This window comes from Myodes glareolus, chromosome 25 (assembly GCF_982192425.1).
Source record: "Myodes glareolus chromosome 25, mMyoGla1.1, whole genome shotgun sequence".
Taxonomy (NCBI): domain Eukaryota; kingdom Metazoa; phylum Chordata; class Mammalia; order Rodentia; family Cricetidae; genus Myodes; species Myodes glareolus.
In genome coordinates this window covers 21,820,123-21,964,301 of record NC_142050.1, presented here as the reverse complement: position 1 = coordinate 21,964,301, position 144,179 = coordinate 21,820,123, and the positions used below count along the sequence as shown (strand labels likewise).

Here is a 144,179-nt window from a genome sequence, read left to right as displayed (position 1 = left end):
AAAACAGTACACTTTGTCTTTGTACTGTGGATCCTTTAAGCTTTAATTCTAAGGTTTTTTTTTCTGGTTTCCTGTAAGTACTTAGTGGTAAACAAATAAAGATACTACTAGAAACGTATTTGATTTTTGCACACTGTTTTAATTGCAGCCATTACTTGCTTAGAGACACATTTGGAACAATGTCTGAAAACACTAACCACAGAACAAATATGGCTTGTGAGAAGAAAAGTAATATGCTAATATCAAAAACTTACATTAATTATTAGACTTAGAAATAATGATTCGGCAGGGCAGTGGTGGCGGACGCCTTTAATCCCAGCACATTAGAGCCAGAAGCAGGCAGATCTCTGTGAGTCTGAGGCCAGCCTGGTCTACAGAAGGAGTTCCAGGAAGGCCCCAGAGCTACAGAGAAACCCTGTCTTGAAAAACAAAATAATGTTTCATCCGGAGGCATGAAGTTGAGAGATAGGCTGATGCAGAACTATCCAGTTACAAAGGGAGCAAATGCCCTGAGCCTACTTGTTTCACTTGAGTCTTCCCACACTTATTTGTAAGGTGGGGGAAATAAGGCAATATATCTTCCAATTTCATAGACATCACAGGGACCAAATAACATAAAATATTTCATAATGTTCAACAGTTAAGAGTACTTGCTACTCTTCCGGAGGTCCTGGGTTCTCTTCCTGACATTCACATGACAGCTCACAGCCTTCTGAAACTTCAAATCAGGGAGTCTTCCATGGGCACCAGGAATGTACATGGTGTACATGCAAGCAAACACTCATATATATATATATATATATATATATATATATATATATATATATAAACTTTATATATATATAAAGTAAATCTGAATAATAATAATCTAGGGATTTGTAAAAATACTACTAAATGTTGTGTTAATAACATATGTGCCGAATTTTAATACAAATATTTACCAATTCAAATGTAATTGATGTGTTATAATAAGAAATACACCACACACTATGGCCTGATTTAATTATTAAATGAAAAATTATAATCACTTGTGAGACTACAAACATTATGAACATCCAAAATAGGTACAATTTCTTTTATGAGAGTGAAAGGTTCTTAGTTGAGGATAATGGTCCATGCTGGTTACTCTGCTATCTTTGTAATCTCCATAGCAACAAACTCTGGTGTACCAAAGCGCTGAATTTGATGTGATACCAGAAGTAGCTTCAAGTTATCACAATGGAAAGTCAGAAATGTACTTGTAAGTAAGAAAAAAAATTCTGTATAAGTACTTCCTTTTCTATACTGTTCTTAATTTGAAATTACCCTTTGGATATCACCATTCTTCTCTCTATAAAAAGTGGATTATTGAAAAGTGAAGCATTCTTGGGGAAATAAAGCACTATAAGCACAAAATTCCCAGCTCACTTAAGGGAACTTGTAGTTTTACACGTGAGATTGTAAGAAAGAGGTATGCTTCCCGGATATAACGGAGAGGAAGCCGAAATGAGGCTGGGGTCTCTTTTGAGAACATGTCCCCCAGATGACTGAGGTATGTCATCCTGAGGTTCTTAAAGGTGCTGTCACATTACACACCATAGCGGGGGACCCCTTTTAAATGCATGAACCTTTGGGGTCTGTAGCCAAACACTGTCCAAATCACAACATTTGCCAATACTTTATTGTACTCTCATTTATTTATTGGAGAAAGTCTTTAGAGAGTACCAACTCCAAACACACACCAAACTGAATAAATAGAAACAAACAAAAAAAATAACAAAAACATTTTCCTCAGCTCAGCTTGCTCATCGTTGAGTGGGTGAGAGGGCAGACAAATGAAATCGCTGAATTCTCAGGATATATTCCTTTGGGAGTGGTTAGAAAAGAAATGTTACAGAGGAAATAGTGTCTGGCCAGTCTTCAAGGTCAGACTCCTATTCTTCTCCCCAAGAAGTCTGGAGTAGGAGGCCAAAATTCAACCCCTAAAAAGATGAGAACATTTAACGTTAGATGCCGGTGTGTGGGAAGGAAATAGAAAATGTGTCCTTGCCTCAAGCCTAATCTTGTCTCTAAAACATTATATTTTGTGCTTTTAAGAACTTTTTACAGTGTGTTTCTAACTAATAGATATGAATGATGCCATAGTTCCTTCTGTGGCAGTGAAGATCTATTAGAATTGCGATACCTTCTCATTTCAATTTGTCCTTCTCAAAGGTATTATCTAAGAAAGCTGTGCTCCGTGATTGCTGGGCTCCTCCTCCATATTGCAAGATGTTCAAAGAAAGAACAGGATATATTGAATGTCAATGGTCATTTTTATAAATTTAGCATTCACGATAATAAACTTTTTTCCCTAGACTTTCTGGCAAATGTCAATTCACCCTGTCAAGAGTCCGTGGACACTACTTTCTTTGTGACTTTCCCTGTCTCATAATTAATATGTCCCTAGCACATTCTCCTCTATCATCCAAATGCATTAAACCCTGCAATATAGTGAATACTCTCAACCTGGTGAGCATCATCTCGGTGAGAAACGTGAACACAAATACAACACTCCGGAAAGTTTCAGGCCCTTCTTTTGTTGGACATTTTCTTTTTGGTAAATAAGGAGATTATTTTTCTGGGCAGCCCAGGATCTGAGAATAGTGAGTTGATAGATAAACTTATCTCTTTTCAGAGGATTTTTTTCCCAAATTGTGCTCTTAACTGCTTATAAATTGCCTAATTCAATCACTTGATACTATTCAAAGCTGCTAGCAGGACACCTCTGCTAAAACTCACACACTATCTATCTCTGTCAATATCACTATCCTTGGATAGTGACACGGTCCTTGGAGAGGATGCCCACTTCTATGGCGAGTGGACAGAGCACAGACAAATCCGAACACCATAGAATCTTCAGATTTTTAAAGCCAAAAACGAGAATTTGGAGAACATTTAGTCCAATATCTCATTTTGCTAATGATCAGATTAAAACCTAGACTTTCACAGCCAGTAGACGTGACAGGAAGTGGAGGCAGGGCAACAAAGTCTGTGGTGGCTCACATTGCCCAAGGTTCTCATAGTGTACTTATGAAATCAAATGGATTTAGCCCTAGATGAAAAACATGTGATTTTTGTTGTTGTTGTTGCTTTTAAAGACCTAGCCTGGAAGGTGCTATTAGTCTTGTATTTGTTAATCAACTCCTCTCCCTTCCCTCTTCCTCTCCATCTCTCTTTAGTACCAGGATTTACCCGATCTTCATGGATGGTCCATATGTATACTATCATTAAGTTGCCTTCAGCTCTGCAGCCTACCTTTCTCATTTCAATTTTCACTGGAGTAAAGGAGAAATAGGAGGAGACAATGCTTCAAATTATGATATCCTAAACACTGAAGCAATTTACAGGTTGGTGAATACAGGTATATAAGACATTAGGTCCCTAAAAGCGATTTCCAAGCTGTTTACACAATATAATCTAGGTCTCTATATGGGCAGGATTCAGGTTTTAGAGAAACTGACCTCTGCCACTTCGTTAAGGCATGCCATTTTAGAGGCCCCAGGTCTTACAACTGGTATAAAAGTTCAGGGAGTAAAAGTCTTTATGAATACATGTAGGAAGCTCAGTATTCACGTCACAACATTTCCTTAAACAGGAGGAAATTAATGATGTCTGAACACCTAGAATCCTTTGCTCTCTTATCTGGAGCAACCTCCACCTGAATCCCCCCAACGTCCTGGGTGTAGTGCATTCCGAGTGTATTTTAATAAATAAATGCTGCCTGAAAAGTGAAACAATCCCACTGGTCAGCTTTACAGACCTGATTATGGTAACACACACCTTTAATCCCAGTAGCCACAATAACACACACCTTTAACATCAGTGGTGCACACCTTTAATCCCTCGAGAGGATATAAATCAGGACAAGACAGCTCTCAGACACAGTCTCTTTCTGAGATTCCACGATGCAGCATCCCCACTTCTGACTGAGATCCAGGTAAGAGACAGGGGTTGGCTGTTTTGCTTTTCAGAACTTCAGGTCGAACCCCAATTTCTGACCCTGAATTTTTATTAATCGTGCTTCACCTGAGCATTGTTCAGGCCCTAATCCTGCAGGGAATAGAGCACAACCTTATGGAAGAGGCCCCATGGACTTTGAATCCTCCGCCAGTACAATCTTTATGCTTCTGCTTGTCACAGTTCCTTCCTCTAGGCACCAGCCCTGAGTTCTGTTTATCAACTGATAGAATTCATTCTTAATGAAAAGGTCAGAGGTCACAAGTTCTTCTATGTTTAAACACGCAAAGAAAGTAAATCACGAAGTTAGTCTCTGGAATACTTTGATCCAGTGTCTGTAAGGGTGGCACTGCCCTAGAACACCTGATATGAAAGCAAAGAGGAGGAGTGAGGTAGAGGCACAATCTCCTCTGCCCTTAAGCTATTTCCTGTCTTGTGATTTTCGCTCTTAGCTGTTTATACATGTCTACCTGTCACCTGATAATGCTGCTGGTCATCTATTTATGATCAAACTGCTAATAGAAATCTATTACAAAGTAGGTTTGAAATTATATTTAATTCAACTCAGAAAATGCATTCTTAATATTACTCATATTTTTATATATATCTTTGGCTTTTCACGGTTAGAACATAATATGAATGTAGCATATTTTACCATTTGAGTATGCATTTAATACACATTAAGTATTATTTAGTGTATTGTTCTATAGACTACTCTTGGATTCAGGCCTAATGGATAATATTCTATATTTTAACTCAACAGGGTAGCTCTCACCTGACACATTTCCCATGAGCTTAGATTTTGGAGCAGAGGCAGATGTAGAATGAGATGTGGAATTTTTTAATTTTAGAGACATTTGAATGAAGATTGATTACCTGACTTCAGTACCGGAAGGTTAAAACTGGACGCTCAGCCCAGTGCTGGAAGTCCCACTCTCCTTCTTGCCCAGTCTTGGATGGTTCTTTCCCCTGCTGTTCCCAGCATGCACTCCGACTGAGTGACCACTCCGACGGCCAGGTTGGTATACATCCCTGGTGGATTTTCCTATAAAAACTTAGGTAGCTGATAGGATTGTTCATATATGACTATTCTACATGACTCTTGACTTACTTAGGGATCAATTAATACTGTGTCAATATAGTGAACGATGAGACCTGAAGCATCAGAAAAATCTAGAAAACAGATGCAAGATATTATCCAGTAAAGCAATATATGCTTCACATATTGTATCGATTTTTTTGAGAGCTTTAGTTTGAATGAGGAAAAAGGCTCAGGTATTAAGATAATGATGACTCTTTTTTGGCCTACATTCATGGCTTTGAATATTAGACGCCAATGTTTTGAATAAAGCGATATTTTTCTAGGAAAATCTTACATTAATCATTCAAATATTATTTTTATAGGAGTACATTCAGATGAAATGTATATACTGGTTTTTTTTAAAGTTACATACCGGTTCTATTGAAACCATGGCTCCTTATTGGGTTCTATATTTTCTTGAGGGTGCTAGTTATTGCTCCATGTCTATAATGAAAAGGAGCCTTACTGTGGCAGATAACGGCCCATTTTATAATATTAGGAACAAGAAACCAATTGGTCATTTCACTATCTTTATACAAAAAAAAATTTTACCTAATCACCAGAATTGTAAATATCTAAAAATCACAATTGAGAGTGGTTATAGGAAGGAAAACTTGAAATATCCTTCCTAAATCTCTCTCAGATGAAATGAGATTGATATTTAAAAACTATCAATAAAAAATCACATCTTTTGTTCCATAGCAGGACTCTTTAATAAATCAATATTCACAAAGAGAGATTTGGTGTGCACTAAGAATTTTAGATTAGTACTTGCGTAACTAAAGTCAACATACTTGTTGAAAATAACAATTGATGGCCAGGGGGGACTCATAAACACTAAGCAGTCATTGGATGAGAGGTTTATAAGGCTTTGCCTAAGAGAGTTCAACTTTTTAGCTTCATGTGAGAGCCATTTGCAAAGTTTAAGAGGCTCTGAGTCTTGGGCCATACCCCCAGAGCAATTGAGTTGAATATCTGGGATCAGAGAGACTCAGGAATCATGTTTTTGGAGGTTTCCCAACAAGTACCCAAGGCTGAACGACTGCTGCATGACCAGTGAATGGGTATTTAGTCTCTGGGCATTGCTTACCTGTTACCGCGAGTTTTGGAACTTGGCTATCAGACCAAACTGAGGCACTTGTAACCCGTAATCATTATCCTCCTGATTTCCGTCAGACTTCTCTGCTACGGAAGAGAATTGAAATTTAGAACCAGCTGAAGTTCTAAAAAGGTCATTCTGCAAAGGCAGGAAGGGGCCATCACCCACTGTTCAGCGGCAGTGCTCAGGTGGGTATATTTTTGGCCACCGAAGAAGTAAATTAAAAACTACACATGGTCCCTTGAATGAAGTTGCTCTCTCAGTAAGTTCTGGCTTCCCGGTTATTATCATGTGATTTAATAATAATGGGCAATAAAAGCAAGTCATTGTCTTTAGGATAATGAAGGAGGAAGTTTAGCAGCCACTTACCAGTTGCCGCAGTTTCCAAGCCCCCTGCGAATCACAGTAACTCGGTGAATAAACACTAGTTACTAAGGAACTTGGCTGTCAGACCAAACAGAGGACCCTGTAACCAGTAATCACGGGACAATAGAAAGGGGCTGAGATTGTTTCTAAATGGAGGAAATATCCCCTCTATTCAAAGTTAAATTCCACTTCACACATACATAACACATTCTGAGTCTCTCCCTCTCTTCTCTTCTTCTCCCTCCCCTTCCTCTTGTCTGTATTTAAACTGAATTGTAAGGATAGATGTGAAAATCTTGTTTTAAAAGATACTTGACAAATATTTAGATAAAGGTCACAACAGAGTTCTAATTTCTATTTTCCTCCATATAATTCATATAATATTATGCTACTGAGAAAATACAACTTGATTTGAAGGAACAGACCAGAGAATACTCTTCCCCCACCAGCAGCAGTGATTATACGTGTGAACTTCTGTTCTACAACTGCCAAACACGTATCAAAGTCATTATTCAGGGAGCATAGGTGAGCAGAGGGGTTTGTGTGGCAGAAACTGATAAACATCTGGGAATCCAGGTGCTCAGCATTTAAATTCTGTGGTGCAGAAATGTTCCTTCATTACATGAAACTGTCACGTTATTATTTTGCCTAATGATACCATCATTATCATATTTACTTGAGTGACAAAATGCCAGATTCATGCCCATCAATTTTCTGTGGTGTCTTTCCAAATCAAAGAGCCTTTCCTTTTTAAATCCATCAAATTAGCATGGTGAGCTGAAGCCACACAAAGTGGAATACAGCAGTTATATTCAAAAATTTTAAGCTACCTTAGTCCTTTCCTTTAGTTCATGCATTAAATTTAGTTTTGTCAAGATTTAGTCATTTCAGCTTGAATTATTCTGAGTTTAATTATGCATATCAAGACAAATATTTAAGTGTGAAAATTTCGATCTCAAGAGATGGTAAGAAAAAAGTAAACACAATTTAGAGAGGAAGGACAAAAATAAACATTCTTATTATACCAAGCTGTTAATCCATATCATTCAAATCTCTTTAAATTAATTAAAAGAACACATTTCATTTCCATGTATTTAGAAATGGTAGTTTGTCTGCAAACATATTATATCAAGTATAGTTGGTGGAGATTACAGGAAAATAGTTAAAGGTCTTGATAGGTCTCCAATAATTTAGGAAATTAATTTTAGAAAGAGATATTAAACCAAAGGGCAAGATACTAGGTTAGGGAGATAGCTCAATCATTAAAGGACTTGTCTCAAAGGATAAAGATCCACATTGATCCCAGAACCTACATAATAAACCAAGTGTGGAAACACATTTTTGTAATCTCAGTTCCAGGATGCAGAGATAGGTAGACCTCTAGCATTTGCTGCTAACCAACTTAGCTTGCTTGGAAGAAGTCAGGCTAGTGAGAGATCCTGTCTAACAAAGTGAACAGCTTTCAAGACACAACTCTCAAAGTTATCCTTCTCTCTTCATTTGCCGGCACATACATGCATATGTGGATACACACGTACATGCACCCTCATATACATGCACTTTCCCATGAGTAAAGGCAAGAAATTTTTATTATTAGGGACCTAGGACCTGTGTTCGAATAACCTAAGTGGCTGATCCTTGTATATATGCCCTTGGCAGTCTCTTTATTGGTCAAATCCTTACTTTAATATATCGTAACTCACACATTTTCTGTGTGTGAAAATTAAAGTAATAATGTGTGCTGCACACAGTAGGTTTCTAAAACATAGCTGTTGTTTTAAAATCAAAGAGCAATTATATATCATACTGAATTATGATGTTATCATAAAGTGACTTCATTTTTACTTATAAGACTTTCAGGTAATGGAGAAGAGTAGGCAAAGACTATCTAAATTTTAGTTGACTTTAGAAGAATTCTTTAACGATATTCATGTGAATTCAGCCTGAATGTGGGGTGGCAGTTCAGCATGCTGTGTTTGTATGTGATGACTGATCACTAGGTTACTAGTTGCATCGATAAAACTGTACTCATTAAGCAGGATCTGCTTTGTATGAACTAAAGGTACCACCTCTCCACTCACTCACACAACAGAACCATCTTGGGCAGTTGAGATCAATCTGTTTTACACTGATTCCCTTGTATAGTCATGAACATAGAAGACCATTGGTTACATTCTTTCTGAATTTCTACAAATTCATGTTTTTTATGCTGCTCTTCTGGTAAGGTATCAATTGTCTTCTCTTGCTTCAAGTCTCTATGGCTCTCCTATTGCCTTTCTCAGTTATCGTTCTCACTGCCCAGATATAGGATCAATTACTTTTCTAAGACAACTGGTTGCCTTCTTTTTCTTGTCCTCACTTCATATAAGTCACCTATTTTTCATCACATGATATGACTGATGGCTGATAAAACTTTGAGAAATTAAACCAACTTTTGAGCATGGTTTTAATGAATACAAAACTTCTTACTTTTTAGCTAGTTAAATATAATATACGCAGCTATTCTTTTGGTAGTAGAAGAGTGCAAACAGGTAAATCATCTCGTTAAAAAAAGAAATATACCTATATGGGAAGGAGCAAGTTACCAATGGTTTCTTAACATCACATGAGCAACAAAATGACATTATGACCATAGCATAAACATGAAGTTATGGGTTGTCAGTATGTATCTAAGAAGACATTGAAAAAAATTGCAGCGACTAAGGAAGACATTATGGCAGTAAAGAGTATGGATAAGGTCTGATTGCTTATTCTGTTGTTCTCGGAGTCCTTGGGAAACTGTCACGATAGTTTCAGTATGCCTTCCCCCTATTCCATACCTTCACATATAGACCTCATATGGAAGTTCTAAACTCAAAATTAGATAGATACCTGGTATCTTATTAAACTAATGCAAAAACATCCATTGAATATGAAACTGGGGGAGGCAATGAGAAACCTGTAGGAAGAGAACTTTGGGTAGAGGGAAGAATGAATGCAAAGTTCCCGAAGTAGCAACCACTGTGGTCGGTTTGAAAAACAGCAGAAAACAGGGTGAAAGAAGTGGAGGTTGACATATAAGTAAAACTGATAGGATCTATAAACCAACTTAAAGATTTTAGCTTTTCTTCTGGAGAAAACAGGAAAACAATGAATTATGGAGTGTATTGACATGATATAAATGGTACTTCATTCATAACACAACAATTGACAACCAGACTGATAGTTTGAGTTCTAGTGGAGCCCAACAAACCCACCACAGTAGGCAACATAGCTGAAGAATAAGACAAAGACCATAAAATAGTTTTTATTAATATGATAGAGGTCCTTATGGAAGGAATGAATAAGCCTCTGAAAGACACCTGTGAAAACACAAGCAGTGGATAGAAAGGAATAAAACAGTTCAAGACCTAAAAGTTGAAATAGAAACATTAAACAAAACCAAATGCAAGAAAACCCAAAACTGGCAATGAAATATTGAGGAACCAAACAGGAACATCAGAGACCAACCTCACCAAAAGAATACAAGAGAAGAAAGTGAAAATCTCAGGCAGTGAAGACAACAGAAGAAACACATAACTTGATCAAAGAAAATATTAAATCTAAAACATCCTGGCACAAAACATCTAGGAAATCTGTGGTTCTATGAGAAAAAAAATCAAGTATAAGAATAATAGTAATAAAGGAAGAAGAAGAAACCCAGATCAAAGGCATAGAAAATGTTTTCAAAAACATCGTAGAAAAAAATTTCCCTATCCTAAAGAAGGAGATGCCTATTAAGGTACAAGAAGGATACAGAACAACAAATAGACTGAACCAGAAAAGAAATTCCCCTCTGTTTATAATAACCAAAACCCTAAACATACAGAAGAAATAAAGAATATTAAAAGCTTCAAGGAAAGAAGACCAAGTAACATATAAAGGCAAATCTATTAGAATAACACTTAATTTCTTAATGGAAATATTAAAGGCTAGAAGGGCCTGGATAGATGTTCTGGATGTTCTACAGACTCTATGAGACCACAGATGCCAGCCCCAGACTATACTGCACAGAAAATCTTTCAGTTACAATAGATAGAGAAAATAAAGTATTCCATAAACAACTAAATTTTAGCAATAACAAACTATAAATTCAGCCCTACAGGAGGTGGTAGAAGAAAAACTAGCATAATGAAGTTAACCACACCCAAGTAAACAGAAGGAATAAATAGTCCCAGATAAGCAAATCAAAAAGGGGAAACGCACAGCATGCACACCACCACCACCACTACAACAACAGCAAATATAAGGAATCAGCAAACACTCATCATTGACATCTCGCAATATCAATGGTCTTAATTTTCCAGTAAAAAGACAGGCTAACTGAATGAGTGTGACATCAAAATCCTTTTTTGCTGCATATAAGAAACACACCTTAACATCAAGGACAGACATCATTTAGGGTAAAAGAATGGGGAAAGGTAGTCCAAGCAAATTGACCTAAGAAGCAAGCTGATGTAGTGATTTTTAAAACTAATCAGAAGAGATCAAGAAGTACATTAGGCAAACATACATAAAGGAAAATAGCACCAAGAGGACACTGCAACTCTAAACATTTATGCAGCAAACACCAAGTTCATAAAAGAAATTCTACTACAGCTTCAATGATATATTAACTCTCACACACAGATAGTGGGAGACTTCAGTACCCATCTCTCACCAATAGACAGGTCAAACACAAACAAAAAAGAAAATATCTTTTGAGCAGTTCATGGAACAGTCTCCAGAACTGAGCACATTCTCAGATACAAAATAAGTCTCGGCAGATACAAGAAAATTGAAATAACACCTTGACATACTTAAAAGATCTGTACCCCAGCAAATTGAAAAATCTTAAATAAATAGAAAATTTTCTCAATGTATGTGGAGATTAGTTGTTAAGTCAACTTATTAGTTGTTAAGTCAATGAATGAGGGTGGGAGTAGGTTGGAACAAGAGGACCAAAAAGATGACAGGTGGGAAGAGGAAGATTAGTGAGGGAATATAGAAAAAGATATCTTAAGAGCCATTTGAGGAGTAGTGTAGAAACTGTGGAAACCTAATATAGCAGAAGTTTCCTAAATATTTACATAAATAAAGTCAATATCAATTAATAACTAAATCATGAAAGAGACAAGAGACCCAAATGGCCACCTCTTGTCACCATATGAAGCTTCCAGTACTGGGATTGGGTTACACCTAATGGAGTTGTTGGCCAAAGGGGTCCATAAGAATCTTCAAACAACCCAGGCTGTTGCCAAGTCTATAGGTTGCTCTCCACAATTTGATAGCAAAGGCCTCATTGTTGAAGACAACACCTACACAAATCTTTGAACATTGAGAAGTTGAGCTGGTCCCTATGTAGAGCCTTCAGTCCTATACCTTTGGCACTGGAAAGTAATCTACATGCTACAAAAAGAGAAACATGAACACCAAGCTAACCACAAACCCTTTGATCTGCAATAGTGTCCTGTCTGCAGGATATGCTAGTGCAATGGGAGCGCAACATTTGTGGGAGTAACTGACCAATATTTGAGTTGACTTAAGGCCCACTATGCTAGATGAAACCCATATCTGAAACTGCTTGCTGACCAAGAGGCTGAGAATACATAGACTAGGGACCCGAGGAAAATCAAATACTACTGTTCTGACTAAAGGGGTAGCAATAAAATGATTCCCAATGATATTTTTGCTGTGTACACCAATCAGTGCCTTGTTCAGTCATCACCAGAGAAGCTTATTCCCGTAGCAGATGGGAACAAATACTGAGGCCCACAGCCAGACATTATGGAGGAAGTGAGAGATCTTTGAAAACTCAGCCCTAGATAGGATCTCTCCATCAAAGCTTCCCCCTCAGTAGAAAGGATGTGAGAGCCAGTGGGGATGGACAACATCAAGGAAATAAAGTCCTACAAATTAGCATCATTGACACACACATGAACTCACAGAGACTGAAGTAGAACGCATTGGGCCTGCAAGGGTCTGCACTCAATGAGGTTCTGGAGTTGAAAAGAGAAGTGGACACGTGACCCCATCCCTAACATAGTACCAATCTTCAATTGATAACCACTTGCAAATTAAAATTTAGTTTCTTCTAAAGGAGTCTCACTGGGAAAGCAAACTATTCTTAAGGATAGGCTGCCTGCCAAGCAGTAGATGGACAAGAGAAAACCAACACAATGGCATCATTTGATGTTGTCTTAGGACTTTTTCCCCCCTTAACTCTTATTATTTGAAATCTTAAGTTAATTTTATTTATATATTTTTATTCTCTCTTTTTTATCATATAGGTCTTTGTGTGTCTATTATGGCTTCAAGCTTAGTGTTTTTTATTGAATTCTTGAAGATTCAAGCTATCGAGTCTCTGTTTCTTGTGCCTTCTTTTAGGTTCTTTTCATTCTGTTTGTTTTCCCCAATTCTGATGTGTTCATTTTTCATTTATCTTATTATGTTTATTTTATTTTATTGTTATCCCTTAGAAACCTGTTTTCTAATGATAGACAAAAAGGAGGTAGATCTGGATGGGAAAGGAGGTGGGAAGGAACTGGAAGGAATAGAATAAAGGAAACCATAAGCAAAATGTATTATGTAAGAAAAAAGTGATCTATTTTCAATAAAGGGAGGAAACATTCTGAATGGAAGAGACCGAATGGTGGTGAGTTTGGCCAGGCTGTTGGCAGGAAGATTATTACCCAGTGACTTCAGCTCTCTCTGAAGGTGTGGGGTGCTGTGGTACAGCCTAAGGGCTGTGAAAACAGATGGGGTCAGATTCTGGACCTTGTTTCGGCACAGAACTGACAGGATGAACAGACAGAGCCGTTGTGACAGATGCTGACATTGTCTTCTCCACCAGGTCCTCACTCCGTTTCACCTTCCCAACCAGGATAAGGAGGGGTTTTGTTGAGATGCTTGTTGTGGGTACAAGACCTACACTTGAAACAGAGCAGTAAAGTCTTGAACTCTTTTGTTGTGCCCAGCTGACTTTCTCCCTAAGAGCTCCCTTCATCCCATGACATACTCTCAACATCAGAACAAACATAGTGGTTCGCTTCACAGAGCCTTTCTAGTACATATCTATCCATTAGGTTTTGAGAAAGTTCCCAGAATTCTTACAGAGGATTTGCATAGTGTTCTGGGAAGAAAAGTCAATCTGCTCTGAGCGGCCGCCCCCCATGCCAACGACTGATCATTTCTGTAGCTTCCTCTCTGACTCCACACTCCAACTCCATCGTCCCCATATCCACACAATAACTACTTGTGGAATACATTAACTAGGTGCAGTTTGCAAGTCAACCTATCAGAAATATGTATTTTATAATGTGGAAGGATAAAGAGATTTGGCAATGACAAGAACAGAAACAAAAATTTAGCCTTCATAAAACCAGCTACTAAAGTCCCATATCTTTCAAGGATGTCATTTTTGGTTTTGCCTTTGTCTTTCAATGTAAAAGAACTGTTGCTTTGTGCTTTTTAAAACACTTCTGAAACAGGGTTAGGGGAAAAGAGGCTTTCAGGGAGCAGAGGCAAAAGGTAGTTTTTGAGTAGGCAAGTTATTTCCCTGGGCATAATTAGGATTTTAACAGCATGGCGCTGATTTTTCTTCCTTCACTCTGTGGTGGCGGAATAATGAGAATTAACAGCATTTTGACTGAGACTAAATATAAAGCGATTCCAGCTTAGTACCTTAGAAAATCAAGCTAATTTCCATTCTTGGGATAAACAGATCCTCAAAGGCCCATAAATGAAAACTCCAAAAGGATCCTGGGCAATTTTGTTTACTTTAAGTCCTATTTGCTCTTTTATAAAGGCAAGCGCAGTATGGAAGTCTGATTATTCGATCTCTAAACAGCCCTTTCGTTCACTCTGAGGTTCTGAAACTGGTGAGCCTGTGCAAAGAGCCACAGAATTCTGTTCTCATGCTGAATTTGGCATGCAGGATGCCTTTCTCCCTCAGCCAACATGGCTCCAATATAAAGCAAATTTGGATGGATTGATTTCCTCAGGAATTGAACCGTAATGTATTTTAGTGTCCGCACACCCTGTGTAGAGCAGGAGGCTACCCCAGTGTACCCACTGGCTATGGCCTTTACATGTGAATCTCCTTTTGCTGGTGTTCTTCTGTTTGTTTGTTTCGAGCTTTGTCACTTCGACTTCTGTGAACCGAGTCTGAGCAGTTAGCGTGGAGTTGTGGTGCGTACGGAGGATAAACAAGTGCTCTGATCATTATGCACTCCATCTCATAAAGACAGGAAAAATCCAACCTGCATCCAGGGCTTTGCTTCTGTGGGTCTGTGCTGTCATTCTGAAGAATGGCAAGTCTTACATTAAGATCAATCAGCGTAATGATTTTCCACCTCAGTGAGTCTATAATAATGATCTTGGGAGAAAAATTAAAAGTGTGACCTTCTCATAGAATCCCAATAAAGTGCTAATTGGCAAATGCACAAAACAAATAGACCTGGGGGTGTAGTCAGTCAGTTCCCAATAAATATCTACTTGCCACTATGCAGCCAATGTTTGCTGTAGATCCCATTTATTCATTTATTCATTCAGTCAGTCAGTCTGTATGTTATTTACAGTCATATGAAAAGTATTACTAACATGCTAGGTTATTGGTTACTACTAGGTATGTCGATTGTGGTGGGTTAAATTATTCAAAAATATTTAAATGCTGGGCTTAGTATGTGACTTGCTTGGGACATATACAGTGGTCTAAGTAAAACTTTTCCCTTTGATTTTCAGTTCAAGTATTTTTCCTGTTGACCAGAGAAATTTTAAGAATATCGAAATGTAACTGCATCATTTCCCCCGATCTCCTACACTTCTGCCATTGCTATATGATATGTTTTATGTATCAAGATTTCCCAGTAGTTCTCATGTTAAGAGTGAGACCCACATTTAACACTGTTGAGTTGTGGGGGAAAATTAAAGCACTCACCTAGCACCTGTAAAGTCCTGGGTTCAATCCCCAGGGCTGAAAAGGGAATAGAACAAAATAAAAAGATGGGACCTTGGAAGAGAACTTTCTTTAGGACAACAGGGAAAGACCCCTTCAGCTGACCTGCACACATATAAGAATAAGAACATATTGTTTAAGTCAGTATGTGGCTGGAAGGGTCATTATTGTGCAATCATAGCTAGGTAAGACAATGAGTGTGTGCCCAGTGGTTAAATATACTATGTACTCATTCACTGTCTCATTTAATTCTTATTTCAAGCCCCTGGCCTAGATATTATTATTCATATTTTGAAAAAAATAGCTTCAGATAGGTGATCTGAACTTTCATACCAATAAAGTACTTTTATGATTCCAATGACTCCAGAGCTAGTGGAGATTAAATGTTTTTAAAATAAAAGTTATTCATTAAAATTAGCTGGGTGTAGTGGCGCACACCTTTAATCCCATTACTCAGGAGGCAGAGGCAGGTGGATCTCTGTCAGTTCAAGACCAACTTGGTCTATGCAGTGAGTTTCAGGACAACCAGGACTACACAGTAAGACCCTGTCTCAAAAAAAAAAACCCAAAAATATTTACTAAATTAACAACTAGTTCAGAAGTTGTCATTTTTCACAATTGGTTCCTTTCCATCATTTGGATTTCAAGCAAGTCTGCCTGACTACCGTAAGGTGTCCTCTTGCTTTTCTTCCCTTTCCCACTTCTGCCTTTGCTTCTTCGGAGTGTTATTGTAGTTTAGAAATGTTTTATTTCTTCTTCTCTATGGTTCCCATGTCAGACATAATTCTCTTCGGAAGAGGGCATGTTCGTCTAGTTGACTTTCATATCTTATCCATCTAGTGAGAGCCTGGTGGCTGGTATAAAGCACGTGCTCAGTGCAGAATGAGAGATGGCATTCTGTTATGTCAGCAGATGAGAGAGAGGATGGTGATACAGGAGGCTGGCAAGTAGGTCACTGCCAACTTGGATTGGATACGGTGGAAAGGAGCCTTGAGTAACAAGAGTCAGATTTAAGATTTTATATATGGGATGTGAGGGGGGATATATATATATATATATATATATATGTATATATGAAAAAGAGTAAGAAGAGAAATTTGTCCACTTCAAAATTATATATAAAGCATGCTCTGGGTAATCAAGAGTCTTTTCTTTTTGATAAACTTCAGCCAAATATAAACTATAAAAGCCATATCACGGTATGGGTAGGACTATTTTTTAATTTGAAATGTATTTTTTCTTAGGGTTTGATAAAAGAAGCCGAAAGGAAAAATGTTGCAGTTACTGATGTGACAGAATCAAGCGGGGTACATCAGACAAGACCTCCAGTGAGCCGCCTTCTCCAGCTGCTGCAGTCACATGGAATCCTGATGAGGTGTGAGAAAAGTCATACATCAGACCAGACAATGATAATGACTTTCACTCGTGACTTCTGTGAGGCCAGGAAAAAATACAAACTTTGAACACAGATTTGTCTTATTTCTATCCAGTTTCTATCAAACTATCACCCACAGAATTTTCAAAATGCCTTATTTACCTCCGTGGCTTTCTACAGCATTGAAAATGATCATAAGACTCACAAATGACAGCTAGGGAGAGGGGTCAGTGGTTAAGAGCACTTTTTCCTCTTACAGAGGACCTAGGTTCAATTCCCAGCACCCATATGGCACCTCATTATTATCTGTTACTCCAGTTCTGAGGGATCCCTTTTCTGACCTCCACAAGAACCAAACCAAATCAAAATGTGTGTGCATGTGTATGCATGTATGTATACCATGTGCATATATGTCTTCATGTATATATATGAAGACAAAACACTCAAACACATGAAATAGAAATAAATACATTTTAAAGGACTCAGTGAACCAGCAAAGAAGTGTTCATTAGCCCCAGGTTAATGAAATTTATCAGTCTTACCATGTTTCCTACCCTTTGGATGCAGCTTGCTAACCAAGCAGAATGGTTCTTTGAAGACAGGTATGGTATTAACTAGGTATGATTATCTTGCAGGGGTAAGAAAGGTTCTTCAGGAATCTGTATTTATTCTCAGTAAGTATCTAATATTAATTACCCTTTCTCTGAATTCATAGGCTGAAATAGGAATGGCATCACTCAACAAACTAGTAATCCAATTGTCTACTTTTAAATTTTGGCTTCTTGTCTTGGCAACTTTATGCTTTGATAATTGCACATCTTAATTTCAGAGATAAGAATGCTTCCAACAGTAGACGTAACAATTCCCATTTAACTAGAAGTGAAAACTAATGCTCATCCCTTGTGTGTTTCTCATTCTTCTAAGTCAATAACCGAAGAAGAAAATTATCATGTGGGCTGTAGCAATTGATCTGAACTACCAAGAGTACAAGGACATTCTCAACAATGGGACAAGAAAGAATATTGTCTAGATTAGAAGACATTTCTTGGGGTCCCTTAGCCTTGACAAGCTCTGCAATGAATAAATGGGGAAGTACAAAACTGAATCATGACTGGAGTAGAAATGTCCCAGAGTCCTCAGAAAGAAAGGACTAGGTCACCCTGCTAAGAATAGAACCAAGATTACCCAAGTCTCCTGCTGAAGTGGAAAATAGGTGGGTATAAATAAAGCTATTACTAGGTGACCACTTGAGAAGTGAGAAATGTAACATTCGCATTTCCTCCTTGTTTTGTTATATGTCTGAGTGTATAGTACATACATAAGTACATATCCATGCTGTCTTTTTTCTCTTATTCCTTGACCATGTTATATAGGATTTATTGGCTTTATATCATAGTCTTGATTATTATTCATCGTATAAAGCATTTTCTGGGATTTGTATAAATGGCTTCCTAGTTCCCTGGCTTGAAGACTCAGACTGAATTAACCATTAGCTTTTCTGGTTCTTCAGCTGGAGATGGCGTACCATGGGTTTCTGATTTTGTTTCCAGAATTAGTTGAATCAATATGAATTTCTTCTTATGCATCTCTATCATCTATGTTCATAGGCTCAACCTCCCCAGATAACCCTCACTAATACAGCACAGGGTTTGGAGATGCCACAACAAGTTGTAAATGTGAAAAGGAAAACTTAAATAAGTTTTTGAAGATGTGTGAAGTAAAGGTAACATAATAAGAGACAGGAGATGTTATACTAGCAGATGTTGAGACAGAAAAATTAAAACATGCAGTTATTTGAAGAGAGTAAAAGACACATACAAGATCTTTAGATAAGTGTCTTCTTTTTACTATTTCTTCAATTCTTTTTACTAGAATTGCTTTTCTAACACATATATTTTCTTGAAGCCAAGTTTTGTATGTGTTGAATTGCATATACCAAAATGTACACAATGAGGTCTTTGGTCATTAGGTTTAGGAACAGATGAATGAGGTTGGCATTATTCATCTTCTCTTCATTATTTTCTGGCGTTTATGATCACACTCCATTCTGTTTGCCACATTCTGAATTGTCATCTTCAGGATGATGAAAGTGTTCCATGCCACAGATGCTGACAACAAACAAATTTGTTGCTTTGGAAAAGGAAACTCCAGTCTATAGTATAGATAAATGAATGAAAGCACAGAACAGAGATTGTATTTAGAGACAAAACAGCTTATTTGATGTTCTGGAGTTCAGGCTGAGAATATAGGACATAAGGAATGACTTAAATTCTGATTCTAACAAGAATGTTAATTGTTCTCCTCTTGCCTTGCATCTGGTGCCACAGTATAAACCTTGCTCCTTTAATTAGATTTCAGAAGATTGAGAAAAAGTCCATTCCTGATCCGAATTGTTTCTCTTCATGACATTATTAAGTTTCATTTCAGCAGCCTGGAGGTGAAGGACATCAACCAATTGTCGAGTTCCTGCAGCATCCCTACTATGCAGTTTCTTTTGTGTGAGGAGTATGCTAGGAGCACATAATTGAATTTAGGAGGCAAAATATCTGCACATACGTAACAGTAAAAGAATAATTAGAACCATGCCAAGTGGAACAGACTTTTAGTATAATAGATATTTAGAGAAAGGAGAAGTCAGCATAGGCTAAATAACCAAAGGTTTTAAAAATTACTGTTATCAATTACTATCATTATAACAACAATGGCTGAAAGTTTTGAACATTATGCATTCACCACATGACACGTGGTGTGCAAAGCACATTGTGAGCCTTCACTGATTTAATAACCTACTATTATTCCTACTTGAAGAGAGAAAACAATGCAGTCTTATTAACCCCCATTTACAGTTGGAGATATTTAAGGTGGTTAGGTAATTCATCCATACCTGTTAGAACTATAAGTCAGAAGCCACAGTTTATTGTAATTTTTGTAATTTCAAACCACTATACCCATTTCCAAGATTTAGGGAAGTATTTAGTCAGATGTTTGGCAGGTGGATTCCAATAGGTAGGGTAAAAGAGCATTTCTACAGAAGTCTGTGTAGACATCTTGAGACAAATGAGTATATGCTATCTATGAGACACAGCAAGAAAAAGCATTGCAAAACAGGACATTTGTGCTTTGAGGCTTGGGAAAGTCTGAGTCAGTCCAATTTGCACAGCTACACCGTAACTCTGCACAAAGCAGCTTGGAGTAAGAAGCCATTTTCAAATATGGTACTGGAAGTGCTATTTAAGAAATGACTATCATCTTAGATATCAAAACCTTCACATTGAATTGAGTGGTAGAGAATCTAAAGAACAAATGAGTAAGAGTAATAGAATCTGACTAAGCCATTTTTTTCTGCCAGGTTTGGCATGTACTTGGTGGTTTCTTCGTTCAGTTCATATTTGGGTAGTCATGTTGGTGAGGCTTTATAGATTTATTACTAGGTATATCTCTCTGATAAAATACTAGGAGGCACAATATAATAGCGAACTCCCTGGTCTTCTAGCTCTTAAAATCTTTTTTTTTAAGTTTATTAAAATATAAAAGTTTCCATTTTAGTCCCTCCTCCCAACACCCTCCCACTCCCCCCACTCCCTCTCCCTTTCCCTCTCCATCCCTAAGAGCAGTCAAGGTTTCCTGCCCTGTGGGTAGTTCAAGTTCCTCCCCGCTCCCTCCAGGACCAGGAAGGTGAGTATCCAATCAGACTGGATCCCCAAAAATCCAGAATATGCAGAGGAAACAAGTCCCAGAGTCATTGTCAATGGCTTTTTAGAAAGACTTCGGGCCAGCCACATTCAGAGAATCCAGCCTCCTCCAGAGAATCTGGTTGGATCAAGCCCTCCTTCAGTCCCAGTCAACTGGCCTCGGTGAACTCTCATTAGATCAGTCGCCTTGTATCAGTGGGTGATCGCTCCCCTTGCGGTTCTGATTTCCTTTTTCATGTTCTTCCTCCTTCTGCTCCTCCCTTGGACCTTGGGGGCCTCAGTCCGGTGCTCCAATGTGGGTCTCCGTCTGCATCGCCATCCATCGCCGGATGAAGGTTCCCTCTGATCTTGCCCTCCCTGTTCACGTTCTTCTTCCTTTTGCTTCTCGGTTGGACCTAGGGAGTTAAGTCCAGTGTTCCAACGTGGGTCCCCGTCTCTATCTCCATCTATTGCCAGATGAAGGATCTATGATGATAAGCAAAATATTCATCAGTATGGTTATGGGCCAAGGCCAGTTCAGGCACCCTCTCCTCTGTCCAGAGAACAATCTGGGGATCTCTCCTTGGACCTGGGATCCTATTTACAGTCAAGTCTCTAGTAAACACTAAACTGACTTCCATAGTTGAGATATATTCTTCCCTGAACCCATATCTATCCTTCCTCCCTTCCCCCCCTCCCAGTCCCCCGAGCATTTCCCATTCCTCCCCTGCTCCCTTCTCTCTAACCTCCTCCCCTTCCAACTACCCTCCCAACCCCCCATGCACCCTTGGTTACCTGGAACTCTTGTTTATTTCCAATCTCCAGGAGGAAAACTACCTGAATTTTCTTCAGGTTAACCTTCTTATTTAGCTTCTCTAGGATCACGAATAATAAGCTCAAAGACCTTTAATTATGGCTAGAATCCACTTATGAGTGAATACATACCTTATTCCTCTTTTTGGGTCTGGCTTACCTGACTCAGTAAAGCGCTTTCTTTTTCTTTTTTTTATTTTTTATTTATTTATTTATTTATTTTTAATTTTTACTAGGAACCCCTCAAAAATCAAGTCTCTTGCAAACCCTAGAATGGCTCTCTTCGTTGCGATATAAACTTCCCTGCTCCCATAACCATCCTTCCTCCCTTCCCCCTCCCATTCCCCCAAGCCATCCCCAATTCTCGCCCTCTCCCCTCTCTCTAACCATCTTCCCTTACTTCCACCCCCCCCACCCCCCATGCACCCGACTTTGCTTGGCAATCTTGCCTAGTTCTATTATCCAGGAGGATAACTATATAAATTTTCTTCAGGTTCCCCTTCTTATCTAGCTTCTCTAGGATCACAAATTATAGACCCAAAGACCTTTAACTATGGCTAGAATACACTTATGAGTGAGTACATACCATATTCCTCTTTTTGGGTCTGGGTTACCTCACTCAGTAAAGCGTTTTCTATTTCCATCCATTTGCATGCAAAATTCAAGATGTCATTGTTCTTTACCGCTGAGTAAAACTCTAATGTATATATGTTCCACACCTTCTTTAACCATTCTTCTATTGAGGGGCACCTAGGTTGTTTCCAGGTTCTGGCTATTACAAATAGTGCAGCTATGAACATAGTTGAACAAATATTTTTGTAGTATGATAGGGCATCTCTTGGGTATATTCCCAAGAGTGGAATTGCTGGGTCCTGAGGGAGGTTGACTCCCAGTTTCCTGAGAAACCGCCACACTGATTTCCACAGTGGCTGCACAAGTTTGCATTCCCACCAACAATGGATGAGTGTTCCCCTCACTCCACATCCTCTCCAGCATAGGCTATCATTGATGTTTTTGACTTTAGCTATTCTGACAGGTGTAAGATGGTATCTCAAAGTGGTTTTGATTTGCATTTCCCTGATCGCTAAGGAGGTTGAGCATGACCTTAAGTGCTCAATAGTCTTCTGGCTATTGAGCCAGAATAGATGAACTATTCGAAGTTCATCTGTTGTGAATTCTCTGTTCAGATCAGTACCCCATTTTTTAATAGGGTTAATTAGAGTTTTAGTGTCTAGTTTCTTGAGTTCTTTGTATATTCTGGAGATCAGACCTTTGTCTGATGAGGGGTTGGTGAAGATCTTCTCCCAGTCAGAAGGCAGCCTTTTTGTCTTACTGACAGTGTCTTTTGCTTTACAGAAGCTTCTCAGTTTCAGCAGGTCCCATTTATTCATTGTTTCTCTTATTGTCTGTGCTACTGGTCCTACTTAGGAAGTGGCCTCCTGTGCCTACATCTTGTAGACTACTTCCCACTTTCTCTTCTATCAGGTTCAAAGTGGACAGATTGATGTTGATGTCTTTAATCCATTTGGACTTGAGTTTTGTGCATGGTGATAGATATGGATCTATTTTCATTCTTCTACAGGTTGACATCCAGTTATGCCAGCACCATTTGTTAAAGACGCTTTCCTTCTTCCATTGTATACCTTTAGCTCCCTTGTCAAAAATTAGGTGTTCATAGGTTTGAGGGTTAGTATCCGGGTCTTCTATTCGATTCCATAGGTCGACTTCTCTGTTCTTATGCCAATACCAAGCCGTTTTCAATACTGTAGCTCTGTAATAGCGTTTGAAGTCAGGGATAGTAATGCCTCCAGAAGTTCCTTTATTGTATAAGATTGTTTTGGCTATCCTGGGTTTTTTGTTTTGCCATATAAACTTGATTATTGTTCTCTCAAGGTCTGTGAAGAAGTTTGATGGGATTTTGATGGGGATTGCATTGAATCTATAGATTGCTTTTGGTAGAATTGCCATTTTTACTATGTTGATTCTCCCAATCCAAGAGCAGGGGAGATCTTTCCATTTTCTGGTATCCTCCTCAATTTCTCTTTTCAAAGGCTTAAAGTTCTTGTCAAATAGGTCTTTCACTTTCTTGGTTAGAGTAACCCCAAGATATTCTATGCTATTTGTGGCTATCGTGAAAGGTGATGTTTCTCTGATTTCCCTCTCCGCTTCTTTATCCTTTGCGTATAGGAGGGCAACTGATTTTTTGGAGTTGATCTTGTATCCTGTCACATTACTAAAGGTGTTTATCAGCTGTAGGAGTTCTTTGGTAGAGTTTTTGGGGTCTCTTATGTACACTATCATATTGTCAGCAAATAACGAAAGTTTAACTTCATCCTTTCCAATTCGAATCCCCTTGATCTCCTTATGTTGTCTTATTGCTATTGCTAGAACTTCAAGCACTATATTGAAGAGGTATGGAGAGAGTGGACAGCCTTGTCGTGTTCCTGATTTTAGTGGAAAGGATTTGAGTTTCTCTCCATTCAATTTGATGTTAGCTGTCAGCTTGCTGTATATTGCTTTTATGATATTTAGGTATGATCCTTGTATCCCCAGTCTCTCCAACACCTTTATCATAAAGGGGTGTTGAATTTTGTCAAATGCTTTTTCAACATCCAATGAAATGATCATATGGTTTTTTTCTTTCAGTTTATTTATATGATGGATTACATTGATAGATTTGCGTATGTTGAACCATCCCTGCATCACTGGGATGAAGCCTACTTGATCATAATGGATAATTTTTCTAATGTGTTCTTGGATTCGGTTTGCCAGTATTTTATTGAGAATTTTCGCATTGATGTTCATGAGTGAGATTGGCCTGTAATTCTCTTTCTTGGTTGTGTCTTTGTGTGGTTTTGGTATTAGGGTGAATGTAGCTTCATAAAAGGAGTTTGGCGGTGACTCTTCTGTTTCTATATTGTGGAATACATTAAGGTGTATAGGTATTAGCTCTTCCTGGAAGTTCTGGTAGAATTCTGCTTTGAAACCATCTGGTCCTGGGCTTTTTTTGGTAGGGAGATTTTTGATAAGAGCTTCTAATTCTTCACTACTAACAGGTCTATTTAGATTGTTCACCTGGTCTTGGTTCAACTTTGGTATATGGTACTTATCTAAAAAAAATGTTCATTTCTTTTACATTTTCCAACTTTGTGGCATATAAACTTTCGTAGTAAGATCTAATGATTCTCTGAATTTCTTCTGTGTCTGTGGTTATGTCCCCCTTTTCATTTCTGATCCTATTAATTTGCAAGTTCTCTCTCTGCCGTTTGATTAGTTTGGATAGGGGTTTGTCAATCTTGTTAATTTTCTCCAAGAACCAGCTTTTTGCTTCATTGATTCTTTGGATTGTTTTCTGTGTTTCTATTTTGTTTATTTCAGCCCTCAGTTTGATTATTTCCAATCTTCTACTCCTCCTGGGTAAATCAGCTTCTTTTTTTTTCCTAGAGCTTTCAAGTGTGCTGTTAAGTCTCCAATGTGTGCTTTCTCCGTTTTCTTTAATTGGGCACTTAGTCCTATGAACTTTCCTCTTAGCACTGCTTTCATAGTGTCCCATAGGTTTAAATACGTTGTGTCTTTGTTTTCATTAAATTCAAGGAAGACTTTAATTTCTTTCTTTATTTCTTCCTTGACCCAGTGGTGATTTAGTAGTTGACTGTTCAACTTCCATGAGTTTGTTGGCTTCCTGGGGGTACCATTGTTGTTGAATTCTAATTTTAATCCATGGTGATCTGACAAGACACAGGTGGTTACTAATATTTTTTTGTATCTGTGGAAGTGTGCTTTGTTACCAAGTATGTGGTCAATTTTCGAGAAGGTTCCATGAGCTGCAGAGAGAAGGTATATTCCTTCCTATTTGGGTGGAGTGTTCTATAGATGTCTGTTAAGTCCATTTGATTCAGTACCTCCAATAAAACTCTTATTTCTCTGTTAGGTTTCTGTCTGATTGACCTGTCCATTGGTGAGAGAGGAGTGTTGAAGTCTCCTACTATTAGTGTAGTAATTAGTGTAGTGGTTTGATGACTGCCTTGAGTTCTAGAAGAGTTTCTTTTACATATGTGGGTGCCTTTATATTAGGGGCATAGATATTCAAGATTGAGACTTCTTCCTGATGAATTGTTCCTGTTATGAGTATGAAATGTCCATCTCCATCTCTTCTGATTGATTTTAGTTTGAAGTCTATTTTGTTAGATATTAGAATGGCCACACCCACTTGTTTCTTAGGTCCATTTGCTTGGAAAACCTTTTCCCAACCCTTTACTCTGTGTAGGTGTTTGTCTTTGTGGTTGAGGTGTGTTTCTTGTAAACAGCAGAATGTTGGATCCTGTTTTCATATCCAATTTCCAAGTCTGTGCCTCTTTATAGGTGAGTTGAGTCCATTGATATTGAGTGATATTAATGACCAGTGATTGATGACTCCGGTCATTTTTTTGGGTAGTAGAGTGTATGTGTTTTCCTTCTTTGAGTTGTGCTTGTGAAGGGTCCCTAGATGTCTGAGTTAATGTAGGCAGTGTTGGGAATGTTGGAGTCCTTGGGTTGTGATTTTCCTTCTAATATTCTCTGTAAGGCTGGATTAGTAGCTACGTATTGTTTAAATTTGTTTTTATCCTGGAATATTTTGTTTTCTCCGTTGATAGTGAACAATAGCTTGGCTGGGTAAAGTAGTCTGGGTTTGCATCCATGGTCTCTTAGTTTCTGCAGTACCTCTATCCAGGACCTTCTGGCTTTCATGGTTTCCATCGAGAAGTCTGGTGTAAGTCTGATAGGTTTACCTTTATAAGTTACTTGACCTTTTTCCTTTGCAGCTCTCAATATCCTTTCTTTAGTCTGAATGCTTTGTGTTTTGATTATTATATGACGAGGGGATGTTTTTTTCTGATCCAGTCTATTCGATGTTCTGTATGCTTCTTGAACCTTCATAGGAATATCGTTCTTTAGGATGGGAAAGTTTTCTTCTATAATTTTGTTGAGTATATTTTCTGGACCTTTGAAATGCAATTCTTCTCCTTCTTCTACTCCTATTATTCTTAGATTTGTTTTTTTTTTTTATTGTTTCCCACAGTTCCTGAATGTTTTGTGATGAGAATTTGTTGGATTTGCTGTTTTCTTTGGTCAGAGTGTTTAATTTTTCTATGGTGTCCTCAGAGTCTGGGATTCTTTCTTCTATCTCTTGTATTCTGTTGGTTATGCTTGTTTCTGAAGTCTCTGTTCGTTTACCTAGATTTTCCATAGCCAGCCGGCTCTTGGTTTGTGATTTCTTCATTGACTCCATTTCAGTTTTCAAATCTTGAACTGTTTCTATTACCTGTTTGATTGTTTTTTCTTGGTTTCCCAGAATTTCATTTACGGATTTACTCATTTCTTCAAACTTTTTGGTATATTTCTCTTCCAATTCTTTACTCATTTCCTCAATTTTTTTGTTATACTTATCTTCCATTTCTTTACGGCAGATTTTCACCTCCTTTTTAAGTTCCTCTATTATTTTCATAAAGATCTGCTTAGAGTCGATTTCTTCTATTTCTTCTGGAGTAGGGTGTTCAATTCTTCTAGTTTTGAGCTCCCTGGATTCTGGAGATGTCATGTTGCCTTTCAGGTTGTTGGAGGAATTCTTGCATTGGCGCCTGCCCATCTCCTCCACTCTGGATGAAACTCCTCAGCACTTTCTGGATAGAACTCCTCAACACTCTCTGGGTAGGACTTCTCAGCACTCTCTGGATAGAGCTCCTCAGCACTCTCTGGGAAGAGCTCCTCAGCAGTGCAACAGGGCTAGCTGGTCTTCCCAGGACCCAGGAGACAAAGGGCCCGCAGCAGTGGGGGGAGGGAGGGGTCCCGTGGAACACCGAAGATCCTGCCGCAGAAGCTGAGGGGGGAGGGGCTGTGCTCTCTTCCCGGACAGGCAGGCTGCCCAGGCGAGCACCCACTCACCTCTCTGGGAAGAGCTCCTCTAGCTCTTAAAATCTTTATACTCTTCTGCAGTGTTCCCTGCCATAGGTGGAGTGTTTTGTAGATGTATCCACTGGGACTGGACTCCACAACTCTACACTTTGATTGGTTGCGGCTCTCTGCAGTGGCCCCCATTTCCCCGAGAAAGAGCACACCACTGGTTGTTCAGTGTCTAATAGTTAGTCCTGAACACATACATAAATGTAGCATTATGTGGGATGGAGAATTTATATTAGGAATATATACATACATATGTACATACACGCAATAATAATTAGACAAGAAAGAGAGCCTGAATTTGAAAGAGATCACCGAGGAGCATTGGGAGTGTTGACAGGTAAGGAAAAAGTGTTGCTATTACCTAAAATAGGCAAAAAAAAACTAGGCAGAAGAGGACATCTTTCTTTTATGCACTCACAATAGCATCCCTGAATATTTGTGTATCAGTTACTTTTGCATTGCTGTGAAAAAATGTCTGAAGGAAACAAACTGAAGGAGGGAAGAGGAATTTTGAATCAAAGTTTTAGAGTGTTTAAGCCCAACATAGTAGAAAAAAATTAGCTAAGCTGTTCTGCTCAATAGATGCCTATGTTGGAAGCTGCTGTTGTGACAGCTGACTACAATCAGAATGACCTAACCAGGGTCCAGCAAGAAGCTTCAAGTGTATGATCCTCATGACTTATTTGCTCCAGACAGACTCCACCTCATGTTGATTCAAAGGCCTTGGAATTCTCCCAAACAACACTACCTACCAAGGGCGCAAACTTTCAAAACAGGAGTCTGTTGGTGAGATTCATATTCAGACCCCCACAATCTACTGCGGAAGATGACAGAAACTGCAGAGTTGCAAAGTAAAACTCTGAATTCATTCCTTCAAGCAGTCTTCAGTCTAGTCAGGGAACTTGGTCACAGGCAAGTTAGGCTGCATGAGCATGGGAGGAAGGCAAAGAAGCAATTCTCTGAGAAAACACGTATCTGGAGAAAATTGAAAACTGGATGCCATAACTTTTTTTAATTTATTGTTATGTCTTAGCATTTACTATGAACTAGGAGTTGAGAAAAACTTAGCTATAGGAGAAAAGATAAATGTTAAAAGAAAGATAAGTCTAAATGGATATTAGATTAAAGATCAAATAAGTCTTACAAAGCAAATAAATTAAGACTGTAGAGTTAATAACAATTAACCAGACACAAAAGAAAGAATTTGGGGGAAAAGAAAAGGCCCATTTGGATGTTGCATTTGGACTAAAAACAAGATAACTATAACTATAAATAACTAAAGAACTGAAGAAAGGCCAGAGATACAGAAGGAGTAACAGGTAACATGATATTGAAGACGCTGGAGAAGAAGCTGAGGGAAGATTTCCAAAGATTTCTGTCAACAGATGCGATTGGACAATAGAAGGGGAATAAGAAGAGAATGATAATCAAATATGAAATGGCAGAGAAGGGAATGGGAGGCAGGGAAGGGTCAGTTCAGAAAATTCATCTAGAAGGTTTGGCTAACATTTAGTTGGAGACTGATGAAGAAGAAGCAAAACATTTAGAACATAAAGCTACAAGGACATGGTAGTAGGAAGGGTGAAGAAAAATAGGATGCCAAGGAAAACACCTAGATTTTACCCATGAGATGTATGAATTGACATTCTCTGAGAAAACCATGCTCTGATGGAAGCATTATGTATATTTGCTATGTATTCGTTTAATCCACAAAGAAGGCCCAAGACAGAGCTTATGCATGTTTCTTGATATGGAATAAGGTTCTGAGATGGCCATCGGTGGCAGATCCTCAGCAAAAATATAAAAGTATTTTTATCTCTTCATGGAAAACCTCACCTGAGGTTTAACCACATACTACATGAGGTCAAATTCTGATAGTAAATGTCAGGCTGATGTCACCAGCCAGTAAAAGTCCTCATCGAGAGAGGAAAAGTATTTGAAGTGTGAGAAGTTCCACATAGTAACTAGGGACAGCACACTGATCTCATCTAGAAGTATTAAATGAGAATCTGCTGTAGCAAAGGTCTTCTGATAAACTACCCGGAGTAGAAATTTGAAGACAAGATCTCTGGTGATGGCTTTAGACTTTATTAAGCTGTATGAAATGAGTATGTTTGGTTCTCAGTAAGTAATAAATGATACTAAGAGCATTCAGGTATGTTCATGGTTCTCAATAAGTAGTAAGTGTAAGTAGCAATAAAAGAATATTGGTGTATTTATTCTGTGTTTCATGATTTATCTCCTCAGTATGATAGACACATGTCAGGGTAAAAGGCAGGGTGAGCAAAGGAGATGGTGCTTGTTTATACAACCTAGCCAGTACATCGCTGTGTTTAGAGCTTCAGTACTTGTAAGAACAGAAATTCCAGGAACAGAAACCCTTCTCCACATCAAAGAAAGAGGCTTTAAGGGCAAAAGTAAGCATGAAGTAGGATGTGCCTACAGAGTTTTGGAAGTGAACAATCAAATTTTTATTTGAAGCAAAATTCCTATAAGAAATGAAAATCACAAAAATGAATTTAAAATAAGAGAATGGGTTGCTTTAATGTCAATAAGACAGAAGGTGCATTGCAAATTGGAAGACATGTATCTGACGATGGAGTATATTGAGAACATATAGCAAGCATTTTTAATTTGATATTAACAGTAACAGTAGGAAGAGTTGGACAACAAAAATACTGATTTTTAGATATACATAAGAGATTTCAGATTTCACCAATGAGAGTGTATATATATTCCTATATACATCTATGTATATAGGAATTTATGATAAGTTCACAGAAAGAACACATCGCTAGTTAACAGAGAAATAAAAATTTAAGCTATATTTAGACACAGTAGAAATTTACCAGAATTATTAAATTTTTAATCACCTATAGTACCAACTGTTGGTGATAATGTAGAAAACTGCGTCTTACACTCCAATAAGAGATATATAAAATGATCAAGCTTCAGCAGAAAATATTGTGGTAACCTTAAATGAAGTGCTTTCAAAATGCTCAAAGATCCCGTTCTTAAGTGTTTGCTCAAAATCAAAGAGGACATAGATTCACAGAAGACATAATGTAAATGTTCTTTATAGTTTATACATAGAAGTGAGACACTTGGCAACTCTACTCCTGCCCATCACTTACTTTATGGCTGCATCCACCCACAGAATAACATTGTCAGCGATAAAAAGGAAGGAGATGTTGGTCACACATCCAAGATAGCTCAATCTCAGCAACAAGTTTAAGGGGCATATTGTATGAGTCCACTCGACATGACATTCTCTAAGGACAAAACCACACACATATGAACCATATCCTCCAGAGGCTAGTGGATACGCAGGGATGATCAGAACGCAGGACCAATTTGTAAGCCTCCGCACTTTCTGTGGATGCCCAGGCCTAATCCAGGAGCGCGCTTTCCTGAACCAGGGCCACGAGAATGGACGACTGTCCTAAGTGTTTAAACAGACAAACACAAGAGACCTGCTCACTTGCCAAAGAGCAAAAAAGCTCTTTATTAAACTCAAGTCGGGTATTTATACCAGGAGGCAAGAGGGTTCAAGAGGGCATGGCCCCCTCCCATCAGGAGCAGTAGAATAGATTGATACATTCCCAGCCCTCAGGCAGAATCAGATACGGGGGAGGCAGGCATGGGAGGCATGTAGGGCCCACAGCTGCAAACTTGTTTACAGGTGGAATTACCATAACAAAGACAGCCAAGTTCTTTCTAAGCTACCTTCAAGCCAGTGCTAGTGCAGAATCTCCAGGGGCCAGAGGTCAAACAGCCCTGCGAAATGCCAAGGAAGAAAAGGGAAAAGGACCTGGGTACCTACACCAATTTACTTGTGTGGTCAATCTAAAGAGCAAAACCTCTGGGTGGCTACCTATATAAGAAATCCATTATCTCACTAGGCGATGAAAAGAAAAAGGGAAACTGTGGTAGGTACTATCCATCCACCGATAATAACTCATGCTTTCTGACAGTGTCTATCTCAGAGACTGTCCTCGTTTAGATTCAAAAGCTGTTAGATGAATATGCCTCGTCAACGTGTAATTATCCACACTTCAAGACCCTTCAGGAGACTTGAGATTTCCCTAATCATCCACATCTCCACTAATTAAAGATGGTTTCCCAGTAGGATCTTTGGATTTTTTTAAATCAAGATATCTCACCTGGGAATCATAACAACCACTTTGACTGAAAATGTATCAGATACATGGATGGTCGGAGGCTACACTCTGAAGTCACCTACTTCTCATTGTGTTCTACACAAGAAGCTTATAGTCTCTGAATTTATAGCTTACCAGGAAACACATTGATAAACAAGCATGAAATGCAGTAATTAATTAATTCAGTAAAAACAAACATAATATTTCTGTTCGAAAATCATGAAATATTAAACTTAAATAAGTCAAGGAGCTCTCCCTGGCACTTTAACTCACTGAATATCTTAATACACATGTAATCTCAGAGCCTTTATTATCATCACTCTTGATGGGAAGAAGGCTAAGGAACTTCCCTAAGGTCACATAGATCCATAAGTGCAGGGACTTAAATGTGAACCTAAGAAGTTTAAAAAACTGTTACTCTCCACTACAACCTACTATATTAGTGCCGCACACCTGTGCTCCTCTTTACCTACAAACCAAGAGTTATGCTGTTGTTGTGAATACTTACTGTGTGCAAAGACCAAAGCTGGAAACAACGACAAAGGAAAACAGAAAGAGGCTCCAAGGGACAAAGTAAGCATGAAGAAGGGTGTGCCTACAAAGCTTGGGAAGTAAACATCAACATATAGTGTGTGTGTGTGTGTGTGTGTGTGTGTGTGTGTGTGAGAGAGAGAGAGAGAGAGAGAGAGAGAGAGAGAGAGAGAGTCCTCTGGTCCTCTGTGTACCGATTTTAATTCATAATTGCTCTCAGTTCAATTACTCTTGGAAGTATCTCGGTATGACTGACATACTGTTATATTACCTGAGGGGGAGACAAAATATCTTGAATTTCACCTTCGGTTTGTTACCATTAGCTTCTTTCTCACTCTGTGGACAACATTGTACTGTAATAGTCTGAAGGCAGGCCAATATCAGGTCAGTCCCTCACTGCCCATAACTAGGGTTATGGTAAAAATTGTGTGGAGTTGACATATCATTACTTCTACTCGTATGATAGACATCCATCTAGTGACTTATTTAAATATTTTTGAAAAGTTATAAAAATTCCCAGTTTGTTTTATGTCAAAGGATAGAAGGGTAAATAAAAGTCTTTGCTTTCAAAGAGCTGGATCTCCTGGCAGAGGTAGACCAATAAGTGATGTTCAAAAAATAATAAAGGGAGCCTGGGCGATGAACTCACTTGATAAAATGCCTACTATGACTATGAAAGCAAGAGCATAATTTGTTTGAGTCTGAGCCAGCTTCCTCGGGTGTGCTTTTACGGTGTGTTTACCGTATGTATCAACGGGAAGAACAAGACGCTATCTATAGAGCTGGAAATAGATGGTAGAAAGTTGCTGCCAGGATGAAGTCTTACAGAGCCTTGATGTAACATAGATGATCACTGGGTAGCTGAGGAAGTATGAACTAAGGGAAGATGATAAAGGATAGAGCTTCCTCTGAGTGGTCAGATCACTGAGGACAGGATAGGCTGTGCTGGCTCCTGATCATGTCGCAAGTCATTGGTCCTGGGATGGTTCATGACACATCTGTTTGTACACCTCTCAGGACCTGATAAGGTAGCTCAAGAACAATCTCAAAGCCCATAACAGGATTCTGCATTTTAAACAATGGTCAAATAGGATAATTTGACTTGTTCAATTCAGACAGTTTAAATTAAAATCAATTTGCCGCCATGGGTACTAGAACCCAGGGTTGAGCTGAGGAAATGATTCAGTAGCTAATATGCTAGTTATGCAAAATTAAAGACCAGGGTTTGGATTCCTGGGGCCTATATAAAAAGCCAAGCTTGCTAGCATGGACCTGTTTTCCTTGATAGATGATTGTAGGAGGAGAGATAGGAAGATTCCTGGCAGAGTTCATTGGTTGACTAGTTTTGCTAAACCAATGAGATCCAGGTTCAGTGAGAGATCCTTGTCTCTAAAGCTGGAGAACAATTGTAAAAGACAGCTGACATCAACCTCTGCCCGCTACATACACATGTACACAAACACTTTCCAAACCCACGTGTGCACATGCACCCCCAAACACACATACACTCACTATCAAATACAAAAGAACCCATGCTTGAAAACTAATCCTTAGCATTTTCCTATCACATCAGAGCTAATATTTTGCCTACTAGATTATGGATGCCATTGTCAGACAAGTGAAAAGTGTTCTCATAAATCTAGACATGTCTGTTTTATGATGGTACAAGGATGTCAGAAATATTTTTTGGCTGGTTGGTTGTTTTTGTAAGACTGTTGAAATCGAAAGACAAACAGTGGATTTTTCAGGCCATATAACAATAGTTAGGCAGAGCTGCTTAGAAGAAAGGGATCTATTAAGACAGGTCTATATTTGGAACTCGAAAAGCTTCTTTTTCATAACTGTGAACCATCTACATTCTCCGCACACAAATGCAAAGAAGAGGAAGGCTTATCACTGGCCAAATGCCAGAAACGACAATGAAAAGTTTTATCTTGTCCAGTGAAGATCCTAAAGAATCTGAGAGAGTAACGGGAAGCAATCAACACATACAAGGCCTTTGTGCGACTGTCCCGGAGCCCCTCTCTGTGTACTCAGCAAGGGGGAGTCTGTGTATAGACGGAGACTGCTCGTTCATTTCCAGGCCACCCAGGCCCAAAATAATCATACTGAAATTATATTAATTGCAACACTGCTTGGCCAATGACTCTATCATTTTCTTAGCTAGCTCTTAGATCTTAAATTTACCCATTTCTATTAATCTACGTGATTGTGGCCTACTGGTAAGGTTCCATCAGGTGTCCAGTGTCTGTCTCCCGCAGCAGCTACATGGCATCTCCCCGACTCTACCTTTTTTTCTCCTCTATCTCTGCTTGAAATTCCCACCTTATTCTATTCTGTTCTGTCAGAGGTCCAAAGTAGTTTCTTTATTAGCCAATGGTAACAAAGCACATTCACAGTGTACAGAGGGGAATCCCACATCATCTGTATCTGTAGATCAAAACTGTCTAGGACTGTGGTCACTGACTGCCAGGCTTCTACTGTGCATAGACCAGGCTCACTTCTTCCTCCAATTGATATTCTCAAGAAATTCACAGTGCCTGCTATGATAATGATGGGATAAACAGTAATATATCTTTGTTATTTAAGTTTGAAGCTCAGACTGACTCAATTACAGTAGCTATAACCACAAACTTTGAATAGGTAAAAGTTCCCTATAGATACTACACAGTGACACCAATAATGTGTTTAGATAAGTAGGTCATTAACTACTGACATGGTCATTAATTGGACAATGAACGGCCAGGAAACGCAGCATCTAATGATTTTCTGAACAAGTTGACATTTTAATATTGTTCTGTCTATACAATCATCATTTGAAAAATTATAATGCATACCTATTCCAAAAAGATAGATGTGAAATGCTTTTAATTTACATCATTGGACACAGCTAGAAACTATGTGAATATGTTCTCATTTGGCCAATGTTATGGGAATACAAAAGATACAATAAACATTTCTATATCACTGAAAGTTAATCCTTTAGATATCAAAAGTACATTAATTTTCTCTTGTTATCTTTATAATCAATACTTTCCCCTTACCTACTGCTAGTTATGATGCAGGAGAATTGTCTGTATTCTGTCAATCATGCTTTAAATAAATGTTGATTGGTCAGGCAGGAAGTATAGGCAGGTCAACCAGACAGGAAGTAGAGGCAGGGCGATGAGAACAGGAGAATTCTAGGAAGGAGGAAGCCCATTCCTGGCACTCCTGTCCAGACCACCGAAGAAGCAGGATGTGACATGCACCACCAAAAAATGTACTGAGCCATGTGGCTAACATAGATAAGAATAATGGGTTAACATAAGCTTCAAGAGCTAATAAGAAGACGGAGATAATGGGCCAATCAGCGTATAATCTTATGGAGACCTCTGTGTGATTTTATTTGGGACTTGCCGGTTGTGGGAACCAGAAAAGACAGAAAGCCGGCCCACATGTTACATAGTTAAGAACATCATTTTGTCTGTCTTGAAGATTCCTTTTCCTCTCAGGTGTCTTACTGGATGCTCCTGTTCTGTAGATGTCATTCCTAAATGTCCAGCCTTGATTTCTTTTTTCCAGTCACACTGCTGACACCAGAGTCAATTTGTCACCTGAACTGCTGTACACTGCTCTTGGTATTGATTCCTTCCTACTTCTCCTAAACTGCATTGTCAGGTGAGGTGACCTTCTGCTTGGAAAGACCAAGTAGCACCTGCAGTCTGTTATAATGTGACCAGAGGTGTTTCTGTTCTACAGACCTGGTCTTCCTATGGCGTAGCCCAGAGGACTGTCTTCTTTGGCTGCTCAGTACTAAGGTCCCAGACATGAGACTGGGGATATGGTCACTGCGATTGTTCATGAACAGCCATAATACAAGGAGAGCAGGAGGAGGAGGATGGTTTCCATGGATTCCATTTTGCTAGTGATGGTAATGAGAGTATTATTGCAGCAGAGTTAACTTCAGCACCCAGTGGCAGCACTTTGGGGTCCATTTTGAAAGTGATTTTGAGTGCCAGTCTTCTGGTTGGCCTTGAGCCAAGTCCTTCAGCTCTTCTGAGGCTGAGGTTCTCTGTATATCACCAACAGCCTTTAAGGAAGTTCAGTTCAGTGTCTTAAACCTATTTAAGTATTCTTCCCGAAAGCAAAACCAAATCTATTATCATTTTATGATTGAGGGAGTTCTTGGAATCCTACTGCTTGTGGGATGAAGTCCAAATTTCTTAAGCTGTAATTTACATTTTATTGGCGTTTTCTTTCCATCATCCATAAAGATACTATAATTCAGACACACCAAACAACACAAAAGACTCTATCAACCTGCTTATATTTTAATGCTATTTAATGCTATTAACCCTTTGCTAAGTTACTCTTAATTCTTATCCCATTGTCTAGCTGATGATCATGCTTTCATATCTTATGTCATGCCTGACCTTTACTATTCCCTTGTCAGAGTTATACACTTTTCTTCTGTGTTCCCACAATGCACCATGAAAATATTTTTATGTCTGTCAATCACATTGCTGAAAGTATAAGTTAATACCTCATCACCAGGTTGCAAGTCTCTCAAAGGTAAGAAATGTATTCTTTTCCTCCTTGGACCCCCTCTCCAAGCACAGTTCTAGACATTTGAAACAGATATTGCAAATGAGTGGCTTCCTTACTTCTTTTAATTCACCTTCCTTTAAGTTTCTCAATTTACTTCCTACCTACTTGAGCAAACATTTCATTAAGTAGTCATAAAACTCTAGAAGGCTCTCTGTCCGTGCTTGTAAACTCCTTCCAAATAGTTCCTTGGAAACACTAGCTCTGATAAAAGATTGTTCCCTTTACTCTAAGCAATTCTACCCTCTATTGCTATGTACTGGGGCCTTTGACTATCATTTGTGTTCAAACTATGTCCCACCTCAGAGCTCATTTGTTTCTTTTCTTGTTGCTGTGGCAAAATATGTAACAAAAAAAATGACAACAGTTAGTTCTGGCACACAGTTCTAAAAGAAGTCTGTCATGGTGGAGAAGACCTGGCAGCAGGAATATGCAGCTCACACTTGGTTGCTAGCTTTCTTCCTTATGCAGCCCAGGATGTCAGCCCCTGGAATAGCATTTCCTGTATTCCAGGTGGATCTTCCCACCCAAAGGAACTCAATCCAAATAATTCCTCACAGGCATTGTAGAAGCAGAGGTAGTTCTGGGTCTTGCTCATCTGTGTTAACCACCGCAGAGGTTACAATCAAATTCTAAAATGGTTTCTTGATCTTTTTTCACACATTTTTTTTTTAAAAAAACCAAACAACCTGTACTATGAAGTTTTCAGGGTATCATGCTTAGTAAGAATATTTACTTAAAAAGAATATTTTCAAATATAGTAGCATTTAAAATGTAGTTTTTTTAAAAGGAGATAAATGCCACAGATAAGTAGATGATAGACAAAAAGAACTACTTTCAAAAACATAAGAAAGGCTATAAGTTGGTACAACCATATTGAAAATAATCTTGAGTTTTCTCAAAAAATAAAAATAAAATTATTATAAAATATAGCAACCCTATTTCTTATACTGTATTATCCATTTTCTGCTATTATAATGAAATGTCTGAGGCAATCTAACTTTATAAGCATTAGAGATTTATTTAGTTTATAATTCTGTTTGGTTCTCAAATTGTGGGGACCCCAAAGAATTTATTTGCCTTTGATAAATGTGCATGTAAGCAAGAGTTTATAGAGCAAAACACAAAGTCAGAAAGTGACCCTGGCTTGGTTTTATGGCATTTTTCTGTGAGAAGTTCAGAAGTCTAATCTCTACTAAGGGAATGTTCTTTATGGAGGCTCAGAAATCTGAGTCCAGTTTCCTGTTGACCAAAGGTCAGAAAGTTGGAATTTATCTCTAGTTCTTTCAAGGTTGGCGATTCTACCTCAAACAAAGGTCCCACCTAGAAGCAGCTCAGAGAATTCTGCTCTCTCAAGGTTATTGTTAACAGGTGTGGCTAAATAAACAGACCTTGTACTCCAGGAATAGAGAAGTAGATTGTGCCTACCTCAAAGAGTCTAAGGGTTCAACTTAGGGTTCAACCCAACTAAGGGTTCAACCCAAGAGTCTAAGGGTTCAACTAAGTTCCAGTTCCCTTTATGGAGATAACCTGGGATTCTCTAGGGGATGTTTTGGTCTAGTGTTTGAGTGTGACTTGTTTTGTTCTAGCAACAGAATGCTTAACTATGAAAGTAGCCTGCGACCTTCAATCGGTAAATTCATTTCTTTGTATCATGTTAATGCCATCTTTTGTCTTCTACTTTTTGGGATCAGAAGTATTTTAAGCAGTTGGAAATCAAACACGGGTGAATTTTCAGTACTCACTGGTGTTCCCTCCCAATACTATCCTATGTTTCTCCATTTTATTGTTTTCATTCGTGTCTTCATATTTTTTATTTATTTCTAAATCCCCACGCCTCTACCCTGGCAAGAGGTATTTTTGTCGAGGCTGGTTCCTGACGATGCTCCCAGCAACCACGGTGTCTTGTATCACTACTAGGGAGCAAACTTTTAACATGTGAACTCTTGAGGGAGGCACTTAATGATTTCTAAGCCATGACATGGAACTATATACTGAAGAAATGAAATCAGTATCTTGAAAATACTTTTGCTCATTTCAGTGTTGTTACAGAACCAAGACAAAGCAACCACTTAAACTCTGCAAGCAGATAAATGAATATGGTTGTATGGGAGTAATGCCCTGTCATTCATCCTTGGTAAAAGGCTGTCTGTCATTTGTGACAGCAGCAATGAACCCAGAGGGTGTTATTTTAAAATGAATAGTTGAGAGACAGTAAGATAACTACTTCATTTCTCACTTAAATGTGGAACCTTAAAAACAAAACAAAACAAAACAAAACAAAACAAAAAAACTTTACAGAATCAGGGAGTGGAAAGGTGGCTGCCACTGGCTGGAGAGGATCAACAGAGGGTCGTTGGTCAAGCAGTTTCTTTATTTATGTAGTATGAGTAAGTTTTGAAGACTTAATAAACAGAATTTTGACAGCAACTTATAATATTGTATTAAATCAAAATTTGATTAGAAGACAGAAATGATGTGTCAATACCACAAAAGAATAAGGTAAAAAAATGATAATTATAGCTGTGGTAATCGCTGTGTTATTTAGCTTGAGTCTGATGACCAGTTCTCTTTGGATAAGTGTACTAAAATTTCAAGAAATATATAAATCTTACATGTTAGTTGTAACTCACAGTTAAGTTAGGGTGAAAATAATACATACCCCCATTTGTCTTATTGTTGAGATAGTTTTGATGTATCATAGGTAATAGACATCAATCATATGTCTAATTTGCCAAGATTTTCTCCCTTTCTGTGTGTTGTCCTTTTACTTTTCTGATTGGGTCTTTGATTTTTTTTAGCTTAATGTTTGTATGCAGTGCCAGGAGGGGTTCAGTTTCATTTTTTTAAACCTGTACATCTCTAGTTGTCCTAATAGCTTTTGAAAAGACTATTACTTTTCTCAGTGAAATATCTAGGGGCAGGTTTACTTTGTCCCAAATTTTCGTTGCTTCCAATTTCTACTAGCTATACTTACTTATAGCTTAAATCCAAAGTGCACATGCTCAGACCAAGCAGATAATTAGTAAAAATATGTGACAAGAAGTCAATTCCAGGAATCAGTTAACTCAATGGCTATGAAAATATGCTGTACAGTATGTAATCACATAAGTCACTAGCGCTGAGATAAAAAAAAATCCATGTGAAAAAATTCCATGTGAAACTTACCATATAGTTTCCTCTCTTATCTCACATAGATGTAGACTGGATTTCCTGGGACCCTATTAGAAAGTTGTGCTAACACCATATTTATGCTGTGAATTTCTTGGTATTTGTTGGAATTGGCTTTGGGAAGTTTTCTTCTCTCTCTCTCTCTCTCTCTCTCTCTCTCTCCTTCTTCCTCTTCTTCCTCCTCTTCCTCCTCTTCCTCTTCTTCTACTTATTCTTATTTCCCCATCCCCTCCCATCTGTCCTCTGACCTTGCAGTCTCCTTCCCAAAATAAAACCAAATTTAAAAGAAAGACCAAACTAACCAAACACACACACACACACACACACACACACATACACACACACACACACACACACACACACAGAGAGAGAGAGAGAGAGAGAGAGAGAGAGAGAGAGAGATCTGTTGTGGAAGTCTCAGGGTGCCTGCCAAGTCACACATAGTTTATTTAGTCCAATTCAGCTTTACTTGCACGTGTTCATTGCCATGAGACATTGCTCTGGCTTGAGGCCTCTGGTTTCTGTTACACCACTGATAAAGGGCTCTAAGTGGGGCTCCTCCTGGATAGATGTTATTGTCCTGTGTCATGGTGATCCTGCAGGTTTGGATCTATAGGATTGTCCCCTTCGCCTGCTCCAACAGTTCATAGACGAGGTGGGTATTGGGATAAGCAACTCACAGCCACAGTTCTGACCTGGGTGGTAGCTGGATTGGTCAGCCCTGCAGCTTTCCTTCATCGTCACTCCCAGGGCAAGCTCTCCAGCACCGCCCACATTAGGTCGCCCAGCGCAACCTGGAGCAAGAAGCGCAGCACGTTCTCTTGCTCTCAAGTCCTCAGATCCAGGTCACCACATTCATTCCATCAGGGTCGGCTCTACTGTTTTTCTCAGGTGATGTAGAGGGCCCTCACTTCTGGTTGCTGTAAGGGCAATTCGAAGGGGAGGGAAGAATCAGCCCTCCTACTCTCAGAGCTGGCCCATCTGCACACCTGACAACGAGGTCAGCTCTAGTGGGCTGCCCAGGTGAGGTTCAGGACCTGCTCTCCAGTGTGCAGGGCCAGCTCTCTCACCTGTGGCAGGGAGTAAGGGACAAAAGGGGGAGGGTATCTTCCCTTATCGAGGCCACTGCATGGCAGACTAGGGAAGGTGGTCAGCTTTGTTACTCTCACACCCTCAGAGCTGGCTCACACAGGGTCAGCTCTGGTGTGCTGTCCAGAAGGCGTGCAGGGTCTGCACTCTTGTGTGCTGCAGCCAGTGACGGTCAAGGCTAGCTCTCTCCCTCTTGCAATCCCCAGGACAGCACTCTCACCCACTGAAGATGGCAATGGATGAGGGGGTGAGGGCTCCTTTCTGTCTCCCATGCCACCACACAACAAATGAGGCAGGACAGGATATATTCCCTGCCTCCCACCCTCAGGGTTAGCTCACCTATATCCCAGACCACAGGGTCAACTCTAGAGTGCTGCCCGGGTGAGGGGCATGCCTGTAGTGAGAGATGGGGCCATCTTTCCCAAACACTGGGCCAGTTCTCCCCTGAGGGGTGGGTCCAGCTCTTCTGCTGCACAATCCAGCAGGGGGTTGGGTGGTGAGGTGGCCATGGGAGGGAGGAAATGGTAGAGAGAGGCAGTGAGGGTGGGGCAGGGAGGTGAGAGCAGTTATCTCAGCCAGTGAAGGACAGGGCTGACTCATCACAGCATGGTTCCAATGACCCCTTGTGCTAACACAGGTAGTGGACACCATCACAGACCCCAGCTGCAATAGGACCATGGCCCCAGACGTGGCCCATGACTGCAGCTTGGGCCAGACATCATCCTGGCTTTGTGGCACTACAGGCCACATGAATCAGTATGGCCCTGGGGGCAGCAAGGCCCGTAGGCACCAACACAGTCTCAGGAGGCTGACCAAACCCCACTCATCAGCACAACCTTTGGTAGTAACAGGAGCCAGTGACACTGACTCGTACTATGACTGATGAAAGGCTACAGACCTAGACATAGCCCTCAACAGCAGCCCTGGCCCTGATGATATCATGGCCCTTAGACAACCTGTGTGGGTTTGGGGGGCAACATAGGTCACAGACATCAATACAGACCCCAGGTGTGATAGGGCCATGGGCCCAGACATAGCCCTAGGCAGCAGTCCTGGCCAGATATCACCATGGTTTGGGAAGCTTTCTTAATGTTTTCATTGTTTTTCCTTTTTTAGAGGAAAGACCATCAAAGGCTAGAAATTATCCCTGGAGCTTTTCATAATTACACATTGATTTCACAGGGAGAACAAGGTTGTATGGATTCATGAGAGTTTGTTTGAATCATCTGTAAACATACACAATGAAGAGCTGGATGAGATATATTTCATCATATAAATATTTGATTTTTAAAGAGCACATAATGATGATGCCTACAAAATAGTTAGCTAACTGGAAGATGCCAACAAAAAAGAAACCATACAAAGAACAAAGAAGATAAGCACTTGTTAGTTTTTTATTGTTACAATAATTTTAAGACCTCAAGTTTGCTTGGCTCAGTTTTGGAAGTCCTTGTTTATGATTGGGTAGATCATGAGCCTCTGTGGGAGGAGCCAACACAGAGAGCAAGAACAGGGTTTGTTGAGGATACAAAGCATTTACTTTCTCTCTAAGAAGCAAAAGAGGAAGAGATCAGAGTCCAACAATTTCCTTAATACCACACCCCAATGTTAATGTCCTAATGTGTCCCACCTCCTAAAGGTCCACAGTATTTCAAATATCGATAATCTGGGGATATAAACCTTAAATATATGGGTCTTTGGCAAATACTTATCTGAATCATAGCAAGATGCTATCTCTAAGAGGCTTAAAACATTAGAAAAAAAAGAAGGGATTTTCAAGCTAATCATAACTGTTAGAGAAACCAGTTTCTTAGTCAACAGTTGGAAATTTTATCCAATATGAAGAAATCTGATGTATTAACTGTCATGATAACGCACTAGCTAAGCTAATGTAACCAAGCAGTATGGTTGCCATAGAAAGAAGTACCTGAGGTGTATCAGTCCAAGTGTGTTTCTTGAGTGGATTTTAAAACTTAGCAGCAAACTTAGAGAGATAACTCAACTGTTGAAGAAACTTACTTCTCTTCTAAAGGACATGAGTAAGGACCCAGAAAGCCCATGTCTGAAGAAGGACACTTAAAAGAAATCCCACATTAGCTCAAAATTGAGAAATAGACAGTAATTTGTTTAGGGGTAGACTCACAAATCAGAATCTTCTGCTGGATTGGAGATCAGAAACCAAATCCCACAGCTGGAAAAGAGACTGGATGCATGCTCTGCATCAGCACATATAGTATAAGAGGCCACACCCCAGTGGGCAGATAACCATTGGCTGTAAGACTTCCTACATTACATGTCTCTTGCTTGCTTTTACAAAGCATAAAACCCTGTTTTGTTAGCTCAGGCAAAAACAAAATGAAAACTTTTGTGTGAAGTGTGCATGTGAAGGGAACAGTAGACTGAATGTATGTCTGAAACAAGAAGAGACACTTTAAAGTTGAAATGAAAAGGTTTAAACAAACAAAAAAACCAGCATTTCAAAGCTTAACTAGGATTTGCAGAAAGATCTGGAAAAAGAGATTAAGTACCTTTTCCCTTAGGGAGAACTTAAGTTTGCCAACCTGGCTAGTGGTTTTTGGAATGCCTTGGATGGCAAGGCTCTTGATGTGGCATGCATTTACTATGCTTTGTCATGTGGGAATGTAAGAAAGTCCCTCTAATCTCAGCCCAGTCACTTGATCTAGCCATTCCTACATGGGCTGAGGCAGGCAAATGTAGGGTAGGAAGTGTGACTGTGCCTAGCAGTCACACTGACGCATAAAGTTCTAGCAGAAGAGGGCCAACAAGGGTTTTGACATGCATTGTGTTTCATTGTGTTTACAGCCGCTATTCACAGTATTGTTAGGTGATGGAGATGGGCTTTCCAGGAAGTCACAAGAGTCCTGGAGTTAGTGGACACTCTTACTACCTATTTTGGAAATTTTAAAGTAGTTATTTTGAGTCATAATTTTCCCCTCTGTCTTTACAAGTGTCATAGGACATAATTGAGTAAGATTGCCAGTCAAGTGGTTCTCTAAATAATTTTTCTCGCATTAGGGTTCTATAATCCTTCTACCATAGATAGAAGAAGAAAAGTTGTCTATTACGTTGTTTGTACATGTCAAAAATGATAACAAAAGCAAATATTATCTCATCCCAAGGCCCGCCTTTCAGCAGCAGCCTCTTTCATCATTGGTCTTGGTCAGTAGTGGCCTCTCTGCAGTGGTCTGTTCAGTAGTGGAGAGACACCTGAGTGCTTGCAGAGTTTTCACATATTTTTACATGGTAAAAAAAAAAAGACTGTCTGGAGGCAATGTTACTTACGCATCCTGTATATTTTGTATTGATTTTAATTTCTTTATTGCGCACACGAACATTTTTAATTTTCTAATATTTAAGGATAATCCTTTGTTTGGAGAATTCTTAACAGGGCAAATGTATATTTCATTGTAAGATTGATATCTTTATGTCCTGCAACCAAAATGTGTGCTTATTCAACAATAGGATCTCACCATATAATAATGGCGAGTAGCCAGGAGCAATGGCTATTGCACGTGCTGTTTTGGAGACCTCTGTGGTCTCCCTGACCAATAACTTATTGAAAAGTATTCCCATGCCTGGCACTGCAATTTTCATTTAATAACTCACTTCTTCTGGAATCAGCATTGTCCACACACACAGGGTACCTTAGTTCAAACGCTTTTAAAATTATATATTGAAATTCACTTTCTATCTAGCAGATTTCAAAAAGCTTTTCATATACCCTTAGTTCTGCTAAACTGTCTCTCTACCCCCATCTTCCCTCCACCATCATCCTTGCTCAAACCTTTAATCCTTTCACTTATTCTTATGTAGCATGTTTTCTGCTGCTCCCTCCAATTCTATTTCTGATTGGATTGTGGAATAGTTGTTTTTTTAATATATATTTTTTATACCCCTGCCATTAGGTTAGTTCTCTACCATGCCACATAATGTTCCCTATTCTTCCTTGATCCTCCCTTACAAAGAAAATCCCAAGAATAATTAAGACAGTAGACGAACCTGCAAGAAGACAAATTTCATCTCATTGTCAGTGAAAAAATAAGACGAACAGAGAGGAAAAGAGATGTTAAAATCTGGAAGGAGGAATGAGCCACCTGTCATTAGAGAAATCCAGCAGTGTGCTGAGAAGGAACAGGTTTTGATATACATATTTCCTTAGGACTTAGAAAAAGAATTTCCAAACCAAAAGCACTATGTTTCTAAAAATGTCTAGGAAATGATACTAGGATGAGATTTACTTGAGAATTTATAATGGATTATTGTAGAGGAATTATTATGCAAATAACAAGTCATAATTAATTGCTCCCCAATATCACTTGTCTTATCTCTACCCAACCAAAGGATCCCTTGCCTGTCAAGTCGGTCTTTCACTTTAAAAGAGATAGTATCTTGTGAATAAGATAAGGCACTTACTAGAAAGACTTTACTTGGTCCCATTTTATTAGCTGCTAAGGTAGTCTATGTTCTGTTGCTTTAACAAGATCCCTGAGGCTGGTGACTCTTTATAGAAGCTGCAATAGGACACTTTTTGGAGATGCAGAAGTTCAAGAATATAAAACCATTTTGGTTTGGCTTCTGATGAGCCCCGTGTGATGGAAGATAAGTTAACATGCATAGGAGACAAGTCACATGAACACAGAGAGGCAAGACATGCTGGTGTACTTGATATCAAACAAGTGTCATGGTCAGTATTTCAGTCATAAGAGATTAGATTTCGGCAGGACTCCATCCTGTCCTAAGAATGCTAACCTAGTCTCTTAAGGAGAACTGGAGAACTTTAATATATATATATATATATATATATATATATATATATATATATATATATATATGTGTGTGTGTGTGTGTGTGTGTGTGTGTGTGTGTGTGTGTGTGTGTGTGTAGTTCTCATAACGTAACCAACCGACTCTTGTTGATTTCCACCTGTTAAACATCTTGTCACCACCTCTCAATATTGTTAAATTGGGAACTAAACTTCCACATTTGAACTTTTGGGGGTACACATTAATCTCATGACACAGATGCCTGGTTCCCTTTCAAATATCCCAGAGTTCACACTGGTCTTCAACACTATTGTTTGTGCATTCAGGTGAAAAGTATATACTCAGCTGGATCCCCAGGGCTTTTCAGCTATAATGGTATAATCCTACAATGATATAAGTCAAGAAGAAAATGTTCTGAAATTTTATCTTTGTAAGTCTATGATAAAAGAAGAGGAATTTGCCACCAAACCAAATAATAAAAGAATCCAAGTGACGAAGAACAGAGAATGCTGTAACTATGCCAACAGAAAATTACTGCAGAAGGGCAGCCTGGCCAGCTTCCATCTTCATGTTAATAGCATATTGTCAAATATTCTACACTTAGGTAAAAAATAATTTTTGAAAGCGATCGGTCAGCTTGACTGCTAGCCGGACTGTGTCAAGGCCATTTCCTACACTTAAAACCACCATTCGGAACCTTAGCATTTTGTTTTCATCATCATTAAGGATAGGAAATGTTTCAAAGGAACAATATTTTTGGTAGTCAAATAGGGGAAATTTTTCCTTCTTCCTAAGAGGAATAAAAAACACATTTGACTGAGATGGGACCGGGACATGTTGACCTCACTCATTTCTTTCTTTTTTTTTTCAACAGAGTGAAATTTATTGAAATATATACAAGATGATATGAGATCTCAAATGTAATCAAAGAAAGATGACTGAGAGAAAAACACTAACGTGGGGTCTAAAGGATGAGTTGAAACCATCTGATAAAATGTGAACAATTAGATATATATATATACATGGGATAGTATATGTAGTTTTCCTCAAGAGTTGGCGCTGACTGAATCACTATATCTGCATGACAGAAATCTTATGACTTCACAGGAGGGTTGATGGCTTGGATAAGCTCAAGTTGTTTGGTGGGTCTAAGTAATTGATTGCTAAGAGTCTTCAGTTTCCTTTGATGAGTGCACTAAACTTGTATCAATATTCTAGAACATGACAGACTTTATTTGCTTCCTCATCCATGTGCAAATGTAATAAACGTTGCATTCAGGAGTCCTGGGTTTGCTTCTGAATACACTGGTAGCTCCCATTAAAACTGATACACTGACCACCGAGACTTTTGGAATGTGAGTATTATACCAGGTAGCTAGGGAAAAAAGTAAGCCCACAGTGTGCAAGGGGCAGGAGTGCTATCCTTGCACTTCTTAGGGTAGCTTTACTCTCTTTTCCTCTTTATTCTTTTACTTGTTTTTCTAAACAATTTGGATAATAAGTTGTTCATTAATTTATTTCTTTGTTCCTATATCAGATAACTATAAATTTCTACTCTATGAAAAATGCCTACTGAAAAATATTTATTAGGAACCTATGCTCTACTCTTCCTCACGGAGAGCTAATCAGACTCCACACACACACACCTTCAGCACTGAAAAGTTAAAGCCAACTCTCTGAGGCTGTGAGATCATAAATCTTACATGAAAACCCAATTAACTGCCACTTTATTTGGTCACCGTAATTCCTAAATACGTTCCAAAACTTCTTATAGTCACCGATATGTGTAGCTCTCACCACCCCTCATCCAAGGAAATTCTCTACAAAGCAAACCAAGACCACTACAGAAAACTACAAGAGATAAATGGACCAGGCGGAGACCAGCTCCAGAGGATACAACTACAACGTAAGCCATGTGTTGAAGGCACAGGGAACATCATGGGAAAAGGGGTCAAAAGAGTCTAAGAGCCAGAGGACCAGGATGTGAGATTGTGCCTACTAGAAATGATAAGGAAGTGACACCCTGATGCTACGACCGTATGATTGCCTAAAACAAACAAACACAAAAAACAAATAATGACACCACCAACAGATCAGCAAATGTAAAAAGAGAAATTCTCACTAAGCCCCACTGCCTCTACAAAACTAAAGATGGCTACTGAGAGAGTGAGAATTAGTCTTTTCCAGAGATGAATTTCCTAATTCATTATCTAACACACAGTGGTCAGCCCTAAATTATATACACTTGGGCCACATTGAATGAACTCAGCAGGTTGTACGTGTGTGTGTATATGTCAGATTAATAATCAAAAAGAGGTAGTCTATTTGAGAGGAAAAGAAGGAGAGGGCATGTGATGGGTTGGGAGAAAAGAGAAAAGAGGAAGTGATGCAATTTCATTTTAATTAATTTTTGATAAGAGGAAAAAGTTAATTGAAGAAACAATAGACAGGTTTTAAATAAAATGTCTGTTACTATAATAAATAGAAGTAAACACATTAAACCATAAACAGTAACTATTTTTTCAGCTATTTTATGAAAGGATTTAATAGAGATTATATTGGGGGTCACTTTACCTCACAGAAAATAATCATACTTCAGAAACATGACATATTGTAAAACATTCAGATTAGCAAGAAAATTACATCTTCTGTAGTGTATGATTTTAGTTCTACCAATGACATCCATTCTTCAAACTACAGCTTCATCTGTTGGCATTATTAGCTAGCAGCACTTTGAGCTTACTATGTAGGTAATAATTAATTGCATTTGTTTACAAATCATAATGCCAGTGACTCTAGAGAGAAAATAGGACATTCTTTAAAGAATACATTCATCTAATTTTGTTTAGTATTCAAATCTCTGGGCTTATAAACTAATGTGCATTTCTTATTACCCCTTTGGAATGAGTGTTAATGCTCCAGAATGTACTTTCTCTTCTTCCCTTCCTCCATTTTATCATTTCTGAATTTCTCACTGCTATCTTCCAGTGGTACCAAAGTAAAGGTGAGGTAAAAGTTGGTCCAGAAGAAGCATTTTCTCAAGTTATCATAGGGAGCGGCCAGTCCTGTGTTAGCCCTGGTGCTAAGATGGACTAGTAACTGAGTCCGTCTGAGTAGTCCCTCCTTTGGAATTTGCTTCTCTTCTCGGTTCACAGAAGCCCAGGTCCTTGCCTCTCAGGACACAGTTCAATCTTTATCTACTTGGTCAGTTATTTACTTCATGATTATTAAGGTAGTGGTTAATGAATGACGCCAACTTAAGTATTTGGGGAACTTCTATTTAAATCTACAGTCTACATAGTTGACAAATAATTTATCCTTCGTTTTAGGAAATGGGATGTGGGCCTAGAAACTTGCCAACATATTTTTTTATTTAGTTTGGAAGCAAGGTTTTACTCTATTGTCTGTGTTGCCTAGTCTGGGCTTGAACTCATATTTCAGTTCTCCCAAGAGAGGGAACAAATAATTATCAGCCATGTAACATCACTGTCTATGTTTTAGTTTCATCAAGAGGATTTGGTCCAACTTAAAGCTTTGATACATTAACCCAAAGGAATTAAAAACAGTAAAACATGCCAAGGTAAACGCCAGGACTACTAGATGGTGGTAAGGGGAAAATGTCTTGTCTTAATAGCCTGTAAAATGTTTGGAGATAAGCTCACATGTTCAACTTCCTTTTCCCCATGTGATGTCTAAAAGCTTTAAAATTTATGAAGATGTTTGGAATATATAAATAGAGATCTCAGCTGGTAAGATGGCTCAGCAGGTAAAGGCACCTGGTACTGAGCACAGTGACTTAAGTTTAGTCTTCGGTACCCACATAGAAAAGGAGAGATCTGGTGTCCCCTGATCCTTATACATGTTCCATGATGTATATGTGTTTGTACGGTCATACACACAAAATAATGAATTTTAAAAATAAATAAACACTTATCAAGAATGACATTCAGTTTGGGGGCTAGTGGAGGCTTAGGAATAAATGAATTCCAGGAGAAATCCTAGTGTTCAATTCACTGAGCAAAATTCTCAATTGAAATTGACTAAAATTGATAGGCATTTTATACTCTGAAAGTTCAAAGAATTAAAACAGCAGCATGACTGACTGAAGCAGATGCTGATTCACTAAGAATAAAAGCGTTTTGACTTTTGGTGTGATTTCCCCTCCTTAGCAAGTGTACATTAGCATACACTTAAAAGAACTTAGAAGCCTTTGAAATGCCATGTATCTTTTGAAACATGAACACTTTACGGATTGACACCTTACTATATAAACAATGTGCCTGTTTGGCTTCATTTGATTACAAGCACAGGTAAGCACAGAGATGACTACCCACAGAGTATGTACTTATACCCAGAACTTTACTAGAGACAAGAGAGGCAAATGAACACCTCCCACTCAAAGAATTAGTAGTCTTACTGAGGATTTAAGATTCATATGCATTAGTAAAATAGTGAATGGCATAAGTTATTCTACTACAGGGACATGAAAGAGATTTAAATCAATATTGCTAAATTTTAGGGTGCATAAAATTACATACAATGCTAAAAAATCATTAAGAGTGTCAAGACTCACTTTGGTTCAATGCTACAGTCATTTGCATTTATGTCGAGCACTCCAGGACACGTGGATGCATTTCGCCTAAGAGGCTTCCTAGGATGGACTTGTGAAGTGATGGATCAGGGAGTTGGGCACAGATTGGAGTTATCGTTATAGAGAAGCAAAATGACATGAATTAGTAAGATCAAATTTGAAGGAGAGAAGGAGAGTATATTCTTAGCAGGAAAGGCTCCAAGGAAAGCACACATTTGAAAATGAATGTATCTTAAGGAAAAGACAACCAGAAAACAGGTTTGAGGGAAACTCACTTCTACTCTGTCCCCAATGATTGTCTGCACCACTCAAGTGTGATGGGCAATCGAACTCCTTAAACCAGATGGCGAAGGGGCTTCTTCCATCTGTGTTCAAACCTTTCATCTCACTTACGTTATCCATAATGCCCAAGAGTAAAGGACAAAGATGTAATCCTTAGGCTTACCAATCCACATACAAAGTCTGTATTTGTTAGTGAGCTGAATAAAGAGACAATATTGTAGATACATGACATAGTTTAAAAAAGAAGAGGAAAACATTTCCTTAGGTGTCCGAAAGAGTTTGATTCAAGTTATTACTATGTCACTTAGTGCCTGGCACATTTTATCTGAGCTCCTTGTTTCTGAGTTTCCACAAAACACAGGTGATAAAAATAACAGCAAATAACAATACAGATGTTCATGACTGTATTTGTGTATTTGTCCTGTTTCTAGAGAGTGAACCTGGAGTCTCATGCTAACTAGGCAAGGACTCTACCACTGAGTTATTGTCCCACACCAATCCCCCCCTTTTTTTTGCTTTTAAATACACAGACAGGGTCTCACTATATTTTCCTAAGCTCACTTTGTAGCTTGGAATGTACTTGAACTTGCAATCTTCCTCCCTGAGTCTCTTGAGTAGCTGTATTCATAGGCCAGCATCACCTGCCTGGATTATATTAGGTTTTGAAAATTAAACAGGATAGAAATTACAAAATCCCTGGAGCTAGTAGAAGATGGAGTACAAGAAAGTCATTTTTTTATATTTGAACAGAATGTGTTTTAAATTAACTAATGCTCACCTGATGTTACAACTTAATTTATATACAACACAACTACTGTGTGTTAAAATAACACAACTCTAGTAGCTTACAGAAGTTTAGGTTTCTCTGCTTCAAAATGAGGCAAACTCACACAGGAAACTAACTTGTCTTTGACTTGAAATTGATTAACACCAGGGCACAATTTGCATTCTCTTAAGATACATTCTTTAGAAGCTCCTAAAGTCTTGACGTTTCATTGCTTGGTAACTCCTGAGTGACATTCGCCACCAACTAATCCTTTAAGTTTACTGGAAGCTACTTTGTCAGATCTTTTCTGTCTGTGGACAGCTAGAGAACATAGCTGAGTATTAGGGAAATGGCTGTGTGGTAGAGGTCAAGCAGAGGGTGGATGTTCCATAACTATGGGCTCAAACTGCTTGTGTGGACACCTACCAAAGGCCTGTCTAGCTGGAGCTTCAGGCCTCAGAGTGAGGGTCCTGAGAACCTTCCTATGGGGAGAGACCATCCCTGGAAGAGAGCAGAGGCAAAGACAAGCACCAAATGCTCTTTTTAGCCGCTGTGTCGCTGAAGCATCACCTCTCCCAGCACTGCCTAGGCCCTCATTTCTGTCAGATGACATACAAATGCCATTTCATTTTTTGGTATCATTTCACGAAGTAATAGTCTCTGAGATGAGACAGTGAAGTTCAAATGCGCACACCCGGTGGCCTAAGAAAATCAGAGCAAAAGTTTTCCTTCAAAAAAAAAATCAAAAAAAGGAAAAGCATGTGACAAATTAGTCAGGGCCTTCGTGAGAAAAACAAGTATAAGTCTGGGCAACTCAGCTCCTTTAATCTGTTCTTAATGTTCTTTATTATTGCTACTTTGTGGATCATCACAATTGTATGACTATCATTATTCAGATGGCAGTCACCCTTTCTTTCATTTGTGAAATTTTTTATATAGTACACTATTCTTATTCAGAACATTTTTTTTATTTACTTGTCTAGTTTTCCTGAATCACCTTCTGTGTAATTTGGCTGGAAATATATCATTTTAGAGGGGAAAATTTCTTATTTACATTACTAATACAGGGAATGTTATTAAAAATAATTTTTTTCCTTGACAGGAAAATAAAGCAGAGTCAAAACCACTATGGAATTAGAAATCTGATCTAAATAACAACCATATGTTATAGAAGAGTGAAGTCAGTGTCAAGAGAAATATAAATTATAGGAGTTCTGGGTAAGTACTTTGCTGATATCTGGGGCTAAGTGCGCAATTGCTTAGTTGAACCTTAGTGGCTAATAAATTTACAATTTAAAACACACCAGACAATCCCTAGCCATCTTCTCTATTCTATGTTGTAGCAGTTTTCGTCATGCACACATGGAGGCCCTCGCACACATACATACATGCATAGACATATCTTGTATGACCCCAGTGAATTATCTCTGTACAGCTCCCTTGGCAATAATGTAGCTAGTATTAGGGCAATAATACCAATTCAAACTCATAACTGTCTTGAATGTGAGGGTTTCTATAAGGTTGATTTTTGTTTCTTACCCAAAAGGGGTATTAGGATCTCTAAGAGCCATGGATTATCACGCGTTCAAAGTGAAAGAAAAAAAATTGTTATCACTGTTTTAGAATGCTGACTGGGTACATGACCTGGGAAGCCCCAGGAAACCTCGCCAGCACCTAACACCCTTTCGTTTACTCAGTCCCGCGCTGAAATCGCTGCTGTTGGAGTTGCTGTTTCACCTTAGACACTGAGTAGGCATTCTTGGGCACGGCTCTGGAGACAGTCTACGGAGGGATACTGAAGGGATCACAAGGGTGACAGCTCCAGCTAGGAGAAGCCAGGAGTCCTCCAAGGGGGCAGCAAGGATTGAGAGTGAACACTCTCAGTTAACGTTATGATCTTACCTTCCCCTGGTCGTTCCAGGCTACAGTCCAGTTACTGTGCACTAAGAAAGAGAAAAGGAACTAGTATTCCCTTTTACAAATCACATAAGCAAATGGTCTTTGAGTCCTCAAGCACTCTTGGGCTTATCTCCCTTTTTTAATTGTGATAGTAAAACAATAAAAATGAGTTTTAATTTTAACTAACACCGCTCGGGCTGAGGCAGTGAGTAAAGATGATCAGGTAGAAAATTATTAATCCAAGCTGGTTATTTAACATCTGCCGGAGGGTGAAGAGGACACACGATTGAAAGTACCTGCTCAGGACGATGAAACTCCTCAATTTTGTTTTGGTCTATCGCCGCTTTATCCTTGTGATTCTCTGTGTTCTCCTTTTATTGCCACTCCCTCTCGTTGTCCGCACCAAGGTAAGTGCGCCTGGAGCTCAGACTGGCACATTTATTGAGCTATTTAGGTTGTCCTTCAATATTGATGACGGTCTGGTTAAAAGCTGAACGAACGGGAATAGTTTGTGTTTCGCTACGTGTCATATTTTGCCTATTTTCTTTGTTTTCAATAGTTAGTCTTATTGGCTTCTCAGCATTATTAACTGGAATAATTAAGTATAGCAATCAACAAGAATTGTTTTCCACTTGTCAACTAGATGAAAGGAAGCACAAAAGAAACACAGCCCTTTAGAGCTGATCTTTCAAGTTATCAACCAATGAGGAGCATCGTGGATAACATTTTCTTCCCCCTGAGAATAGGCAATCATAAATCTCTCTATAAAAGACTATCAGGGATGTCTATTCTTGTGACACTGTGACATGACGCTCTTGTCATCTGCAAATGTACTGTGCTGTATTCATAGATATTCTAGGATACAGGAGGCCTGTGGGCTGCGGGTTAGACAGCCCTGGGCAGAACAATTGGCAGCACAGGGTCTAGAGTCAGCCACGAAGCTTCCCAGAAATTTAATTTTCTCCTAGACTAGAGACATCAAAAATGTGAAGTTGTTCTCCAGGTTAATCAGAAAATGTAATAAATCATTGTACCATGCTTTGATATTTCAGAGTTTAGTGTACTTACTTCGGTGTGCTTATGAATATCTTTTGGGTTGCTTTTGAAAAGAATCAGTCTATTAAGTCCAGAATATTAAACTCAATGAATTTCCCGTGTTTTGGTGACGTGATCTGAACTAGCAAACAGTGAGCGGAGCACCTTCTCTGTGCCAGGCACAAGTGTGGTTCGGTGGTAGGAGAACAGGTGCTCAAGAGAGGCACTCTGCTTGAGATGCCATATTTAGCGCTTGCAAGCTGTGTGACCTGAACGACTTACATAACCTCCCTGTGCTTCTGTTTTCTCATAAGAGTGGAATCGTAGCAGGCTTGTTGTGAGGATGAAATGAACAGGAAGCAAGGGCCTCCCAGTCTCCCTTCCTGTGTGGCCTGGACAGCTAGCTCAATTCTTGCCTCCTGGGGCATGCAGTCCCTCCACTCAGTGGAAGAGAGTCTACCCGATGCTCTTTTCTCATGAGTGCTGTTGGATTAATAAAACGGAATAAGTACCTGCCTCACAGTGGGCACTCCGGCTCCTCTCACAAGTCTTAGCCACCTACCAAGAAATCTCAAAAGAAGTTCATAGGCAGTAATAGAGTGTTTTATGTTCAGCCGACGCTCTCTCTACCTACAAAGTCAGCGGAGGAACTGCTTCTGCTCCATAGCTCTGGGTGGTCCTCTGCCAGGCAAGATCTTTATCTTTCAATTGCAGCTCCCTATACTTGATTTCCACCCCTGAGACTAGGCAGCTGTGTGACCCCAGGGGACAAACCGGACAACAGAATTGACTCACACAAACAGGGCTGGAATTTAGCTCCTCCCCATCACGTCTGCAAGTCTGTCGTTCTATCTAGTGTGAATAATAACCTCTTCTAAGCCCCCTGATCCTATGAATTTCCTGATGGGTCAGAATCTTCTCAAGGGAGCGTTTTGATTCACACAGGGTGCTTGCCATACTGGAACATTTCTGTCTTAGTCTCAACATCGGGTCTGACTTACTGCAGAGAACACAGGAAATTAAACTAAAGTCAATTTTTATGCCATGACCGCACATCTTCTGTGCTGTTTCTCCGATGTACAGATGAATCTCATGCTAATTACCAACCATATTTTTTTTGGAAAATAAATATAAACTCACTGAGAAAGAAAACAAATCCATAAATAAAAGGCAATAGTGTGAATTCATGGTTCACTAACTGGAAAGTACATTATTGCAGAGAAATGTACTCATTGATTTTTTTTTTCTTTTCCAAACATGGAATGATAAGAGTATATTACATCTATGCATTAGTCCAAGTCCACTGCGAGCCCAGAAGCACTCTGTCCTTATGCGTGTGTCCCTCTGTGTTTCCTTCTCATCAACTCGTTTGTTAAAATTCATTTAAGGTCAATGGGGAAAATTTTCCTCGCACAAAAGCAGAATTTTAGTTTTTGAATATTTTGAATAGATATTTTATTATTAACTAACTGCTAACTAAACTTAAAAGAGCATTATTTTAGCTCTTGAAATGAAAGCAGGCGTTCGTATGAGACTTGACAGAGGCTTACACTGACAAGGATGTGCATTGATTTACTGGTAACATTTTTGTTACTGAGGTAAGTGAGCCTGCACTTGGAGAGACACAGCAGTAAGCTAACAGAAAAATTCAAGCAAAACAAAGCCCACATTTGTCTTTAAAAAAAACAATGGATCGCTGTGACACAGAACCAAGAAGCAATGAATATTGGCTGGTATTTTGATTCTTCTACTGGTTACTGGTGCTTTTAGGCACTGGCCTTGCCCCCCATCTCAACTCCATCTACAGTAGAACAAGTATTATCAACAAAGGGACCCTCAGAGAATTTTTAAGCAACTTTAAGAGGGAAGAAGAAAAGACATCTCTGTAGAGCATTCCTCCGGTCCAGGCATTCTTCCAAATGCTTTGCTCAAATCATTATATTTAACCTTCTAACAAACCAACAGACGATGGCTGACATGCCAGAGCTCTCCTTTTACATCTGAAGGGAATCTGTGCTCAGACGCTGAATGCAACAAAATCCCAGAAGCTTGTTTTGAACATGGGTTTTGTCAAAACTCAGAATTCAAGTGTTAGCAGGTGTTTTGGACTCTTCTCAATTTTGTGTTCTTGAAGGTTTATTCCCTGTGGATTGTTAATCATTTATCAACAGCTCAGGCAGTTCTAAACATGATAATGCCTCCAATAAGTCAAAGAGCAAAGGAGGCTTATTCTAACCATTTCCTTAACTAGCATTATGCCTTTAGAAACTTCAGATAGAAGAAGGGCATTGATTCCCAGTAGCGGGGAAAGGTCTTTTGAGAAATGAAGCAATGAACTAGGTGTGTGCCATGACCTAATGTCACAGAGTCCCAGCTGTATCACATGGTTACATCTGCTTGTCAGGTTATGATGACTCTTTCCCTTCCAGGGTTCACTCTGAGTCATGACATTGGGTTGATATCTTCATGCCATCTTGTCGCATGAGAACTCAGGTCCATGTTTTTCAATGCTTTGATTAGAAAGGTAGTTTATAAGGAAGAAGATTGCGTCTTAGACCTAAAGCTTCTTGATATAGGCTAAACAGAAGACCAGATTAATTTTTTACCAAGCTATTACTTTTATTCATTCACTCAAAATTACAGAGTAAAAATAGAAAGAAAAACCAGTAAAGAGCTTGCCATAATCTGGTTGCTTGTGTTTCCAAACAACACTTGTCTGAGTCCTTTGACTGACCAGTAATTTTAATTACAAGTGAATCTCTGCATCTTTATTGTTTCCATAATGGTAAGTTTAATTCCAATGCATTTCTGTCAGTGCTCCTTCGATAAATTATATCTTTTTATGAATCCGAAGTACCAGAAACATTTTTAAATTCTCATCTAAACACAAAGGTTTCTTCATAAATTAGTTGCTACTGATCAGTAAACAAACTTCTAATGCAACTGCTATTTATTTGAATTAAATAGTCACAGTAAATTCTTGTGTGTGGTTTCTGTTCTACCTGATTCCAGCAGTCATTAAGTCTCAAAGAAATCACACAGAGGTTTACATTAATCATAATTATTGACCCATTAGCTCAGGCTTCTTATTAACTCTTATAACTTACATTAGCCCATTATTATCTGTGTTAGCCACATGGCTCAGTATCTCTTTCAGTGACATAGTCACATCTTGCTTCTTCTGAGTCTAGACAGGACTGTAGAGGGAGCTTCCTTCTTTGCTGAATTCTGTTCTCAGTGACCCGCCTCTACTTTCTGTCTGGTTGTCCCACCTATACTTCCTGCCTGGCTACTGGGCAATCAGCATTTATTTAAAACATTATTGACAGAATATAGACCATTGTCCCGCACCTGTAATTTTTTTTCTCACTTTAGAGGAGAAATTCCCTAACTATTCCCATACAGAAGTCTGTTAGCACTGACCTAGGCAGTGTGCCACAGTTTCACTTATATTCTCCATGTAACTGTATTTGTTTTTGACTATTTCTAGAACTTCGCTAATTTTAATCTTTTCAGTACGTGTTCAGTTTTATTTTCATTCTTATTTTTACAGTGTTTTGGTTTCTCTTGGTATTACTATTTATGAAACAAGCAACAAACAAACAACTATTAAAAGGAAGCCCAGATAAAGACATAGCTCAATCAGTGCAGTGTTCGTTTATCATTCATGAAATCCTGAGGTCAAGGCTCAGCGCTGTGTATACAAGGTGTGGTAGCCCATGCCTATAATCCCAGTCCTTGGTAAGTAGAGGCAGGAGGACCAGAGGCCAAGGTTAAGATCAGTTTGTGCTTCACTAGACACCATCTCTATAGATAAGCAAATAGATAAACAAGCCTAGATGGTTTCAGAAGCAGTAGGGAACATCTGAGCAAGCATGTATTATTCTGCTCATATATTATATATGAGCAATCATATATAATGTTAGGTGCATTTCTCCGAAGTATGCCTCACTCCATCTAGCTGATGCACCAGCTAGGAACCTTTTTCCCAATAAAGAGACAGGGAAACAATCATAGGGGTACTGAGAAACATTTACAAGATGATGGATTGTACAGTGCTGGTCACATTTCAGTTTTCTTTTTGGGTACCTATGTTTTGAGGTTTTTGTTCTTTTGAAAAGGATTTTACAGCAAGATAGAGTCAAAGGAAGAAGAGAGTGGGAGAGTCATGATACAATACGAGTCCCACTACCACCCATGTCCTCTGGGATGCTTTACCCACTCCGTCACTCTTGCATTACTGAGTATGTTGTCTTACCGTCTAGATCTCCCTCTCTCTGCCCATCTTCCTCCCATTCTCCAGTTTTATTGTACCTTCCTTGAGAGGACAGTCTTCATCCTTATTTGTCATATACCATCTTTTCACACTCCTTCTTCCAACAGTCTTTCCTGAGTACTGACTTAAAAATACAAGCTGAATCCAGCCAAGGATCTTTTTATCCTAATGACCTCCCAAACCTAGCTTCCACAGTCACTATGTGTAATCCCGCGGGTACCAATGAATATTCCTGTCCTTTCCCTTTGCCCATGCTGCAATCTCTTCCTGGAATGCTCTTCCCCTTTGTCCTGCCATCTTTGAGAAGACGGGCTTAGACTGGTGCAGATTGAGAATCATTATGACTATTCTTGTTTTAACCATAGCTGCATTGGCCCTGTTGTAGTCTTCCATGTGTCAGTTCCCTTTCCTCTACAGACTGTAAATGCTCTTGGAGAACCATGCAGATTGCTAACTTGTGTCCTCTAGCCTCAAATGCAGGACTAGTCACATCGATAGTACATGCCAATGTTGAGTGAGCTGATAAATTTTCTCATGTGGCAAAAGGATTTGAGATTTAAGTTATACCTAACAAGAGAAATCACTTTTCCCATGAGCTATAAGGTGAAAGATGTTGATGGGAGGAGAGAGCTTCTAACATGGAGAAAAAAGTAGTGAAGAGACAGACCAAAGCATGGGTAAAACAGGAATATGTCTGACCCGTAGGCTCAGGTCTAGACATTATGTTTTTTAATTTTTTAAATTAAATTAACATGCAAGGTATTAGAGCACTATGACATTTTCTTCTATTAAAGTACACTTTGTTAGGAAATAATATTACTATTGAATAGTGTTTCTATCAGATCTTGACAAGATATGCTCATTTAGAATTAAGCCGTCGTTTTCACATTTAAAATCATGCAAGTGTTCATTGAGATGCAGCTTCTCTGGGCCTGTAGTTGTGGCTTGCACCAGAACCTTGACCCATGATGGAGTTTTAAGGTGTCAAGAAACACAGATCAGTTGCTTTAAGCTTTTGAAATGTATGGATACTGGCCATGGTTTAGCCTTACCTGTCTTTCTTTACTTAGATAATTTTGATAACTTTTCTAAGAGATTTTAACATGCTACCCTCTGCCCATTTCCTCATCTTTAATGTGAAGAGGATTCTCTTCATAAAAAGTTTCAAGTATTTTCTATAGATTAGCTTCTGTAGGTTCACTTCAGATTCTTTTGTAAATCATTAGCAAAATTAGATTCTGGGCATCATTAGCAAAATCATTGGGTGATTCTGATAGCAATTTTTGGGTTGCATTCTTTTTTGCATAGAATGCACAACTTTGGTTATTTCCAATTCAGTGGTGTGAGGGTTAGGTGAGATGAAAGTTATGTCTTTAGGGTGTTATCTAGGTATTAAGAGTGAATGAAAAGGGGAATTTAAAAATATTCCTCATGTGGCATAGTGGGACCTCCAATCGCAGGTCCCTGCTATCCATTTTAAGTCTAAAACGTAACAAGAGACGCTTACGAATTTTCCTTAACTCTATAGTTGAGCTTCATACCTTCCATCTTTTAAGACAGGGAACTTTTAAAGTATATTAAGCATTTTGATTAATATGGACCGGGCTTTGAGCTACAGCCACTGCTGTGGGACAGGTGTGTCAGAAACCATGTGAAGCTCCTTCAGTCTTTGCCAGTAAGAATGCTTTCTTTGTAGCACACAGACTCAGGATGCATGATTCCCCTACCTTTGTAATTGCTTTGTGTTCTCTTCAGGAAATCAGTTGTCATGAGTGAGACCTTGGAGGGTCTGCCTTCCTCAAGATCTGATGGAAGGAGAAGAACTCTCTAACTCATATTAAGGACCCCACCATCAGCCAAAGTACTCACCAGTTATCAGTATGTGTCATTTAAAAATAGAAGGAATGAAAAAAAGATATTTTAAAAGAGAATGTATATTTCAATCCCATCTGGAGCCCTCATTGGAAAGAGAACCAAAGTGAATTTTTTGAACCTAGTAGCAAGATAACATGACAGAACTTTGTGAAAGGGGAAAAATGCAAATTGCAATGTCATCCCTCCACTTGCCTTGGCTGCTCTTAGCTACAGTGAATGAGACAAAACAGGATTAAGATGCTCTTAAATCGGGACTGAGAACATGGGAGAACATAAGCTGTGAGGACTTCACCTCTGCACATAAATATTTTGGTCATATTGTTTTTTGCTTAGAGAGATGAGGACTCTGGGGGGAAATGGAAAGACATAATCTCAGCTTGGGTAGAGTCACTGTCTCTGGTGCCAAGCAAGAAGAAGAGAGGAAAAAAAGAAGTTGAGAGAGGGCCCTTGTTCTGTCTTGGCTGCCCAGCTAGTTTACACCTGAAATAATCACACAGAAACTGTATCAATTAAATTACTGCTTGGCCCATTAGCTCTAGCCTCTTATTGGCTCACATCTTAATTTAACCCATTTCTAATAATCTCTATATCACCACGAGGTTGTGGCTTACCAGGAAAGATTCAGCATGTCTGACTCTGGCAGGTCCATGATGGTTTTCTCTGTGACTCTGCTTCCCAGCATTCAGTTCTGTCTTCTCTGCCTACCTAAGTTCTTCCCTATCAGGCCAAAACAGTTTCTTTATTAATTAACCAATGAAAGCAACACATAAACAGAAGTACCTCCTACACCAAAGAGGGACAAGGTAAAGTGACAGAGATTTCTATGCTAATGGACCTTGTATGAGAATGGACAACAACTGTTTTTTGTAAGCATCAAAATAAATCATTAAGCATAATAGGAGATTACCAATAAAGGACCCATGGTCAAGAGTTTCCACCAATAATACTAGAGTCAGATCTAGGTCAACACCAGGAAACTAAGGGCTAAAGAGATATTGTCAAACCCATGAAAGACAAGGAGAGTAAGATTGACAGTTGCTTTTAGTCCATGGGAAACAGACACTGCCAGTTCCCCAGGCCAAGAAGAACCACACATCAGCTCTCTTACTTAGTCAACCATCCCATTTGGGTCATCCTTAGCAGAATTAGGACTCTCAGATGACAGGATCTTATCAAAGGACTAATGGAGATCAAAAGGGAAACTCCTATGGTGGGAATATAAATATAGAAAGAAAAAGCACAGAAATAAAGCAATTATAAAGTCCTTTGTGTGTGTGTGACTTTAGGGCTGACCACTTGGTACTGGAAACCAATTTGAGGGCTCTTCCACAGGGAAGACAATTCCTCCTGTTTTCAGCATTCCTTGGTTGCCTGTAAATCTTTGTCTAGGTTGAAGCACCATGATCTTTCCCATTTCTCATGTAAACATGTCTATTGTCATCTTGCTTGTTCAGATACTGATTAGACAGCCATGTTGATGAGACTTCATGGATGTAGCTTCTTTGACTTTTCAACAAGATAAAAATGTCATAGCAAACTTTCTGTATCTTACAATCGTTCCACTTCTTCTGCTATGAACCCCAAGCCTTAGGTGCAGGAATTGTGCTGTAGATGGATTGCCGGTAGTACTGATATATTCAGGAATATATCAGTATGTTGATAAATGCAACAAAAATTAAAGAAATAGAGGCCATGAAGTTGAGTGATAACAAAATGTTATGCGGGAGGCAGGTGCAGAGGATTGGAGGGAAGAATGGGAAGGAGAGAAGACTGCAATTATATTTTAATTAAAAAGATTAAAAGTATATAAATAAATATAACAATTCCTACTCAGGATACATTTGAAAAGCTCAAAAAATTAATGTATTACAATAAAAAAGACTACAGAAATCAATATACAAGTGACCACATCCTAACTGCAATAAAAATAATTAGGAATTTAGCAAAAGAATACATATATGAGGAGAGTATTTTTAAAAATAGAAATATAAAGCATGGTATTTCAAGTTAAGGTAGGATCAATCTCCTCCCTTTGTATTAAGGTGGGGCAAGGAAACCTAGTATGAGGAATAGGCTCCCAAAAGCCAACCAAAGTGTTAGGAACAGATCCAACTCCCACTGTTACGAATTCCACAAGTAGACCAAGCTACACAACTGATGCGCATTTGTAGAGGGCCTACGCTGATCCCATGCAGGCTCTCTGGTTGTTGGCCAGTTAAGACAACCTACCCACTATTGCTAGAAGTTTTAGCTAGGGTCATCCTTGTAGATTTGTGAAAATTTGCCATGCACCAGATTTCTACCTAACCCCAACTTGATATGCCATGTTTTTTTTTTTCACTCCTGGGAGGCCTGCCCCTTTCTTAACAGCAAAAGAGGAAGAATGAATTAGAGATGGGTGAGGGAGTGAATGGAAGAAGAAGACAGAGGGAAAACTGCCATTGGGATATAAAATAATTGGATAAATTTAATAAAAATGTTAACTATAGGAGTTAACAACCTACCAAAATTAAACCTATTTCATGAAAAATAAACTTGCCAGTTTTTTTCATTTAATATTTCAGACTACAGTTAACTGTAAGCAACTGATGGGGACTATGAAGAATGAAAGTAAAAAAAAAAAGAGAACGCATGTGCTACAAATGTAAAAATAATATAGAAGTATCAGTAAGAATGCATGACTGTTAAAACTCCTAGGTAGGTATGTTAGACATGAATAAAAGTAGTCCTAGAAATTGAAAACAACAAAAACAAATAAAAAATCAGAAGTGTGTTGGGGGTTTTGAGTCATCCTTGGTAACCAACTTCCCCAGGGATACGTCTGTGTTTTGGTTGAATTCAGTTCTCACCAAAGATGAATCTTACATACTATTGCAAGCAATTTATTGTGACAACATCACACACAGTAAGATGAATAACAAGAGCATGACAATGTCATCGTTCAGGTTCAGCCAGGAGATGCACTGATTAGGAAGACTATTTTTTTCTTATGCCTAAGTACGCTGGGGTACTTTGGCAGGTGTTTCTTTTATAAAGGGAACTTATGACATTCTTAGGGTGAGTTTGTTTTTCTAATCTGTGCTCTGTTTGCCTTGTGACCCAAAAATCCCTTTGCCCCTTTACAGAAAGATTGGTAGCAAAATATAAGGTAATAACAGCCCTACAAGTCATTTGAATTGGTCTCAGGTCCATTATTAATTTTAGATTTTTTCAAGGTATACTAATTCTACATTCTGACCTCAAGGGATCAATACTCCAGTCTTCCAGCACATGAAAATGTACCCGAGTGGTCTGTCAAATATTAAGGAATAGATATTGAAAAGTGAGGTGATCTTGCTCCAAGGGCTGTGAATGAGAGTGTTAAATGTTCTGGAGGTCATGAGGCCAATCAGGAGAACAAATCAAGGGAAAAATAAGCTTCTTGGGTTAGTCAACTTTGCTCTAGGTTTCTTAAGTATTTGACAAGAATCATCTACCCACCAACAACAGGAGGAAAATCTCAAGAACAATATCCTTCCAGAATATCAAAGAAGAGCTAAGAATAATAGTATTATCTAAAACTATGACCCCCAGCAGTCAATAAAAGAGCAGGAAAACTTTGGATGTCAACAGTAGCAGGTAGGTTATTTCCTTTAGTATGGTTATTTTAGCCTCCAAGAGTTATCTTTTTCTGATATAAGAAATATCTACTTACATCAAATACTAATGTCTCCCTAATGGTCACCACAATTGCCCCACCAGACTTCTATTGAGAGGAATTGGAAGAGAAAGGGCCTGGTACAGTGGCTACAGACATGTGAGGGAATTCAAGAAGGAGAAGAGTGACTCTGGGTTGGCTAGATAGGAATTTCTAGAAACAGACAATCATGATCATTCATTTGGCTAGCCCAAATGTTGAGCTCTGGGTCCTCTAAGAGGATGCTCAGGAAACCGTAGCAGAGGTTCCAATCTGAATTTGAGCATCCTCTGGGCCAGGGTATCATAATGTAGTGCTAGCAAGAGAGGAGTGGGTACCATGCACAGAACGATTTGTTGGGGGCTAAACTACATTACAGTCAGGAAGAGCAAAGCAGGTACATTATCTAGCTGTGTAGTCAGAGGACAAGAGAGTTAAGCTCAGCTGTGGATACAAAACAGGCACCTGTGGTGAAGGAAGATTGGTTAACAGGGCAATAAGCAATTGTTTGGGTTGAGACCTGGATTGAGTGTGACTTTCTGGGGCTCATATGTTGAAAGGTTGGCCCCAGTGTGATGACATTGAGAAGTGAAAACATTTTAAGGAGGAAGAAAATGACGAAGGACTGCGAGGAATACTATCACCCACTGATACAAGGGGTCGGATCTAATGAGAGTTTACCAAGGCCAGATGGACCGTGACTGAACGAGCATGTGATCCAACCAGATTCTCTGAATGTGGCCGGATTTTCTGAATGTGGCTGGCCTGCAGTCTTTCCGAGAAGCCATTGACAATGACACTGGGACTGGTTTCCTCTGCATATACTGGATTTTTGGGATCCAGTCTGTTTGGATGCTCACCTTCCTGGACCTGGAGTGAGGGGGGAGGAACTTGGACTTCCCACAGGGCAGGAGACCCTGACTTCCCTTGGGGACAAAGAGGGAGGAGGAGAGGGAGGGGGGAGTGGGAGGGCGTTGGGAGGAGGGGCGTAAATGGAAACTTTTTATAATTTAATAAAATTACTAAAAAAAAAAAAAAAAGAAGTGAAGACTAGTAGTTGAGAATACCAAGGGTAAAGTCATCTTGAAGGACTAATAGTTCTGTGGGACTCTTAGTTCCCATGAGAGTAAGTTATAGAAAAGGGCAAGACTGGGCTCTCCCTAACCTCTGGTTTATATGAACTTCCCCCACTGTAGTACCAAGAAAAAGGGTAACCATGGTCTCCTAAAGTAGACCACTAGTCTTGGGTATTCCACTGTAACAGTGGAAAACAGAAAGACACATAGGGTATGGACCACTGGGAGAAGTACATGAAGGCCTAGCAGGAAACTACGATTCTTATATTTCAGGTAAAGCTCAGCCTATTAAAGAAAGTTTGAGAAAAATAAATTTTTACCAATATAGGTCAGAAACCTTTCTGAAAAACCATAGAAATTAAAAAGAATGATAATATTGTAAGAAACAATATGGAAAAGAAGCAATAAGGCAGGGGGTTGAGATTTTTTTTTTACATTGTCATATTAACAACAATACCATAAATTAGTATAACCTTCTTTCTAGAAAATAAACATACCTAATAATGTTTAAATAAGCTTTTCCACCTAGAAATTTTGCTACTTGCTTTCTCTTCTAGGACTGAAAATCTTTTTCCTATATCCATATGGAGCTTAGGTACAGAGATGTTCACAGCCATATAGTATTGAAAAATTAGGGAGAGTTAGGAAGCTGTATGCACAAATGCTAATATATACTTTAACAGGAAAATTTGATCTACTTAAAAAAGGATTTTAACAATAGTTATACTTGACAAAATATATGCCTTTGCAATGTAAAATGTGAATGAAAAAATCATAAAATGATACACAGATAAAACATTATTTAATTTTAAACGTGCATGTTGGGGCTAGAGAGATGGCACTGTAGGTGTAAAGTTCACTGCACAAGTGTGAGTATCTGAGTTTGGGTCTCCAGCACTCATGTGAAAGCCAGGTGTGGTGGTGTGTTTCTGTAAATCCTGTGCTGGGAGGTGGAGACAGGAGGATGCCATGGCTCACCAGCCAGCCAGGTTAGCCAAAATATCGAGGTCTGGGTTCACTAAGAGACTGTCAAGAAATAGGGAAGAGAAAGACATTCTAACAGGAACCTTTGACCCTACACCTGTCTGCACAGGCAAGTGTACTCATAACCAACTCTGCACAAATGCAGACACCACACACAAAGAAAAGAAAACATAGTTATTAAAATTTAACGGTCTTGCAGGGTAGTGGTGCACACCTTTAAGACCAGCACTTGGGATATAGAGTCACAGGATCTGTATGGGCTCAATGTCGGACTGGTCTACAAAGCAAGTTCCAGGACAGCCAGAGCTTTTACACAAAGAAGTCCTACCTTTGAAAACCAAAGATGGAGAGGAGAAGGAGGAGGAGCAGAAGGAAATATTAATAATCTCTATATAGCAAAAATCACAAAAACACTGATGGAAGGTGACAAACTTCATGCCAGACAGGGCAAATCTGGGGGGTAAGTACAGGGAAGAATACAAAAGAGGGACACTGACCAGTTTTTCACAGAAGTGTTTTACATTTTAAAGTATTAAGTAAATGTGACAACATCCATACTTGTTCAATATAATAAACAACCATATCTGTTATGTAATTTTTTGACTGTTCTAAATATTTTAGAAATTTGGGGGCTCTTTGAAAAATAGATTGCTCCAAAACTTTAGCACCTTGATGATTTTACTGTAAAGGAACAGTGTCTTCCCATAACACTTCCATCATCCTTAATGGGAGAGAATCTACCTGTGGTAGGAAAAGGTAGAGGCAGCCAAGAGTGGGCAGGAAAAATGCACAGGCAAGCGCCCTAGGCTATGGGACAGGGCATCGTCTCCGTGTGATCTAACGGAATGTCTGATGAGTATATAATAAACAGTCTCCTCTCTCTGGATGAGTGTATTTTTTTTTCTGAGATAAACGATATATATTTTTAGGGAAAATAGGGCATCTAGAGACTTTTGAACAACTAAGTGGCATTTTTAGTCCCGAGGAAGATCATGAGTAGGTTTTTCTTCCTCCCCTTCTTCTTTTCTTTCCTGCTCTGCCTTTATTTTGCTCTCTTCACATATGGCATTTCGAAAAAGGCACCATGGATTTTGGAGACGTTTTGCAATGTCTGTGATAGTCATAATTCTAAGACCAATAGGTCTTTTCTTCCTGTGTTTTCTGTCATGATATATAAACAAGATAAAAACAGCCACTACTCTGGCTTCTGTCTCTCTGATCAAGAATTTATAATACAAACTGGCTTGTCTAACTCTGGAACAAAATTTGAATTAAAATGTATGCTTGTCATGATTGCAAGCTTCTACTAGACTTCAGAGGGTGGGCTTAAGGTAGGGAAATAATTCCCTCACTCTACCTGGACAAGGGTGACTCTGTGTGTTCCCTCCTTGTCTAGAATTTCAATTTCATTCAGCATGGAAAATTCCTACAAATTACGGAAAATTATCTAGCAGAGACAATAGAAACATTGCATAATTATATGTGAATTACTCACATGGAAAAACTGATGTTCAAATGTTGTCGGGGAAACTTAATGAAGGGGATAGGATTTTGACTGCACATTGCAAGACTGTCAAACTTTCCAAATAGCTTATAAATCCAAGGATTTTACCTGGCAGTAGGATATTCCCTGCAAGCAAGATTCTGGAGCAAGTGGTAAATATAAGAAGAAAAGACTAAGTGACCATACACTCGATAGCTTTTCAATCTTTACCCTAATAAAAACCAACAACAAAAATCACTTGGTTACTTTGAAAATACTGGTCTTGTTTCAGTATATCCAGGATCAGGACAGCATCCTACATTTCTTGCAAGTTCCCAGGTGATCCAGGATTCAATGATCCAATAATCCATTATCCAACATTGCTGGTTGGTCCATGGATTATATGGGATATAAGCAGAGAAAGCCAATGAGTAAATAGAAAGACTCTGAAATAAGGACACAAGTAGGAAAGTCAGAAGAGGAGGGAATGGTTTGCAATTAGACATTGAGGCAAAGGCTAACTAAGCAGGTGAGCAGGGCATGGAGAGGTGTTGTGCAGAGGGAGAAAGCAGCTGTCATTCCCTAAGCGGTAAGTCCTCTTTGTTTCTGAACAACAGTTGCCATGTCAGAACACGATACTAATGTTACCCAGTCTCTCGCTTGTTAAAAACATAAATTCACCGCATTTTTAAACATAGAATCTACTGATTTATAAATTTTGAGTCTAACTTTTACAAATACACAAATTTTCACATATATAAATAGTCAAGTATTGTGAGTCAAACAAACTGGATGTGCCTGTTAGAATTTCAGCTACTTCAGATCTTTAAATAAGGTAAAGAGTCCCGAATCTGAGCAGAAGTGGGTATCAAACAGCCCTTTGGGAGGTCCTGAGGCTTCCTGGGAGGCAACCTGGAGAAAGAGAAATGCTGTGAGTTAGAGTCTGACGCAAAGTGAGAGGCGGGGATCAGATCCATACATCAAGAGGGTCTCAAAAGGAGACTGTCTATTTTGAGACAGTCTTGCTCTGTAGACCAGACTAGTTTCAGTCTCACGGTATTCTTCCTTAGTTTCCCAAAAGATGGGACTAAGGGTATGTGCCACCATGTCTGGCTCAACAAGCGTCTTTGCAGATAAAGAATTAATGCCAAGAAGTATGGGAATAAGTCTGGTTGTAGAGGAAAGATGATTGAATACAAGTTGAAAATTCTGAATTATTATAAAAAAAAGCAACTAAAAGGTGCCTACTTGATGAAGTGACGACTGCATTAGCTAAAATATGAAAATCTCTCAGGAAATGTAACCATTCAGCAAGTGAAATTTTGCTGGTTGTTCTGTTATCAAAGCTGTCCTATCTGAGCAGATTAGGGCTATTAGGGAAAAATTTCAAGCCCATGGCAGAGGTTAGAGGTGGTGACCAGAACTCACCAGCCTCATTTGGCTTTTTCTTTTATTTTTCTGGTGCAGACTGCTATATGTGGGTGCTGTAGAGTGTTTCCAGGGTATCTGGGCCTTTAATCTTAGCTTTATAAGAGAGTGATGAAATCAAGTTGCGTTCTTAGAAGATGGTCTGGTCTTGGAACAAGCTTGTCTCTAATGGATGTGGGGGGAGGCAGAGAGGCAGATCTGAGGCTTAGTGTAAGAACAGTAAACAGCACTCGGAGACTGGTCAGCCATAACTCAGGAGCATATGATAGCCAAGGGGCCCATGTTGTCTTCTTGTAAGTACGGCAGAAAGCATAAGGTTGTAAGGAAAAGTTTGGGGGCCATCTATGGGTTATCATTAAAACAAAATACACAATCGTCCCTATACACTGGCATTTTAAACCATACTAGTGCCTACAGACTCTCTCTAGAGCTGTTTAGAAGGATTCAGTCAAGGCTCTGCTTTATTTTGCTGTTTTATTGTTTGTCAAGACTACAGGGGCAGACTCTGTGAAAACTGTCAACATCAAAACACCTTTATTCTTTTTCCTTTATAAAGAAAACACAATGAAGATGTGGCAGAGTCTGGGCTTATTAAGACTCTCTTAGATTCACTGAAAGAGAAAGGATGCTGGGGAGCCAATGCCCAGCCCAGAGGATTCAGCCTGATGCTGGTGAATCATAGCGAGGGAAGCTGGATACTGTACAGACCTAAAGAAAAGACCTCATCAAAACCCTAGCACACAGTCTCTCTCGGTAAATTTCCAGTGCAACCCAGGGTTCTCAGACAGCCAACAGCACAAGAACAAGAAGCAGCAATACAGGGGTTGACAACATTTATTGATTGTTTGGCACGTTTCAGGTGATCTCATACCAAATTATACAGGTTACAACGGTTGTAAATTTCACCATTTCCTTTTAGTGCCCTAAAACGGAAGCCTGGTTTCCAGCTAAGCAAAGCAACAGATTTCATTAAGATTAAGATTCTCTTTGAGCTTCCTTGTGCTGTCCACAGCAACTCAGCTGCCTTCCTCAAAAAGCCAGTTTTTCCTAAGCCCGTGAACCCGCACCCCCAGATTCACAGGCTTAGAAGCTGGATTCAGGTTCATCTGAGCCACGGGTCTCATCACTGTGCTTGCTCTGAGATACACTCCAGGAAGTCTTGTCTTCTAGGTTCATTTCCCACTTTTGGTTAGAAAATATGAATGCAGTCCCCATCCAAACACATGCAGCTAAAAGAGAAAAGTAATTCAAAGAAAAGAAAGGTGTATTGTGAAGAAATGTCTCCAGCCTGCCTAGTGCTGCATTCCAACAACACTCCGAGTACATTTGAGATGCCAAAGGAGAGCGAAGACAGACATCCATGTGCACTAATTAATTTGAGCAAAGATGATTCTAAGATATTCTGTTCAGAGAGAAATATGAAAAAAAAACGGAAAAATTTCCAGGTTTCCAGTTTCCATGTTTATTAACTTCTGCTCGAAAGCCCTTAAAAACAACTATCTGGTGGTAACTAAACAACAGAGACATTTTCACAGACCCCTCCCTCTCTCAGCTGCATCTAGCAAATGTGCTCATGATTTGAAGGGTGATTTCTGGGGCTCATTTCGTTTTTCACCTGATGTCTTGCCTTGATTCTTTGCAGGAAGCAGAATGTGCCTACGTCCTCTTTGTTGTTGCCATCTTTTGGGTCACAGAAGCCTTACCCCTGTCAGTCACAGCTCTACTGCCTGGCTTAATGTTTCCAATGTTTGGGATCATGTCTTCCACACATGTAAGTTCTCCTTCAAATGTCATCAGAATTTGATTGCTTGTTGTGTGTGGTGACTTCGTTTGTCAAACGTTGCTTTTAAAAGGAGCCATGATCCTGAGGTAAGGGTTCTTCATAAGTGCCCCAAATTATCTAAGTGCTCCCTCTCTGAGATTCTGCGTGCTTGTCTACTTTTGGGGGCAAAGAGGGCAGAACTTGAGTCATGAGTGTCTGTCGAAGAAACTGTGTCCATCTTCTCTTGCTGACACTTCTATCTGGTGCCTCTTTCCCAACAAAAGGGGCCGTCCATTTACATCCTGAATAGTCTCAGACTAGTCCTCAGAATTTGAACTGACAGCACACAAACAAAAAGGAAGAGACACTTTCTGCTTTTAATGAAGAAAACCTTCCCTGTCTTCTTTTCCGGAAACCTGGTATTTCAGAAGATAAAGCCAAATTAACTTTCATGTGTATCTCTATTTTGTTCTTGCTGGGAGGAGTTTATTCATGCTTAGAGCTACTTTTTTTTTTTACCTTTATGCAGTCTAAGGGTGTCCATCTAAAGGAAATAGATTCAGTTTTCCCTTAAATACACAAAACACCCTCAAAATAAAACACTTATCTCCATACAGTTTCTAGGCAGCAGACAATTGCCTAAATTAGAGTACCAGCGTTCATTGGAAGGAGTACAAGTTGAACCCAGTCAGTACCATCCACCTTTGCTTCCATCTTCTGCTTTGGTCCAACACTATTGTCTGGATACTCACACATCTTTCATGTGGACAGTCTTTGTTAAATTCTTCCTATGAGATAAGTTGTTCCTACTTCATTTTCACATTGTTCTTCCCCCTGTTGGGTCCAAAATCATTTTGTACTTATGACCCCTTTTGTTCCTCTTTTCATACTGGGTTTCCACATTCATCCTGACTTTGCTTCCCTTCTTTCTTATTATGATTGGTTCGGAGGTGAGTGTGTCAAGGGTTATCCTTCAATTCCTCTTACTTCTAGTCTGAGGTTCAGCTTCTGAGGAATCTGAGACCCAAAGTCTAAGTTTATTAAATGGTCTATCATGCTGAAGGGTGGGCAAGACCAACCAGACACAGAAAACATGATGTGGGAGATAATGGTTGTTGGACTACTGTGACTGGCAGTACATGTTCAGAAATCTTCATTTTTAAAGTTGACATCATCAGCAACCCTAGGGTCTGAGAGGTGGAAAAAGATCTGGGACAACTCTCATCTAGGGCAGGCATCTCCTCCATTTATGTCCTACAAATGACAACACTCCATGTCTTTTTGATTGTAGGTTTTCAGTAACTCACAGAGGGGGCAATTTTGATTTCCAGAAATTCAGTTTTATTTAAACCAAGTCTGATGTTCAATTATATTGAGCCATGCAACTTTTACCTCACAACTGTTCTGCAAATACAAATCATCTTTCTTTTGCACACAGCATTTATTGGATGTTACAATTAATGTAATCCCTACCTCCAGTCTTTATGATCTCTAGACCACAACTCCTCTTGTCAAACCTAACTCCTCTAACAATATCACTGCTGCCATCCTATCTTCTTTTCTCATCCCAGAACTATCTTTAGTTTGTCAACATTACTGAAAATTAGACCAGTTAATTAATTAGCTATGTTTTCTGTTGCTGTGGTAAAGAATCCTGGCATGAGCAAATTAAGGAAGGAATAATGTGCTTTGGCTCACAGTTTGGGTGTAGAGTCAATCATTCTGAGGAAATATTGTCAGCAGGAATTTAACTATATCTGTAGTCAGGAAGTAGAGAGTAATGAATGCTAGTGTTCAGCACAATTTCTCCTTTGTATTCCGTCTAGGATAGAAGTCCATAGAGTGATGTAGCCCACACTGGGCAAGTCTTTCTGCCTCCACTAGCTCAATCTAGATAATCCATCTTACGTATGCCTAGAGTCTAACCTAATTTAGATAATCCATCTGACATATGTCAAGAGGCTGGGCTAATCTAGAAAATTCCTATTGGAATCTCCAAAGGCTTGTATACCAGATAAATCTAGATTTGATCAAATTGACAATACTAACTATGGTAAACATTAAATCTGCTACAAAGTAAGTACTCAATAAATAGTTAATATAGCAAGTAGACTGACCAAAACAGACCATTTTAGAAATAGCTGGAGTATTTCAAAGGCAAATAAATTAACCATTTATATTCTGGTCTGATGTGTGTTCAATCTTTTGAAATGCATACAGTACAGGACTCCTTTGAGTCCCTTTGCCTAGTGAGTGGAATTGGAGCTTACAGGAAGTCAAAGCCCTTAGGAATTTCAGTGGTGATATATAAATGACAACTGTAGTTTTGTTTTCTAGCCACCCAGACCCAAATATCACACAAACTATATTAATTACAGCACTGTTTGGCCAATGACTCAGGCATATTCCTCGATAGCTCTTACATCTTAAATTAACCCATTTCTATTAATCTGTGTATTTTCACAAAGTTGTGGCTTACTGGTAAGGTTCTGGCATCATTTTCCTTTGGCAACTATATGGCATCTTTCTGACTCTGCCTTCTTTCTCCCTGCATTCATTTAATTTTGCTGCCTAAATCAATTCTGCCCTACTATAGGCCAAAGAAGCTTGTTTATTAACCAATAGTTTATAGCACACAAAGGGGAATCCCACATCATCTTCCCTTTTCTGTGTAAATAAAAAGGAAGATTTAAAATTTAACATAGTATAATTACATGCAACAAAACAGGTGTCAAGCAAGAATTACAGTTACAAAATTTTTCGTGAATCTACAGTTTTATATCTAATTTATCTTTTATCATAACTAAGGAAATATCATAACTATAACTATCTGTCTTCAACTCCATCAAAGACCCCAGAAAGATATACTATTACCTAAGTAAACAGGAAATGCATTGTAAGCAACTTCAAAACTCTAGAATTGACAAAGACATCTTGCTGCCTGGGCAGTCACCCAAAGTTCTTCTGTAATGTTGTGGGCATCCATCTTCGGCCTACAGGCCCATCAGACTTTTCTGCATGAAACAAGAAATTGAAAGACTGTTTCACCTCTATTGGAAGTTTATCACTCACTTTCTTCTGTGTCCTGCATAATGTCTGGAAGAATCTTTCGTGAAGCAGAAATCCTGAAGGACTATCTCACATTGTTTAGGCAAGTTCAGCAGTCATTTTTCTGTGGGTCCTCCATGTCCAGTTCATACAGCATATTATTTAGTAGTTCAGGCAAGCGCAGTTTCTTGCACAAATGACTAGAAAACTCCATAGATAGCCTTTTCAATTCCCATCATTCTCTTGAAATAATTGGTGCTGCCAGAAGCAGACATGTCTCATTGCCTAAAAAAGTCTGTTCTTGAAACCTTTCAAATGTTATATTCTGTAGGTCTTTGAAGTGTTGAAGATTATTTATCTAACTGAATTTTATATCTGTGTATCTAGAAAACATAACTAACATGACTACAAGTTTGAATATTATAGATGACTATCTATTAATCCATAATTTTAAATTATACATTGCATTTAAATGAGCTGTATAAACATAATACCTTAAATAAGAATAGAAATATACATATAACTCAATTGACCTTAAATTTGTACCAATAAACCAAGGTCCATAACAATGTTAAATATTCATATTCTGATCTTTTTTCCACAACAGACAATTAAACTTTAAAAAGTAAATGTCTAACTTGACATATATCGAGAGCTTGTATGGACACAGTTACAAATTTAGTCAAATAGATATGAGTTGAATATTTGATATTTGCCCTACATAAGTGTATGATCTTTATCATGTATCTTAATTATTCTTTTTTATCATCTGTAAGTGAAACCTGAAGCGATAAGTCAAGTTGTACAATCAAATAAAATATGCAAAATAATTTTCAAATGTTGATATAACACCTATGAGTTTTTATATCAACAGTTTTGAGAGTGCTACCTGTCATTGTGTCCCATATTAGGAGTTCCAAATATCAAACCAATTATTGAGTAGATGAAAATCTTCATTGAAATGGAAAGCCCTAAGAATGTCTTTTATTGGCCCCATAGTTATAGTCTTACATACTTTAAGGCCAGTGCTGGATATCCAAAACTTGATATGCATATTACTGTAATTGAAAACTACCAACAACTATTGAATTTTTATACTGTTTGAATTATATCTAAATATCTACATAGTCATGTGTGATAAATTTGATCTTCTATAACAGATATTAGTATTGGTATTGTTGAAAATATGTTTATAAATAAAATATATAAGAAAAATCTATGCATATATAGATTTTATGTCACATATTTACTTAGTCATTCAATAAATATTTATGTGGTAGAGCCTGCCAGACACTTGGAAAACATTAATAAATAAAATTTGGGGAAATTTTTATGAATAAAAATAGAGAAAAATTACCTATTTTTTAGGGGAATGGAGAGAGTAAATAATATATTTGATAAATAGATGAGTTGAATAGTTTGCTAGAAATGTAATTGATAGGACCTTAATGTTTAATGTGCTTGTTATATAAACTCAAGGATATAAGTTTGGAGCCCAGCACCCAACCAAAAAGCCAGATGTGACAGCATAAGCCTATAATGTCAACTCCAGGGAGGTAGAAGATAGGAGGTGCATGGTGGGAAGCCAATCTACACAGTTTCTGAGCCAAAAATTCAGTGAGAGAACCTGTCTCAGAAAATAAGGTAGAGAGTGATAAATATACAGATATCCTCTACTTGACTCCACATATGCAGGCTTAAGGACAGGCACCAGCATACACGGGTACACACACACGGAAACATCATGCAAAAAGTTAGTGAAGATCAGAAGGAGTAGCAACTTTAGATAGCATTGTTTAATCTAACAGGAATTTGTTACCAAGGAAGAACAACCTATGTATCTGAACAAAGAGTTACTGGAGATAAGTAAGTTATCCATTTGCATATTGATAAAAGCCCACTGAAGGGAGAAACACCCAGTACAAAGGGTGTAAGGCCAGTATACCGTGGTAAAAGAAATAAGTGTGATATCAGCTATGGGGTCAGGGAGACAAAATGGTAAGATTTGGGGTGGTCATGGTCAAAGAAGGTCACGGTAAGCTTTTACCATTGAGGAAGTAGAAACTTAATGGAGAATTTTGAGCAAAAAAAAGTAACACTTTTAACTTGACAATGATTTTCAAAGAATAATTTGAACTATTGCATTGAGAACCTATGCAGAAAAAAGACAGGCAAGCTACTGCAAGCAAGGTGGAGACCATGGTAACTCAGAACAGAGCTGTGACACACACATGCACACACACAATGGCTATCTTGTTAATGAAATTTGAAAGAAGACAACTGACTTCCTCTACTTATTAAATATGACATATAATTGAAAGAAGAGATTCAAGAATACATCTTGGGTTTTTGGTCTGTCAAGTAGAGAAATGGAATTGCATCCCATGAGAGTGGAGTCATTATGGGAGAAGCAGGTTGGCTGTGGAGAAGAACTAAAATATGGGAATCAGTGCTGGATGTTTGCATGCGAAGTGCTTATTGGGTACCTAAGCGAAGATGTTGAGAACGGATGTGGATACAGCTCAAAAGTTTAGGGTTCATGAGACATGGGCTCATCTGGAGTTATTAGTTACCTGACAGTCATCTGCATATAGATGTTTTTTTAAGTCTCTGACATGAGATCGAGTAGGGGAGTAAGGGCAGAAAATTGAAGCAGAGTCGTGGATACTGTTACATGTAGGGGTTGGTGGATCCAGGTATGGATGGTAGCTTAAACCTAGAATCTAAATACTCTGGAGGCAATTTTGAGGGCTGCCTAAGCTACCTTGCAAATTTAAGCTCATGTTAAGAGAAATAGGATAATCCTGTCTTGAACAAAGCAAAAGAGAACAAAAATATGGCCAGAAGAAACTGGGCCAGGAGACCAGAGGAAAAGGCTACTGAGATAAAAGGAAAACCAGAAAGGCTGCAAGTGAAGGAAATGCTTCAAGGATGAAGCAGTGACCAGACTGTCAAATTTGCTACTAAGTCAGTAAATATGAAGACCAGAGAATGTATCAAGTGTGTTTAGAAAACAGCAGAAATAAATATTTTAAGATGAACTATATAATCATATTAATTTTAACCAACAAGGCACATTTTTAAGAAGCATTCTTATTTAGCTCACAGTCAATGTGAAGAACTACTTTTTATGACTTTTTATTGATTTGTGAAAGGGTTTCTCAGCTGATAAATTATATGCTTAGGCAGGAACCCAGGTGTTCTGATTGAAAAATTTCATATTTTTAGATGAAATTCTATTTGCGAGCAGGAATACAGCTATCTTGATCTTGTAAATAGACTTTAAATCTCATGAATTTTACTTGACATATCCATTTTTCTCACCAAATAGTTATATTTGTCAGTGTCATTTCTAAAGCACCAACACTTCCTTCATCTATCTATCTATCTATCTATCTATCTATCTATCTATCTATCTATCTATCTATCTATCTGTATGTATGTATGTATGTCTATCTGATCATGTATCCAATGCTAGCCTCAACAATTATTATGTAATCAGGGATGATCTGAACCTTTTTTCTTATCCTCCTACGTTTACCTTCTGAGTGCATGTCTGAGATTATAGGCATGAACCAGGCTATGGTTTATTTGATGCTTATATTAAAACCCAAGACTTTGTGTATTCTCAGGGATCTGTTTATGCTAGGAAAGTACTCTCTACCAGAAGATGAGCTACATCCTGATTCCTTCAGAGCATTTTTTTTGCTATTATTTCCTGGACAGTTAATCTGTAAACAACGCTCTTCCTTAAGTCTATCTGAGCCTTATGAAAAACTAGAATCTAGACATTGCTAATCTAGATTAGCAAACAAAGAATATGGACATCCTTCTTTTAAGTTTAATCTCTAAATTTGTTTACAAATTAGATCATGCTTTGCTGGTAAAGGACTGGTAATATACACCCCTGAGGGCAGACCCATCTTGGTACCAAATTTTCAATCTAACATTTGAAAACAACGTTGGCCATTTATTTATATATTTTCTTTGGCTCTTGCATGTCACCAACAAAGTTGAATAATTGTATAGATATCTTATAATGCCAAAAATCTAGAAAATTTACTATCTATCCTTTTAAAAGCATGATAGTCCCTCAAGAAACTAAATAGGTTACAAGAATGTCTTGCTGGACATGGTGATGCATACAATTAACACCGGCACTCCAGAGCCGGAGCTATGGGGATAACTGTGAGTCTGAGGTCAGACTGGTATACACACAGAATGCCAGGACAGCCAGGGCTACACACAGACCCTTCTCAGGGTCTCCTCATAAACATAAAAATAATATCTTATAGACCCAAATTTATTCTGGTGCTTAATCACTTATTAATGCAGTATTTTGCCCTCATTTTTAGGGCATATATTCCAAGATGCCCAGAAATTGGCCCCAAACTGCTGGCAGTACTCAACCCCATATGAACTATGAATTTTTCTCATGTGATCTTCAGTGCTCTCACGTAGTTCCAGAGTTAATCTGGACTTTTGTATTTTATGTCCTGCTGTCTTCTTTTGCTTGAGATCCACTAGTAATTAAAATTACACTAGTGTTAGAATTACTTAACATAAGTACTTTGGTACCATAGTTATCAATCTGATAACCAAAAGGTTACTAATGACTAACTTAGAGGTTATATACCACATGGAATCCACAAGAGATTAGGTAGAGTGACATGCTGGTATGGAGAAAGAAAGATAGTGTGAGATTTTATTATGTAACTCTGAGCAGAATATAATTTTAAATTTACAAATTATTCATTTGGCTTCTAAAACAAAATAACAATAGTCTCTTATCTGCGAACTTACAAACACCCGAAATTTAATTGTTCATGGTTCTGAAGGCTGTAAACCACAAGATCAAAATACCAGTAGAGTGTCTGGATAGATGGTTTAGCAGCAAAGGGTATTTGTTGCTCTTGTAGAGGATCAGAGTATGGTTCCTTGAACTGGCACTGGCTAACTCACAATTGCCTATAAATCCTGCCCTAGGGGATCCATTATCCTCTTCCAACTTCCATAGGATTTACATACACACACACACACACACACACACACACACAAAAAAAGTAAAAATATCAATAAATTTGGTGTCTGTTAAGTCTTAACTTTCTGCCAATAGATGTTGCCGTGATGTTTCACTTGCAGTGAAGCAGCAGGGAGCTCTTGCTATCCTCTTTTATAAGAAAGTAGTTCCAATATTATGTTCATTTTACAGGCTGATTTATACAGCTTTGGAAACTACAACACTACACCATAGCAGTCATGGAGTTATTTCCGTAAGCCAAACTCAAAAAGAGGTTAGAGTGTCTTTCAAAATCGAGTATCAGGTCTTGCAGGATGACTTTCCATATTTCTGGAAAAAAAGTGGTCACTTACTCTGAAAGTTAATTATGCCTTGAGGAAGTATTCCACATATACCTCTGACACTGTCTTGTCTTCTCTGCTAGTTTGCTTCTTTTCATTTAATAACTTACAAGATTCTTGAACCTAGGAACTTGGTAATTAAAAAAAATCTATTAAACATAAACCATATGTGCAATGTACATACTGAGTTCAAAACTACCTGATCAATATAATTCATTCTATCTTCAAAATTATCTGGTCTGGTGAAGAGGAGATTAAGTGAAAAAGAATCAATATGATAGGCACTGATTTTTGTAATAACATGGAGAAATATCATGCAGTACAGCTTAGGGTCCCAGAGAATGAATCTTTGGAGATTCACCGTCCGTTTTAATCCATGAAAGAAAATTAGGAGTTTGTAAGGAATGCAGAAAGACTATTCCATTTTCAATTGGAAGCAAATACCAAATTATTTTTGTGTTTGGGGAAATCTATAAACAGAAAGCAGTTGGATGAGGTGGTCAAAGATTGAACTGGGGAGATGAGGTGAAACTGAACTTGGATGGGTTAGGTATGACAAGTGGATAATAAAAAATTTGGTCTCAGATATTACAGAATGAACTGAAAGGGCACAGAAAGGTCACCAATGTGACTAGATTCACATTGCAAAAAAGTGAGTAATGGTGGTTTAGAGTGGATTATCAAAAGAAAGGTGGTGACTTTAATTAAGGTAATTATTTGTGCCTAGAGAAGACTCAATGCATTTATAAATATAGAAAATATATAAGGAACAGGATACATATATCAGAAATGAAAAGGGATCACAGATAACTCAGAAATTTGACTTAGGCAACAGACTAGATGTCGTTTCATTCTTCCTGAGACAGGGAATAAGAGGAAGACATTGTAGAATATTTGGGTTGAGAAAATGGGTGTCATTTTGAGTTATTGTGCTCTTAGGTGTTGATAGAAATGCAAGTGACCATTGTTTTCATATTCTGGAGCCTGGACTTCTCTATCAGGATACAAAGAGCATAGGGTTGTACTCACTACTCATTCAGGAAGTATGAAGTTGATTTCTACTATATTAGATAGTGTGTATATCAGTCATCAGAGATAGGAATTATATCTCTAGAATTTTCTATTAGATATATGAAACAAGAGCACGCACGGAACTTTCCAGAGTAAATGTAATTGTGAGAACAAATTTAAAGCATTTCAAAGTAGGCAAGAAAAAAATTCTCAAAGAGCAAGGAACAAGCTATTGAGGAAAAAGATTGTTCACAAGTATAGACACACAAGAAAATCAATATACTAAAATAGTTATTGCCAAGTAATGACCTAGAGTTAGCTGACTAGAAGATTTAGAACAGAATAAACACGTTTAAAAGGGTAGGGGCATAGAAATAATTTCCTTCACTTCCTCTTTAATTTATTTAATACTATTTCCAGAGTTTCTACTTTGTGCCAGGACATATGATGATCTAAAAACATCAAGTTTCTGAAGCCACAGGACATGTGGTATCAGGGGTAATAAAGGGAGCATGGCATTAAGAAAGCATTTGCAAGATATGGTAAACAAAATAAGCAGGGTAGGTCAGAAAGATAGCAGGACCTACTTAAATCCCAGATGGTTTACCACTGAAGAAATTCTCATGGGGAAGAATCTATCAGACATCTCCTTCCTTTTGTCTCAGAGGAGCTTCTCCAGCTCCATCAGTGGCTGTCATTTCTTTATGTAGTGAAATTTTGAATTCTTCTCTTTTAGTTTTTCATAAAAAGATGCAATCAATTGTTGAACTCTAGTTAACCTATTGTGCTTCAGAATATTTGAGTGTAGACCTCTATTCTAATAGTTCTTGGTAGCTGCCCTCTAACCTTCCGTCTTTCCACACGCCATTGCAACTTCTACTGGCCAGCATTCTCTCTCAGTTTTCACCTATGAAAACTCACATATTTTGTCTCTCTGTGCTCAACTTAATTCCTTTACCCCACTTTCCGTGCACTCATGTGGCCAGACAAAGATTGCACACCCTCTGTTTCTTTAACACTTTAGGATGGATGGCAGATACATTTTTAAGGTTACACTAATAAACAAAATAATATTATTATATTTATTACCCAATTACTACCAAAAATAAATAACATATACTTAGAATACATTTAAAAAGTCATTGTTTCACAAACATTGTACAAGTTTCTGCTTGTCTGCTTCCAGTTTCAAAGGATAGTATCAGCTTTTTTATTTTACTGAAGTCAGGTCAGTTATAAATGATTATATAATTCAAAATAGCAAAATCACCACCAAAATTCATTTTCTTTTCTCTTTGTCTTCCATGGCATTAGAATAGTTTGAATCTATCCCTCCCCTTCTGTATTGCCAGGTATTTGTGAGGATATTTTCTCGGCCAATCCCCTCCTTTCATCACAACTTTGTGATTTGATTTTTAAAGCATTTCCTAACCTCAGTTCTCCCAAATATCAGTTACATGAGACGCCTTCTTCTAGCAGGATTCCAGTGAATTTGTTAAAAGTAAAGAAATTCTGAAAATGGGCAGTGCGCTAGGCCACTTTTTGAAAAAGAAGATAAATTATCATTTAAAGGCTTTCTAAAGGCCTGTGGGGAAAATCTAGTACTGTAAGAGCTGAGATTTTTAACTTGATTGAACACAATTCTCATGGAGTGGGGAGATTTGCATTTAACATATTGGGAATTTTTTGGAATTATTCTGGCAAATGATTGCTCAAAGTGTCTGGGTACTATTTCTCTCTGAGTGATATTAAGTTAAAGTGGTTTAAAATGATGGCCTTTAGGTAAGGATTTTTTTTTTAAAAAAATATGTAGCAAAAAATTTTCAAGATGAAATCATTCAAATATGAAAGAAGATTATAGTTCTCAGAAAACAGGCAGTAATAAAGATGTGTATTTGGGTTGGTGAGGGTGAAGATTGAATGGCAGAAGTCATAGAGCCAGCACAGCTGCTTGACAAAACTCCAGCAAAGCTGAGCCACATGATGGCCACCGTGACACTTGTGGTTTTAATCTCCACCTGTTGTACACTTTGGGGAAATTTTAATGTTTGTACAATTTGAGGATATTGGATTGAAGGAAAGTTTCTTATTAATCATTTATGCCTTCTTCAAGGAGCACTGCTTCGAAGCTTTCTTAGTAAAGTCCCGAGTACAGCACCCCTCCTTTGGGAGATAGCCTCCTTAGGAAAATATCCTTATCTTCTTGAATATTTTTTAATTTTTTAATTGATATTTATTGAGCTCTACATTTCTCTCTGATCCCTTCCCTGCCTCTCTCCTCCCCCATCAACCCTTTCCCAAGGTCCCCATGCTCCCAATTTACTCAGAAGAGCTTGTCTTTTTCTACTACCTGTGTAGATTAGATCTATGTATGTCTCTCTTAGGGTCCTTATTGTTGTCTAGGTTCTCTGGAGGTTGTGACACACATAAAGAAGTCAGAAGTTTCTTTTTAAGGCTATGAGATATTCTTGAAACATCTGTCCTGTACTCACTCAGGAACAAGATAACCAAACCAAAGTAAACTTAAAGGTCTACAAGATTTGGTGGCTAGAGAAGTTGGCCACAGATCAGATTCCAAACCTCTTCCTATTATACATGATGTGACATATACAGCAACAAAGTTAGATTAGCTTCGGTTACCTCTGCCTCACACAGGCATATATTTATGGACAAAGAATGATGAAAAAAGATGACAAAAGAATGAGGTGTCAGGATCTCCCTTTCTCAGAAAAGTTAGCTTATGCAGAGCCACTGTGGTGTCTTATGACCAAGGAATTGACATATAAAGAAATTCAATAAAGATATAAAATGCAAAACATTATATTATGACAGAAAATGAGTAATAACTGAAGCACTTTTGGTCTAGAAATTTTTCTTGGGCACTTTGACCATTAAGAGTTACTAATAATATTTTGGTACATGGCTATCTGCCTGGGCTGGCTTGGAGATTTTCTTTTGGTCTAGTGTCTTTGAAGCCACAAAAGCTATCAGTCTGAGAACAGACTGTCATGTGCCTCTAGATTCTTTTTCTTTTTTTTTTTTTTTTTTGGTTTTTCAAGACAGGGTTTCACTGTAGTTTTAGAGCCTGCCCTGGAACTAGCTCTTGTAGACCAGGCTGGCCTCAAACTCACAGAGATCCACCTGCTTCTGCTTCCCAAGTGCTGGGACTAAAGGCGTATGCCACCACCGACCAGAATGCCTCTAGATTCTTAAAACTTGCTTTATGGGGTTGATGAGTAAAAATGATTGTAAAAAGATAATTCTTTTCTGTCACAGCTTATTAATGACAACTAAATTTATGACCCCAGATGTTCAAGAGTAAGTTAAACACATGTCCGGAAAAAAAATGATATGATCTATGCTTTGGAAAAACTTGGATCTTACTGCTTACTGAGTTCTGTATAAATAAAGAGGTACTCTGACTGCTAGTTAGTCAGGCTATAAGATTCTCTCAACCATCATGCCTGGCTCATCCATCCCTCGTTAGCTTCTTATCTCCTCTTTGGGACCTGGTCACCACGCAGGCTGAACCCCAGCAAGTGGAACTGATGTGGAATTTTCTGACGTTTAAGTCATTGGTACTCCACCATAGGACATTATTAAAGTAACCTAAGTTCATAGATGGAGAAATTATAACATATGACCACTTATATGAAGTGACTCATATTTAAAAGTCTTGTGTCCTGTGTATGCATATTTCCCTGCATGTTTTTAATAGCTGTATTTCTGAATAAAGCCATAATCATATTTAAATTTTTAATAAAACACATTTACCTGTTCTTTGACCCAATAGAAAATGACATAGTTCAAGGTCACAGTTAAGAGTGGTAACCTATGAGTGTCTTTGTTGTACGTCATTCTCTCAAGCAAGATACATAATCGTGCACCTTGCAATTTCAGGTGGCCTCTTCTTATTTCAAAGATTTTCACCTGCTGTTAGTTGGAGTAATCTGTTTAGCAACGTCAATTGAAAAATGGAATTTGCACAGGAGGATTGCTCTGAGGATGGTGATGATGGTGGGTGTGAATCCAGCCTGGTGAGTCCCTTGTTGACTTCATCCATACTATACCCTAAACAGACCATTTTGTGTAGAGCAAACTACAAAACAGTAATGCAGAAAATGGCTTGGGTAGCAGGGTGACTGTGAAAATATGAAAAGGATATGAAGCGTGCTTGAGGGATAGGAAGGAAAATAAAACAACTTTTCTTTCACCGCAGGTCAGATTTCAGGGAGAGTGGAACAGATAAGCACCTTTAATGCATCTTTGGAGTCAAAGGTTAGAGGAGCCTTGAACCTCAAAGGAGGAGGTTGATATCTGCAGAGTAGATTTCAGTCCCACTCTGTTTATCTGCCTGATTACACATTCAAAACCCATCCAAGAGCATCCTTTATCAACAGGGAGGATGTTATGAACCAAAGACAAAGGCATTACTGACAGAATACAAATCTGTGCAGAAAAATTTCAAGGTGAACACATTTTTATTTTCAAATCAAGTGTTGCAAAGTGAAACAATCAATGGAAATTTTTCTTCTATATGTGAAATTACTCATTTGACTGATTCCCCTTCACTGAAAGGAATGTGTTTTATTCCATTAAATTAATTGGCTATTTGGGCTCTACTCCACCTCTTGTTATAAACACGAACATCAGTTAAGGAACATTTTCGGTGTCATAATCATTTGCATAATGTTTTGCTTTAAAGCCTTAGGTGGTTTTTGCCCTTCTTATCATTTTTTTGGAAAATATGAAAAAAACGACTTCTGTTGCATAATTTCTTCAAGGGCATAGCAGACTATCTGTTTACTCCTGCGGAGTACACTTCTCTGCTGAAATACTATGTGTGTATATTCATGCACACTTCTCTGTGTATATATGATACATATGAGACAAATTTGACAAAATACATTTCTTAGAATATTTAGTATGCAAATACATTTCTGTATAATGTATTTATTATGTACAAACACTAGAAAAGCATGTTCCTCTTGGGCATCATAGAAATTTTTCTATCTGGTCATTAGTCCGGGAGAGGGGATAGCATACTACACAGTAAAGTAAGACTCCTGTTTGTTACATCACTGTATGGCTCTTTGGTCTAAGGCATTTCCACCAGCAGAAGCTTTACCTGTTGCTAATATTGTTTAATATAGAAGAACTATAATTATATAGATATCTATTAAAATCTTCCATTTTTAAAATTAATATTTACTTCTTGTTCAAACAAATTTCTAAGATGTTTTATGTTGTTTCACACGAGGAAAATATTCCCCACACTCAAGTCTGACACATGGTATAGAATTGCTTATATGGATCTATTTTTGAAAAGAAGATTCTATAATTGATACTTCATAGAAATATCTGCTTCTGAATGATTTGGGTGGTCTCCTGTCAGATCAAACGTTTCCCCAAGTTTGTTTTAAAATTTTATAAAAATGGTTTAAGTCCCAAAGTCTTATATTTGTTATTTTAAGGATAAATTACTCTAGTTATAAGAGAAGACAAGTAGTAAATCTAATTCCTGACAGCAGGAAGAAATGCTAGGTTCCAGAGAGTATAAATAATAGAATCTATAGAAAATTCTGAAACTTCATTTTATAGAGTGATTGTAACCATTATCTCCACCCACTATATATCGAACCAGAAAAGTGAGGGAATAAACTGGAGGTTTATAAATATTAATCCTGTCCCTGGTTCTGTTTGGTGCACAAACTAACAAACAGAGAAGGGGCCAAAGAATGAAATAAAAGCAAGGGACTCTCAGAAGTTGGTTGCATTTTCATCTTACTTGTGTCTAGAGACAAGTAGCTGCTCATTGAAAAGTACTCGAATATTAGGGTAACACTGCAAACTATTTTTCTGATGCCAATTTGCGGTTAGATGTAAATGTAATCACTCATCTGGTTTTAAAAAGAATGTTCCACTAGAACCCTTAAAAGGGATATATAGGTTAATAACTCTACTCTTAGAGGTTTTACTTTGATTCTACCTGTCTATATAACTACACTCAGATTTCCCCCACCTGGACAGAAACTTAATCTTCTGTGTTATCAAACACAGAGTTCCCAATCTGTAGACAATATCCTTTGCAGAGAGCTACGTGAGCTAGACAGCACAACTCCACACTAAAGACCCTCTCATTTCAGGCTGACGTTGGGGTTCATGAGCAGCACTGCCTTCTTATCTATGTGGCTTAGCAACACCTCTACTGCTGCCATGGTGATGCCCATCGTGGAGGCTGTGGCGCAGCAGATCATCAGTGCTGAAGCAGAGGCCGAGGCCACTCAGATGACTTATTTCAATGAATCTGCAGCCCATGGACTGGAAGTTGATGGTATCATGTATTGATATGGCCACAGTGGGGTCTAGTCATTTAGGCAGTAGGCATAAATTCAAGAATGCTGGGTGATATTTTGAATTACGTGTGCATAAATGCATGAGATTTATTCAGCCTCACTATTTTTGTAGTTTCCCAGTATCTATCAAAATGAGTTCTACAAATATTTTGCTTTTAAATTAACTGCTAAATACATTCTCTGGCATAAAAAGGAAGAATGCCTTTGTACCCCCCAGTCAGTTCAACAGAACATTCTCAAGTCCTTATCGGTAGACATCCAGCTTACTTTCCTTTTACCTGAATGACTTTCCTGCATAAATTATAGATCGTTAATTCCTATATCCTATTTGGGTGCAACACAGCATTAATTCCAACATTGGTATTTCCTGCTCTGATTAACTGCTCCGATTGTAATGGAAGATGCTGCAGGATATTTCTACTTATAAAAGAAGATGTTATTTTGGTATAAGGTGAATTTATTTACTTTTAATAATGTTTCAATCTTCTAATGGATACATACATATATACTTGCACACATACACATATGCAGACCCAATAATAACTCTTTATTTAAATGGTGTTTCTTTCATTTAATATTTTACAGAAACTGTTATTGGACAAGAAACAAATGAGAGAAAAGAGAAAACAACACCAGTTCTAGGGTAAAGACTATTGATATTTTGATAAAAATTTTCCAAATTACATTTTAATAAAATTACAAACTGGGTCAATTTATGTTTCAGAAGCAGTAATGACGAAGGGAAAGTTTCAAGCAAGATGGAGACAGAAAAGGTATATTACATTTGATTCTTTCTAAATACTTGTACATGAATTACATTAGAACTGCAATTGGATACAAACCTATTATATAAAATTACTTTGCATGACTAAGTCCAGTTGTGGTCCAATGGTTTGATAAGCCTCTTTGGAAAGATATCCAGAAAAAATTATTTTAGGATCTATAAATCTACATCATTACTTTTTTCTTTTTACTAGAATCTCAGTTGGCAATTATCCACTGAATTTAGAGAAACACAGTTCTACTTGCAGAATATTATCTCAGTTCTTACTAAATCTTGTTGACCTGTTATGCCGGTTTTCATTAACATCATCTCTGTTTCTTCAGGACTTAGAACACCTTTTTCTGTATAATTACAACTGATCATGTAATTTTAGTGTTCCTGTTGCCACAAAAAATTCAGTGTGGAATTCATGTGTCAAATACAGGCAAAAAAAAGGTGTAGTTGAAGAGAGAAAGGAGAACTTAGTGAATGACACCATATGATTCGTTTCCTTAGAATAAATCAATATAAAACACTATACTTCATTGTGCCAGCAGCACAATTCCTCAAGACTGTTGAAAGTAATCCTACTTAATAAGCCCTACAGTAACCATAGCATTAAGAAGAGGAGAGCAAAGCATATATTCCCTTGTTAGACAAGCTAATCAGAGAGCATATTCGTTAAAAGCACAGCTCAGCCAAGCACCCAGCCTCCCAGGTCCGCAGCACAGGTACTGGGGATGAGTGACATTAAAGGGGCCGTTCTTTGAGCCCACAGTGGAGCTGGAATGTGTTCTCTGGTAGCATTGTGAAAGGCAACGGGTATGGACCCTACTCTTTTCTGATTAATCAGACTCTGGAAATGAGAAATTTATAGAAAATGTCTCCACTGTTCTAAAATGAGGGTAGACTGGAAATATGGTACATTGAGATGGGGAAGCCAGAGTGAGGAAAACCTTACCCTTGGAAAAAGTAAAGCAGTTGGAGGCATACTGGAAGCAATAAAGATTGATATCTGCGTTTAGGAGAGAGAACAAAACGTTAAGTTCTGATTCTAAGGGTTCCTCAGATTTTAATACTTTAAAATTTAGCTATCATGGAAATAAGTGAGTGTTTTGGTTTTGCTGTAGAATAGGATTTTTGGGAAGGAGAACAAACATTACTTTGTATATACAGAATATATTTTTATTTAGTCATTGAGATTTTTCACACATTTATGTAAAACATTTTGATTGTATTGACTGTCACTTCCCCCTATTCCTCCCAAACTCTCAGCCAAAACTTGTCTCGTAACTATTTTCTTAGCCTTCCCCTGTTTTAAAAATAAATCATTGAATCAAATTAGTGAGGCCAGTAAGTATGCGTGTAGGGCCACCCAGTGGAGCTGGAGCTACAGTGAAGAAAACGCTCCCTTTCTAGTAAGAAACTGTCAAGAGTTCCTCATATAGGGGGCTAACTTCATGAGTTCCTCCCCTATCCATTCTGGAGTTTTTACTTGGTTGATCCTGTGCAGATCTTACATAAGCAGCTACAGCAACTGTGAGTTTCTCAGATCTTGGCTCTGTTACATCACAAAACGGTTTAGCAACAGTCTTCCCTAACCTCTGGCTCTTCCTTGATGTTCCTTGAACTGTTGGGAAGGAAGGCATGGTGAAGATTTCACATTTAGAGATGAGCGTTTCATAGTCACCTAAGGTCTGCCATTTGAGCAGCTGCGAGTCTCTGTATTAACTGTGGTCTACTTCTGGGGGAGTGGGGCTTCTTTGGTGTGGTCTGAGAAGTGCATTCATTTATGGGTATATATAAGGTAGTTTGATACTGTGTCAATTTAGCAAAATAGTAATAGTAAGTTCTTTCTTGTAGCTCGTAAGCTGCCCAGCCAGGCTGGTTTGGGGTCCCAGATCAGTTCTGTTGTATGAAGTAGGCTTTAAATTCAACCAAAAAGTGATTGGTTATTCCTGTAATATACACACCACTCAATTCAATGAGCATGCATTGTCAAACTTGGTCATTTATATAGCTCACAGGGTTCATATCTGTGTGAGACTTGATGATTTTTCTCCCCCACCAGCCTGAAGAGCACCTTTTACCATTATGAAAACCTCTCAGATCATTATCAGCTTGGTTTCTCCAGGTTTTGTGCCCCAGTTGTGTGGTATCTTCAGAAATAGGTTCTTACTTTCAAGCTCTGTTGAAACCAGGAGCAATGCCAAGAGAGTGCATTATTTTGAAGTTCTATGGCATGCCACAGATCAACAAATCAAAGAGAGTCACACATGGCACTGGGTTCTTTATTTGATAACCTCTTGTGTCTTGGAGAGCATTATTCTCCTGTGTAGGGTGAGCACTAGGGCCGGCTTGTTGGGGTTTCTGTCCTGCCCAGTACCCCACAGCCGGCAAGTCCCAAAGAAAATCTCACAGAGTATACATTAGGTTATAAGCTGATTGGCCCATTAGGTCAGGCTCCTTATTAGTCCTTGTAACTTATATTAACCCATTATCATTATTTATGTTAGCCACACGGTTCAGTACCTTTCTCAGCATGGCGGCTCACATGTTGCCTCTTCGGTGATCTGGGCAGGAGTGGCAGAGAGCTTCCTGCTTCCCAGAATACTCCCAGTCTCTTTGCTCCACCCCTACTTCCTGTCTGGCTTTCCTGCCTATACTGCCTGCCTGGCCAATCAGCGTTTTGTTAAAATATGATTGACAGAATACAGACAATTCTCCCACGCCAGTAGGGCAACTCTAAACTTGTTTAAGACTTACTTTTATTATGTTTAATCTTGCGTATGTGTGTTTCTCTTTTCTGTATATGGATATGTACACATGAGTACAGGGGCCCTGAGGAGGCTAGGGCATGGTATCAGATCTCCTGGAGCTGGAGTTGCAGGCAGATATAAGGTGCCAGAAGTGGTTTTAGGGAAGAGCGTTGGGACCTCTGCAAGAGTAATGTGTATTCTTAATTGCTAAGGTATCTCTCCAGTGTCCATTTACACACACACACACACACACACACACACACACACACACACACACACACAAGGTTTATAAAATAATAGGTTTCCATATGACTCTTTCAAAACCCTTTAGTGTTAATTTTCCTTTTCCCACCCTCTTGTTGGTCTTAACCTCCCACTTCCTCTTCACTTTATCCATAGCCTCCCAGTTTTCCCAATTTTTGCCTTTATACCACATGAGCTCTACTGTTCCCCCCTTAAAATATCTCTCCCCACCTCCCATTAGCCCTTCCTAGTTTCCTGGCTTCTACAGGCACTCAAAAATAAAATCTACAAATGTAAAATGATTTTGATTCTTAGCAAATATCGCTCTCCCTTTTCAAGAATAAACAAGTCATGTGGTTTATAGAGCAATTATAAAGAACTGCAGCTGTTCTCCATCAGGTTTACATTAGACAATTTAACACTGACTGATTATATGGAAAAATTTATACCTAATTTATTCGGTTATGAAATAGAAGGCACATTTGAGTTCATAATGTTTTGTCTGCATTGTTCTTCAAGTAGATAGCGTGTTCTATTGATTAAAATCAACCTGGCATAGTGTGACAATTCATTTTATCTATAAGCCATAGAAAATAAAAATATTACTGGAGATGTGATTACAAGGGACTGGAAAATGGTCGATATTTAGTGTCCCTTGAGTCTCAAGTACTGATCTAATAGTGTCCACATCTAAGGGGCACTTTCCTATGCTGCATACTTAGGAAGGGGAAAATTTTTTTCCTACCAGGTTCTCCTCTCAATAAAGGGCAAGGCCTAAGCATTAACAGGTATCTTACTGATGCCTGGAACTGAAGTTATAGGTAAGTAGCTGGGCCATAAATTCCACACTGCTCTCTAAAAACGCCTGTAACATTTTTGGAGAAAGGAACTGGAAAAAATGGTGACCCCCAAAGAACACTGGAATACATGGGTGATGATATCTCTCAGGTTCCATATTACAGCTAGAAGACCAAACATTCCTTGTAGGATTTTCATGAGAAATGAGTTCTAGGCCTCCAAAAATGAAATAGCAATCACCAACGAAGCAATCACCAGTTCTTTGGCCTCCACAGTGAACATTTGCATTATTCGAACAGATAGCTCAGAGTTTTATTCTCTCTTAATCTCCAAACCTTCAGGCAGCTTTGGATAAACAAAATTGGAAAATTGGTACGTTTTTATGAAAAACTGAGATAATTATTTTTTATTCATTTAATATAACTTTTTGTTCCTCAAAGGTAAAAAAGTTGAAGAGAAAAATATCCTTGAACAAATTGGATCAAGCTTTTAATTTGGTGTTGTTTAGTCTGAGGGTGAAAATTCTTATGACTGAAAATTAAATTATAGAAGACAACACTTTTTAGTTCTTGCCAAGAATTCGAAGTCTGGTAAGCGTAGTAATAAACAGAGTTCTTAACGTTAGGAACGAAGCCCATTAGTTCTGCAAAGCAAGGCAAGAGCAATTTACAACACCTGGCCCCAGACTAATTATAAAACTAGTACTTTAACTTAAATAGCAGTGGCTCTAAGATGTAAGTGTCTTCTAGGTTACTCTTCCCCTACGCCTGACCAGGTGAAATTCAGTCACCAGGGCAACTACTGTACTAGTTGCGTACTGCTCAGTTCTTACTAAACTTCAACTTAGAGCTCTCCTCTCTCTTGTACAAATCTCATGGCTGAGAGATAATGTTTACAGAAGAGGTGAACATGGAGAAAGGGGATGACCATACATTCTGTAGGAATTACATCCGCCATTTAGGAGCTCACCTTAGATTTTTTAAAATCTGAGTAAATTGGGAGCATGAGAGAGGGTTGAAGGAGAAGGGAGAGGCAGGGAGGGAAGCATAGAAAAATGTAGAGCTCAATAAAATCAACAACAACAACAAAACCTTAACTGAAGTCGAAGTTCCAGATCCTTTGGTGACTATAGTTCATTGTATTTCAGTAAAACATTTTATTATTGATTATACATTTCCTAATAAACTTTTCATTTTATGAGTTGCTAAAACATTATTGAGCAGAGAACATAAGCTCAGTCATACTGAAAACATTTGCAAGTTAGTCTGATCACCCAAAAGCTCTGCACAGTGAATCACTCTCCTTAGAAATGTTCTCAATTTTTCTTTTTTTTAAAATATATTTTGAGTACAAAGTATTTTACAACTTATACATACATATATAGAGAGTCACTGGTGGACCTATTCACTAAGCTTTAAACTATATTTTATAACCTCATTTTCTGTACTAATATTTCAAAGCTTTCTAAAAAGTCATCATTGATTAATAAACTTACTTGTATCTTGTTTTTAATAACTTTAGTTTCTGGTGCCTTCATTGGTCCCTTTCTGACCATTTTTTGCTTTCTGGTCCATCTCATGCTGCTAACTAATTTTCTTGTGTGTTTCATGCTTCCAAATGTTGAAATGTTAATTTTCCTTACTCTCCACAGAGAAAAAAATCTGAGTTCAGGGTTGTAGTTGCTTACAGGAGTTTTCAGTCACAAGTACCATATTTCCCATACCATACAAGTAATGACCATTTGTGCTTTGAAGTGTTTATGGTAGGAAATTTCAGGATATTTGTAGTTTTCTTTAGGATTAGTTGACACTTCCTTCTCTCTACAAAGGCAATATTCATTGTGAATGTTTTCCTATACTCATCCCCCCACACAGCTGGCCTTGAGAATTATCTTCCATTCCAAATTCCCTTTTTAACAAGATAAATAAAATCTCCTGAGCAAAGTCAGACATGATTCTCCCTTATATTAAGCTCACTTGTAATTTATTTTACAGTTAAAACAGATTTCATGCAGTTTCATAAGATATTTTTCAAAATGATGTTTAAGGTTTTTAATTTAAAACTGCCAAATAAGGAATTTTATTTGTTGTGAAACCAGATATCTATTATTTCAGGCATTTAACTGCTAAAGGAAGAATATCTTGTATCTAGTCCTCATATGTTTTTCTTTAAACTACAAAACTGTAAAGGAAGCTTTCAAATACTTAGCATTTAACATAATTCACGTTTGTAAGTAAACCCTGTAGTATGAAAATCATGACTTTTAAAAAAAAACACTGCTGAAAAATAGCATATTTTTAACACTGAGTAGCCTCCATGTCCTGAATGCTAAATTTTGAAAATTGTTCTGTACCTTTCCCTATTGTTTTGTAAACTGGTATTTACATTCACAATATGAATCATAGTCCTTTAGTAGCTTCAGAGGATGCAAACCCTATTTCAAGGATTTTTCTCCATAATTTCAGTTTTATTGAAACCCTGCGTTCTCCAGGTTACCTCTGACTAGATCTGGAACAGATCTCCATGCAGTGTTCACCCTAGGAGTTGGGGGCAAGAACCTTCTCTTCCCTTTCATGCTGTGGAAGGGTCTACCCCAGGAGTTGGGGCAGAAACCCTCCCTTCTCTTTGATTATGCTCACTCGTTTATTAATTACGTGCCGTGACTTCTTTGCAGAAGCCATTTCCTTACAGAAATTATTTCAAGCCATAAGCACCTTATGGAAAGTCAAGCTTAATTAAAGCTAAATAACAGTATCTGTTATCCATTGAACTGAACACATGGAAACTCAGTGTGCAAACACAATGAGGCCCAGTGTTTTCATACCTCTGTGCCTTTGAACGTCCACTCTCGCTCCCCTTCATTAGTTATATCATCTGCTGACATATGGGGCATAAAGGCACCACAGTTAACCTGTTGATTCATTAACAGTAAAGAGTCATTCATTAAAACCACAGCAACTAAGGGATTGCCCTGAGGTTGTGCATATAGTAAGAACAAACTCTACCACCGAACTCTATACCCAATGTAACTTTCTCTTTTATTTTTATTCAAGACAAAGTCTCACTAATTTTCCCGGACTGTCCTTGAACTCATTATGTAATCAGAGACTACCTGCCTAACCCTTCTAGGTAGATAGCTGTCTTTGAAGTCACTTTGTGTAAGAGAGACCTTCCTGTTCAGCCTTCTAGACCTTCCTGTTCAGCCTTCTAGGTAGATAGTATTACAGTCCCATACTATATCTTTTGTTGTTTTAATAGAAAAATATGCATCAGAGTTTCATTGAAATGACATGTTAAACAGGTCAGTTTACCTCAACTCTATTTGAATCTTCATTAAATTAAGAATAATTAGATTTTTTAAGCCATAATTGCAATCAATTTTGTAATTATAAAGGTAAGGGAAAACAGCAACATTATTCTAGAAGCTGGAATCCCGAAGAATGGGTGGAAAGGATTTGGTTATCCATGGGCATTGAATTGAAAATCATTACTAAAGAAAACCAGTAGATAAATTTAAATAGTGAATTCTTCAAAGTATTTATGTCAAAAAGGGAGAGGATTGACAAACTTTCCTTCTGAAGCCATTAAATCTCCAAATGTCTTCTTCACATCCTCTTAGACAGCTGCTCCTCCATCAAGGAGAAGTGTGATCTTTGGAATGGCAGCACAGACAATCAAGAGAATCAGAGATGTCTCTGAGTCACGGGAGTGGAGATCCCATGCAACTAAAGGCACCAACTGAATGTTCATGCCCTGGGTACAGGGAGCCTGTAGCTCCAATGCCCTCCAGGAGATCAGGCAGTTGAGACCTGCTTTCTATGCTGAAGCCAGCATCCGACTCTAATGCCCTCCAGGTGTCAACAGACAGCAGTCCACAGAGGTCTTCCCTGGGGAGTGCAATCGGTACAACAGAATAAACAGCAGAATCCTGATTTAGAAGTTTCTGAGAGAAGGCCTGTCAGAGAAGTTCCGAGCCAAGAGCGAGTCCCAAAGCACACATGCAGAGCTTCTGAGCAGTGTTTCACTGCCTTAGATATGAACAGGCAACCCCAAATTCCTAGATGTCTGAAGAAAGCCTGAGGCATGAAGAAGAAGTTCCAAACAAACAACAAAATCAGCTAGGTGCAGGAAACAGTCAGTGCAGGGAGAGGAAAATACGAGAAAGGAAAACATCATTATGTTTAGAGAGGTCAAGGAAGAAACTGCATTTATAAAATATAAAAAAAAACCACCAGCATTCTGGAGAAGAGAAAGGGGATAAGAATATAAAATAGAGAAATATACAATGCAAATAAGTGTATGAAGTATAAATAAAATGTGAAGGTTTCAGAATATACTGTAAAGGGAAAATTCAGATGGTGAAATATGAAGAAAAAAGGGCAAGAAAGTAATGAGGAACTCAGGAAAAGGGTAGATAACAAAGAGGAGTAGAACTTTGGGAAATCCAAGAGTATTTCCACACTGGAAGAATGAAACATTTATCATTAAAGTCCTTCTGATGGCAGCCCAGAAAGAAAGCAGACCTCACAGATCTCATTTGAAATCTGAGAGCTAAGAATACCATGGGTAGAAAGAGTACGCCACATCCTTCCAGCTTTCAGAAAAGCAAAGGGAATGGAGACTGATTCCTTTTAAAAGACTTAAAAAATATGGATAGTTGAATACTTCTCTCTATTTACACAGAATATTAGAGACAATAGAAAACCAAATTGCGCCTTCAAAATCCAAGTTATGCTTGCACCATATCCCATCAATATCAATGCCCAACAAAATCAGCAGTGAAGTAGGAGTTATCTAGTTCACTCTTTGGAATTCTAAGGGAAATGACCAGATGAAGATGTCCTGGCAGATATCATACCTAGATAACAACACTGGAGACTATTTGATGTGTTTAAAGTAGCCTAGCATTTGATTGCAATGGGAGAAAATCTACAGAAGGGAATAGTTAGAACTGAGTGGTTTGTCCACAAAACCAAAAAATGCCAGCAAAAGAGTGGTATATATTATTTTATAAATTCTTTTGTCTGCTTCTCTCTATCCATGTATCTATTCCTATCCAGGTTTTTCATATTCACTGAAACACTGAACTCTACCCTAATCCAAATTATGCTATTTATAATGTTAAGATCATGGAAGAATAGAAAGTCTAGGTGTGTTGAGGGAAGTAAGCTGGTGGGGCGGGGGGGGAATGTTAAATGCTGCCTACATGGAATATAAAAATTGTGTTGCAATGCCTATATCTGAGAAAGCAGAATATGTCCCGAGCTGGGACTGGTGGTGCAGGCGTGTATTTACAGCTGCTTAGGAGAATGATGCAGGAGAATTTCCAGCTCAAGAACTGCCTGGGTGGGCTACAGAGTGAATTCAAGATCAGCCTAAGGGGCTTAGTGTCACCTTATCTCTAAATAGAAAAGTAAAAAAAACCCAAAGATGCACATGCAATGTTCTAGATTCACTCTCTAGTACAAAAAAGAATTGATAGTGTGTGAATACTAAGGCGGGTGCACATATACACAATAAGATCTGCAAGACTGTAAGCTAGCTGTTGGCAAGCTGAAACTGCATAGCAAGAACTAACAGCCTTCATAATCATCGTTTTATAGTGATTGGAATATAAACAGAAGTCTTGATGTGTTCACAGTGTATTCAGAACATTACATTCTGTGGGGTCTCTAGAGATTATTGGTTAGCTGTTGGTAATTCATATGCACAATTTCAACATTCAACATCTTGCTCCTGGCATCTACTATCTTTGCCACCAGGAGGCATCACAAAGTGATACCTAGGTTTCTGACTTGTCTTTGATTATGCCACAGATTTCTGCATTTGGTCGTGACTGAACTGGAACTATTTCAGTTACTCAGATCTGGAAAAACACTAGCAAGGTCTTAGATGTCATATCTCCGTGTGCTAACTAAAACACTACTGTATGGCAGGTATTGGAATGGGGTCAAACTCTTAGAAGTAGTTTTAAAACCTTACATAGATAAGAAACCCATTGAAAGGCAGTGGTGTAGTGAAGAAATCACTGAGAGGGATCTATGTTGCAGGATCTGTGGCTTCAGTTCTGTGATGAATGGCTGCCACATTTAAGGCTTATTTTATTGTCTGAAAAAAATAATGTTTGTTCCATGTCAAATATAAATATCTGTCTGCTATAGTAGCCTATAACCAACCCTTTTACATGTCAAAAAACACATTCTTATAATTGCTGAGAATATAAAATATATCAACAAGGCAGCCGATACTATAATTACATCATCAAGAAATACTATTATTAAAATTTTTGGCATATCTTTTAGCATAATCTCTAGTCACCTATGTGCATGTGTGTATATTTTTGTGTTTGAAAACATATATTAACCTGTCTACCTTATTTCACTGAAGTCTCCTTCACCTTATGACATAAGCACTCTCCCATTCGTAACACACCCATGACACCAGAGTCCCCTCATCACCCTGGCACAAGAGTCTTTCTGGTCACTTCATAACTCATCTTTGTAGATGCTTCACATTTTTATTTTAATCCTCCTTTTTTTTGAAATTCTTATATTCATATTCTCCTTCCCCAACACCCGACTCAGTAGAAAGCAAACATACAACAGTCACCAAAAACCTCCTCTATGAAGCCACAGAGTGATGGTTTTCTCATCCCTTATTTGCAAACACGTGTGTCCTCTTGGGCAGGGGCTAACTGTCTATTTCATGTGATTCAATCCAGCTTCTTATTGATCTGGTGTCAAACACTTGGTTCTAGATTCAAGTTATTGTCTTAAGAGGACATCAACGACGAATTTGTTGTAAAACTTTCTTTCTTTTTTATATAATTTCTGTATTAGCAATTGGCTCTCCTTGCTTCAGTGTAACTGGTTGACTTCAGTTTCCCATGCCCAATACAAAATGACAATAAATCTCAGTTATAAAGCTTATGTTCACTAGGATGGGAAAAACGTGTATCTCCCATTCTACACCAAAAGCATTCTTTAAACCCTTGATGGGTGTCATCAATTAGTGATTATGTTTACTTATTGTGAAATTTGAATTGACCTTAAACTTCTCTGCCTGTCTAAATCTATCATATCTACACAAATATCAGTTAATGTGCACACACTGGAATTAATGCTGCTTTGACACTCTTTATTTTGAAATAGACTGTGGCATATCACTATAAAATTATTTTTATTACAAACCTGCCAGGGTATTTCAAGAATTATATTTATATGCAAATATTTGTAGTTCATCTTTCATATGAAAATTTGTATTTTATTTGTTTTTAAATCTGAAAGCTTTAACATCAATGGGGAGCAATACATAAACACATTTTCAAAACTCTGCACCTATTAGTTTAAAAATGTCCAAATTATACACCACTTCCTGGGTTGTTGGATGTCTTTTTTATAATAAAAGTATTTAATATATAAGCCATACATTTCAGGTTTCACTTAGATTCACTAATGAATTTTTAATAAAGTTTGCAATATTTTGCATACCTTTTGGGTAACTTTTAAATAGAAAAAAGCCACATGGAAAAATACAAATCATTTCCATATAGAATACAAGGCAAATAGTCTTTATAAATTTCTTACTTTTGGGTGAAAAGTAAATACCTATGGGGGATGACCTTTAAATTAATTAAAAATAAAAGGTAAATTATAGTCCATAGTACCAGACCCTGACATGCTAAATGCCATTTCCACATCCATGATGACTTTTAGAGAGCAGTCATTTTTCTTACCATGAGTTTGTTAAAAGCCTTACCCTGTCGATATCGCAGCTAGCATGTTTATCTGTATGGAATACCAATGCACACTGTTGTGCTGGTGGGTGGGAGTATATGTTGTTGCAGCCATTATATAAAATACTGTAAAGGTTCTTTACAAAATGAACTGCAGAACTAACCTATGATCCAGCAATACTATTTCTAGGCACATATCAAAAAGAAATGCAATCAAAGTTATGGATAATATCTAGTCCCCATTATTCATTGTAGCACTATCACAATAGCCAAGATACATGGATAAATGTATTTTTTAAAAATGTTCTTGGGTACCAAGATAACCTGTGGATGCACTTATAGCAATTCTTAGCTATTTAAGATGTGTCTGATATACTAGAGATGTAAATATATCCTTACATATTAAAATATATACGAATACAGCACAATATATAACAAGAGCTAATATAGCTCCTAGATTTATATGAAGAGTGAAGCATAAAGAATAAATCTAAAATCATCAAGGGTTGAACCATGGAGTCTCAAAGATATTACTAAATCAACCCAGGCCAGAGATAACAGAAGATGACATTATGGCTTTGGTTAGGGAGGAATCTAAACATATTTGCAGCACTTTAAGTAACAGGAAATAAATGAGCAGAGTAAAAGAATACTTAAAGGAGAACAAAAAACACAGAATCAGAGTTGCAGCTCTGTACTTTAAAGCAAAACAATAATTTCATTACCCAGGATTGCCACTTTTAGGCACTGACACCGGGTAATTCGTTTAACCTTTCTGTGTCTTATGTCTTCATCTGTAACTTGGTTTAATACTGCCTATGTCTCTAAGGTACAAAATTTACATGGATACAATGCAGTTCAGGAAATCCTTAACTGTATAGTGTGTAAAGGTGATATTGAGCAGAAACAAGTTGGATATTACTAGCTCCTGTCCCCATGACTTCTCTGTCAGGCCAGATAGCAACCTAGAATTGTAAGCTGAATTAAGCTTACAATTGTAAGTTTTTTCTGCTTGCATTTTTGTCAGGATATTTTCTCACAAAACAGAAATGAAACTAGGACAAATATTTTGAGTAAAATGGAGAGACCAAGTCAAACAGAATCATTAAATGAAAACACTAAATAACTACTTCAGAATAAGATCAAAAGTACAGAAAAAAGGAATATCCAACTTATATTATCCAGAGAGAGAGAGAGAGAGAGAGAGAGAGAGAGAGAGAGAGAGAGAGCACATGTGTGCATGTATAGGCATGCAGGATATTATGGAAGCTATAGTGGGGTACCTACTGACCATGTACCATCAATATCATCAGGAAACTATAAGAGTTGGCTTAGAGACAGAAGAGAAGCGTTAAGGAAATTATCTTTGTGAAGTATTTCAATGTTTTATTTAAATGTTTATTTTATTGTTTCTTTTCTGTGAACAAGAAGGTATTATGTTATTAGTCGGCCCAGGCTACTATAACAAAACACCACAAAATCCCATTAACCACACTTAAGTGTAGGATTCAGATCTGGCAGGTTTAGGGGTCTGGTAAAGACTGCTTCCTGGACACAAACATGGCTACCTCCCTGCATTTCTACTTGGTGGAGAGAAATCGTAATGCCCCCTTTTAAAGGGGCTTTGATCTCACCTCATGGCGTTAACTCTAATTATCTACCAAAGGTTTCATCTTCAAACACAATCCTTTGTATATGACACGGGAAAGTTGTAGCACATTTATTATATAAGAAATGTTGTTCGGACCACAAGTAGAGCTGTTCTCATGATGTATTTTTCTGATTAACAGAACAGAGTCACAGGAGTAGCGTATCGGTCAAAGAGGGACCACATGATGTGTAAACTCATGTGTTTATCTATTACTTACTCTTCAACCATTGGAGGGCTGACAACAATCACTGGCACCTCCACCAACCTGATCTTCTCTGAGCACTTCAATACGTAAGTAAAATCAGCTTTGTGGTTTAACAAGTAGGCAGCAAACAAACCACAGACGTTTGTCTTACCTGACTTATCAAATCCAGGGACTGAACTGTTATTCAGGAGTACCGTATCGTCGTTTCTTATGAGAATGTCTCTAGATCTAGAGACCTTTCTTTGGACAAAGGCTGAAATGTGCAGGATTTAGCAAATTAATATCTACTTGAAGGACCATTCTTCTGCTAATCTACGATCAGATCATGATTGTATTCTGCCAGCATCACCAACAGTAGGCTTATCATACATGGGATGTAGCAGAACTCCCAACTGAGCCTCTTACCAGACAGGGAAAAATTGGTTCACTGTAACTAATTCAATAACGTGATAATGAGTGGGCATGCAAACGCACTGTTGCATGAGATGGTTTATGCAGGGATTGACTACTGAGCATTTGAACTTAAATGGTGAACTGTGACTACAGACTCTAATTGCAAGTGGCTGAAGTTGGCAACTCCCAAAATATCTGCAGCATTAGGTAGCTACCAGATATGAAAGCCCCAGAATATCCTAGGGGAATGTAAATAATTAAAGTTTACAGTTGTGAGACCAGAATTTTACAAAAATTGAGAAATCTGCAAGTTCAACGATAATACTGTTTTAGTTCAAACTTCTACAACTTTATTTCCCTATTTTATAAAATTTAACTAAAAATAATATTTCTAAGATGCAATTCTCCATATGTAAAATAGTCATATTTTGCAAAAGTACTATGAGAATTAAATGTGTAAATAATGCTAAAATGTTTTGCATTATGTAAAACTATTGGAGCAACCATTAGAAGTACATGTTTTTGTTTGAGCTCAGAAAAAAATGTCTATTTCAAGTTTTAGAGGTGCATTTTACACTTGCTGGAATACTAGGAAGATGTATGGCATTTAAGAAGCCCAAGAAGAGGAGACAGACATTTCTCATGAAAGATAGGGCTCATAATCATGGAATTAATTACACTCTAAGATGCAGAACCCCAGGCTCTTTGGACCTTCTCAAATTATTTGTAAAATATTTTTCATACAAAATTTCTCCAACAAATCCAACCCTAAGAATGTCATTCTTGTTCTCCAAAGAGAAGCATCCTATGTACAAGGAACAATGATGTAGAAGTTCAGGCTCAGTACTGAATACCTTTGCGTGATTTAATGTTTCTGTGATACACATTTATTTTAATTTATATATTTTAATATAAATGTATGTATATACTTATGCTATTTTTATGATTTTAAGAACATTATATTTTTATCATGTTTTCACCTTTCTCAACTCTTCACAGATCTTTCTCATCTTCCCATCTTTTTATTCTCTTTCTCTCTCCCCTAAACAAGACAAAATTTAAAATCAAAACAAATAAGCACATGAAAAAACAAATTAAAAGTCTTAAAAATATGGAGTACATACCCCATTGTTTAGCTATACCTAGACATGGGGTCTACCCTAAAATGTGACTGATATACCCAATGCAATCCATTGGAGAAAACTAAATTTTCCCTTTACTGCAAGTATTCATTGCAAAAAGCTTCTTGGTTAGGCATAGAGCTTTGTGTCCACTTCCCATTCTCAGTGATGCTTCATATGTGCAGCAATCACTTAGGAGGAAATATTTGAAAGGTGCTTGATTCATGAGTAGAGGACATCTGAAAATCAGTGTTGAAAGGCTGTATTCCATGAACACCCAAATTCAGAACTGGAATTGCAGCTGAGTCATTTCTGCAAGCTAGAATTACACTCATGGTTAAGAAAAGAGCTTCAGCATCTCAACCAGCTCTTGAGAATCTTCTTCCTAATGTTGAGACCAAGTTGCTACAGTTAGTGTTAGAGTGCTTTTATGTATAGAATAGTTAGACCATTCTAATGAAACCTCTTCCTACAGTTGAATTCATGCAGACTTTGACCCTAACCTTTGTGGTCCTGTGTAGTATATAAACCAGACTTAAAAATTACTATTTTTTCATCTTGTTCTTGATTCTTTGAATGTGCTAATCTATTTGTCATACCAGGTCAAGAGCATGTAAGGAATTGAACAAAAGTTTCAAACTATTTTAATTAATCTAATGTCCCTGATCATAAAATTTGACTAAAATTCCCTTTAAAATTAAAAAATGCTTAAAATACACACTGAAAGGAAGTGTTTGTCTTCAACATTTTGCCTTTTAACTAATGCTATATTGAAAAAGTGATTATAAAATCAGATCCACCATTTGATAGAAATACTGTTGTAAAAGAGAAAAGACATGTCATTTATAATTTAATTTATATTATTAAATAAAATAGATACTTAATGAGCTTTTCCCTGAATACTTCTTTGCAAAATACAGTAGTATCATAAAACTACGATAAAACATTGTTGATTCAGAATCATTGGATAAATGTCAGAAGCTTAAAGCTCTCCAATATATGTTGTCTTGGTTTTTTTTTTAAAGCTTCACTTAGGAATTCACTAAGGCAATACAATCTTTTCCTCTTTATATGGATTGCTGTTGTTTTGAAGAATAATGAATTTGTAATGTTTTTCTCTTCCAAATGCTAAAGGCTACATAGGAACTTAAATATCAGCAATTTCTGTCATTAATATTTAAAGTAAGGTGCCATCTTCCAAATGCACTGTTGAAAGGAAAATATTACATAACCTATTTTGAATTCTTTTCTAGCTATTTACCTGTCTATCTATCTTCTATTTACTATAGTATATCTACCAATAGGTTCATATGTCATTTTGTAAACAGGGTTGAGAGATAATAATAGAACATCATCAAAATATAAATACTCCAGTAAGCCTTAAAGGAGTATTTCTGCTATATGCTACAGAACATTTGACAGTGGAAATCTGGCATGATTCAGAAAGATTTTCAAGGCAAACACTATGTACAGTAATAAAATTAGTGCAAATAACTCATAAATTAATGGAGCAATGTCTACAATGTATTTTTAAGAACTGAGGTAGTATCCATTTTCTACATAGCTTAGAGTATCAGTGAGTTTGAGATCAGCCTGGGCTACAGAGCAATTACCAGGACAGGCCCAAAGTCACACAGAGAGACCCTGTCTCAAAAAAAAAAAAGAAAAGAAAAAAGAAAGAAAGAAAGGAAGGAAGAAAGAAAGAAAGAAAAAGAAAAAATGAAATGAAAGAAATGCATTTGTTCTTGCCTTGGTTTCAAAGCCTACCTGGCTACCTTATTGTCTTTGCTACTTCCAGATGAAGAAAATAAATTTATTTTCTCCCAACACATTACTAATTCCCAACAACTACCGTGACTCTCACTTTGGAAACAAACAGTATAAATCTCTTAGAAACAAATTCCCTGACATGTACCAGAGAGGAAATGTGGGGACCAGTAAAATGCCTAAGCAGGTAAAGGTGTTTGCCATCAAGATGGGCAATCCAAATTTAATTTTTGGGGCCCAGATGATAGAAGGTGAAAACCAACTGCTGTAGGCTATTCAATGACCTCTATATATGCTCTGTGACATGAACACACACACACACACATACAAACCCATTCCCTTCATACACAAATGCATAATCATTTTTTTTAAATTAAGAAATGTAGACATCAAAGACTTTGGATCATATGTCAGTTAGACCTGTACTAAATCAGCTTAACTTCTTTGAAGATCAGGCTTCTTATCTAAACAGGGGAAATATTAATTTGTTATCATAAGATTAAAGTGCAGTGCGTGTGTGACTCTGCATAGGGCCTGGGGATGGCAGCATTGTCAGCTGCTCCGCTTTGTTGCTACCTTGCTCTTCTGTTGTTCTTTGAGAATCCCACACGTCTGGCTTTGATCATATCCACACTCCTTCCTCCGTCTGCCCTATGTCTCCGTGCCACTTTCTTGCCCACTTACCTGTCCCTCATGTTTTTCCTTATCGAGGCCAGTTTGTTCTACCCAGATATTCTTGGACATATGATCTCCCACTGAGGCATGGTCAGCTTTTCAGGGGCTACGCTCCTAGGGAAAACGGACCCTTCCTTCCCATCAGTTGTTGGTTGGCAACCACTCCCCAGCTAGAGACAGGACTTCATACCCACTGCCTCTTCCTGCTGGGATTTAGTCTGCTTGGACTTGCCCAGGTCTTGTGCATGCTGTCACACTGCTGTGCGCTCATATGCGCTGCTTGTTCTTGCTATTAGGAGTTGTGCCTGGCTCCTGAAAACAAAAAGCAGTCAACACTTTCAGACTTCTGTTAAAAATAAGTATCTCTCAGAGTCCTCAGATCCAAAGCTGAGAATCAGCTTAGCCTTGCACAATTAAAAAAGTTCTAAATCAAAAGGATTATAATAAAACTGGATTATAATCAGTACAGACACCAGCTTATTATGACTGTTAATGATCCAGATCTTCAGCAAGACTGTAGATTTCCATAACTGCACCCTTTCTTTTGAGGCTGTTTCTGTGTGATTTTTATTGATATTAAAGTTAATTTCTCTTGTTCATAGTTGATCACAAGAACCGCAATAGCAGTGCTATCTTCTTCACTATCAACACTTGGAAATACACAAGCTTCATGTCCAAACATATCTGTTTTAGGTGAAAATAAAATGTAGCTGTTTTAAATGCTCTTAAAATAAAAGGATTTTATACTAGCTTATGGGTATTTTATGACATACGTAAAACTTTCTAATTTTAGATGGGACCTGTAGTTGAAGACACAGTGAGTTAGTGATAAACTCACTGGATTGAAAATTCCACTTGACTCCTGGATTGAAAATTCCACTTGACTCCACAATCTATGACCTTAAATAATACACTTTGTCCCAAAGACTTAGGACTTTTACCTGTGAAATGGAAGTGCCATCCTCAGGGGATTTCATTAGAATTCAAAGTTCTTAGCCTACTTGTTCATCCTTGCACCTTTTCCTGACCTCTTCAGTCAAGGTGAGCCTAAGCACGCACTGAGATTCAGTTTCACACCCAAATCTCTGTTTCCTTCCTGCCTGATCATCTTTCCCTGGCCTAGAATCCCATGGGTGCACTAATGATTTACCATTTTATATCTGCGCCTCTGCCCTCTGCTCTTAACCCTGGGCTCATGTTCATAGAGGTCTATCAAAGATCACTTGGAAAACTAAAGGACATATCAAGTCATTCTGAATCTGTTTCCCTCATGACCTGTTCCCCAGCCTGTCTTTTAGACTTCACTATCTTCATATGTGGCACATTTTCTCCGTATCTATTAAAGGAAATCTTATGCTCATGGATTGGTAGGGTTGGTATTGTGAAAATGGCCATCCTGCCAAAAGCAATCTGTTTATTCATATAATTCTCATGAAAATTCTAATGTAACTATTCTTAGAATTTCTCGTTTGAAAATCTTAAAATTCGAAAGGATTCACAAACGACACCAGACATGCAAAGCAGTTCGGAACAACAACAACAACAACAAAACATTGCTGGAGATATCAACATAACTTACCTCAAGCTATACTCCAGAGTCATAGTAATAAAAATCAGCCTGAGCTGGTACAACAGACACACTGGTCAACTGAATAATGGCATGCAACTGAGGACCCCAAAATAAATCTATTCATGTACAACCACTTGATTCTTGACAAAGACACCAAAAATACACTAAGAGAAAAGACAGATACTTTAAATTTTTTAAAATCATAATTATGTCAGTTTTTCCACTTCTTTTTTCCCTCCAAACCTTCTCAGACACCCCCTCAAATTTATGGCCTCTATTTCTTTAATTATATGTGTATAATATATAATAATTATATTAATAATAAATAATATATAAACACATTACTAAATATATAAATACCACCTATTCAGTCAATATAATGTTACTTGTATGCATATTATTTCAGGGCTGACATGTATTGGATAACCAATCGGAGGCTCTTCCCTGGAAAAGACATTTTAGTGGCATGCATAACTTGGAGGTAACCAATAGCTCTCTCTTTAGACTCAAGGCCCACTCAGTAAGAGGGGAGTCATGCATGGCACTGCAAACTTATCCAACTACTCAGGGTTAGTGAAATCATGCTCTTGAAAAAGAATCTAAAAAGGCTAATTTACTAAGTCCACATAATTCCTAACTATATTCTAAATATTTATTCTTATATCCACAGGCAATACAGCACTTTCCACAAGTACTGTGGGGAAAACTGGATATTGATTGATAGTCACACAAATGAAATTCGATCATAATCTCTTACTTGGTATCCATTTATTTAAGAATATCAATTTATAAATGGATAAAGCCTTTTGCTTTCTTTTTATCTCTATCACCACCAACTACTACTTTTAATTGACACATTAAAAAATTCTTTATGTTTACAGGATGCAAAATTATGCTCCAACACATAGTTTCCAGGTTCAAATTATTCACTATTAAGTCTTTTATGATTATCCATAGTAAAATTGGAGAAAATGACAGGGTTTCATTCCTTAGTGGCTGAAGACCACTTCATTTGTATATCTGCCATATTTCCTTCATTTATCACTAGCTGACAGTTTGATCACACCTCATGGCAATTTAAAAACAAAAACAAAACGTACAATAAACATTGTATTTGTAAATTTTTTTCTACTAACTTTGCTCCTTTTGGATGTATGTCCACTAGTGAGACAATGAGATCATATAGAAGTTGCATCTTCAAGAGACTTAGAGGCCTCTATTGTGTATTCTGCCATTTCCATTACTACCAACAGTGAGTAAGGACTCCCTTTTCTCACATCCTTGCCAACACTTACCTTTTGTCTTTCATCCTTGCTAATTCAGTTTTACCTTAAACATCATTTCTCTCATTGCACTATATAAACATTCTCCCTTTCCCAACCACTTTTATTTCATTATTCTGCTTGATTTTCTATTCTATTGCCTATTTTCCACGTATTGCCTGTGTGCCATATTTTAGTATGAGTTTCTTAAGAGCTTGTACCCTATTATGGTTATTTATCTTTATATCACCAAGACCTAGGAAATCACCCACCACTAATACTCATGTTTAGCATAGCTATATATTCCATAGTGTGGGGTAAAAATAAGAATTTTATCAGGACTGAATATTTTAGCACAATTCATGATAAAAAAGATGGATATTATTTTGGATATACATTTGCATTTATTTAATTATATAATATTAAGAGCCAAGGGAAAATAAATGCCATAGGAAAATAATTCTTTTATAGCATACTATTTGGCATATTCATTCTAGGTATGCATTACAGTGATATTTATAGGGCCATATTCCTATAAAGTTATTTATAGCCTTCTTTACTACTCAAGAAAAGAAATAACCACCCAAATTTATCTTTTCAGGGTTCTGTTGTTTATTCCCAAATGAACTCTCCCCAAGGCAAAACTTCTGAAAAGTTTTTTTTTTTTTCAGTCAAATATACTCTATAGAAGTCTATCCTGTGGGAGCAGGAAGCAATGCAGGCTGATTTCACGGTGTTACAAAATGGTAAAAGTAAAGTGAGGCTTTGGGGGGCACTGCTCTGATCCTAATCCATATTGTGCCTCCAAGTATCAAAGGGCTGGACAGAAAAACAAAGGCCATTCTGTAATCCACGTTTAATATGGCTGACAGAAAGTTCAGCGTGAGTGTGTCCTCACCCATTTAATATGACTGACAGAACATTCAGCGTGAGTACCTCCTCACATGCTTTATTTTCCAATTAAAAGCAACAGAACCCCCTGGACATGGTAAAGCATTTTCTTTTCATCTAATTCTATATATATTTTAGACGTTTTAAAAATATCATTTGCCAGTTTCTAATTATGTAGACATAAACCAATCCTTGACTGTCTTCAAGGTAGATAAAAATATCAGTTATTATTAAGCTGATAATGCTAGCTCCAGAGGTCAGGAGATTCAAGAGATTTTATAAGTTCAAAGAAAACTATGGAAAAAAGTTACAAGTCTAAAGTTGTGTACAGCTAATTATTGTGTGGAAAAAAGTATAGATTTATTAAAAGTCACGGGAGCAGCACAAGCAAGGTGCCTCTGAGTCTCTACATTACTTAGAAGCTGTCTTCAAGAAAAAAATTAAAGTATGTAACTTTACTGTATACATGTAATTTAAGGCATTTCATTTATATATAAAATTTAATTTTTCATGTAATATATTTTGATCGTGTTTTCTCTCTCCGAACTCCTTCCAGATCCTTCCCACCTCGTTACCTGTCTGACTTCAAGTTCTCTCTCTGTGTCAAAACTAAGGGAGAAATCAAAACAAACAAACAAACAAAAAAACAACTCCAACGAGACAGAAGAGTGCCCAAAGAAAACAAAAAGGCCACAGAAAGCAAAACTAAAATGTGGAGTCTGAGTCTTTGTACTGGGCGACTGCTCCTGGGCTCAATGCCTTGCTGTGATGTGGGTGATTTGCCCAATGGTAGTACATAGGAAAAGACTGACTTTCCCTTTCCCAGCAGGAATCGATTGCATATAACTTCTTAGTTCATGATAGGACTCTGTCCACCCCAAACAGAATGGTCAAGATCAAAATTTTTATGAATTTTTTCTTATAATGAAAATATATTTTCCCTTCCCTTGGTCTTCTCAGTTCCTCCAGATCCATACCCTTTCTGTTTCTCGTGGACATCTAAGGAATAAAGACAAAATAAGATAAAACAAAAAGAAACAAATTAGAATAAGACAAACAAACAAATAGAGGAAAAAAGAGTCAAAGAAAGAGCACGAGGAACACATGTAGACAGAGACACACAGGTTTGCATACACAGGAATGCCATAAAAAGACACAACTGGAGGCCATCATATACATGCAAAGTGCCTATAAGGTTTTCAAAAACAAAAAGAAAAGCAAATTCTCCAGCAGCGCTATGGGACAAAGACCCTCCAATGATGCCTTTGAATTTGTTTTATGTTGGTTATCTACAGGTGGGGTAGACCCTTAAGAGTGGTTTATTTCTTCAGTGAGAATCTCTTGAAGAAAACTAAATTTTCATTTGCAAGTATTTATTAATTGGAGCTGGATTCTATGTTAGGGACAGGAGTGTGTGTCCATTTACCCTCTCAACTCTTAAGTCCTGTCTGGTACAGACCCAAGTAGGTAGGCCCTGGATATGATGCCTCGATCTCTTTGAGTTCATATGTGTGTCAGTGGTGTTCTGTTTAAAAAGCCTTGTTTCCTTGGTATCCTCCATTCCGTCTGACTCTTATACTCTTTCTGGCAAAGGTTCCCACGGGAACCCACAAACAACCCAGGGTACCCCAAAAGCTTTCGGTTACTCTCCACAAACAGATAGTAATGCCCCATTGCTGAAGACTACACCTACACAATTCATTGAACACAGAGAAGTTGCACTGGTGCCTACAAAGAGTCTTCACCCCTATCCCTAGCGTTCATGCTACTGGAAGGTACTCTGCATTCTATCAGAGGAAAAAGGGAAACACCAACACAGCTACAAATCCTTCAGTATACAGTGATAACCTATACCCAAGATGAGCTGGTACAATAGTGGCACAAATTTTGTGGGCACAGCCAATGAAGATTTGATTTTATTTAAGGCCCATGTCATGAGATGGAACAGATAGATACTGGCACTGCTTGGGTATCGACAAACCCAACAGTAGATAACCCAGGGACTTAGAATAAAACCAAATACTATGGTTCTACTAAAGGGCCATAGAGATAAAATGACTCCTGTAACATTGTGGGGGCCGGCTTGTTTGTTGGGGTTTTTGTCCTGCCCAGTTCCCCCAGCTGTTTAGTCTCAAAGTAAAATCACACAAGAGATCTCTGTAAGTTATAAAGCTGATTAACCCATTAGGTCAGGCTACTTATTAGCTAATGCTCACATCTTGATTAACCCATTTTTTTTCTGATCTATGTTATCCATGTGGCTCAGTACCTTTTTCAGCTGGCAGATCACATCCTGCTGCTTCGGTGATCTGGGCAGGAGTGGGAGTAATCAGCTTCCTCCTTCCCAGAATTCTCCTGCTCTCCTTGATTCATTTCCACTACCTGTCTGGTTTTCCCGCCTATGCCTCCTGTCTGGCCAATCAACGTTTATTTAAAACATGATTGACAGAATACAGACAATTCTCCCGCACCAGACTCCTAACCACATTCTGCTATATTCATTGATCAGTGCCTTGCTCAGCCATCATCTGAGAAACTTACTTCTGCAGCAGGTGGGAACAAATTCAGAGACCTACAAATAGACAATTTACAGAAAGTTTTAAATGGGATGTCTCTGTCAAAATTTCTATGAGTTTAAAAAAGTTATGGCCTTACTGTGTAACCCAGACTAGCCTAAAACTTGAAATCTTCTATTGCAGATTCTCAAGTGTTAACTTACAAGGTGTCTCTAGGCCTGGGTATACAATTTTCTAAAGTAACAAAATGCAATATGAAATGTTGTACAACTTTTCCTGAAGAGATCTGAGCAAATGCCTACTCACCTGAAATATAGTGCCCAGAACCGGTCAATAATAACCTATCCTATTAAGTTCAGCTTGGAGGCACATCCTGGAATTCCTTATAGGAATTTGGATTGCTCAATGATTGCTGTACCACTAAAAAGCTCACACTAGCATAACTGATGACTCTGAAATGCTACAACTCCAGAGATCTCTGCTGGCCTTGCATGTAGCTCATTAGGTCCCAAACCTCCTCCTGGCAGTTGTTCCCTGATTATAACCCTGCAGAGTGGCTCTGTGGTTAACTTTCAGCTTCCTGAACTTGTGTGATTTGTTTTCACTCAAAGTCTCATGAACTCCACTCTTCTCTCCAGGAAGCTATGCCTCAATTTAGGGGAAATTGCTATGCAACAAACGGTAACAAAAATTGAAAATCTTTATTTTTTTCACAAAGCTTTCTGTATTTTGTCATTTGGAAAAGCACTAAAAACAGGTTTTCAATGTTTTGTGTATATTTAGATTTCCAGCTTTCTTTTTTTAATCTCGTGAAGATCAAATTAATCAATACCAATTATATTTCAAAATTCCAGATGTTCCTCTGTAGTTATAAAATGATTGTGATGTGATGGTTTAGTTAGTATTTAAGCCATACTTTAAAGTAATAAATGCAAGGTCACCAAAAAAAGATGTTTGTTATCTTAGTATGTTTAATTGCTGGTGTTTTGTTCCTATGTTAATTTGAAAGTAAAATAACTAGAAGATAAAGAAAAATCAGATGTCTTACACAAAATGCTTTCATATGGTCCAGAGTTGTCTCATTAGACTGAGCCCAAAATTAGAATGGCCTCATATATCACCAAGATGTACCGTGCTTTTGGTAAAAACAAAACAAACAAACAAAAAACCTGAAAAACACTGGAGGAGACAGTCTGAGCAGAGCCTGAGTTCTTCACAGATATGAGGATGCCTACTACCACTGGGGAATGATACCCAACAGTGAGTTCTTCCCAACTAATCTGGTTAGTCTTTGTTCATTCCTAGTTTGAAGATTTGAACAACAATAAAACACAACCCCTCGTGCACACTTATTTATTCTGTATTTGATGAATATGAGTTACAGTGATGGGTGTTTTTCACAAGTATTTCATGAGAGATTGATTACAAAGAATAAACATTAAAAATGACCCTCCTACTTTGGAAAGGTGTAGTATAAATATATAGTTACAGGCCGGGGGCCGGAGACAATAAAGAATGCTAATTAGAACACAAGAATGATGTATACTGTTGATCTTTTCCTCAGACGACCAACGAAGTCTCATCGTGTCTCTCTTCCCTTACCCGTTTTCCTCTTTCATGTAGACGCTACCCTGAGTGTCGTTGCCTCAACTTTGGATCCTGGTTTTTGTTATCCTTCCCGGTTGCCATTATCCTTCTACTCTTGTCCTGGATCTGGCTTCAGTGGCTTTTCTTAGGATTCAAGTAAGTAGACATTTTACTTTGATGTGATAAAGGTACCTGTGACCCATGCTTTTAGCTTTATTTCCAGTGCTCGTTGCCGGCTGCCAAGACCTGGTAACAGAGGTTTCTGTCCCACCTGGACCCGCAGCCATTCCATCGCAAAGAAACACATTAATCATAAACTAGTTGGTCTAGTAGCTCAGGCTTCTATTATTATTATTATTATTATTATTATTATTATTATTATTATTATTACATTAGCCTATAATTCTTGTCTGTTTTAGCCATGTGGCTTGGTACCTTTCATCAGCGAGGCATTTTCATCTTGCTTCCTCTGCATCTGGCTTCCTCTGTGAGAACTGCAGACTGACTCTCTCCTCTTCCCAGAATTCTCCTGTTCTGTCGCCCCATCACTATTTCCTGCCTAGCTACTGGCCAGTCAGCATTTATTAAAATACAAGTGACAGTGACAGGGTACAGACCATTGCCCCACGGTATCCCCCCTTTACTTCAAAACAAGACCTCTGAATCGAATCTCCTTTGTTTACCTTTTCTCCTGACCATTATCCATAACAACTTTTAAATAACATTCTAAACAAAGGTAAACATCCATAATCCATTTTTCTGGGAATATAGGCATAGTTTTCCAGGCTACTTCCTGATGATTGGGGAGTGTTGCTAATCTTATGGGGACCTAAAGAAAATTTTGAATTTTGGTCAAGTCTGGAATGGAATATTCTGTGAAGCCTGATCATCTCAGCCATAGTCTTGAAACCTTCTGAATGCAGAACTTAAAGGAAACTCCAACAGAGGTTCTCTAAAATATCGGATGATCTGGACCGTCTCTTCCTATTCTCTTCCTATTAGAATTCTTGAGGACATCTTCCTTGATCAAACCTGATTTTTCTTAGCCCAGAATGAATCCACAGCCTCTCATTTCCTGTGGAAACAAAAGCAAAACCTCTTCTCCAAAGTAACATACCTTTTGACTTAAATTTTGAAGTCAAGGCATTTTCAAAATATATATGTTGGATTAATCCAGAAGTACTTATAATCAAATATCTTTTAGCAGCTTTTGATCCTTCCTCAGCCATCAGACAATTTAAAGACAACACAATAACATACAGTATCCAGACTTTCTGTGTATTTTCATCTTTATGTGGCTTTATTTTAAACTCTACTTTTTTATTTTTATTTTATTTTTTGGCTTTTCCAGACAGGGTTTCTTTGTGTATCTTTAGCTGTCCTTGAACTTACTCTGTAGACCAGGCTATCCTTGAACTCACAGAGATCTGCCTGCCTCTACCTCTCAAGTGCTGGGATTAAAGTTGTGAGCCAGCACACCTTGAACTCACAGAGATACACCTGCCTCTGTCTCCCAAGTGTTTGGAATTAAAGGTATGTGCCACCACACCCAACTACTTCTTTTTTTCTTTTTTTTTGTTTTAAGGACTTTATCCCTTTTCATATATATATATATATATATATATATATGAAATATATATATATATTTAACACACAATAAACCATTTAGAAGTTTTCTTCGACTTTGACTCTATCATTACTGTATATTTCCTTTTTTCTGACCACATAGGTCTTTAATTTGCTAGGTGATATAGCTAGGATTGAAGCCGTGGGTTTAACAGCTGGATCCACCCCATTCCTTAGTTCTGGGTGTTTATCGTCATGGCAGAGTTAGTGGTAGGAGCCATGTTTATTGCCACAACTCTATGGAGTTTAAAAGTCCCTGACACCACCAAAAAGTATGCTGTCAGCAATTCATAAACACCATGTAAGTGTTTGGTGGCAGGGCCTCTTAAAAGAACGACAACGTTTCACAGCTAAAGGAGAGATGGCTCAGCACTTAAGAGCACTGATTGCTCTTCCAGAGGACCTGGGTTCAATTCCCAGCACCCACATGGCAGCTCACAACTGTCTGAAAAATCCAGTTCCAGGGGATCGGACACCTTCACACCAATGAATATAAAAAATAAAGATAAAATAATTAAAGCTGAGTCAGGAAGCCTCTCTTAAATGAGACATGCTTGCCTCTAGCAAAGAGACCATACCTAAGAAAGTGCTGACGTCAATAAACCGTGTTTTACTCTGTTTTTCTTTTTTTTGTCTAGAATTACTTCCCAAGCTTACTCAGGTTTTCTGTGGATGCAGATGTCCACATTGGTACCATTTGTTGATAGAGATTTCTGTCCCACTCAGACCTATAGCCATTCCATCCCAAAGAAACACACAGAGGTCTACATTAATCATAAACTTGTTGTTCTAGTAGCTCAGATTTCTTATTAACTCTTATAACTTACATTTGCCCATAATTCTTGCCTATGTTAGTCATGTGGCTTGGCACCTTTCATCAGCAAGGAATTCTCATCTTGCTTTCTCTGCCTCTGACTTCCTTTGTGAGAACTGCAGACTGACTCTTCCCAGAATTCTCCTGTTTTTTTTGCCCTGCCTCTACTTCCTGACTGGTTGCCCTGCCTATTCTCCTGCCTGGCTACTGGCCAATCAGCAATTTATTAAAATACAAATGACAGGATACAGGATCCCACAGCACAGACCCAAAATAATCAAATAGAAACTGTATTTTTACAACACTGTTTGGCCTATTAGCTCATGGTTCTTATTGACTAGCTCTTATATCTTAAATTAACCAATTTCTATTAATCTGTGCATCACCTTGTGATTGTAGTCAACCAGTAAGGTTCTGTCCAGTGGTATCTGTCTTCTGGCTACATGGCTTCTCCCTGACTCCACCTACTTTCCTCCAGCATTCAGTTTAGCATCTGCCTATCTCTATTCTGCCTTGCCACAGGTCCAAGGTTGCTTTTATTAACCAATAAAAGCAACACTTATACAGAAGGACTTCCCACACCAGCCCTATGCTGTGCACATTGTATTTTCACATTTTCACACTCAAATTCTTAAGATATATGAGCACATTTTTAGGATAGGCTGGAAAAATTTGAACAATGTTAGCATAGGTAGAGTCTATAAAATATCTATCCATTTGGGTTCTCTTTGAATCTTAAACCAGTGATATAGTAACTACTCAGAAAGGCATATGGAGCTGATTACATTGTGATATCCATTCCACTATCACAGGAGAGTTGTGAGAAGCCATGGCCTCTGCTTGTTTGAAGAGGAATGCCCTCAGATTGTCAAGATACTTTCGACTTTTAATGTGCAGGATTTTCTGCTTCATGATAGATCCAGAGTTGATTAACACCTTCAAATTGTAAAGTAAAATAGAGTCTGAGTAGATTCTCTGTAGGGAGCTGTTTGACTGGTAATTAGAAGTGAGGAATCTTTCTCACTGTTCTGTTACTGTGAAGGATACCATGACCACTGGAACTCTTATAAGAAAATGTTTGATTGGATACTTGTTCATAGTTTCAGAGGTTAGTCCATTATCAACATGGCGGGACATATGGTAGCATATATGGTGCTAAAGAAGTAGCTGAGAGTTATATCCTGATCTGTAGGCCAAAGGTAGGGGAAGAGATGGGTAGAGAGGAAGTGGGGAGAAGGGAAGTGGGAAGGAGAGAGAGATCGGGTCTGGGATAGACTTTGTGGGGGGAAAGGAGAGAGAGATCAGGTCTGGGATAGACTTTTAAAATCTCAAAGCCCACCCCTAGTGACATATTTCCTCCAACAAAAATCACACCCCCTAATCTTTGTAATCCTTTCAAAGTGTTCTATTCCCTGGCAACTAAGTCTTCAAAGGTATGAGCCTATAGGGGCTGTTAGTTCGAATGTAATTGGCCCCCATAAGCTCATAAGAAGTAGCAGTATTATGAGGTATGGCTTTGTTGGAATAGGTATGACCTTCTTGGAGGATGTATGTGACTATGGGGTTGGGCTTTGAGGTTGAATGTCCTCAAGATATCGCCCAATATCAGAGTCCCATTTCCTGTTTCCTTCTGATCAATATGTAGCCAGCACCATGTCTTCCTGCAGGGGTGTTCTCTGCCTTGATGATAATGGACTAAACCTCTTAAAGTGTAAGCTGCCACTTCAAGTAATACTCTCCCTTGTAAGAGTTGCTGTGGTTGTAGTGTCTCTTCACAGCAATAGAAACCCAAAGGCAGGGGCCATTATTATTCAAAGTACCACAAGAGGTAACAACAGCTTCCCAGAGGACAAATAAGCAATCTCTGCAAGTCCTGCCCATGATCAGTCTCAGCACCTTTCACTGTAAACAGCAGGATTTACCGCATACATTTCATAACTTCCAGCATCATGATGTCAACATTTAAGGGTCCAAATTACAGCAACAGAAGTAAGATATACTGATCAGTAAAGAACCACAAATGCCATTAAAATGTCAAATTCTGAATTCAAGGGAATGTCAGGATTGCTTTGTGAGGACTGAAGCTGATAGTTTGGCAAGCACTCAGTGGTCGTATGACTAAGATGACAGCTGCCATTAAACCACAAAGGGCTAATCCACACAATCTCAAATTCATCCTGCACTTTCAACTCTTAATATTCTATTAGGCAGTAGGTATATCACAAATCATGAAAATATTTTTCCTGAATAATGAAATATTTAAAATTTATCATTGTAGCTTAATTTAATAATCTCAAGGACCTATGAATCAAGCAGGATGCTATTCTCTAAGACAGCTAAGGTGAACTCAATTTCTAGGACTTCTTTTGAAAAATGACAGAGTAGGGTAGGATGTGATGTCTTAGCTATGACTGTAGTTTCCAGGTCTAGCAAGGTAATGGTCAACATTTTCCTCTCTCTACTTTTCATTGTATTGTTCCTTCCTAACTGCCCAATTGTGCGACTAGTTGGAAGATGGGGCTGATAGTTTTTAAAAATGCTCTATCCAGATTGTGAGAGCAGCATGTGGCCGTCCTCCTGCTGAAACAAATGTGTGCAATGTCACTGACTTCAGCAGGTGGCCTTCAGTGTGACAGGCCAGCTGCATGCTAAACTCTCCTCCCTGGAAATTCGAGCTTTGGGGGCTGGTTTAGTTGCACAGGTAGCAAGATTGGAAGCAGGAGAACAATCCCAGCCAGAAGATGTGGGCATTAGCCAGGGACTATAGCCCAGTGTTGTGCTCATTCTTTGAAATGAAAAACACATGTGCAACCTCCATTATTACTTTAATACAACATGCCACTGAAAATAAAAAAGAATTTATGATGAAAAAGAGCAGAAGTACTAGAATATGCTCCCAACAAGGAACCAAAAAAAAAATCCCTGTGAAGTGCACTCATTGGGCAACGTCCATAAATCATGATCAGTGTTGTATTTAAACAGTCCTCTTGCTGTCCACTACCAGTTCGACATGGCAGTTTCATGTTCCAGTTCATTTTTCAGCATCCTTTCAGTTTCGCAGGGTGTTTATCTCTAAAGGCTCTAGATTGACAAACAGAAATTAGCTGCCACTCCCCAGGAAGGCTGCTATACATTCTCATTAGTGTTCTGGCTGTTAGCGCAGTTAACTCCTCACTCACTATAAACAACTCCAACATGCAAGAAGCTCATCCATCAGGCCTCTGCATTTATGTCAAAGGAGAGGTGGACACATCCTCATATACTGCATCAGCTTCTTTGTCCCATATGAACCTTCGTTTGAAGCAAAGCAAATTTGGCTTGACTTAACTGTTCATTGTCTGCAGTCAAAGGAATAGATGCATGCAGTGTAGAGGGCAGAAAAGAGTTTCTAAGGAAAAGTTTTATCTTTGACTATTATTTTCTCTTCTATAGATAGTTCACAGGGTGGTCCTCAGATTTGTGTCTTGGAATAATAGTATTTATCTTGTGACTAGGGACAAAAATTTGAGATTGGCATTAGAAGCTTAACTGAAATAAAATTTTCTCCAGCCCTTCTCTGTTCATAAACAAAACAAGAATCAACTAATTACAGTCAGAGGTCGTTGTGTTGGCCTGAGGGTGACTGTGAATGTTTAGGACGTATGGCTTAAGAATCACAGAAACGCTGTTCATCCAGGCACTTGAGAGGCAGAGACAGATCTCTGTGAGTTGAAGGCCAGCCTGGTCTACATAATGAGTTCCAGAACAGCCAAACTGTATATAGAGACCCAGTATTAAAGAAACAAACACACAACAACAACAAAAAGAATCAAGGAAATTCTACTTCTTCAAAAAGAAAGCATGGAACAATGTTTTATAGAAGAGTTATATGACCAAGCACAAACTGTGTCTATGTTAGTAATTACTTTTTCACTATTCCGTCTTCTTTTCACTGTGTCCTAAACTATAACTTTACAGAAGACTGTTTCTGTGTTTATTCCTCACACATAAGGTTCTAACTGAGCTACTAACCATCATTCCAAGGGACAATCTCCAGGAACCTATTTTCCCATCTGATTCTTCCTCCAGAGGTATTCCTAAAAAAAAAAAAAAAAAGAAAGAAAGAAAAAAGAAGAAAAAAAATGTCTAAAGTAATGTCCCACAAAAACTGATCACAGTTTAAAGATCCTAGACTAACTTCCATAGGCACAGTACCCAGCAACAAAGATGCCCAATAAATAATACATTTTAATGTAATGAAATTATCAAGCATATAGGACATATTTCTAATTATCATTGTATAGGGACTGATGAAGGTGAACTGCACGTGGAAATATGTGCATGGTACAAAAGATGTTTAGAAGGGAGTAGAGGAACCGATGTCATGGAGAGCAATGCAAATTAGACATCTAGAGGTGAGCAAGCCAAACAGTACAGAGAAGGGAAGAGTCAAGGAAAGAATCAGAGACACAGGCACAGGGCGTGGATTCCTAATGTCGGCCGGGAGTCATGTTTATAAAGCCTTCACTAAAGTTCTTCCATAAGGAAGGGTGGTAGTGAAAAAATTTCCTTAACTCTAAAGCTTTCTTATCTTTTCCAGCTTCAAGGAGATGTTCAAATGTGGCAAAACCAAAACACCCAGAGAAAAAGCATGTGCCGAGGTGATCAAGCAAGAATATGAAAAACTTGGGCCAATTAAGTAAGATGTGCGCATGAGTGTACACACACACACACACACACACACACACACACACACACACACACACCACATGTGTTGGAACCAGCACAAGTAGTTAATGTAAAGATATATATATTTATCATGTACTTGCCAGCAAGGAAGTCCTAAGTCTTGACTAAGACCACAAACCTACGAAGCTCCGTGACTTTAAGTTACTAAGTCCACTAAAATGAAATCCATACCACTGCCCAATTAAAATTTGCTAGATAGAAAAAAACAAAAACAAAATTCAGAGAAGCTGAGGAGAAAGGGCCTTTTCTAAGAGCCCCGGCACTCTCCAAATAAGAGTACATAATGTTCCCACAGCGGCCATCAGCCTCACAACTCAGAGTTCTCACAAATGTTGACAGCAGCGTGTTTTCTACAGGTATCAAGAAATCGTGACCTTGATAATCTTCGTCGTGATGGCCTTGCTATGGTTCAGTCGAGATCCTGGTTTTGTTACTGGCTGGTCGGCCCTGTTTTCAGAGTAAGTATTCACGTGTCAGCCCTTCCTGTTCGGTGCTGTGTCACTGCTAACTAACTGTTGGAAAACTGCAATGAGGTGCTTTGGTCATTTCTTTGGGCAAAAAAAAAAAAAATATTTTTATGCCTAATCACCTGTGGTGAGGTGTTAAGTATCAGGTAAGAAAGCAAAAAGGATAGCCATTATACTCTGTATAAAAGTTAGGGTGCATTAGACATGCAGCTACTACCTCAGGACCAAGTTAGACATTTGAGCTGCATTTGACCAGGATCTAGGCTGGTAGCAGAGTTGCGAGAGCTGTACCACCCGACTTTCCTTGGGAACCTTCTATTTATTCTGGACAAATCACTTCACGCTCCCACTTCCTCAACCCGGAAGATGGAAATTACAGTAGTGCAGAGAATACTGCTATTTTTTTTTCTTTTCTAGTAAAAGTGCTAAATAGATATTGTGTGAAACAAATGCTACACAGTGTGTTCTCTCTCGGTCTATTTTTTACCAATACACTCTGGTTCTTACATCTAGAGGGGTTTCATCTTGCGCTTCCAGTCTCACATCCCCAGCAAGAACCCACATAGTTTGCGAGCACAGATTGAAATTGTTTGAGTCAGACGTAATTTGGCTTGATGGAAGTGAGAGAAAAACACCACCTTCCCTCAGCCCGACTTTTCTGTTTCCACAGGCATTACCAATATTTTTTTAAGGCCCAAAGGATGAATGCAGATGTCTTATGACCACCTTGCCTCAAGCAGTTCATGAGACAGGGTAGTTTAAAAGATCAGCTTGATGTTCTTGATTTCTTTAGACAAAGAACTTCTCATTTTTAAGAAGGCCAAATTAAAAGCATCACCTATTTATTTAAAACAAGCTATTGTTTAATAGAAGATTAGTACTCTGTATTTTTACATTTTTACATCCTATTTTCTAATAGGATGCAGAGCAAAATAAATAAATAACTCCAGCTCCCTTTAAAATCAGCATCAACTATTATAAAGTTTCTCGCTCTTTCTCTCTCTGTAATATACTGAGAACTAGATGGAATAATAGCAAATAACAGTAAATAAAACCTAGGAGAAAGTAGCATATTCAGTGCAATCAGATCTAATTTTTCTTCCTTATAGCGGAAAACATAATTTAGGTGATGCTTTTTGTTTGTGGCAGGAAAACGGTGTGTGCTGTGAGCAGGAACTTCTCCTCTCACCTCAGCTTGTGAGAGACAGCAGTAGGAAAGGAAATAGGACTTGAAAGAAGACAAAGCTTGGCAGTCGAAATAAAACAAGCACGAGGCAAATAAAATCTGTATAGACTTAATTCTTGATATTGTTGAGATAACTCAGTTCCTACTGAATCAAAATTCAAAGTAATAATGAAAAATTGTATTTAGAATTGTTTTATGACAATGTTTGTCAACATTTATACCTTAATTTGTCTAAAGTATGTATTCTGTAAAATGCGTGTACTGTGTGCAGGTTTTAGGCAGCAACAATTTCTAAAGCTGGTATGATATATTAAGATTTATTGCTACCACCCAATGTTTTCCTTCCATCTGCTTGAATCTGGACTGATTTCAATATGTCTTTTCATATAAAACAAAATCCAGTTACATGACACCTGGCTCAGTTTGGCCAAAGCTTAGCCAAAAATTGTAACTAAAATAGAATAATAAAGAGACAATATATTTATAAGGATTGGTCAGGTTTGTAGAAAATTATGCCACCCTAGTCTTTCTGTCAACAAGGAATGAAAGTCAGCCTACATTTAAGATGCATTTTTTTAAAAAAATATATCAAATTGAGAACAATAATGTACTTCCTTGATTGTTTAGATTTTTCACATAAACTGCAAAAGTATAGACTCTTGTGAAAAAAAAAAAAGTCGATTGAGATGTAAGCTAGAAAACCAAGCCTGATGATGTTCGTGTTTCTTCAATTGCAAAGGTGCACGTAGTTGATACTGCTGACTACTAAGGCTGTATTCTAATTGTCTGTGTCTGTTTCATTTGTATAATGTCCAGGTGCCTCTTAACTGTGGAGGCTTCCGGGAACCTGTCTTTTTGCTAGAATGGTCTGGCAATTCTTAGCCCCATCTGTTCCCAAATTATTCCTAATTTGTACAGGGATCATTTGTGAGCATCTCGTAAGTCATTCTGGTCATTAATCTTCTTAAGTTTCTAGAGGGCAAAGCGTCAAATGGGTTGATTTCTTTTGTATGTAGGTTTAGTATCTACTGTAGAAGCAGGTGTTTCATCCTAAAAACCAGATCAATTTGCTTTCACAGTTTATAGAGGAGTTTGACGGGACACTAGCAACAGCATGTCTCACTAAATTCAATAGAGTGACATTATAAATCAATTACATGGGTCTTTGCCAAACTCCAGCAACTGTTTAAACCTCAATTCTCTGACATTATAATAAAAAAACAATATTTCAAAGAAGAAATTGCTTAAAAAATCTGTAAGTTTACCCGAAAATTTTGTTCTGTTGGTCTGATAAGGTATCATCTGTTTATTCAGTATTGGCAATATGGGAATGTATTGAATTATTAGGAATGCATTCTGAAATGACTGGTCCTTATAAGTCACATCACTTCATTGGGAAACTATGTTTTAGAACAGACTGTGTAGATTAAATGAACTATATTTATTATCATTTCGATTTAAGTGTTATTAACATAATTCATTGATATCTTATCTCATAAAGTCCTTCATACCATTTTAATGAACACATTTGTTCATATTTTTCAGGCACTCTGGTTATGTTACAGATTCAACTGTTGCGTTAGTTGCCGGAATACTTTTCTTTCTAATTCCAGCTAAGAAATTGACAAAAACTACATCTTCAGGAGAAATTGGTTGAGTAACATTTCTTTTTTTTTCAAAGAAAAAGGCTATGTGTTCTCATTTTACATACCAATTACAGCTCCCACTCCTTCCCCTCCTCCCATTCTCTCCACATACTCACCTACCCCACCCCTATCTACACTTCAGAGAGGGTAAGGCACATTGTTTGGGGAAGGTCCAAGGCCCTCATTATTATATCCAGGATGAGCAAGGTATCCATCCAAAAAGAATAGGTTCCAAAAATGCCAGTACAAACAGTAGGGATAAATCCTGGTGCCACTGCCAGTGGTCCTGCAGTCTGCCCCAGCCATGCAACTGTCACTCACATTCAAAGGGTCTAGTCTGTTTCTATGCTGGTTCTTTCCCTATCTGGCCAGAGTTGGTGAGCTCCTATTAGCTCAGGTAAACTGTTTAAGTGGGTGTCCCCATCACGGTCTTAACCTCTTTGCTCATATTCTCACTCACTCTTCAACTGGTCTTTGGGAGCTCAGCCCAGTGTTCCACTGCTGGTCTCTGCCTGCTTCCATCAGTTGATGGATGAAGGTTCTATGATGACATTTAAGATATTCATCAATCTGACTGCAAGGCAAGGCCAGTTTAGGCACTCTCTCCACTATTGCTTAGGGTCTTAACTGGGGTCATCCTTGTGGATTCCTGGGAATTTCTCTAGTGCCATGCTACTTACTAGCCCTATAATGACTCCCTCAATCAAAATATCTCTTTCCTTGCTCTCATCTCTGTCCTTCCTCCATCTCGACTATCCTGTTCCCTCAAGTTATCTTCCCCCTTCCCTTCTTCCCTCATCTTCCTTTTCTGCCCTCCCTACTCCTCTCACCCCCATGCTCTATTGCTGGTGGAAATGCATCCACTTTAGAAATCAGTATGGTGGTTTCTCAGAAAATTGGAAATCAACCTACCTCAGGATCCAGCAATTCCACTCTTGAGCATATGCTCAAAAGATGCTCAATCATACTACAAGGGCATTTGTTCAACTGTGTTTATAGCAGCATTATTTGTAATAGCCAGAACACTAGATGCCCTTCAACCAAAGAATGGGTACAGAAAACGTGGCACATTCATACATTAGAGTACTACTCAGCAGTAAAAAAACAATGACATCTTGAAATTTGCAAATGGATAGAACTAGAAAAAAAAAACATCCTGAGTGAGGTAACCCTGACCCAGAAAGATGAAGATGGTATGTACTCACTCATAAGAGAATACTAGATATAAACAAAGGATATTGAGCCTATAGTTCATGATCTTAGAGAAGCTAAGTGACAAGGTTAACCTTAAGAAAAAACATACATATCCACCAGGAAAGGGGAAATAGATGAGTATCATTTCTAACAGTAAATTTATAGAACATCTTTTGAAGAAATTAAAAGTCCATAAGCTTCAGTTAGCACATAGAATATTTAAAATGGCTATTGTCAGTATAACCTCTATCTTAGCTTATCCCACTTACACCCTGAACCCCCTATTCAGTCAACATTTATCTCCACCAACAGGAGTTTGCGGAAATGAAAGTCTATTTCCTTTTATACCCAGGTTCCAGCTCTTCTTAAGGCATATCACCTCCCCTGCCAAAATCAGAATATTGACTAACAAGGAATGATTGATCAGACCTCAGTAATAATTTTGAGAGCCTAGAGAAGGACAAGTTTCATGAGAAAGATTATTTATAGTCTCACAGAAAGTCCTTGAAGAAAAGAAAACAAGCCCCTTATAGGAATAGCCTGAGTGCACAACTGGAAAAGGTGCTGAGTAAGAACAGTCACGGTATTTACAACCCATGGTCGCACCCATCTGCAGGAGCATGCATTCTTCTACATGCACTTCTTACACATGATTCGCTCCTGCCTGTGCTTTATGTTAACATCAGTTTTCAGGCGCTATATTTTTACGTGCATACGTAGGGCAAATGGGTTATAATAGTTTGGAGGCATGGTTTCACGTTGACTGCTGTTGTGAGTAGCCTAATGACAGAACAATATTAAGAAGTCTTTTTTGCCTTACAATCTTGGGACAGTCCATCATTGGGTAGATATCAAGGCAGGAACTTCAGTTATATCACATCCACAAATAAGAGCAAAAAAACCCAAATACTTTCATGATTTTGAAGCCTCCTCTAGTCTTATAAAATCCAGGGGTCATCTCATGAAATAATATAACCCACAGTTGACTGGGATCTCCCACATCAATGGACAGTTAAGACAGTCCCTCGCAGACATACCCAAAGGCCAAGCCAATCAGGATAGTTCTTCATTGAGTCTCTCTTCTCACCTGATTGTAGGTCATGCCCATTTGACAAAGTTCAATGCACTGTCCTATAGTAAGAGTAGAAAGATGAGCCCATGAAAGAATGGCATTACTAATGACAACATCATAATGATTTATCTAAATGTAATTCAAATATTATCAGAAGGATTTGTCAAAATACTTTCTCAAAGTTTCTTAAAGTATTTTTTCTGTGTCTGAGAATTCCCTTGCACATGTATATTTGCACTGTTTGGATCCATGTAGAGACTGGAAAAGAGTGTCAGATTGGAGTTGGAGTTACAGACAGTTGTGAGCCACCATGTAGGTGCTAGGAATTGGACCCATGTCCCCTGGAAGAGCAGCCAATGGACATAACTTCTGAGCCATCTCTCCACCTCCAAAGTTATAACATTTTTAGTCAGTATAATATAATATTCCACTTAAGGTCAGTGCAAACTCAAAGTCGAGGCCAAATCTCTGCCTGGAAAACAATATCATGATACTATAAGTTTCTTGTAACATGACTATTCAGGAGACTGCTAAAATTATTGTATATTCTTGTGTTCGACAATATTTAACTGTAGGGTTTTTGTTTTGCAGTTGCTTTTGATTTCTCTCCCCTGATTACTTGGAAAGAATTCCAGTCATTCATGCCGTGGGACATAGCCATTCTTGTTGGTGGCGGCTTTGCCCTGGCAGATGGCTGTCAGGTAATGCTCAGTGTGTACGATATTTAACAATAAAGTAGGCGGTTGAAAAGAAGAACACAAACACATTCAAGCTTTGGGCATAATCACCTTTATTCTCTCATTTTAATAATGCAGAATTCAATAGTCATGCAGTATCCCACACAGATGAGGTGAGTTCATAGTTCAAGAACTTTTACAGGCTGTAAGCATAAACAATAATGTCACAATGTCTCAGAATCTCAAGGAAAATAATGCAAAAAAAGATTAAAATACTTAATCCATGATATTATATTTGAAGAGTAGCTTAGTAGGAGAAAAACTTAGATTCAAAAAACGAACATGGTTTCTAATTGGACATGTTTATTTGTTTGCTTGCTTATATTTTTATATCATTTCATATAGAGTTTGTGTAATTTTGGGGTTTCAAGTCAATGACCCATCATTCTATCATTGTCAAATAAGGAGATGAAAAATAATGCCATAAGTAAATTTATCTTGTGAAAAAAATCCAGAATATTTAATGTGGCAATTTCTGATATATAATGTCCACTGTCAGGAGCAAATGAAAACATCATGAGTTACACAGATGGCCATTTCATTGATCTGTCCACCAGCTGACACAAAGCAAGCTCTTATCCCTTCTAATTGCCCTGGTCATTGTAAGTCTCCTAGAAGAAAATTATCTTCTCTAAAATTTTGGGGCATATGTATATATAAACAACATCAAATGTACACAGTAGGTTGTATATATATATATATTATATATTCAGAACAATAATATACATGAATAATATGTATTATATAGTGTATATATAATATATAATGGAAGAAGAGATCATGCATTTACCAGGGAAGACATGGGAGAAAATTAGGAGGGAAGCTTGAGAGTGGTATAGATACAGTGTCAATGTATGAAATTCTCAATTTTTTTTGAAAAAGCAAAGAATGTATCTGTCTACATACCAGTCACTCAGGGAGTTCATAGCCTTCTATTGATTACTCAGGACTGATTTGAATTTATTTCCATACTCACTCACAAGCAGGAGGATGGCAAGGGAAGAACCATGACAAGTTTCTTGACTTCTTAGAAGTCATATATTTATTTATTTCAATTCACAGTACAAATTGCTATCGTTTCTTGTTGATAATTTGTTAGGAGGATAGTGTTTACATCTAACTTTCTTACTAGTGTCTCTGTATCATGTTTTGATTTGGACCTTTCCAGCAATAAGAGTTAGTAATTACTGTAAGTCTTAGAAACCGTCTCAACTCAGAGAGCCTTTTGCCAAATTGCTTTAGGCTTAGATTTGCCCAGATACAAATGGTAGAAGTATAAGACAATAACAATTTTCTTTTCTACTATTTCAGCAGTAATGAGATCTGCATTCTCAGAATAATAACTGCCATCTCTATGTCTGCTGATTTGAACTGTGAGGAAAGCAGGATCAGAAAGTCTGGCATTCATAAGAATGTTCCTCTTCTCTGCTCAGAATATGTCTAAACTGGACTCTAGACACCCAAAGTGGCTTTGAAAGCATCGACCAGACCCTAGAACAGCAAAATCTGAGGAAATGAAAAGGTGTGGATTTAGTCTCATGCACATGGCTCTCTCAGTGGAAGAATTAGGGAAATCACGGAGGGAGGATTAATTCATTATAAAGATCCTAGTACCTGGAATCTGTATTCTGCAAGAATTTCCAGAAAAACTACTCCTGAGTAACCAAACTGAAGTCAAAAGCTTCTCACAAAAAAAGTCCGTACAAAATTGTGACCCTAAAAAAATTGGTTTTACAAAATATTAGGGAACAACTTGAAAAACTTTTGTTCAAAGTTATAATTTGTCTGACAAGTGTCTCAAGCCACGAAATATTTCTACTTGAAAAAATAACCAAAAAATAAAAAAGAACCATGAGGTAGCAATTATGTGCTATTTACCTCATGCTGTGACCTCTCTCTTAAACACCCCTGATTTGCTTTAAGATGATGAGTGTCTCACAAAGTGATAGACACTGCCCAACTCTTCCCCGTGAATAATTTCTCTTTGTTGTTGGTTTTTTACACATTACTCAAATGCTTTTTCTAAGATAAATGTGAGAGATTAAATACCATTTTCTCAACTATTCCTAAGTTCCCAAGAACATAATAAATAATGACAAAAAGTACTAACAGTCTTTAAAGATAAAAACTGTATAACACAGTCGATAACACACCAAATATGTTCAAAAGCACGCAAGATGGTGGGAAGATGTTGTATGAGTAAATGGCTTTGTGAAAATAGTTGAACTATGTAGGTCAGAACATGGAAGGGTCCTCAAGAAATTAGATGATTTTATATTAAGATCCTGAAAGGGAGAAAGAATTGGAAGTAACAAATAATATTGTAAGCATGGAAGAAGCCAGGTCTGGATATTAAGATGGTTTTTAAAGCTTCCAAGGTTATGCAATTTCTGCAACTACTATCCCCATTCATGAGGGGCCACACAGTCTTTAGGAAATTGTTTTATTTTGTAGCAAAGTTGAAGCATGGTATCCATCAATAATCTTTGCTTGTCATCAAGAGCTTTAAATCACCAATTAATAGTCTCTTCAAATAAAAATGAATAGATAGTCAAGAGCCAACAGTTAGTTAGGAGAAGCCTCATTTACAATAACCAAAGAAAGAAAAATAAAATGAAATAAGGAAACAAAAAGAAATAGAACAAGGAAAAAGTGAAGAGAATGAACAAAGCAGTAAATTCTTTAAATTTTATCATTGGTGCCTCAAAGGGAAGTCAGAAAGATACGGAAAGTAAAAGAAATACTGTTTAAAAAATAATCATAAAGTAATTATCTCAAATTTAGAATTATGATATCAACTTTATATTTAAAAGTCAGCAACATTCTTTAAAGATAAAATCTAACATATGTCAGAAATATAACAAAAGGCTAAAAGACCGTAAACACTAAAAAGAGTTGATTGTCTGGAACCAAATGGTCAGCCCTCAACATATACACATAAGCAACATTAACACTCTCAGTAGCTTGAATGTGTGTATATATCTATGTGTGTACATATATATACATTCATGTATGTGATTCTGTATTTGTGTGTGTATAACAATAAAAAAAGGGGGCATGAATTTGAGAGGGAAGGGGGCACTAGAAAAATTGCAGAGAGAAGAGAGGAGAAAATGATGCAACTATAATAAAAAAAATATAGTAAAATTGTGAAAAGATAAGAAAACTAGAGCATTGGTCTACAAACTCCTCAAGAGTCTGTTTAGAAAGAGAAAACGAGTAGAAAGGAAGGAGGTCTCTATTAATAGCACCAGGAATGTTTCAGAAGTAAAGCCTCTGAGTTTCTTGGCTAAGAGAACTATGAAAATGTTCATGCTGGAGGGATTCATGTAGAGTCTACTTTGTAGATCTCATAATCTTGAGGTAGAGCTAGAATCATAATGGACTCCCGAACAAATCACAAACACTTGCGGCGTTCCTCTCACATCTCAATCAGAACGAGGTAAAACACATCTTCACTCACCTTCTAGGAATCTATGTTCTTGTGCTTTAGTTTTTATACTTCTGTTACTCTCAGTATTCATACCCTTATATGTATAAATCCATAAAGCTAATATCCGTTATCATAATGACTCATTGGATAAAATGCTTCCTCTACAAGCTTGGGAAACAGAGTTCAAATCCCCAGGAACTCATGTAAATGGTAGGCGGGTGTGGTGGCCCTCTGTAATTCCAGCCCAAGCTAAATAGATATATTGGCCTTATCAGTGGACTCTGGATTCAGTTTAGAGAACCCACCTCCACATATACCATGAAGAGCAATCAAGATCCTTGACGTTAATCACAGGTTTACACATACACATACACACACGCACGCTCAGACATGTGCTCGCATACTTATAAACAAATGCAACACAAACATGCACTTGCACATACACATGATAAAATACAAATAAAATAGTTAATTCTGTATATGAATCAAAACAACAAACAATAAAACTGATATCTAGCACCCATGTCTGTGATGCTAGTATTTACTTTGGAATTGAATTAGTTGCTTATAATCAAAGTGTTTTCCTGATGCATAGCCTAGACTTTCATAAGTATAATATCACAAAAGGTAGACTTTTCCTTCTATTTATAGGAGAAATCAGAATAATAAGTCTATTAATCCGAATGCAGGCAATATTTTGGACTGCATGAAATGAAACAAAGATCAATATTCAATCAATTTAAAGAACCCCACAGAAAGACACAGAAAATAAATTGATAGCTTAACATTGCTGAGCAATTTTGGTTATTTCAAAACTAGAATTCCCAAAATCAGAACTAGAAAAAAATAGTGTTGAAAGAAATAAAATAATTTTCAGACCTATAAATACTCTGCAAATGTACTTTCTGTACTACTGTGGCTCAGCACATTTGAAAGGATGTGTTGTTCCTCCAAATGAGTGGAATGAAGGAGAGGTTCCCACAAAGCAGAGTGGTGAGAGAAGATGGAAACTTAAGTAGGTGAAAATGAGTCTAGTCCAGATGGAGCAGGAAAAAGGTCTATTCCAGGACCGATATCTTGAGGGAACATGAACAAATCAAACCCACTTATTCACGTGTTTGTTTGCTTGTCGGTTAGGTCTCCAGATAGATGGAAGAGCATGATGAATTAGTGATAGGTTCTTAGAAAGCTAGGCAATTGGAATAATGTTTTCTTTGGAAAACAAAGTAAATATAATCTTAGGTGGTTAAATGGCTCATCAATGAACAATATTTATATAATGATAACATTAAACTTTAAATATCGATTTAATCAAAGTATAGCAATGTTCTGAGGAATTAAGGGGCAGAAAACATGTGTATGATGAATGGTATAAGACGACACAATCCTCAGGCAACATATTAGGAAATCAATAAATAATGTTTCCAGTTGAAATTTTAAGAAAAAGTTTAATTAGAATGTTATTTTGAAAGATACCTATACTAATTCTAAATATCAGTGTAAATAACTAAGAACAGTTGACAATTCTTCTCTCTGGGGCATACAGCTCAGGAGAAGGGGAAGGAGCCTGAAGGCTTCCCTTTTCTTAAAGCTCTATGGTCCTCCATGACTGATCAAGACATTTAGATATTTCGATTACATAAAATTAATGTTTAATAGAGGAAAGCATATAGAGAGAATTTAAACTTCTTAAAGCATGACTATGGTATTGAAATAATTCTGAAAACTTGTTCATATCAAACTTATCTATATTTATCAAAACACAAGAATATGGGAAATGATATTTCAGAAACAAACTCAGTAAATACTGTGTGTGTGTGTGTGTGTGTGTGTGTGTGTGAATGGTGTGATTAAATTGTGCTTTATTAAAATGAATTATGTGAAGTGGGATAGTTGTGAGACTCATAGGACTGGGATCAGTGTCTGTCTATAACACTTTGCCTGGATTTTGGGAACTTATTCCTCATACTGGGTTGCCTCTCCCAGCATCAATGAAAAGTGAAGAGCTTAGTCCTACCTCATCTTGTTATGCCATGCTTTGTGGATACCTAAGAGTGACTTGCCCCTTGCTGAACAGAAACAGAGGAGGAGTAGATGGGTAGGAGTAGAAGGGAGGCAGAAGAAGGAGACAGAAGGAGTGGAGGGAGGGAAACTGTGGTCGGGATGTAAAATTAATGGAAAAAATAATTAATAAAATTTAATTATGTGAATAATAAATACTGCAAATTTGTTTTTTAGGCATCAGGACTATCTTCCTGGATAGGAAGTAAATTATCTCCTTTAGGTTCATTACCAATTTGGCTAATAATTCTGATATCTTCTTTGATTGTCACGAGTTTGACAGAGGTAGCCAGCAATCCAGCTACCATCACCATTCTTTTCCCAATATTATCTCCTTTGGTGAGTATTACACCTATATTGTTTTCCTCTAGAGTAGGTTTTTTTGTTGTATTGACTGTGAGTTTTCATCCTGTGCTGTAGTTTCTTTTGGCCCAAATGAACCTTCTGTAAGCGACCTATATAGTCTTTATCTGCACCAGGTGACGTTTACTCAAGGGAACTATGTTTCCCATCCAAGGAGGATAATCTTTAGTAAATAATTTACATTTTCTCTGCACAGGGTTTTGTTTTTTTCTGTTTTAATTTGCAAATATATGAAACTATTCTGGATCCAATGCAGCCACAATATGATTCAATAGTTCCAGCCACTTTGAAATATAACCTTTCAGAACAGTTTCCCCAAGTTTCTGAGAAGTTCTTCCTATAAATGATGTACAGACAAATGAGAAGATAGTCTTAACCTTCAGGCCTAAATTTCTTAGACAGTTCTCAAGACAATGGGCTAAAAAGGGGAGGAAGACCCCTTTTCCACGTTCCATAGCAGGCACATGAGATAACTTTGTGTGAAATGTTTTTCTGATTCAGGTGGGTGATTTAGGTGAAAAGTAAGCACTTTAAATTAAGAACTGATTTAAAGAAACAACAAGGATCATCTTTCTGAAAATGTTTCCTAGCCACTCCACAGAGTTATTTGCTCATATAACTTGAGTTGCTACTAAAAAAGAAAATATAGGTTGTTTATCAATTGCTTATTGGCCAGAAATCACAAGCAATATGCAATTTCAGCTTTCTGCTTTCTGGTTTTATTTAATGAAATAAACCATCAGAAAATTATGCGATGAGTTCCAGATAATAACCATTCTCCCTAAGTAATGATCACTAAGGAGTTTTAAGTTTCTCACAGAAGTGATTGAGTAAATAGTACACTGAAAATCTCCAGAGCCACAGGCACCTTTTCAAGACTCTCCTGGTTGTCACTTGCATGCTTGACAATTTCTTTGGTGTCTCTGACCTCAGTGACATCATCTATTATTTTGAACTATACTAGCCATCTTATACTTTTCTAAAATGTTTAAGAATATACAAAGATATTATTATATAGTATATTATGTGTATGTATGTAACACTATTACACAATACATATATTTTGTTTTATGAAGTTTCTGAGATAAGTGATACTTTACTTTCTAAATAAATTATAATATCAAGGTCTAAATACATAGCAATAACAATAAAAATAAGAGGCACTTTAAAATACTCTGAAAAGTTTTAAATTATGCATTATTTTCTACTTTTAGGTTTCAAGTTGAGTCTGGGAAAGTAATTCACAGCAACTTTGTTCATTTTCATGTTTGGTGTTCACCCTCAGTATTTTAATTCAGCTCTCCTTTGGCTTTTCCCACAGGCTGAAGCCATTCATGTGAACCCCCTTCATATTTTACTGCCTTCCACACTCTGTACATCATTTGCATTCCTTCTGCCAGTTGCAAATCCACCCAATGCTATTGTTTTTTCATATGGTCACTTGAAAGTCATTGACATGGTAAGTTAGCAGCTAAAAGAACATAATGTCACCCAATAGACCCCTTTACTGATGGGCCAGGTACGTGTTACCCTTGCACACTAATCAACCCTGATAAGATCAGAGTCTGAAGTCTGTTTCTAAAACTGTGGGCACAAATGATCATAGAATTATTTTCGAGAAGAGGACGTGGCATTAGAGGTTATGGTCACAAATAGAGATGTGGAATGCAAGAGCATTGGTCTGGGGAAAGGGAGAAGAGCACAGAATTTCTTAACATGACTCTGTAAACTTACGCCAAGATTAGGATCCAACCTAAGGCAAAAAAAAAAAAAAAGAAAAGAAACAGGAACACTACTGTTCTCTATCACAAATGTTTATGCAACGTTTGGTCTGATGAAGACATTGCTCAACACCTGAGGAAAAGTACCTTTCTTGGAGATCTTGTCAATCTCTTTCTGGAGGATCTCTGTGAGAAACAAAGGAAAATTTAAGTGGTAGAACACACATTTTGTTTCCAAATCCAAAAATAGTGGTAGCTGAGAACCAGTTTGAGAATGCTCCAGTCTTAACCCAATCTCCATCACCAGTTTCCAACTCAACCCAAAGGAGAATGTAGTCAAAATCAATTTTGTGTGTTTGTTCCATCTGTGGAGTTACAAGGTGAGTTCCTGTTCTTTTCTCCCACCCTAATGCTGTCCCTGAACAGCATTAGAGTGAAATAAAACCTCTGGAAATATTTCTATACTCAAGGCATATAACATCTTGTTGCAAAATAGAATATGTTTAACATAAAATATCACAAACATGTACGTGTGTGAACATAAAAAAATTATGGAATGAATGAGTAGATTTTATGGGCGGAGAAAAATATATCCAAAGTAATCGTGCTAAATATTTCCCTTTTGCTTTGGAAGCCATGTTTTAATGCAGAGAATTCAGGAGTCGGCAAACAGTCCCCGTGAGGGACCAACCATAGCTACTTTAGGCTTTACAGGCCATAGAGTTTCTGTCACAATTACCCTCCTCCACTATTGTATCATATAACCAGTCAAAGATATTCTATAAACAAATGAGCAACGATATGGTCTAGGGAGAAATCAAATGGTGGTAACAAAAAACAATTTAAGAGCAGCAGTTGACAATCTCTAATATGTAAAAAACTATTTTGAGATCGTTCAAGGGACACACTAGAATTCCTATGTAAGAGTTTCAAAAAACAGCAACACTAAGAAAGAGGAATAGAAGCGGCATTACAAAATTTCAATTAAAAAATACTCTCCTGGGAAACCTGTAATGCTAAGTGATCCTGAAGAATACAGTTATCACATGGCCTTCCTGAAAACTATTCTTTCATAAATAAGATCATCATCAATCACCATTATAATTTAACATACAAAGGCAGATTGACTGACATACATTCCAAAGAGAAGCCTCTCCGGTGCTGTCAAAATGATAGTTAGGGACAGATTCTCATTTGATATGAAAGGGAGAATATCTCCAGTTGATGACATTCACGACTTGTATGGGTCATTAAGAGTGCATGTAAATCAGGTTTATGATTGTGTGATACAATGCTGAAGTCGCTGTGGAATTTTTTTCACCGGGAGACTAACATGTGTGCATTTTTCCTGTTCTAGGTTAAAGCTGGACTTGGAGTAAATATTTTGGGTGTTGCTGTGGTGATGCTGGGCATGTTCACCTGGATCGAATCTATGTTTAACCTCCATGAGTACCCTGCCTGGGCTCCTGACTTTGTTAATAAGACCATGCCATGACAAGCACAAAATTGCTACCGACTTTATTGTGACTTTGGGACTTGCTAAGAATTCATTGTAAGATGTAACTGTATATTATTGACACATATCAATTAATGATATAGTCACTGCAGTCCTAGTACGTGCCTCACACTTGCTATCATAGAGTCTATATGTCTTTTGAAGTACCACCAAAGAGCAGCAACACACCTACATCCAGAAACCTATGGTTGAAATTGCGTTGGATGACCATCTACACACTCTTTCTCCGTAAAAGTGATGCTAGTGACCTTCAAAGAAGTTAGGCCATTTGCCACATCTTGAACTTTGAGTTAAGTGTAACATTTCAAACATTAATTTATTACTTGAAAATCTTCTTATGAAATTAAAAGTAGAAAATAAAGTATAAAAGTAAATGTGATACTTGAATAAATCATGTCTATAATGTTTTTCAAGGGAATTTGCTAAAGAATCAAGCCACGGTCATTGGTGTAATAAAAGTAAAATGTGTATTTATTTATTTATTGAAAAGTCCAGCTGCATTATTACTAAGGTATAGACAAAACAAATTGAAATTAAAATAGTTATAAATTCCAAAGTCCATGAATTCATTTGACAGTAGAAAATTTATAATGATTAATTCTATGTGTCCATATAAACAGGTTATCATTTTATGCGTCTGTGAATTCTGTGCTGAGCACTGCATTTTGAGGAGTTATGAATAAATGAGTTGTGATTTGCAGTATTTTACAGTACAGTTAGAAAAGCTGTGCATTAAAGCTATTAACACATCTATGTGATGTGTGACGTCTGCATCTGCATCTGTCACCACAGAATCACAGGATTTAGATTCTCTCCTGCTTAGTCTCACAGAGGAAAAGCCTAAAAAATAGCCCCCAGTTCCACCAATCCTGGCTTGACCCAAAGACTACAAATTTTGAAGAACATAACCAGAAATAGAGTAATTTCTCTCTAGTACTCTGATAATTTTGCGTAACTTACTTTGTAGGGCCCTGTAACCACTGTTGTTATAGATGCAAACTCTTCACTTGGCTTAGCAGATGTCTAGTAGGTGACCATTGCAGGGTAAAAGCGTTTAAAATCCCTTCTTGGGATTGTTTCTGTCACTTTATTTTAATTAATTTTATTTTTATTTTAAAAAGTGTTTGTTTTAGAAAACAATATATGAAAAATGAGTTGTAAACTAAAAATATTACTATATAAAGAAGTCAGTAACATAATCCTGTTGTATCAATATTGAAATGGGATAGAAGTAAAATACAGAATAAAAATTAAAAAGATGTACTTGACAAAAAAGAAAAACTACTTATGATTATTGGAAAAAGAAAACCAGTCTTCAAGCATACAAACAAATAAGCAATAATATGGAAAAAAAGATCTTTGGTATTCCAAAGCTGGACTAAAATAATTATCAAAGCCAAAATAATCTGCCCATTTAAGAAAATATTGACGTTAGAGCATGGAACTTTCCTGCTAAAAATAAAATGGAGGTCAAAAAATAAACTTTTGTTTTTATTCCTCATATACATATTCCTTGATGTTAAAGTCTTGATTTGGAATTTTTTTAATGCTACTATTTATAAAATTACTCTTGAAATTAGCATCAAGAAGGTTCTAAAAATTATGATACATCATTTTTGCTTTTTATTATTAAAATGGTTTTTAAATTTAAATATATTTTGATCACATTTTTCCTCTCCCTAAAGGTCATCCAAATACGCTCCACCTCCCTACAACTTTAAGTTCTTTCTCAGGAAACAAAAACCCAACACAACTAAAGTCCCCAAAACTAAGGAAAAATATTAACACTATACAAGAAGCAAAACAAACTACCTCCCAAACTGTAGCCAAACAGAAGCAGACACAAACAAATAACTTTGGCATTCATTTTATGTTTGTCAGCTACTTCTGAACATGAGGCCTATCCTGGAGGGGTTAACCCAGTGTCACCGCATTAGAGAAAAATGATTTTCCCTCTCCCTGTATGTGTAATTGACAGTTTAGTTGTTAGCTTTTATCCTAATGACTAGGTTTTCATTAATTAATTAATTAATTAATTTCTTAAATATAATGCAGTAAATATAATAAGATAAAACAAAAACTATCACACTGGAGTTGAAAAAGAGAAACCAAGAAAAGGAAAAGAACCTGAGAGAAGGTGCAAGAATACGAAACTCACTCATCACACACTCAGGAATCACTAAAAAACGCTAAACTGGAAGCTTAGGTGTATACACAGGGGACCTGGCGCAGACCCTTGCAGCCTCTTTGCATGTTGCTTCAGTCTCTGTAAGTTGATGTGAAATTTGATCACAGTCTCTGTGAGTTTATATGAATTTTGATCATTTGACTTAGAGGGCCATGTTTTTCTTGGTGTCCTCCATCCCTTCTAGCTCATACACTCTTTCTGTTGTCTCTGCCTGAGCTCTGACAGGGAAGGATTTGATGGAGCCATCCCATTCAGGGCTGGCTGTTTCAGGGTCTCTTATTCTCAGTGTAGTATCTGGATGTGGGCCTCCATGCATGTCGCCATCTGCCACAGAAGGAAGCTTCTCTGATGGTGGTTGACCAAGGCTCTGATCTACAAATGCAGCAGAGTATCATTAGCAGGCATAAATATAACTACTTTTTTTTTTCTATTTTTAGATGAGTACTATTTGGTTTTATCCTGGGTCTCTGTGGTATTTAGTCTCGGGTTCTTGGTGACCCAAGCAGTAGCAGGTATATCTTCTAAAATAAAGTACAATGAATCATCTGTCAACACTTGCGGTTACTAATCAATGAAAGCTAATCATCTTTTCAAATAAAAAGTCATTCTTTTCAATCTTAAAATGTATTACTGCTGCTTTGTGAAAATCATCTATGTTCAATTAATTCATTTATTCCTTTATAATTTTCCCTGTTATATGTCACACTTTTATTTATGATCGTGAATATAGATTAAATTCTGCTCAATACTTGTCATTTAATTTATCACTGATAAATTATATTATATGTCAGGTACGTTTTTATTATAAAAAACTAAAATGAATTTTTCAAATTATTATGAATAAGTTTTGGTCTCAAGAAAATGATACCATCATTTCAGCTTGAATAATTTTAATGTATTACTTCCAGCAGCTGCCATCTGAGTATAAGAATGGTAATACTTAGCCCAAAATTGTTTAACTGAGCCATCCTGTTTTCTTGCCACATCTTTATGTTTGGTCAATATATCAGAACTGACTGATTAATTTCACATTAATCCCTTTTATATCAAAGTTCTCAAGCTTTTTAAAATCTGAGGATTGCACGCTGTCTTTGAAATTTCTAGAAGACATGCTTAAACAGATGATCAAACGCATCTTTGTCCTCCTTCTCTGTAACAGATAGTATTTTTGCCATTATCTTGAACATCACTTAAAGGTTAACTACAAATCACTGTCACTTTAAATTCGAGTATCTTACTTAGGATCAGATCTTGTTTGGATAATAGTCGCAATTTCACTAAGTGCTCCTTCGCTGTTCACGTAAGTACACTGAAGGCTTTGCTGGCATATATATGTCTTTCACGTGCTCCAGTTGCTGCTGTACAGGGCAATGTCTCCAGGATCCAGACTTCCTTTTCTAGCGAGTGTGTGATGTCCAAAGACAAGGAAGGATGGCTTCCTTGTCTTTGTTTCTCTTAAAGATAGAGAAATTGACTTTCAACAAATGCTACTAATTAACATTATCGCAGACAGTTGACAAAACATTATCGTGGCTTGTTGCTTGTGTCTTGACATGGTTTCTATATGTAAAAGACTGTTGCTTTTATCTCTGTATCTCTGCCTCAGATAACTATTTTGGAAGAACCTTTGTAATAATTACTCCAAGTACAGAGAAAAGTTACTATGGAGTGCTTGGCCATATATGTGACATGTTTACCACACTCCTTTATCCCAAGTTCAGGGAACATCATTGAAGAAGGAGTAGAAAAAGTCTAGGAATGAGAGGTTAGAGAGGACTCCTGTTAACTAGATCAAGACAGTCAATTTTCAACATCTTTCAGGGAAGGCTTACAAGGCCCTACCCTAGCTGAAGACTTAATAACAATTGATAGATGCTGAAGGAGGGAGTTAGTTTTCTTTGGCAGTGCTATCCATAGTAAATTGCCCATGCCATAGTACAGGCTCCTATACCCATTCACATATGGATAGCACAAATTCAGCCTTATTGAATTAAGAAGAGGAGGAGCAGGAGAAGGGGGAGGAGGAGCAGGAGGAGGGGAACAGAAATAGGAGGGAGAGAAGGAGGAAGAAGAAGAGAAGAAGAGCAAGAAGGACAAAAAAGAGGAGGGGTGGGAGGGGAAATGGAGGTGAATTTGGGAGAGGAACATGAATAGTGGGGTCTAGGAGAGTTAGACATGGATAACGGGTGGTGATGTTAAAAATACGGTGTATTAGTATATGAATTTCTTAAAGAATAAATAGAAATAGTATGTTAATAAAAAGAACCTTAGTGATATTTTATTCTAAAATTGTATTTATTTCTTTAATGAGTAGCTATTATGTGTTTTTGTGTATGAATTTTACCAAAGTAATTTACCAAATTAAATGTTTTTTCCCCAGTTATTTTTGGTAGGAGATGGATGCTAGGAAAGAAACAGTAAAACCAAGAGAAATGAGCCAATTTTATTCTTGGAACAAAGCCTAAAAAAGAAAAATAGTTAGAAACTGTTACTTCAGATCAGCACCAGCAATCTTATACACACAAACAAACTACAATAACTTGCAGAAATGCTCTAGATAAGTTCTGGGAAGGCAACTATCAAAAGTATGGTCACTTTTGTGGCAGTAACCCACGTTAGTTGAGTTGTTACTGGAAATAGCAAACAGGCAGAAATTAAAAGAAGTTTCTGAAATATGTAGTCTTCAGTTATCTAACAAGTTTGCAGATCCTCCTGTCTCTCTGCCATCTCAGCACTATGGTTATGGGACATATAACCATTCCCAGCAATGGGGTTCTGGGATTCATGACCATGATCAGCACTGGGGTTATGGTACACATGACCATGCCCTGCTTTCCACATGGGCGCTATGAGTTTGAACTCATGCCACCTCTCCAGCACTACTTTGTATGATGTTTTAATACAAACTGACAAACCACAGCAATGTGAAAGCAATGTGCATGAGCTAACATGAACAGAATAAGTGGAATGCAAATGGCAAAGAGATCAGGTGTCATAATTGTTAAATATAGGACAGAAAATCATGAGAACTAATATCTGAAAACAAAGAAGACAGTCATGGAAACAGTGTAAAGATAGTAAGCATGAACTGACAACATTCCCTTAACATTTCAGTACGAAGATGTTCAAGGAAATATAGCTATTGATACGAAGGAATTTGAAGATGGATATTATCAGTTTAAATGATCAGCCAACTTTAAAACTGAGAGATAATGCTAGACTATTCATATTATTCAGGTGTGCCCAGAAAAATTACATCAGCTCTTAAAGGCAGAAGAGAGGAGAGACCATGAAGAGCTGTGGAAATGAGAGTGAGACTCAATCTACCTTTGGTGGTTGTGGGTGAAGCCAATCTCAAGCCAGGTAGTGCAGGAAGCTAATAATGGTTGAGGTTGGTCCTCAACTGAAAACTCAACTAGTTTTCCCTATAGCTACGTGAAACTGAACTCTACCAACAGCCGGTATGATCTTTGGAACCCCTGTGGAGGTTGTTGATGTTACCCCTCAAGATTTTGTTTTGGCCATCAGTTCCACAGAACTTCTAATTGTGATGGGTGTCATTTTTAGCCACTAAATTTACAGTAATGTGTTATGGTAACACTAGTAAACAAATACAATAGGTAACATGAGACTGTTAACCATGGTAGAGAAGAGAAGATGTGTCAAATAGAACTTTTAGAAGTAGGAAGTATTGCAGCATTAAAAAATAAGAGGTTAGGTAACACATCTTACAAACCAAAAGTGTGAACTGGAGGACAAGTTCAAAACATACAAAATGTATAGCACCAGAATAAAAAAAATAGAACTCTGAAAGGGAGATTTATTAGCTGCCGCTTGCTGGGAAAGAAATCTCTCTATACAGCTATAGAAAAGTTCCTTTTGGCTCATGTTGAAGGTGTAGTCCACCATGGTGGGGAAAGCATTACAACCGGAGCATGGTGCAGCTGTTCACTCTGCAAAAACAGTCAGAAAGCTAAGAGGAATGCATGGTGGCACTCAGCTCACAATCTCCTTTATATTTCTTTTAGGATTCTGGTTCATGAGATATAATACTACCCACATTCAGGATGAGTCCTCTCGTCAGCTAAACCTTTCTCAAAATTTTTGCAGAACTTCCCAGGAGTATGTTTCAAATCTTACTCTAAATCCCAACAAGTCAACTAGGAAGACTAGTCACCAGAGGAAGATAAGAAAAATCAAGTTAAAATGAGAAATACACCTTTAATTAGAATAGGAGTAAATAACACAAGAGAGAGAGATGAGACCTGGTAGCATATACCTGTAATCTTAGCACTTGGGAGGCTGAGATAGGAAGACCAGGAGTTCAAAACTAGCCTGAGGGATACAGTCAGGCCAACTTTACAAAGTGGGGATAGGCCAGGACTATACTTTAAAGAGAGAGTGATTGCCAAACATGCAGAAGATCCAAAACAATGGACTGTCAATCCAGAATTAAATGTTTCATTAACCAAAGACAAAAAGAAAACTCAAAGCAACAAAACTAACCTTAACATCAAATACTCACTAAAGGTCTTCTAAAAGATATATGAAGAAAGATTAAAAAAAATAGAAGAAGTATACATGACCTAATAAGGAAGGATGAGTAAAAATCGTCAAACATCTTTGTAAAAAAATATCAATCTAGAAATCTGTAAATTATAATATATAAGCTCAAAGGACAATGGATTAATCTCATTGTTGCTTTCTTCAGAGCGATAGATATAATACTCAATATTGGTAACTGTTCATTTAAAACAAGCACTTGGGAAGCTATGATAACCTGCGGACATGACTCAATGACTGGCCTCTTGAATGAAAAATATCTCCCACAGGCTCAGGAGTTTGAATACTTGGCCTCAGTTGTTTGTGCAGTTTGGGGAGTCAGTGGTCAAGAGGTGGACTTGTTCTACATGTTTATAGACCAAGTGATAGTAAAAGAAAGGCTGAAGGCTCATCTACCCTATTTCTGATGCCCCAGTTCACCATGTTAGAACCTAGTTCTTTAGAAGTCCATTATAGACTATAGACCAGCAGCTCTTGAAGAAATCTCTAGGACTCCAGCACCAGACTGGAAGTGCAGAGACATCTAATTTTTGAGAGGCTGAACAATTACTGGATTCTTGGCTTGTCTGTTGGAAGACAACCACTACTGGATTACTCAGCTCATACACTGGAAGCTACTCTAATAAATTCCCTCTTGTATATTTTCATTCTATTCTTTTGGAGCACCATAACTAATAGAAGAGAGAATTTTGACATGGGGAGTTTTGACATGATGTTGTATGTCTGTTTCAGGGAGAGAATTTTACACACACACACACACAGAGAGAGAGAGAGAGAGAGAGACAGAGAGAGAGAGAGACAGAGAGAGAGAGAGAGAGAGAGAGAGACAGAGAGAGAGAGAATAGACAAAGCAGACCAATAAGACAAAGAATGCCCAAACTAACTATATGAGACAAAATTACCATTGAGGAATTTTTGTGTGTTGAACAATTACTCCTGGTCATGAGGTCTGTCCTGAAGTATGGTTAATATACCAGATGAGACCCCGTTAGAGAGGTCTAATTTTTCTTTTGTAGGTGCATAGCAAGGGAAAGATAACTTCTTTTTATTATTATTATTAATTCATAAAAGTTTCCACTTCTGCCCCTCCTCCCAATACACTCCCATTCCTCCCACTCCCTCTTCTCCTCTCTCTCCAGCCCTAAGAGCAGTTAGTGTTTCCTGCCCTGTGGGAAGTTCAAGTTCCTCCCGCTCCCTCCAGGTCTAGGAAGGTGAGCATTCAAACTGACTAGGATCCCAAAAATCCAGAACATGCAGAGGAAACAAGTCCCAGTGCCATTATCCATGGCTTCTCAGACAGTCCCCATGCCAGCCACATTCAGAGAATCCAGTTTGATCAAGTGCTCGTTCAGTCCCAGTCCAGCTGGCCTTGGTGAGCTCTCATTCGATCAGTCCCCTTGTATCAGTGGGTGAACGCACTCCTCACAGTCCTGCCTTTCTTGTTCATGTTCTCCCTCCTTCTGCTCCTCATTTGGACCTTGGGGGCTCAGTCCAGTGCTCCAATGTGGGTCTCTGTCTCAATCTCCATTCATCATCAGGTGAAGGTTCCCTCTGATCCTGCCTTTCTTTCTCACGTTCTCCCTCCTTCTGCTTCTCATTTGGACCTAAAGAGTTAAGTCCAGTGTTCCAAAGTGGGTCTCTGTCTCTATCTCGATCCATCACCAGATGAAGGTTATATGGTGATATGCAAAATATTCATCAGTATGGTTATGGGCCAAGGCCAGTTCAGGCACCCTCTCCTCTGCTGTCCAAGGAACAATCTAGGGATCTTTCCTTGGACCTGGGAACCCCTCTAGAATCAAGTCTCTTGTAAACCCTAAAATGGCTCCCTTAGTTGAGATATATACTTCCCTGCTCCCATATCCATCCTTCCTCCCTCCCCCCCAACCCAATCCCCCAAGCTTTCCCCAATCCTCCCCTACTCCCTTCTCTCTAATCCTCTCCCCTTCCATACACTCCCGCCCCCATGCACCAAATGTTGCCTGGCACTCTTGTCTACTTCCAATATCCAGGAGGAAAACTACATGATTTTCATCAGGTTCACCTTCTTATTTAGCTTCTCTAGGATCACGAATAATAGGCGCAAAGACCTTTAATTATGGCTAGAATCCACTTATGAGTGAGTACATACCATATTCCTCTTTTTGGGTCTGGGTTACCTCACTCAGTAAAGCGTTTTCTATGTCCATCCATTTGCATGCAAGATGTCATTGTTTTTTACCGCTGAGTAAAACTCTAGTGTATATATGTTCCACACCTTCTTTAACCATTCTTCTATTGAGGGGCACCTAGGTTGTTTCCAGGTTCTGGCTATTACAAATAGTGCTGCTATGAACATAGTTGAACAAATGCTTTTGTGGTATGATAAGGCATCTCTTGGGTATATTCCCAAGAGTGAAATTGCTGGGTCCTGAGGGAGGT

General features: G+C 37.9%; 1 protein-coding gene and 1 long non-coding RNA gene across 2 annotated transcripts; both read left to right on the top strand.

Moving 5' to 3' along the window:
* Positions 1–53,385: 53,385 nt before the first annotated feature.
* Slc13a1 (solute carrier family 13 member 1) lies at positions 53,386–135,485 on the top strand. The gene is made up of 15 exons (XM_048450986.3): positions 53,386–53,543; positions 70,612–70,740; positions 84,052–84,188; positions 86,298–86,485; positions 87,093–87,150; positions 87,232–87,280; positions 100,596–100,747; positions 112,480–112,599; positions 119,463–119,561; positions 119,968–120,069; positions 122,810–122,916; positions 125,768–125,877; positions 131,585–131,746; positions 133,092–133,229; positions 134,849–135,485. The coding sequence occupies exons 1-15, from the start codon at positions 53,445–53,447 to the stop codon at positions 134,984–134,986; spliced, it is 1,788 nt and encodes a 595-aa protein (XP_048306943.2). The 5' UTR covers positions 53,386–53,444; the 3' UTR covers positions 134,987–135,485.
* LOC148117846 (uncharacterized) lies at positions 106,600–109,285 on the top strand. The gene is made up of 2 exons (XR_015736695.1): positions 106,600–106,668; positions 108,897–109,285. It is a non-coding gene; the product is annotated as an uncharacterized LOC148117846 (long non-coding RNA).
* Positions 135,486–144,179: the final 8,694 nt, after the last annotated feature.

What these genes read in the sequence shown, in the direction of transcription:
- Slc13a1 (XM_048450986.3), top strand. Translation starts at nt 53,445, where the DNA reads ATGAAACTCCTCAATTTTGTTTTGGTCTATCGCCGCTTTATCCTTGTG. An exon ending in GGATCATGTCTTCCACACAT is followed by an intron (nt 70,741 to 84,051) that starts GTAAGTTCTCCT and finishes TTGCAATTTCAG; the next exon opens with GTGGCCTCTTCTTATTTCAA. An exon ending in ACTTGAAAGTCATTGACATG is followed by an intron (nt 133,230 to 134,848) that starts GTAAGTTAGCAG and finishes TTCCTGTTCTAG; the next exon opens with GTTAAAGCTGGACTTGGAGT.